Here is a 144,179-nt window from a genome sequence, read left to right as displayed (position 1 = left end):
TTTTTGGGTAGCCTGATTTGTTTTAAAAGTGTATGCCTAAATTATTAGTTCTTAAAGTATAAAGTACCGGTTCTTTTAAACAATTCACTCACTCTAGAACTCTCATGTGAGTTTAAATGAGTTCTCTGAGAGTTCACAAATGATTCCCTCAAAGAAACGTGAAACATTTTCCATTTTTGTCTAATTTGAAATTAGCCAGGAATGTATATTATATTTATATTACAAACACACACAATATATATATATATATATATATATATATATATATATATATATATATATATATATATATATATATTATTATTATTATTATTATTATTATAAATATATTGTAAAATAATAAATATGTTATAATGTGGTCTTGAATCTTAAGTCAATGATCTGAGGAATCTTATATTTTGACATCATGTGCATTTTGCTGACTTGAAGTCAGAGATCTAACATTGGCACGTCATTGAAAAGATCATTCTGAGTTCATTCTCACACTGACCTAGAATCCAAACCTCCGGTCTGCTGCTACTTTCTGAGTTTTGAGGCCAAAGGAAGCTAATTATACCACAGTGAATGTCGCACATAAACATGAGGCCACCGCTGTGCCACCAGGACATGATATATGTGGGTCACAGTAGCTCCCTGCACCTTATTTATTCAAAACCTGGGAAAAAAGGACCTGGGAGAAGCTTGAATTGAGTAGGTTTTTTTTTGATTTACAGAGATCAGAGATGGAAAATCCAAAGGCAAAAGTCTGTGAAGATGCTGTTTTCATGTGCAGTGCGGCTCCGTGACAAAATAACTCTTATCTACACATTAATTTTTCATGTCGCTCGGTCTGAAACGTGAGGACGGTGGCAACAGGAAGCAGACCGGAGAGGAGGAGTTGTGTCAGGAAACATCAGATCTGATTTATGAAATGTTACAGAGCGCCACATCGCCAGCTGCTCCAGAGATGCTGCTGTATGAAATGCAATCAAGTAGGCTAGTACATCGAGCTAAACTAAATGAAAATGTTGACTTGGCAACTTGCTGAAATCAAATAAGTAACTTTTTTGTTTTGTTTTGAAAAAAAAAAACATTTTCTTGTGTATGCACACATGGTTTTAATGGCATAGTTGCACATCAACCACTACAGTGAGACAAGGATAGCTCCTGGCCAGAGAAATGGGTGTGATGAAAGGTTTCTCATTAGCCGCTTTTCCACTGTCGGGCCAGTGTGAGCCAGGGCTTTCAACTGGCCGGACTGGGCTAATAGTAAAACCACGCTGCGTTTCCACCGTTGGGCCAAAAGCTCTGCAGCGCTTCAATAAAATCCATCCGTAACACAGCTCTTTGAAACAAACCCATCATTTCACCAACAAATGGAAGTTTTATCAGAAAACTAATAAGAACTCGAGTTTAGCAGTGCTATATGTAAAGATTTATTGTTTGGCATTTTTGCCATTTATCATGATAGGACAGTGTGTAGACAGGAAGTGGGAGAAACAGAGACAAGGGGACAGGATCAGGAAAAGGCCACTAGCCGGGACTCATACTCAGATTTCCCGAAGCACAACAGTGTTAAATGTCAGCAAGTTGTCCACGAGGCTATCGGCAGCAAAAATACAGAGAAGGTTTTGTAAATACAACCTCATTATGTAAGAAACTTGGGGGGGAAAAGACTCCGACGGCAAACAATCCAGCTTTCGGAATCCATTCCCCCACCCATAAGATGAGAGATGTTGATGTGGTGACTTGAAAGATGCTGATTCTATTGGGTGTGTTCTATCTGATGTCTCCCCTGTAAACAGAAATGCAAGGGTGTAAAAATGATTTCTTTCTTTCTCAAAACACTGAGTTTTGATTTCTAAGTGATCTGATCAATTTAACTATTGTGTTTTCACAGGTGATCATTTGGCGTAGGTAATCAGTAAGTGTTTTCTAAATGAAATACTAGAGCTGTTAGTTTTGAGCGATGTCTCTAATGTAGAGAACTGGGCTTAGAGTTTTGCACAAAATTTTACAATAGCAAACTGAGTTTCAAGCATATACTGAGTGAGCCTCAAGTTCCACTTTTAGTGTCTAGGCAGTTTTAAAAAACTGTAAACTGAATGATAAGAAAGGCAAATCAAAAGTTTGATAGTAAGAGCTTTATGAAAGGCAGTTACTGTGAATGAAACATTTAATATACTAATATATATACATATATTTAAGATATGTAATTTAGCCATTTATTTAATATTGTGTTTGACATTTGTTACAGTGAAAAAACAACAACAACAGTTAAATCTTTGCTGTGTACTGTTTAAGTTAAGTCTATTGTGGGTGGATGATTCACACTGCCAAATGAGGGGGCTGGCAAGGAGTGGCCAAACCAATGATTATTCAAACTTTATTTTCAATACAAATCACTCACAATTCACAGAAATTTTTACAGTACAATACTTCACACCAGAAAAAATAAACACATACACACAATACAAATATACAGGGACACACTGCCCTCGGGGGAGGTGAAGAAAGTGGCAAAGCTCTCCCTAACAGCACAGGCTTCTCTTGCCCTGTTTCCATGAGTCTGCAGTCGGCCGGGGCAAAAATGGCTGCATCATGATCAATGGCAGCACACAATATATGCACAGTTCATCACTGTTGTGTGGCCAAGGCAGTAGTTAAATGCAAGGCTTATCAATGAGTCACCAGAAGCCAAGTATCTGTGAAGTGAATAAACAAAAAAAAGATTAGTTAAATGTGTGATTATTTTAATCTGTCTCTCTTCTTTTTTCAGTTGATCTTTGCAAGGCAAAATGGCAGTTACTGAGGGACAGTTTTGTAAAGAACAGAAAAAAAAGTGTTTGCCAGCAGTTCAGCAGGAGGATCACCAAAGGAATGGAAGTACACAGAAATCATGTCCTTTATTGTGCCCCACCTACAACCGAGAAGGTCTGTATGAAATTATATAACAGTATTGATGACAATATCATCTTTAAATTCAATATCCACATTTCAAATAAAGTGATAGATAATTGTTGTGTGCATGACAAATGTTTCAGAAGGTCTAAAACAATTGTTTTTTTTTTGTAGTTCCAAAAGCAATTTGAGTGGTGTGTTGGCAGAAGATGAAAGATCTTCAACGCCACTGTTGATGTGTGGATCTGATGACCCGGGTCCTTCGAGTGCATCAGTGCCACAGGGAGATGGTACTCACTGCAGAACATGAAATACAGGGGGAGGAGTTGGATCCAGATCCAACTCCTCCCACCTTACATATACCTAAACCTACCCATCTCCACCCCGTGATCCCTAAACCCACCCCTAAACCTAACCATCTCCACCCCTTAGATCTGGATCCAACTCCGCCCCCTGGATCTCATGTACTGCAGTGAGGTGCTACTGGCCACAGGACAGCCAGGGACCACAGACTGTTTCACCATCACTATCGGGGGCCACTGCATCTGGGGTTACAGGCAGCCCCCACAGGTCCCGGAGCCCAAGGGAGAGGGTGCCTCAAGGCCCTACTGTGACAGACACAAGGAGGAGCCACAGACCACAGACATCTGATGTGGAAGAACGGCTTCTGTCCATCTTACAGGAGCCGCTTCCCAGACCGGAATCTGAGCTTGATGAAAGCTACCACTTTGCCTTGAGCCTGGTTCCACTCCTCCATAGACTTGACCACAACAGGAGGCAGCAGGCCAAAATTGGTATTTTGAACCTGCTACAAAACATAGAGAGCAGCACAGCCTCAAGGCAGGAACCGGCAACACATTCAAGTGTATTTCATACACACCCTCCCCCTATGTTCCACACCCCCACTGCAACTTTGCCCAGGCCAGGCACTTTCAGGCCATTAACCCAACCCCCACCAATAAACCCAATAGAGCTGGTAAGTCCCGCCCCTTCCGCAAACCCCACTGGACCTCTAGACTGAAAAATCGTCAAATCAAGTGAATGTGAGAAAATAATTATTTTCTGGTCCCGTTTGAATTTTGCCATGAATGTGAACATATGTTGTCTGTGAATTTTTAATATAATTTTTCGTGTGAAGAATGCTACAATTTAGCGGGTAGAAGTTTGATACGGTTAGACTTTGTGTGAGAGCACTTTGTGGACTACAACTCTTCGCTGCTTTCGACGCGTTTGATACGGGAATCTGAAGAAAGAACAGCCGATTTGGTTTGAATGGTGACATTTGGGTACAAAACACACAGGCATCTCGATCTGTCTCCATAGATTATCGCAGCATTAGCACCGTGATTTGACAAGTGGAGGGAAAATGTGTTATTGGGTGACGTCACATAGGCGACATGTAGTCTCTCGTTATGTCTTTTCCACAACTGCTAGCCAAAGAATCATACAATATACTGTCAAACTCGTAACATGAAAAATTATATAAAAAATTCACAGACAACATATGTTCACATTCATGGCAAAATTCAAACGGGACCAGAAAATAATTATTTTCTTACATTCACTTGCATTGACGATTTTTCAATCTAGAGGTCCAGTGGGGTTTTACGGATGGGCGGGACTTACCAGCTCTATAGGAACATTCCCAGAGATGCTGGCCTCTGATCAGGATACACAGTGGGGGTAGGGCAGCACCCCCTACACAAACTTTAATCTCATCACCTAATGCTGTAAATAGTTATTTTGCTGTGGTTTTTATAGTTATATTTCTATATTTGTTTTAAAGATTATTCGTAACTTTTTTACATTCTGTTTGTAAATTTTCCTATCTTGTTAAATTTTTTATGTCTGTAATTTTGAAAATAAAAGGTGATCAGTGTTCATTGTGTATGTAATGTTATGTAAAGCTCACCTCAGTCCAACAGCCAGTCTCTGCTTTGGTCCTATGGCAGACCTGTAGTTGGTGTTTTGTCTGGTGAGTTCAGGGCCAATGCTTGAGAGAAGCTCATCTATTTTCTCTGCCCTCATCCTAAAGTACTTGTGATGCCGTTGACTGTCCAAACGCAGTTCACCCACAAGATGGTAAAAATCTCCTTGTTGAGGCCTGCGCTGGTTCAGTGGATGTACTGTACTCCTTCTACCCCTCCTCCGCAGTCTTGCAAGCAGAAGTAAAAAAGCAATTTTCTCCTAGTAATGGGCACTGAAAGGCACAGAATAATTTAGTGAATTACTATAGTATTACTGGGTTAAATAAGAAACAAAACCAAAACACTGTCATAAGTAAAATGTAATCCACAGAAATTGTTTTCCAACAACAAGAACAATAGTTAACTTTATTTACACAGCCTATTACTTTCCCAATACATTCAAAAAGGAACCCAAAATAAACATTTAGCATTTTATAAGTTGATTATATAATTATTGTACTTACCCATGGCAGAATCACAATAAAAAGGGGTCTCATTTATAAAGCGTGCGTACGCACAAAACGGGGCTGGAAATGTACGTACGCCAGTTCCCACGCAAAGGTTGTGATCTATAAAAAACAAACTTGACAGGAGAATGTGCACACCTTTAAGCAAACTTTGAGCTGTGCGTACGCACATTCTGGAGACAAAGGGAATTGGCGACACAGATGGTGAGGTCGTGAACTGAAGTTAGATTGTAGAAAATAAATGTGAGAAGAACGATTATAAGAATTAATGACATTTAATTTTCACTCCATTTCATACGTTATATCCACATTATCATGAAGATTAAATCCAACAGTGTATTTGTGCTGATTGTTTTAGGCTATATACATCTAGTAAAATCCAAACGTAATTCAAAATGTATAAAAAAAAAAAAAAAAAAAAAAAAAAGAATTCAGCGCTGCCTTACATTGTCCACAACGGGAGCGCAGGAGGACATGGCGCGACTACATGTGATACAGAATAGCATGAAATACCCTTTTATTAGAGAACTGCAGAACACAGTGTACAAAAGGAAATATTTTCCTTAATGTACATATATCATAAAATGTCAAAGTCTGCAAATACAGTCATGAAGCACAATCGCTACTCATCATCGGTCCTAACTATTACGGTGTTCATTACAAAACCATCAAGCAGCATGTGTTCACTATAACATTTGTCTTAAATTTTCACCCACAAATTAATTATGTGATTTTGTCAAGGTGTTAACGATCAGTCTATTTGCTAGAAACAAATCCTCCGGTGACCTGGGTATGTAATGCTTCATGATGGCACTGCTGGCACCGTTGGAGGATTACGCCAATGGCAGAATAAGGAGAGAACGAGTTTTCAGGGACCATGATGATGACTGGCTAATAAGCCGATTTAGATTCCCTAGAGCTGTGCTCTCGGATCTATGTGCTGAATTGGGTCCAGTATTAGAGAGGGCAACACGCCAGAACCATGCCATCCCAGTCCAAATACAAGTCCTCACCACTCTGGGGTTCTTGTCAACCGGCTGTTTCCAGCGGGAATTGGCAGACAGGTAAATTATTTATATAAAAATAAACTATAAGTAATCCTCAAATTTGTCTCTAAGACCTTTTTGTATATGAAATAATTCTATTGGAATCGATCATCTCACCCTATAGGTCTGGTATATCACAGCCATCCCTGAGTGCCATAATATCTGTCGTTTTGAATGGTATACTTAATATGCTTAGTCGATACATCAGGTTCCCCTACACTGTGCGAGAACAGGCCGAAATTAAAATGCAATTTGCAGCAATGTCTGGTTTCCCAAATGTAATCGGCGCAATTGACTGCACTCATGTTGCTATAAGGGCACCATCTGAAAATGAATTTGCTTATGTTAATAGAAAGCATGTGCATTCTATTAATGTGGAAATCATATGTGACTCCAACATGACCCTCACAAACATTGTGGCACGCTGGCCTGGTTCAACACATGATTCCTTTATACACATAGCAGTGTAGGGAACAGACTAAATGCAGGCGCAGTACGTGATGTTAAAAAGTGATATTAAAAAGTAGAAACAGTAACAATTTTGTTTTTAATATAATTATAACCTGCAGGCGACAGTGGCTACCCCCTGAGACGCTGGCTCCTCACCCCATTTTTAAACCCGCAGAGGAAACTCATTATAACGAGGTCCACTCTCGTGCCCGCGCAGTTGTGGAGCGTTCCATTGGCATCCTAAAAAGCAGATGGCGTGCTCTGGATGCCTCGGGTGGCAGACTTTTATACCACCCAGCAAAAGTGTGCAAGATTGTCAGGGCGTGTGGTGTTTTGCACAATATAGCACTGAGGAACGGTATTCCTCTCCCTCCTGATCTCCCTCTACCCCAGCATTACGACCCCGAGCCACAGCCCCCTGGCCGACAAGAGGGATATCAACGAGGTGCAAGAATCCGTGAGGATGTCATGCAGCGTTTGTAAAGAAAGATAAAACTCAAGGTTCATGTTTTAACTGCACCTTTTAATGATTGTGCAATTTCTTGCATCACTTCTCTCATCTGCCGTAGCTCATCTGCAACCCTGTTGACAGCGTTTATTGTCTCTCGCTGTAACTGCAGGACTACGTCAGTGAGTACCCGACCACTTTTGGACGTTCCAGACGCAGAAGGGGCACTGCTTTGAGCCGGATGCTGTGCATCTGCATCTGAGAACCCCTCACCCTGAACCTCCTGTTCACCCACAGCTTCAGACTCCGGAAGGACTGGAGGACAAACAATTGGCAACATTTATCACCCCACACACTCAAATGTACAGCGTTAATGATTAAAAATCTGTTTAACCTTGCTCCTCTGTGGTTTCAGTCACGTCAGCGTCTCCCTCCTTTTCCGACACAATACCACACACGCTGACCTCCCCAATTATAGCCACGATTTTGCTGTCCACTGATGTGAGATCAGCTGTACTTGGGCCCCCACCAGTTGCAGCCACGCTCTGGCGGTGGGAGGACAGTTTTCTCTTTGCCTCCACCTTGAATGAATGATAATCTTTATTTGACATATTTTGCATACTGTAAGCACATGTAAATAAAACTTTTTGAAAATCAGTATTGCTATTTATATAGGTATATAGCCTAATAAAACACAAATGTAATATGTTGGTAAAAAATTAGTATACCTTCAGGTCGGACCATTTTTTCTTTAATTCTGCAACTGTCCGTTCTGTCCCACTGACACAATTGATGGCAGAAGCAATACTTTGCCACTCGCACTGCTTCTTTTTATTAGTGACCCCACTGCTGTGGCCACCAAATAACACAGTTTTCAGAGCCTCCACCTCCCCTACAAGTGTTTCAATCTCAGTGTCTGAGAAATTACGTTTTTTTCCCTCTTTTCTCACCTGTCGCCATTATTCAAAGTAACAGAAATACACGTTTTCACTTTCTTGGATTAATTAATTGGCGGGTCGCATGCCAGTTTTCCAGGTATATATGGGATTCCACTCTCATTTACATGCCGATCAGCAATCATGAGGTGATTTGTATTGACTATTTATGGTTAAAAATGGGCGTGTACAGGGTGGGATATGAGGCTGGTTCACGTACGCACATCTGCGGGTGATCTGTGATTTATAAAGGGAACATTGCTTACAGGTGTGCGTACGCACTGTTTTATAAATCGGAATATTTTTTGGCGTAGGCCTACGCCATTTTTGGCTTTTGGGCGCACGTAAACTTTTAGTAGGGATCCTACGCACAGTTTTATAAATTGACCCCTGGTGGGTATTGAAGGACAGCGGAGCACGGAGCCGACACGCAGCAGAGCCGTTCCGCAGTTGGTGGAAATCCGGGGTCAGGCTTGCGCAACACTCATTCCCTCATCTCAGGGAACCGAGGTTACGTTAGTAAGTGTTAGGAATAGAGACGTTCTCGGCCAGGAAAATTGGTTCCAAAGCAGCACCAACTCTTTGCTGGGCTAGAAGCGTTCTTTTACCACGTCATGCTTACGTCGGGGGCTGGGGGCGAGGTTATTGTCAAACTTCTCGAACGTAACCTCCGTCTATAACAGTGGTTCTCAACCTCTCCTGCAGGGACCCCCTGACAGGCCATGTTTTTGTTTTAACCCTGAAATGGCACACCTGATTCAATTAATGAGTAGTTATTAGAGTATGAAGAGTAGGAATTAGTCAATTAATCAATCAATTAGTCAACTACTCATTAAGCCTTTCACTAGTTCACACTTACAAATAAGTCAGATAGAATAAATGCGTATTTGGCGTGCTGTCCGAGGAGAGGGCTCCGGGCTCGGTATTCGGCCCGAACCCAGAGTACTCCCCCCGTATTCCTGGCTGTAAAAGATTGAGCCAAGAGTGAGGAGTCGGGGTGGTGGAGGGATGCTGGAAAACTGTCAAGGAATATTAGGCGAGTTGACAGAGTGGATATATATATACTTCTTGTCATGCTGATTAGGGTAGACATAATTGTTTGATGACGAGTAGATTGGATTGATTATTTGAACGTGCTCCTCCCGAACTTTGTTTATAAAACATCATTTAATTAACTGAATCAGGTGTGCCATTTCAGGTTTAAACAGAAACATGGCCTGTCAGGGGGTCCCTGCAGGAGAGGTTGAGAACCACTGGTCTATAGTTATCCAGATGAGCAGCACAAATGTGTTCTAAACGTCTTCTTCTGGCCCCAATATAGGATCGCAAAGCCAGGAGAAACATTTGCAGAAAGACGATGTAGTCCAACATTGTAATTGTTGTGCTTGAAGTTGGGAAAGCTAAGACATATGGCAACGTACACAGTGACGTAAAAGGGGTAAGAGGGATCTCTCTGTCATGTGAAAGGCAACGCTTCCAAGAAGAGGAAAGTTGTTTGTGGGTCAGAGGAAGTTGAAGCCATTTTTAAGGAATTTCACATCAGTGCCATTGGTCCCCATTGTGGTACTGTTAAAACCCGGAATGCAATTTGCCAGCATTTTTACTGGCCTGGAATGACAGTGGACATTGATAAAAGGGAGAGTATGTTTTTATTTTATTTATGCAACTGCAAATCAATATTATGCGCACCTTTGTTGTTTGCTCCCCACTAACATTGTCTAGGCACTGTAAATCTAACATTTTCCCTATTTAAGGTTATAATACATTGTTAACAGCTTGTTTTTGATACTCCAGGTTGCTGGGTGTGTCCAATGCCAGACCAGGGCTGGGTCCATAAAGCACGAAGCAGATAACATCCCCATCAAAGTATGTTAAGATTTTCCTTTCGATAACATTACATGTTTTTTAAATTTACAGTTGCAGTGTTCTTAAACATGAAAAGTTATGTGGGCTCTAATTCCACTCTTAAGTCATGTAGATGAATAAATCTGTGCCACTTTGTGGCCATATTTAATTGATGAATGGATGGATGTGTCAGTTATTTTAAACTGCTGTTTGTTCTTTATTAAGGTGAATAAACCATTTGAGCTAATTGGGATGGAAATAATTGGAAAAGTTGCCCTGACTACATCTGGCAACCAGTACATTTGTGTCCTGGTGGATTACTTCACCAAATGGAGTGAAGCATATCCCATTCCAGCCAAAACAGATGAAAATGTGATGAATTGCATCCTCAAGTTTTACTATCATTTTGGGGCTCCCAAGCGCATTTTGACCGACCTGGGGCAAGAATTTATCAATCAGGTATATACAAAATCCACCTTAAAATAAAAACCATGCCTGATGTAACCTATAGTACTCATTTGTATGATAACTGAACTAGTCTTTATGAGTGGTCAGGTCACGTACAATTGAAGCACAAGTAATAATAACATTTTATAAATTGATAAAAATTTGTTAACTGATATTCCATAGGAAGAAAGCGGTCATGCGGTTAATGTTGGCTGACAGTTTTTCATGAGATCATTATGTTAATTTGTGGAATGGTTACAATTATGCAGTGTTTTAGTAAAATAAATGGAATGATTATTTTAAGAAGTCTGCTTCTCTAACTTATTTATATTATGTCCAACTTAAGAGCACTCTGCAAGCTGGTTGGTGAGAAGCCAGACACCTGGGACAATTATCTTGACATCGTGATGTTCGTCCTGAGAACAAGAAAACACCTTTCAACAAAGTTCTCACCTTTTTTCCTGATGTTTGGAACTGAAGCCCGATATCCTTGTGACGTGCCTGATGACTATAAGGTTTGTTTATAGCAAGTATATATCTGCACTTGTAACAAATAGGTATACAAATTTAAAATCTGAATGAATGCTTTTATAGTATATTACATATATTAAACCTCAAGTTCTTTATTATTAGCAATATATGCCGATATATATATATATATATTTTTTTTTTTAGCATATAAATATTCAGAAGATTTTATATAAAAAAAAATATATATATTTGACCAGTTATAAGGATAGTTACTCACAACTCACTCACAACTGTTTCATTCGACAGATTGACAAAAACGAAGATATTATAGAGGAGGAAGTGCTGTCAGAGGGAATACAACAGCAGGATGAGATTTTCTACATTGCTCAAGGAAAGGTTGAAAAGGCCACCAAAAAAGACATGACACCCAAGGCTCCAAAATATGGACAATGCAAAAGAAAATCCCTGCAGGTTTTTCCTGCAATTGCACATGACCCAACACCTGCTTCAGATCTCACACCAGCACCAGCTCTCACTACTGCCTCTTCACCAGCACCAGTGCCAGCTCTTGCCCCATACCACCCCCTGCTATGGCACCAGCCCCCTCAGCTCCTGGATCAGATGTAGCAAGCATTCATAAATGTGCGTTTCACAAAATGTGACTTCTTTTGAAATGTAGTGCATTTACTGCATTCCTTTTGGCTCAGAAATTTTAAATAAAAGAAATTTCAGCATACAAGCTTTTGTGTAATAATCATTCCATATTGTTCCTTTTAGATGTTTCTAAAGCTTGGAGTGGGATGAAGGCTAATGTGCTTTTGTCAAAGATTGGAATGTATAAAATGTTCTATTGGGACATTTTACGAACTGGGCCTGGAAATCAGTTGGAAAGTGAGGTAAAATATAGGTTTGACAAAAGAATAATTAATTACAGAGTGAATTGCTGTTTATAAGATCACACTAAGAGAAAATTAACATTCAGATGTATAAGACACTGTTGCTAATAATTTTTACATTTACAGATGATCAATCGTTACCTTTTCAACTTAATGAAGAAATACAATGATGGCTTGGACGAAAAAGCATTATACATAGACTCATGTGCAATGACTGGTGTGTGGAATTGGAAAAGCCCAAGTTACTATTATTTAGATTTTTTTTTAAACAGTCCATTGCAGTTTGATGTTATTATAAAATAAAGTTATATGTTTGAATAATATGCGCTATTTCTTTCAGTGGGATCCAGTCAATTACAATATTATTTTTGGTGTGGTTAATAAAAACCATCACTGGTTTTATTGTTGTTATTTCTACTTCTATTCAGAATGGCTACACAGAACCAATATTCTCCCAGGCTGTATGTTTTACAGTAGAATACACTATTGATGCAAGCCACAAACTTAATGTGCAGTATCAGAGTTTTCATATAGTAAATGTATTTATAAGTTGATACAATATAAGGCTTCCTGTGACAACAGTAGTGGTGTTTGTATGTAAATACCCATGTCAAATTATAAGTTAATGTCAGAGATTCAATATATTTTTCTTTCATGTACTAAAAATGTATTTATTAGCCCTCAAAGAGTTTGCGGACCCAGAGTCAGACCAAGGACTGGTAGTCGCCCTAGAAACCAAACGGGTCCGGCGTGAGACAACCCAAGCCTATTTCAAGACGAGTGTACTTTGGGGCATGCAATGAAACTGACATGGATGAGGACTTAAACTTCAAGACCCTCTTCCTAAGCAGCCTCCACCCTGTAGTAAGCCACTATCTAGGCATCATGCCTGCCCTCACACAATGACTATGCAACCGTTGAGGGATCTGGCACACAAAGCCTGTGGCCTCAGAAAAGGGAACCAAGCCACCAGCAGTTTGTGATTTCAACACTCAACATCAAGCATTGGCCCTAGAGGGCACCCAACATCACGAAAGCACCAAGCTGCTAAAGAACAAAGAGAGCCCTCCTTCAGCAAAGAATGGGACATCAGTGTCAGACCCAATCAACCGCTGGTACAATTCAAGGAGACCAGCCACACGCATCGGGATGCCACTGAGAAATCATGGGACCAGTCATGGCTGCACGAAAACAATTTTGACAATTCATGGAACCAGCCACGGTCGTATTGGAAACTCAAAGAGAAAAGGTTCATGAGAGGCCAGCTGGACATCCAAAGGAAAGTGACAAACGCCCCAAGGAACAACCAGCCCAAGAGGACGATGACGAAATCCACCCAGGCATCAATCAGACCAACTCCACACTGAGCCCACACAAGAACAAAAGACTGTATAATTTCACAAGAAGCCGGAAGCCAGAGCTCCTGACATCAAAGCAAATTTAAAAGTGCTGGCTAATGTTAATCATAAATACTAATGATATTACTAATGATGTCCAACTTCACCAGTCGGAGATCACTAAAAATAACATTAAAGAGGTGTGTGAACTGGCAAGTATGACAGACTGTAATATGCTCTGGCCCCCTCCCTGTTTGCTGGAGTGATGAGATACATAGCAGACTGTCGTCACTCAGTGGCTGGTGTCCACAGAATCACATAGGGTTCATAGACAATTTAAAAGTTTTTGTGGCAGACCTGACCTGTTGAAAATACATGTTCATCCCTCTTTGGGTGGTGCTGCTCTTCTCTCTGGTAATATAGTCTTAAAGTTGAAACTTGACTAACTGGAGCCCAGGTCAGGAAGACGACAGACTGGCTAAACCAACTGTCTGCTAGCCGCCTCACATCACAGAAGTCAGATAAATCCCGACACAGAGACTCTTTCACCATATATAATCATAGACTGTGTCTGTTCCCTGAACTAGAAAACAAAAAACTTCCAACCCATTTAAGGGTAAAAATGTAATTGATGTTCAACTAATAAAAAACAGATTTAATACAGATAAAAATGATAAAATTCAGTTTGCTGAATTTTAGATCCCTTTCTACAAAAGCACTTTATGTAAATTATATGCACTGTGTTTGACAAAAGCCTGGTTAAAACCAGACGATTACATTATTTTAAATGAGTCTACCCACCCAAGATTAGCCTTGTCTGAAAGACAAAGAGAGAGGTGTTGCAGTAATAGTAATTTTCAGTATTACTCAGAGGTCAAGTTTCATTTTCTAGTTTTGAATAGACTCGTCGAGGTGTGTCGTCACTTAAGCACTCACATTGACGTCTGACAGTCTCAGTCACACAAGGGGAAATCCCACCATAGGTCAGATCCAAAAGGGCAAAGTCCAGCCAGGCTTATGCAGTTCAATAGCATCAGCGACGGCACTCCTAACTTCCCATCTCTATACTCTCTCCCCGCACCCGCTATCTATCTATCTATCTTCATCGCCGGCGGCCCTAACCGACCGCGAACGACACCCCCCTCCCAAAAAAAAGGTGAGTACCGCCGTCTTGTTGTTAACAATGTAACTGGAACCGAGCCTCCTTCCATCGTCTTTTGCGCTCCATTTAAACCTTTTTCCACCCCCAGTCTCTCAATATACAGCTCCCGCCCCGGTGTTTCTCATTTCTCAATCAGTCTCATTAATTCGTTGCCAAGACAATATCCCAAAACGCAACACACATTACAATATGATAGGCCTACGTGTAGGTCTTTTCTGGTGCTTCTGTTAAATTCACTTAATTTATTAGAATTTAGATTAAATTTTATTTCAGCTCCGTGCCTAATCGGACTCCCATATGAACTAATCATAAATATTGGTTATTTATTAATTTAGCTATTTGATTATTCTCCCACACTTTCAATTATTCGTTCATTATGTAGCCTACCCGATATGTCGATTTTTATTTTGGGATTAGCCAGTCAGCTTTATCCCGATTGCAGATAGTTCAAATGCAGCTGCAAGACTTTTAACCAGTAACGTTAGGCCTACTAAAAATGGGACCACATTACGCCGGTTTTGCGTTCTCTACTGGTTGCCCGAACGTTATCGAGTGAATTTTAAAAAACTTATTTTGGTGTTTAAATCATTAAACGGTCTGGCCCCTCCTTACCTCTCAGATATATTAGCTGAATATCGTCCAGTTCTGTCTCTCCGGTCGTCCAACCAGAGATTGTTATGCATCCCGAAGTCGAAGCTGAGATGCCTCTCTGAATCATCACTGTCTGTTTTTAAATCGAAGCTAAAAACTCCTTTTTGCGAATTGCCATATAATAAATGAGGAAGTTGAATTGCATTGTTTTTCTTCTTAATTTATATTGTATTGTCTTATGTCTTCATTGTGCAGCACATTGGACAACATAGGTTGTGATTAATTGTGCTATAAAAATTAAATTGACATTGGCATTGACTTCTCACAGACACAAATTCGCCAGTTCTGATCACATGGTGTTTTTCCACTGCGTGGCACGACTCGGTTCGGCTCACTTTACTTTGGCTCTGTTTGCTTTTCCACTGCAGTTTAGGGAAAAAAAAAATCCTGACTGTGGTTTATAATGCATGTATGAAAGGGTTGATTATTTATTTAGTTTTAGTTAAGTTACCTGTAAAAACCTGGTATGTATTATGCTAGTATTTCTTTATGAATAAAAAAATAAAATAAATAAATAAATAAAAAGAATTAGGAAAAGCATACTTGCATACTCTTACTTTAATTACTTAAAAATGAAATAAACATTGAAATAGAATACTTTAAGATCGTTGTCAAGGCAACATTTCTAATTTAGTTTAAGTTAAAGTGCTAAAATATGAAATATAAAATAAGACTGCTTTGACTGTAAAATGTTTTAACAATTGTTCACATAATGTAAATATAGACAATACACCTGTATATCTCCCAGAATGCAATGCAGCAGTAAGTGCATGTTTTACATTAGTTATGTTCAGAATAGCATATGGTCTATTAAAGTCATTCATAATCATGGAAAAGAATCTTTGGGTGGTAATGTGAGGTAATGCTATGTAATCACATACGTTCACATCTTCGTAGAGCTCGTAACTACAGCTTGTAAAATGGGAATTTTCTGAGAGCTCCTACTTGTACCACCTGACCTCTGCAGATTCATTTAGGCATTGATGATGGTGGTGCCAAAGAAACAATTCCCAGTCCGAGGACATGAACAGCTCTGAATATAAATGTCACGTGTTGTCATCTCCAGATTACGGTAATTACGACATGGCGTGAACGCAGCAATACAGTGTCCGCGTCAGCATGTCATTTGGTGCTGACATGTATGCTTTCTAACAAAACATTGACTGGTTATATCAGCTTGAGTGGATCGGTGTCCATGACAACTGTGAATGAAGCAAACAGACTGCAGAAAGTGCATAAGAGGTTCAAGATGTCTAATTTAACCGCTTCTTTGAGAGAGTTCAAGGAGTCTCGTATTATTAAAATGAGCCATCTGTCATAACGACACGTACTGAAGAAAACAAACCAGGACTTTTGAATGGGGAAATCAACTTCATCTAACTTTATTCATCTTTTTGTGTGCTTGTTTGTTTAATGCACAGCCCTGCAACTACAGTACAGCCCATTGTGACATCAACACAAGAGTCATAAATACTGTACAATACATAACCTACTGTGAACCAAACACCACTTAAATACAGACATAAATTAGAGTCTAGGATGAATTAGTGAATTTATGGATAGCAAATATTAACATTTAATGTATACGTACACACATGTATATATATATAAAGACTATGTAAGGAATGTGAAGAATAGAAACGCTTAAAATGAAAGAAGAAAAAAAAAATATTATGTGCTTTACAAAACTTCCTAAAACTCCCCAACATCCACCCTTTTGTCCCGAAACTTGTTCCTGGCCTTGGTTCGAGCTTTAAATGCCGCTGCATTGTAGAGATGCTATAAAAAATAAATAAAAGGCATATAATTTACATCACAAGAAAAACCAAATAAATCTTAAAACACAGTACAGTGAAAAACAGCTACATGTGGAAAAGAAGCCGCTTGCTTACTCTCTCCAGTCTGGAGCTCTTCATGGCTTTCAGAGCGGCAGAATCGATCAACATCGGTGGTCCCAGTTCAAACACATCTCTTATGAACTCGTTGGCCTGCGGTCAGAAAATTACACTTCTAAAATCACTTTGAAGATTCATTTTTTGGATGTATTCTCAACATCTGAGAGCGTTACCTGTAGATGGTAGTTCATCCCGGAGCCTACAAACTCTCTGAAGGTGTCATAAGTCCTCTTCCTCACCCAGCTGTCGATGACCATTCGCTCTGTGCCGAAGCGGATTGTCTCGCTCTGAAAATCCCCTTCCTGTTCCCGACACAGAAGAGACGTCAGAGTCTGAACTACAGCAACCACGAGTCTCCTGTCAACTATTCAGTTCCTGTCTCACCTCTACTGCCTTGAGGACATCTCTAAAGACAGATCTTTGCTTCCTCTTATCATTCTTGGCTCGATGTTTGTTGCAGTCAGTGGCTAATGCGTTCAGCTTCTCGCACAACGACTCCCAGTCGTCATAATCAAACTCCTGTGAAGGTAAAGAAAATGAGACCAATACCCTTGTCATTTACAAGTTATTTAATTCACTGAACTATTAAAACCTTTTGTAGTTTTTAGTCCTTTTGTTCCTGAACATAGAACATACCAAACTGTACCAAAACTGTGACCCTAAAACCATGATACAAACCAAACCGTGAGTAATTTTAACCGTAACACCCCTAATAAATATCCTAATCATATAATAAAATTTACATTTTTTTACATTTTTTATGTAAATCATATATCAATATTACTTTTTATTTGTGAGAAATTTGAACTGTTACAGCCCTAATAAATCTTAATCATTTAATAAGATAAAAATTAAATAAAATCTCATGTAAATTTATATTACAACTATAATTTATTTATTTAAATAAATCCAATTAATTAAATAATTACAACTTACAGGGTCAACATCTCTGATGAGCTCAAACAGGAGGGCGATGGTCTCCCCAGCAGCAATCCTCATGTTGACGTCGTCATTCTCCAACAGACGTGGAAGTTTGGCCAGATGTCTGGAAAACAGTAGTATATGCTTGTTAGAATAAACCTGGAAGGAGGTTGTATCGTAGTCGTAGGTCCCAAAGTCTCCTGAAAGACCAGTACCATGAAGGAGCGAAGGCATAAAACGGTGTTTTCCTGCACTTACTTTTGTGCAATGTCTCTTATGTGGCTGCTGGTGCAGATGGTAAGCAGTAGAGCCCAGGACAAGAGAGCATTCGTGTGGAGGTGTGTGGTCTGAGGATTCACAGAAGGTCTGCTTCCATCTTCTCTGACGTACGAGTGGGTGAAGAGGCTCTCAAAACACTCCATAGTGGCATACACATCCTGGAGGTGACAATCATCAGGTCTGAGTCAATCGTGAAACCATTCAACATGCCTGAGTGAGTGCTTAGAAAAAGTACTCAAAACATGTTTACGGGTAACTCCGGAACCACTTTGACTTGATCATTAAATGAAATTTTCAACCAGATTAGTCCCGATTCCACAATAAACCTATCAATAGGATTTATCAAACAGATGAATGAAAAGTATTGCCTCAAAACTTTAATAGTTCTCAAATGATGTGGTTCTCAAGTTCAGCTCACTGATTCAGTGATCTGTTTTCATGATATTTTATATTTATATTAACAGACACGGTCACCATTAATGTTCACTGTATGGAAATAATCTGCAAAAAGATTGTCAAAAATGGTCCACAGAAAACCAATTATCAGCAAATGGGTTTGAAATTAAATTCAAGTACTCATGTAAAAGACCATACTTTGGGCTGTTTACACGACGTTTTCAACTAAAAACTGAAAACTTTATGCATTTTGGCCGTTCATCTACATGTCAACTGCGTTTTTGGGGCCTAAAAACACAAACATTTTGAAAATTATACCGTTAATGTCTCCATGTAAACTACAAAACTCGAATTTGTGAAAACAGTGACATTATGCACATGCGTATTATGTATTCAGGCTATAGGTGCGTAATATTTCTTTACAAAGTGACCTTGCCAACTACTGGCCTGACATGCATAATACAGCGTTTTAGTCGTTTTCCGCAGATCTATGTGAATGGGGATAGTTCGATAACGTTGTGGTCTGTATGGCAAAAAAAAAAAAGAACGAAAGGAAAGGAAAAGAGTTTCGGTTTTTAGTTCATTGTTGTCATGTAAACATGCCCTAAGGCTTTTATTGCCCACTTGCATTCGAACGCTTACCATGATATCATCTTCTGCTACAAGAGTGCAGAGGCCTAGACTTGTTGCACACTGGAACACAAAGTCAAGATCAACAGACAGTCTTAAAATTTCTGGATTGCAGAATAATTTTATTTCCTATAAAGGCGCAGTAAAGGAACACGACTGTTTACCGCTTGTCTGGCTTGGATGTTAGCAGCTCCATCATTGAGGATAGTCTTAAATACAGGTTTAAGGGTTTTAAAAACCTCTTCGCTCTCAATCCCAGAACCCAGCTGGATGCACAGAAGACACGCCAGCGAGGCTGCGGCGCACTGCTCCACTCCTTTACCTGGTTTGCAGACGCAAACAGCCAGCTCAACTTTCAGCACTGATGTCATGGCAACATCTGAAGAAAACGGTTTATTCCCAATTATTCAAAATCACAAATTAAACCAACCTTTCTTCAAGCAGCGCTCAATGCCATCCGTGATGGTCATTCTTCTCTCGGAAATGAACTCGTAGAGGATTTTGGTTGCCATGGCAGTCTTTAGTCCATCAAGGGCACCTTGCCTGGTCTTGGCACTAGAAGGGGAGCATAATTACTCAGTTCAGACCGCAGCAGGAAGCAGAAATGACATCTAGATTATTTAGAGCAATCAACTACAAGTTCGATTCTGAAATCTGAATGAACACAAACCTCTTATCCACTGTGCTGTCGATGTACCCCTTCAGTTTGTACTGGAAGTCCTCTTGAGCCATTTCTTCACTTTCACCAGCTGTCAAATAGGATGAGTGATAATCATAAATGTTCATCTCTAATATCATGCCACGAAGTCGTTCACAAGAGCCAATGCAGAAATCTAAGGAGACTGTAAATACGCACCTTCCTCTGCTGCACTGGTTCTTTCACTGAGGCTGCTGCAGTGACTGAGGGTCTCGATAGATGAGTCTTCATCACTGAACGGCTGGACATTTCCCTGTTGTCCCCCTGCAAAAACAGACAGCTAACTTTAACCTTTGTTGACGCCGCCTCGTTCTTTAATAACAACCCCTTTGCATAGATGCATTACATAGTGACAGTTTCAGGTCAATGGTGAACATGTGCCACTAAAACAGCCACAGTCAGACTAAAATGATCAGGGATCATTTATTTATGCACTCTATTCTAATGCAGGGATATGATGGGAGTTTATGCGGAGCAGAATAATCTAACCGAATATTCGGTGTTGACATGTAAATGTATAAATCACAGTGATTATACATTAATGTATAAATTATACAGTGATGTATAAATCACAGTAACAGTAAGTTACTCTAAAAAAGTAATTACTAGCTACTAATTACATCTCAGACAGTGTAATTAGATTACTGTACTAATTACCCTCTCTAAAAAGGATTACTTATTACATAAAAAAAAAAAAAAAAAAATCCCATTTCAACCTCAACCAGTTGAACAATACAAGGATAGACAGGAAACTGCTCTTTTGATATACAATTGCATAAATTATTCTTGAACTGACCAAAGTATTTATAGGGAGAAGTAAAACACAAATGTAAAAACTATTTTTTTTTACATAAAATTGATGTTAAATCTACTATTGCTGAATTGTTCTATAGTCGTATACAGTATTTAATGCAATTACATCAGAAGTTTACAATCTTTAAGTTCATAAGAATAGTGTTATTGGAAAAATATCGTTTAACATTTACAAATATTTTACTTTCACTTTTGATCAGTTTAATACATCCTTGCTGTATTAAAGTATTAATTTCTTTACAAAAATTATATATATATTTTATTTCATTATTATTTTTTTCTCTTCTTTAGAACAAAGAAATTATTTCTCATTTTAGGAGCCCTTAAATGCTGACCAACCCTGCAATGACACTTACAGAGAAGCGTTTATCCAAATAATTTCAGATGGTAATATGTTGTGGGTGGAGGTCACTTTGACCTTAAAGAACCATCAAGTCTTTAAATGTGTGTAGTGAATTTATCCAAGTGTTATCAGTCCTGCAAAATGCAGATATTTGCAGAAGGTACAAAGTGTCTCGTACTGTTCGGCAAGGTCAGAGGGCATTTATGCAAACAAAACAGCCCCTGTGTGAGATTTCTCAGACAAAAGTAAATATGTTTAGTAGATATAGAAGAGTACAGCAGGTACAGAGAGAACAACGTGTGGGATGGTGGGAAGGAGTACAGCAGGGTGCCAGAACACACAGTCTCTTTCTTCTTCTCAAAGGCTTGTGCAAATCCAGCGAGCAGATGGGCTGAGAACATCTAATAACAGACTACAGACTGATTTATACAGCTGAAAAAATGTGGACTTCATGTTCCTAGTTCCTTCTTCCTGTCCTCTATTTGGTCCCAAAACAGGCCTGTGTTACATAAGTGTTTCAGCATGGCCTGAAATAACCTCAAACACACACTGACATCTGAAAGATTAAACAAACATTACAGTAGCGTTCTCCTATTTGACATTTCATAACATAAAGATCAATTCAATTTATTTATTGACCTTAAGCACAATCAATCATATTTTGAGTTGAATGATCCGATTAGATTATTTTGTTATTAATTCCTCATAGTGTACCGTATAACTATAATCTTAGTTCCATCTGTTAATCTTTCGTCGTTTGATAAATGCCATTATTATGACAAGCGGTTTATATAAACCCAATCATTTAAAACTAAACATTACCTTAAAATCAAACATCATATTTTAAAAACAACACAAACGTACATTTTCGACCGTCCATGGCTCACACTTTGTATTATTCTTTTGTTTGTGTCAAAAGAAAGACACTCCTGGCTGTCAACCAAACCCGGCTGTGTAGTCATGGAAATTGTAGTTCTCTTCCTCCAATTTCATTGCGATTCGCCGCGTCAAGAACTACAAATCCCAAAATCCTTTTCGCGCAGCAGGCCACAAAAAAACAACCGGTCATTTGCAGACATTCCCACCCTACTTACCTCTGCCGCTCCTTTTCTTGGCCCGTGGCATCTTGCTTAAATGAGTAGTTCCGCAGATGAAAAATCAACCAATACACGACCAGTTTTTACTATAATGTCTTTTCAGTTGAGTATATTCCAGTGGCACAGTGAAAAGGAAAGAATTAAAAGCGATTCCGGTGTTACACTTGGAGCGCGAGCGATACATTTTCCCTGACAAAGTAGGGCTGCGTCAGCGCGCTGCCGCGAAGCACTTTTATACGACCAGTTGTGACGTGCCTAAATAGGCGTTACCTCACGTGGACCTGGATACAGTAGGACCAATCACATTACAGTATACGCCGACGTCCTCACGTATGACAGATTTCCGCCTGGTTTGTATTGGTTGGTTTGTGCTGTCACGTCCTCATGCGGGTTCATGTGTGCACGTTACACAGAATACAACACATGTAATGGCGGATTATTATATATATATCTTCAATAGTTTTTTTTAAACAGATTTTATTGTTTTTACCTTGTCCCAAATCCAAATATAGCCTAATGATAAATCCTCTGTTGATGCATGTATCGACTATTTGGCATTTTACCCATAGACTGTAAAATGATAGATTTTTACCAGACAAATCAAATATACAATTGATTTTAACTTTGTGATTAACTAAGTAAGTGTGTAAAAGATGTGTTTAAGAGTTTATTTTATAAAGTTCACAGGACCAAAAGTGTCCATAGTTGAAGAAACATATAACATTTCTGAAGTGCATATGATGAAAGTCTTACAGGATAAAAGTCATGAAGAAAATGAATACTGAATGAAAGACTCCTCTAACCACGTGGATGATATAACCACATGGGTTATCAGTGCAACAGGTGGACTCAAGGCAACCCTGACATTTTGACTAGCTGGCTGGCAAAAGCACTGTGACCTGTCTATAAAGCCTTGTTATTTTTGCTGTTTTTATTATAAATGATTTAACTATGTTCATCATCATTATTATTTTTTGTTAATTCATGTCTTCATTATCTTTAATCAAAAAACTTCCCCTCCCTCTTGCGGTAACATCTCTTCTTTTCTCTGATGACACTTTTACTGGCACGAGGGTGGGACAACCTGCCACTCACATGAGATCGACCAATAGCAAACCACAATAATCCAACAATCCAATAAATTCCCGATGGACAAAATCCAAGTCCCACCCTACATTTTTTCTTGTTACAGAAACCGTTTCAGTCAGATATACATCACAATAGTGAGGAAAAGACTATTGCAACTTCAGTTTCATTCTGACTTTAAAAATATGAAATATATTATATTAGTGTTTTACATTTACTTGCCAAAGCAAAACCCCCACCTTGATGTTTTTTGATGCAAGCACTACTAAATAACTGCCTTAAAGGGATAGTTCACCCAAAAATGAAAATTCTGTCAGTAATTACTCACCCTCATGTTGTTCCAACCCCGTAAGACCTTCGTTCATCTTCAGAACACAAATTAAGATATTTTTGATTAAATCTGAGAGTTGTCTAACTCCTCCATAGACTTCTAAGGGACTGAAACTTGCTGGCCCAGAAAATGTAGTAAAGACATCGTTAATATAGTCCAAGTGACTCCAGTGGCTCAATCTTAAGTTTATAAAGCGACGAGAATAATTTTTGTGCGCAAAAACAAACAAAAATAACAACTTTATTTCACTTTTCATTTCCTTCTCTCTGGGCCTCGGGTCTTTTCACGTAGTGTTTAAGCGTAGCGCGTCTGTGTTGCACGTCACCACGTATCACACATGACCAGCGTCGGCCAATAGTGAGCCTACGTGGTGACGTACAACACAGACGCACTACACTTAAACACTACGTGAAAAGACCCGAGGCCCAGAGAGAAGGAAATGAAAAGTGGAATAAAGTCGTTATTTTTGTTTGTTTTTGCGCACAAAAAGTATTCTCGTCACTTTATAAACTTAAAGGGTTAGTTCACCCAAAAATGAAAATTCTGTCAGTAATTACTCACCCTCATGTTGTTCCAACCATGTAAGTCTTTCGTTCATCTTCGGAACACAAATTAAGATATTTTTGATTAAATCTGAGAGTTGTCTAACTCCTCCATAGGCTTCTATGGGACTGAAACTTGCTGGCCCAGAAAATGTATTAAAGACATCGTTAATATAGTCCAAGTGACTCCAGTGGCTCAATCTTAAAGGGTTAGTTCACCCAAAAATGAAAATTCTGTCAGTAATTACTCACCCTCATGTTGTTCCAACCATGTAAGTCTTTCGTTCATCTTCGGAACACAAATTAAGATATTTTTGATGAAATCTGACGGCTGCATCACTCCTCCATAGGCTTTCAGAGGGACCGAAACTTGTCGGCCCAGAAAAGTTATTAAAAACATCGTTAAAATAGTCCAAGTGACTACAGTGGCTCTACATTACGTTTATCATGCGACGACAATACTTTTTGTGCGGAAAAACAAAAAAAAATAACGACTTTATCCAACTATTAGTGTTCTTCAATGTGGGCCTCTGACGAGAGTTCACGGGAGCGCCACGACGCATGCGCGAGAACTGAGATTACGGCGTTCTTCTTCTATTGTTACTGGCTGCTCACTCCTTAGGAGTATTACCGCCATTTACTGTACAAGATCATATATATCATATAATAATATGATATCTATGTACAAGATGACGTCCCGACATTGCTGGAAGCGCAAAACGGTCTGTTTATAAGCAGAGGAAGACGCACGCTGTAGAACGAAGAAGAAGTAGAAGAAGAACGCCGTAATCTCAGTTCTCGCGCATGCGTCGTGGCTCTCCCGTGAACTCTCGTCAGAGGCCCACATTGAAGAACACTAATAGTTGGATAAAGTCGTTATTTTTTTTTGTTTTTCCGCACAAAAAGTATTGTCGTCGCATGATAAACGTAATGTAGAGCCACTGTAGTCACTTGGACTATTTTAACGATGTTTTTAATAACTTTTCTGGGCCGACGAGTTTCGGTCCCTCTGAAAGCCTATGGAGGAGTGATGCAGCCGTCAGATTTCATCAAAAATATCTTAATTTGTGTTCCGAAGATGAACGAAAGACTTACATGGTTGGAACAACATGAGGGTGAGTAATTACTGACAGAATTTTCATTTTTGGGTGAACTAACCCTTTAAGATTGAGCCACTGGAGTCACTTGGACTATATTAACGATGTCTTTAATACATTTTCTGGGCCAGCAAGTTTCAGTCCCATAGAAGCCTATGGAGGAGTTAGACAACTCTCAGATTTAATCAAAAATATCTTAATTTGTGTTCCGAAGATGAACGAATGTCTTACGGGGTTGGAACAACATGAGGGTGAGTAATTACTGACAGAATTTTCATTTTTGGGTGAACTATCCCTTTAATGCATAAAATCAGAGCAGGATCTTTAAAGGGGGGGTGAAATGCTATTTCATGCATACTGAGTTTTTTACACTGGTAAAGAGTTGGATTCCCATGCTAAACATGGACAAAGTTTCAAAAACTAAGTTGTACGTTTGAAGGAGTATTTTTGTTCCAAAAATACTCCTTCCGGTTTGTCACAAGTTTCGGAAAGTTTTTTTCGAGTATGGCTCTGTCTTACGTAAGATAGGGCGGAATTTCCTTATATGGGTCCTAAGGGCACTTCTCCGGTAAGATCGCGGCCGCGCGCGCACTCGTAGACTAGAGCAAGAGAGTGAAAGCAGTTCGCCATTAAAGCGCCCTGCCCGGCTTTTGGGAAGTCAATGTCACCAAAGAAGTGTGTTTTTGGTTGCCAGGGCAAGACAACCCTGCACAGATTCCCAAAGAACCCAGCATTAAGGCACCAGTGGATGGAGTTTGTTTTCCTGAGCATAAACGGAGTTGTGTAACTGTTAGACTGTTTGTTCCCTGCATTTCGACGATGATTGTTTTATAAACAAAGCCCATATCGACGGATTTGCAGATCGTCTAATGCTTAAGGATCGAGCAGTCACAATGATAAAGGTTCGCGGTCGTGCGTTGGAACCGGACGGTGAGTAAAACTGTTTGTTGAACAAATGTCTCTGTGTGTTGTCACTAGCTTGGCGCGTTAGCACAGCTAAGCTTCGCCCACAGGGCCCGCCCCCAGCTGCTCGTTTTTTTCCGGAAAGACTCGGTACAGTCTATCTTTCTGTTAAAAATTTAATAAAACAAAAGACTTTTTGGAGATATGAAGGATGCAATATTACTCTATAGGTACTCAAGATTAACAGGAGATTGAGTGAAAATGAGCATTTCACCCCCCCTTTAAAGGCCCACTGAAATTTTCCACTTAAACACGAAGACAGGGCGGGACATATGGAAGTGCTCCTCCCCTTTTTTAAAATAGCCAATAGCGTTTAGTTTATATCACAGCTCGGCCAGAGCCGTTGAGCTCGGTAAAGCTGCAGTTTCCTACTAATCTCTAACCGTTTCTCCTCGTAATCTCCTCCATATCGCTTTAAAATATCATTCTGTGCTGAATCGAAATGGGTCCGAAACGTTTTATGGTCTGCGGCGACTCTCACATATGATCCGCTCTGTGCTATCGTGTCTTTGGACCGGAGCTGCGGCGGTTCACATGACACTAACGTGACACCAGACTTCATTTGCCTCAATGGAAAGCATATTTGCATTGTGTGAATCGTTCCCTATCCCCTATATAGTGCACTATGAACATTCACCATGTAGAAAATAGTAAATGTGTGCAGAAGTGACCGATTTCAACCGCAGCTTCAGCGTCTATTTATAATGTAGGGGGTGGAGCTTCAGATTCTAGAGAGCATTTGATTGGACAGAAATTCTGATGAGAAGCTGAAGTGCAGTGTCATGTCATCAAAATAATTTATCCATATCGGCGGAAGTGTGAGACAAGCTCTGAATGCTTAATTCTTTCTTAATGTGAATTCTGTCATTGTTAGCCTTACTGTTATCTATAAGCGAGTGTGCTCCAAAACATAGTCATACTAAAAGCCAAAAAACTTCATTTTTGATTTCATGGGGACTTTAATGGGGACTCAAAGAAAGGACACCACTAGAGGGTGCTCTTTCAAAATAATTGCACACAATAACACTTTAGAGTGATCTGATATTGTTGCATTATGTATAAAGGGATTTTTTTGATGATTCAAGATCAGTCAAATCAAATTTAGGTGACACTTAAATCGCAATCCCACTGCATCCCAAAACTAATTCAGTGCAGTTTTGGTAACAACATAATATGCAATCAAAAATGTTTCATAATCAGAATATTTTTCCATCTTATCTGTGGATTATTTGAAAAAGCCGGCCCAGCGAGAATATTGCTATTGCTTTGCCTGACCTTTAGACTTCCTGGGAATTAGATTAACATTGTGTAAAAGGTTTATATTTTCATGCTGTTCTCAACAGGTTGTGCCACACTGGTAATGATGACGTCTTCTTTTTCACTTTCAAAAGCTGTATATTTATAATTGTATTTTACCGTTAAAATACTGTATTTTACAGATGGCTATAATAGCAAGGATCTCTCAAGGTTATAAACAAACATTCTTCTGCTAACATGAATAGAATGATCATTGAAATTTGTGTTCTCAAATCATTAGCACAAAAATGTTATTTATACGTCGTTCATGGAGGTTAATCTGACATTTTTTAATGTTACTATACTTTTTTTAAGAATGTTCATTCAAAAGTAACATCCCCATAATGATAAATTGGTGTGTGTGTCCTCAAAATGTGCATTAACCAAGAAAAGTTTTGAAAGTTCAGAAACATGCAAGTTAGCAAAACGTTCTAGAACACATTTTTGTTAGTTCACAAGCACCACAGAAAGGAACTGAAAAAAGAAATTAGTTATGAATGGGTGTTGGGTCTAAATATATATTCATGCCATGTGTAAACTCTGTTGAATAAGTGATAACACACCCTGAGGGGCTGCGCAGGGGGTCAGTGAATAACTCACTGTTAGAAATCAAAAGATGGCTCAGTAATTCATTAAAATCATTTTTAGTCAGGTACTTGAAGGCATCACAGCGGGCTGGTACTGCAATATTAACAATGCAAATACTTTCAGTTAATTAAATAACTAAAACTAAAGAAAAAGCTCTTAATGGATTTTCCTCTGCTTTTAAAACAACAGTTTGATATTTTAGCACCAATTAGCTGTTCTTTTTCTTTTTAAAATGATGTTTGGTCAAAAGCAGTGTGATGTAGATTTTCTTTTGCTTTGATTTCCTAATTGTATTTATTATTTTCACAGATGATATTAGCAACCGCTATGCTTTCTTACCAGAAAACATGATGAGCATGAGGTGAAAGGAAAGAACAGATTGCATGAGGTGTTGGCCAATTCAGTGGTGTGTGAAAGTCTCACACATCCGCACAGGTTAGGTGTTTCAAATGAGCTGATGACCCATACATCATCCTTTCATGCTTTTAGGCCCTTATCAAATGAATATTTGGACATTACTGTATATCAAAGTGCTTTTAAATATTTTAACACTTGCTGCATCACTGGATGGTCGAATCTCTTCAGAAAGGGCATGGTGTAACAACTGGTTTATGTTTATTAAAGTCACCATGAAATTAACATTGATATTCTTAATTTTAATGCAATATTCCAGTGTTTATTATAAATGATTTATCCGTGCATCATTATTATTATTATTATTATTTTAATTAATGTGCACTCGTAATTATTAATCAAAACAACTTCCCCTCCCTCTTCCAGTGACATCTCTTCTCTTCTCTGATGATGTTTACTGGCGAGAGGGCGGAGTAACCTGTCACTCACATGAGATAGACCAATAGCAAACCACAATCATCCAATCAATCATAATGGAAAAAATCAAGTCCCACCCTAAAGTTTTTCTTGTTCGAGAAGTTGTTTCTCTTGGATATATCGCACAAGAGGTAAGAAAAGACTACCATAACTTGCTGACTTTAAAATAAACCACTATAGGAGTTTGATCTGAAACGTGAAGACTATTTGACATGACTATTTTACACAGTAAATGTTTTGTTTTCTGTTCATTCATCTGCTGTTAAATTATTAATTATTAATTATTAGTCTCTAGTGATGAAAAAAAAAAAAATTGAGATGGGAGGAAAAAGTTTGTTACTCGCAAATTGTTTTTCATTCACTCGAAAAACTTTGCATTCAAAGTTTGAGAAACTTTCCCAGACAGCAACATAGTGTCGGCCCAGATCCGGCCCACATCTGGACCGAGTGAAATCCACATGAACCAGATTTGGGCCAGATCTGGGCTGATACTATGTTGCTGTCTGGGTTGCGTTCGCTCTCAAAGAACAAAAGTTTTGCGAGCGAATGCAGAAGTTTTGTGTTCTTTGTGAACGAACGCAAAGTTTCTCAGGGGAACGCAAAACATTTTGTGCTCAAATGCAAAGTTTCTCGGGGGAACGCAAAACATTCGCGAGAGAACGCAAAAGTGTAGACAAGTAAATATTTCTCATGTCATATCTCATAGTTTTTTCCCTTCACCATGTCCCTTTAGGGGACATCAAACCAAAAAACATCAGACCCAACATAATGTTCTGACAACCTGACTACACTAAATAAAAATACATCAAGCAGGTCTTTACATGTCGAATACACTGGAGTAATGACTTTTGGCAAAAGCTGAATGTGTGGTATTTCGATTTCAAATCTGCTATTGTCGTTCAAGAAATAAAATAGAGGCCAGTGAGATTTTTATTCTCTTATGCTTCATATTTCATCACTAGGGGGCCGTGATGAAACAAATAAAGACCAGCTGCTTTCTGTGCTGTCTGCATGCGAGGCGGTATAGCATTAACATTTTCATTGTCTGTTTTTTGTTTTGTTGATGAGAGTACAAAATGTTGTCTTGGCAGAAGGTGAGTCTTGGCAGCATTTTCCCGATCATTTTCCAGGTTCCCACTCCTCATGCTTGTTTTTCCTGGCATTGATTTAGACACTTAAAAGTTTGGGATGGACAATTGAATGAATTTCATTTCCTCAACCACTTCCTCCTCCTCTCACATGTTTTTCCCCCATTCTCCGTTGATGCCTTGATGTACGTTTGGAACATGTTGCCAAGTTTGGTCTCTAAATGCGTTAAGACTTCTTCCGGAAGAGTTTATTCAGCCACAAGGGTCACAAATGTCAAACTTTATATCAGCAAACCAGGAAGGAGGTTTACTTTATCAGATATATTTTGAGTTTTGGGGGTTTGGATTAAATTATACATTATTATTTTCTTGATAAAGCTCTTTGAGTATGACTAAGCCAATATGCTGATCTCAGTGCCAACACTAAATCAGATTAACCGAGATCATGTGATCTGTTCTCCTCAAACTCCTGAAAGAAGGGGTACATGGTGATTGCCAATTTTTCACCATTTTCATTTTAATTTGAATGTTTTCTTTCACCGTTTTAATTTTAATTTGAATGTTTTCTGTTTTATTTTTATGTGTGGTTTTTGTCATTTGTGACCCTGGACCACAAAACCAGTCATAAGCCACACGGGTATATTTGTGGCAATAGCCAACAAAACATTGTATGGGTCAAAATGATCGATTTTTCTTTTATGCCAAAAATCATTAGGATATTAAGTAAAGATCATGATCCATGAAGATATTTAGTAAATTCCCTACCTTAAATATATCAAAAATGTATTTTTGTGAGTGGATGCAGCACAATCGCCAACAGAAATGGACAAGTTTAAAGGCGATTTTCTCAATATTTTGATTTTTTTTTTTGCACCCTCAGATTCCAGATTTTCAGATAGTTGTATCTCGGCCAAATATTGTCCTATCTTAACAAACCATACATCAATGGAAAGCTTATTTATTCGGCTTTCATATGATGTATAAATCTCAATTTAAAAAAAATCACCCATAAGACTGCTTTTGTGGTCCAGGGTCACATTTCTACTAGTTTTTGTTTTTTAATATGTCTATATATAAAAATAAAATTATTTAAACAAAAAATATTATAAAAAAAAATATATAATTGAATTTATAAAATTATATAAATTATATCTATAATTTTTATTTATTTTTTACAATTATTAAGTACACCAAGTTTTAACCAACTGAAATAATTTGTAATATTTTATATATTATTGTACATGTTCTTTTATTTCAGTTTGTTTTATTTTTGTTCTAAATTTTGTAACTAAATTGTGTTTTATTATTATTATTATTAATTTTTTTTATTTAGTTTTATCTATAATAACCTTGTTACTTTCTGGCCCAAATGAAAGAGCCTACCTTCAAGTCTGTGATATTCTAATCACTGAAAGATAATAATAATAATAATTATTATTAATAATAATAGAAAACATCACACAAGATCCCAGTTTTTATATTATTAATCCCAGTATTTACATGATTACTTTTTTTAAAACTTATTTATTAATTTATGTTATTAATTTATTCTGCATTTCAGTAGCCCTTTATTTATTTATTTCACTGCTTTTATTTGCATGAACATATTTTTACAATATTGTATGTATAGAAATCATGCCAATGTAGTAAAGCTTAAAATTGATAGAAATAGCAAAGACCACTAAAGGGATTCTTCAATGTTGAAACACTTAGGTTTGGTATAGATAAACTTGTATACATTAGTCTAAGAAATAGATGCCTTGCCTTGGAGGATGTGTATGTATCATGTGACTTCACCATGCTATTATGAATTTGCTCATTCAGTCGGCTGAGTACATCCTCGGCCATCTCCTGTCTCTTTGCTGAAGGCCAAGGTTACCTTGCTTTGACTGCTCTGGATTGCGTGACTACCGTCATCTGGTGCAGTTCAGCATTTCATGCACTTCTCTCTTTTTTCTCGTCGCTGCCCTTGTCATGTCTTTCTGCTGACCCACAGAAAAGGGAGGTTTATCTTTGGAGTGAGAGAATGAAAAGGCAGACTGATTGATCTTGCAGAATAACCACAAATCTCAGCCACTATGCGATCATGTTCCCCGAAACAACGTGATGAAAATAAAAATTACGCAGATCTTAAAAACACGTGTGCTTGTAAAAACAATATTCCACACACATTATGGACATTTTCAGCAACATGAAGTGGTCTGGCCCTGTCGAATCTGTACGTTTCTTTCCATTTCTTTGAATACCACATCATTTTATTACATCTGACAAGACCGCCTGTCTGTAAGTAGACCAAGTTGACCACAAGACTTCTGCGTTCATTCAGAGCAGGTCTGTGTCTTCTTCATTGACTTGATGCCCCTGTACTGACAGCACAGAGCAGCCCATCACAATGTGCATCCATTTTTAAAGCGCTCGCCAAGACTGCCTTAAATAATATATTCTGTTAGAGAAGGGGGCTGCATTCTTTCATTCAGACTCTCTACTAAATATAAAAGCATAGCAGTTCACACCACAACTATAACGATAACGGCACAGAGAAACGATATCGTTGGAATCGCTTACAGAACGTTTTTTTTTTTTCCCAGCTGATAAGCAATAAAAACAATGGGCCTCATTCACCAATATCTTCCTACGAATTTTCTTAACTTTGTACTTAATAAACTTCCTAAGAAATGTCTACGTCAGATTCAAGACATGTTCTTAAACAACAGAATTGTTCGCACCTGTGTTCTTAGGATTGATGAATCCCACGTCTTCGTAATTGAAAGCGTGTGCCAGTTGTTCCTAATTAGCATAAGAAACGCCCTCGCAAATTCCCATATAAGGACATGACACTTCAGGGCGGTGTGCAAGAAAAGTTGAAGAATGTCCAAAAGTTTGAATCACCAAATGAAAAAAGAACTTCAGTATTTCTTAATAGAAATTCTACTGCAACAGGTGAATGCCAAACGAGGCTTAATATTTGATTTAATCAGCTTAATTGCTGATGTAAATTGCTGTGTTAGTGTTTCTTTGCATATATGATTTGTTTTTTTTCTTCAACAAATGATCAGAAATACATTACAGTAAAATATTATCATTGTAAACGACTGTGGAATTAAATAAAATGCAGTAACCAATTATTTGGAGCAAACTATCATCACTCAAATGTGCGTAAGAGGGCTCTTGAGTGTGCGTAGATTTTGCTCTTATAGCTAAGAACAAATCCAAGATTAGAAAACATTAGTGAATGTCAGAATCTTCGTGAAAAGTGCGTAAGTGGGATTTAAGAACACATTTCTTCGTAAGAACGGTTGGTGAATGAGGTCCAATGACAGCCGATCAGAATCCATCCAGCTTTAAAGAGCTCACGCGTTTAAAGGCACACTATGAAGTTTCCGTTTTTCTCAAACAGTGACCCCTAGAGGCGCTGTGGAGTACTTGTATTTAACGTTACTGTCGTAAATACCACTCACACAGAACCTTCTCTGCACTCTTCCGACCGCGCTTTCTTTGTTTTCTTCGTCGACTCTGCCATGATTCACGTCTGAAATGCGTGCTAGTGTCTTCCAGAGAGGCTGCTTCATATGTTGTTGATGTATGTGACGTCGTGCCGTAAAGCAAGTCGTGATTCTCGCGAGATTTGTCTGGGTGCCACCTCTCAAACCTGCATTGCTTTCATGAAAGTATGATGTATTGCGACATCAGAAACAAAGAAAAACGAAATAATGACTATTGTAACGCTTGACGTAAAGGAAGTCAAATTTGTAGTTTTCTTATGTCTCATTCGAACTACAGAAACGCGACCCGGTTTGGAAAACTTGCATAGTGTGGTTATATCAGATATAGGGACGCAAAGCGAATCCAGAAGTGCCTTTCACCCTGTTATGACTTGATGAACCACTGATACGATTTTGGAAACATTATTTTAAGGTAAAAAATGTTCCTTAGTGTTGCTTTAAGGTACAAATCTTGCATAGTGTGCCTTTAAAGCTGCAGACGAAAATACTCAATGTGTACTTATAAACAGAACGTTGTTGTCCGCTGGTGTGGACGATAATATCGTAATGGTTATCTTTAGAGTTATCATTCTTGGTGTGAACGGGCCTTTAGTCTTGCTGTTTTTAAACACAACAATGTTCCTATGTGAATATGACCCCTTATAAGACATCATATTATGTTGCCTATAGCTCTTTTGACCAGGCCATTAATGTTACCTATAGGAGGGCAGCTCACTAGGGTTTGAAACAGAGCTTGTGTCTTACTACAAAAACCCTAAAGAAATGCTTAGTTGTGGCTGTTTTACATCCAGAAAACGTCTATAAAAAGATTCTACTTCACCTCTGAGTCAGTGTTTAAGAAATCAATGCGAGTAGGCGGGGATCGATGTTTATAGCATTTTCATTTCGGGGATATCCATTTTGGAAACCAAAAATTTCACAAGAATCTGTGAGCTGTTGGACGGATGTGATGCTTCTTTTGTTATAGTTTCTGTTCTGCTTCTCTCAGGCCATGACGTCTGGAATAAACATCAGCAGGGACGCAATAACTGTTAATTGATTCAGTTATTATTATACAGCAGTAATAACGGAGAAGAGCAGTTCATTTGTGAATGTTAGTTTTCTCAAGGCCTATGTGTTGCCTGGCAACCTGATTTTACATTTAATATGGAAAAAAACTATAACCAAGGATGACATCCATCCATTCAAATATGAATTAGCAAGAAATGTTAGAAAATCTCTCTATCGCTCTCTTCATTATAGCTGATAAAAGTGATGTAAATCTCAAGCAGGGAAAATAAATGAATTGAGTAATGCAGAATTATCTTGGAAACCAAATGTAATATACACATAATGAATATGGTAAAGTGAAAAGTGTTTTTACTTGGAAAACTGTAAGTTATTTTACTTAGGGATCTGAGATGTTTGACCCAGTTAATGGTATCACTTTTCCGCTCTCTTTTCTCTGGAATTTTTGTTTTGTTTCCTTATTGGCATGGCAAATATTACATCTGTGTTGCCAAGTAGCCCTCTGGTGCTCATTTTTGTACATTTTATGTTTTGTTTTTCAGAGCTTCTAACTTCATTGGAATGGTAGGGAACTTGATACAGGTTTCGGCATGAACACACAAAAAAAAAAAAAAAAAAAAAAAAAAAAAAACCTGGACATGGACATGGACATGATTTGAAAAGGTTAATGGTCCTAAAAAATAGTCACTCTTGTACTCCTCCCAGTCATAAATGACCGAATCGGAATTCAGAATTGGAAACCAATTTCCCTAACCTAGTGGAAACATTTGGTACTGCGACCAAACTAAATCTTATGAAAGCTCTTTTTTTTATATCAAGCTCAAATTTGGAACACAATTTGATTAGATTTATGGTTGTGATTTTCTTCCGTAATAATCTGAGATTAAAAGGGTTCTTGAATGGTTATATTATACAGCAGTTGTGGTCCTTCAATTTAATTGGCTCAGTGCTGATATTCAGTCTTTCTGATATTCAGACTTTTCACTGTTTGTTTGACACCGCTTGTCTGTGTTCTTTAATTTTTGAGTCATTGAATCATTCACTTAATTTGGAACAATTAATTTACCTTTTAAATTTGAACAACAACATTCCTGTTCATGTGAATTATATGTTGTTCATTTCAATGTAGTGGTTATATAGATGTTTTTAAATGATCCAGAGAATAGTATTGTGAAGAATAATTCTTTGTAGAACATGTCTGAAGATCTATCCCTGTGTGTGTTGAGAAGGAGGGATCATTAACTGTGGGTCAGTGTGGCAGTGATAACTTTAATAAAATCATAGAATAAAATTGAATTGGATCATTTCTGCTCATATGTGCTTTTCTTAAAGGCATATTATACGTATTTCCCTTCTACCATAATCAAACACTTTCTTGTATCCATGCACATCAAATCCTGCGCACCACATGCACAGGATTCCGGACGTCCTTTCGAAATACAGCTGTTTTTTATTTATGTGTATGAAAAGCAAGCTGAAAATAGAACAAGAACCCCATTGAGTGTGTGATCCGCCGGAGCACCTGTGCCAATCTCCCGGCTTCAGGACCTATACATGTGGATCTGCTGTAGGCGTCCTGCGTCTGTGAGGCTTCCTCCTCAAAGCTTAAACGGCCTATTTACTTTTCACACAGGCACAATGCTTATGGAGTCCCTTTCCTCCTTGCAGCTGTGTGTGTGTTTATGTATGGAAAGGAACAATCCAGTGACCTTCAGCCATTCATAATAAGCAGTATGTGACAATACACCATCATAGATGTCAGTTTGTTCTTTAAAAAAAGAAGTTGTACATTTGTATAGTTTACCATGGAAGTGACATAGTGCTCTAGTTTCAAATCCAACCACAAAAACAAGTCAAACACAGAAAAACAAGGAAGTGAAAGGAGTTCTTAACCTTGAAGTGAATCTATCTATCTATCCATCCATCCATCCATCCATCTCCTAACTCTCAGAATAGTTTTAACCTGTTATTGAATATAGCAATGTTAATGTATTTTGTCTTGGCAGAGATGTGGTGCTGTTGCAGAGCAAGTATGGATATATTGTCAGCGTTTCAGAGGAACTCTTATCATTGCAGGACTTGCTTACAGCAAGCAATGAACCAGACTATTTAAATGCTGAGCAAGCAATCTCATTGGCTGCAGGATCAGCAGAGGCCAATCAGCTTGTGCCATGCGGTAATGAAGCGATTGCTTGCAGATGGCATGTAAAGGACCGATCAGCCTGTGCTCAGCTACGCACATCATGTCACAACACAATTCACATTAAAGCTGATGACGGGTGCACATCCAGCAGTCAGTCAAGCCTGGCGCTGGCAAAAAATAGACCCGTCAGTTGCTGGGAGCCACGAGGATCCTGAAGGTTATGTCACTGGAGCTGTGATGTCAGATGCGTGTGTTATGCGGAGCTGTATGTATGTCTGTATCTGCTGTCTATCTGTCTACAGGACACACCACCATCAAGGTGCCACAGAAATGAAGACAATAGTGTAATTTCTATTTATATCGAGGAGGGAAGCAATTTTCCACTCTGAAGAGCAGATAGAGCAACGTTTTCATACACCATGAGGAAAACAAATTAAGCCAGTCACAATTATTTACGGTCTCTTTGGCGGGTTATGTGAGCACAGTCCCAGAAGCTGTCTGCACCTTTGTTAGAGCGGGTTTGTGAGGTCATGAGGCATGTTGCCGTAAACATCTTACTCAATGATGCTATTTTTATCATTGTTATTTGTGACCCGAGAAACCGTCACCACACACCTCAACACTCAAAAAATAAAGTGCATGTTTGGACATGCTTGACAGTCAATATTTTTGGAGAAAACCTCCTACTTCCTCCTACTCAGCCGAGCTTATTCTCACCAATTACTCAAAGCATGCAGAATCTCACTCACTGGGAAAGACAGATTGACAGATTTATTCCACTGCAAAACCACTGGTGCCTTTATTAAAAATATCTATTTATTGAATTGATATATTGTCAATTGTGCATTTATCTAAAATATGTATTTATTATTTGTTTGTTTCTTTATTCCTCTGAGGTAATGGCATTGAGGTCATTACTGGCCTCTTCCACCAAAGCAAATATTAGTATCCAATGTCTCTGTTTGTGGCACTAGTCCAGTGAGTGTGATAACTGTCTGTATTTTCTCCGAGCATAGGGCTGTTTATGAGTTATAATGACTCTGTGATTTGTTTGCACTGACAAAGCTCATGCTTTATAATTCACTGATAGGCTGGTTATACAGGTATGATTAGAAATGAGCGGTGTGTGTGGGCTCTTTTTCTTTTGTGAGCATGTGCTGTGGTTTTACAGAGGCTGCAGGTGGCTGTTATACTCATTAGTGTAGTTCATAATCACCAATAAGTGAAATACCAGCTAGTAATGATTATTTTGTCTACAGTGCATACAGAAGTTTCAGTTTCAGTCTTTCACTTTGTGATCCTCATTTAGAGACTCAACCCTGTATTATTTTAGTACTATGACCAAAACATATGGTATTACCATACATGGTAACTGTATCAAAAAAGCACTGTGATAATAATATGGTACTTTGAAATATACCATGGTACTGAAATTACTAAGAAAAACATGTATAGTACCATAGTATATCGCCATAGTACCATAAAAAATGGCAATACCATACATGCTAAAAAAACATGGTAGTACTATAGTAAATGTTGAAAGAGCCATGGTGATACAATGGTAAACTATTGATACCATGGTGCTTGTGCATCCCCTCCGGTCCTTCTCGTCCTGCTCCGAGCGGGACTCAACTGGCCTTTCCGGCTTGGGAAGACCGCAGTCTCTAGTGTCTGTCACTAACAAAATGTGTGTCCAAAAACATGGTAATTCTGTGCTACAAGTTGAAAAATAAACCCTTTTTAGACATAAAATCTAAGTTTTTGTTCCTCTAAGATAAGATTTTACATGGTGTGCTTCAGATGTGCTGAGGGTCTCTGGCATGTTCACCACATGTTTTCATGGATGCATGAAAGGAGGAAAGAACAAAGATAGCTACTCCTCTCATCCTCCTTACACGGCCTCATGCCCGCATGTGCTGAGAATCTGGAGATCCTGGAGATCTGGAGATCTTCCAGCTTAACAAAGGGCTGCACACATCACATACCATTTTCAGTCCAATGGAAGTATGTATTCAACACAGTATTCTTTTCAGAGTTCAGAATGCCATTATTTCAGTGCCACTAAATACATATGCGTAAATGTGCATCGAAATGTTATGTTAGCTCTTATGTCTTTCTCATCTGCATGATTGATTGTTTGATTGATTTGTCTATTGATTGATTGACTGATTGGTTGGTTGGTTGGTTGACTTATTGATTGATTGACACTGAAATAATGGCAATTAAGTATTTACTGCTGACTTTAACTAATTAATATAACTATAAATATTTAAATATTTGTTTGTTTGTTTAGTCTCATGTTTATTCTGGGACAGAAATAATGGCAATGGTGATTTCTTTGTTTATATATTTATTCCTTTTTCTATTATTTATTTGTTCCCTTAACCCACTGAGATAATGGCATTGAGGATATTACTGGTTTATCCCAACAAAGCAAACATTAGTAACCAACCTTTCATTCCCTATTACAATACAATTAAATCAATGACGGCAAATGGACACAGCAATGTGCCATGTTTATCGACTATTTTACAGCTTTTCTTAAGCAAGGTAATCATCCAGTCAAGCACTATTGAGCGATATACGGCAATTGTATCTTAAATTGTGCCTTAACCATCCGGCTATGGTGCAGGACACTTGTAATGTTGCAGATCTTGCAGATAGGAGAGAGCGAGTCCTGCTGAGACAGGAGCAGACTTTAAAGCTCCTGCATGTGTTTAGTATGCACGGCTGGTCGGACTCTGTTTCTTGGATTGCATGGTGGTCTCTTCTGGCTGTGACAAAGACGCACAGTCTCTGCTTTCAGACCAATGGAAACATACTTTATCATTGTCCACACGGCCAATACATGCACACCAGGTATCCAAGTCCAACTTTGACCGTGTATTTGAGGATTCAGAAACAACATAATTATCATGTCACAGTTGTTCTGTGGGGCATATTTATATTTTATACAACATGTAGTTTCTCTCCTTGAATTTGATCGGCTAAGCTGCTTGTCTGTGTTTGTGTCTGTGCATTAGTGGTTGGGATTCATTTTTCAGCGAGTCTCTGTAGGTTGCATTGTTATGCCAGTAGAGGTGTTTTAAATCATTGAATCAACCTATTTGTTCTGAAGCCCTGATTCATTCAGGAATGAAAGCAAGTGACCATCCGAAATCGCATACTGTATAGTAGGTACTACATTTGGTTTGAAACTTATTGCGATTTAAAAAAAATATTATATTCTATATAGTATGAATATAAGAATGAATAATATTCGTGTGTACTTCATCCGCCATGTTGTCACTGTCATATGACCTACGTTATATGTTACAGTTGCGTCGCTTTCTGCCATTCACAAATCCTCTCCCGTGGCTTCATGGGACATTAAAGTGTCGATCGAACACTCTCTCCAGAATCTCGGCGGAAGTAGTCACTAGTAGGTCATCCGGGTCGACTGGGTAAACCCAGCCTGATCTGCCGGCGATTTGATTTCGCCCTGCAGCTCAGGCTGGAAACCTGTACATATATCTCTGCTGCTTCCTTTACAAATTTGCGGGAACCAATCACAAACTGGCTTATCCACCTGGCGCGCTATTGGCTGGTTTAATCCAATCCAATTCCTGAGCCGTTACGACTCTGTCCAATTCCTTTTAACCTCTCGACGATGCTCAATGGCTTCTTTGCAAACAACTCGCTCGAGTGGGTGTAAATACCACTTACTTTCATGTTTTTTTTGCATAACCTGCAAAAATCGCTTGATTCCAATGCTGCCTCTGCAAACCGCTGATCAACACGTTTGGTTACACATTTCCCGCCTGGAGTTTTCGCGTCACTCTGCAAAGTACATCACCTGGATCGTTGGTCTGATTGGTTGAAGGACTATCCAATTGCGTACACAGTAATTTGAGCTATGCCTGTTGATCATGCCTCTTGTGCAGTAGAAAATACAGAGCAGACTCCCCAGACTCATATTCAATCTTCAAAGATTGAGCTTGGTCTGCATGGTGATAGCCAGACTATCATCCAGGTACTTTTCGCCTGATGTTTTTCAGAAATTATGTATTCGGACATACTACTTTCTTGCCGTATTGTTTTTCGCATACTATAGTTGGTAAGTATTTGATTTTGAATGTAGTCCATCTTTAAGAGAGAGTCATTGAATCATTCACTCAACCGATTTGTTCGAAGCAATGATTCATTCAGGGAAAAATAAGTGGCTGTCTTTATGAGTGAGTCGATGAATCCTTCAACCATTGCAAATGAAAAGTTTAGAGAATAATATTTTATATTAAAAATAAGTTGAAATTACTAAATAAATGATTTGAATAAATAATACACCTAACAGAATAGTACAATAGTGAGTATATAAAATACATAATAATATAAAGTAATAGAAATATTTTCCAAATAATATTTTACTCATTAATAATTGAGTCTTTTTGCATGAAATATATATGCCTTTTAAAGGATGATAGTATTTGGGGGTCTGTGGCATCAAAAAAATGTAAAAGGTCTAACACCTCACACAAAGCCTCTGTCCTCACTCTCATCCTATTTTCTTCTCTTTTTTTCCTTTTTTTTTGTGTCTCATATCAATGGTTTAACCAGCACTTCTCAAGTTTTCAATCTTGCCCTTTCTATGTGGAATTATGTGTGTTATTAAACACGTGACTGGGGTTGTGTTTGTATTGAACTGGTTTCTTTGTTTACAGTGAGCTGGATTTCCACCTTGACAGTGACAAAGAACATACAGCAGTAAAAACACTGTCATTGACCGACCATCGATGACCTTTTATCCTTCTATATTTCCACAACAGCTGTTATGTGGTGATAGACGCTGCACATGCTGAGCTGTTATGGAAGTACAATTCTTTTTTCCAAGCAAGACTGAATTTCATTCTCAATGATGTATGTACCCGCCTTTCTGAAAAGATCAGTTGACTCATTTCTAGATGCTCTGTACACTTAGATTTCTCATACAGGAAACAGAAGTAGGTTGCAACATTGGATTAGTGCAGATTATTAGATTGGAAATTCAGATAAAATCTACATCAGACTCAGTGCTCATTTACCAGAACCCTTTCTCTGTCATGCACACCCATTCATAACACAGACAATACTCTGTGTGAGTGAAAGGTTATGACTGAATCTGTATTATAAGTGAGATTACACTTCTCTTGTGGATGGATATATAAAAGACATTATGCATTTTATTTTGCATATTGTCTTGCATAATGTGTGCTGGCAATAAATTATGAATTATTTTTGCTGAGCCTGTAAAGAGATTTTTGAATTATGCCAGGTGCTTGATGTCTTTGAATGTGTGTAAGGGGTGGTAGGAAAATTTGGTAAACCTGTTTGAAAATGCTGATTATTTTTACTATTTATTTTTTGGCAGAAAATACACATTTCACCTTGAAATAAATGAATGCTGTATAAACATTTTTTTAATTCATATAAAAAAATAAATAAAGAAGTTCATGACAAAACCCTTAAAATTCAATACAAATGTAGCCTATGTGTATAAAGTAATAAATAACATAAAATATTTCACAAAACACTAAATAAAAAAGGTAAAAACCTTAAGTACTGGAACCTCATTCACTGATTACGGTGAAATTACACGGTTTTCATAAAATAAAAACACAAATAAATATTTACATATATATCAAAAAAGAAAAAAATATTTAATTCTGTCTAAAACCTTTTAAATTATTAAACCTCTCTGGTCTAATCACCACTGTTGTGTTCCGCGCACGTCACGAAACTACATTTCCCATCATGCTACCCAGTGCCACAGTGGCCGCGCACTGGTTTATAGAAAAAGCGCGCCGCCGCGTTCTCATCTCGTGCAGCGCAGTTCGCTCGAGCGCTCTGAACAATGACTGCGCGAGAGGATGATGCGAAACTGGAGAAATGCGTGATTTAACACCAATACTGTACATTGCACTGTTTCATACGTTTTTTTCAAAACAAACACAATGAACATGTGGATTCCTACAGAACACGAGAAATACGGAGTCGGTAAGTTTGCCGTTTAATTCTTCACGCGACTCTGAGCGTCTGTTACTATTGAATCAGTGTACCGCACACACTGTTTGTTTTTTGTTTCTGACACGGAATCTGCGTGCTTTGTTGACTGCTTTTGTTTATAGTCTACATGTTTGGTAAAGAAACAAGTGTTTCGCTACTTTCTTTGAGTAACTGAGTTTATGTTGTTTAACGCAGTGTGTTGTTGAATGGAAATGAACGCATTTGATCGTACAGTCCTGTATATTGCATTTCCTCTGCTAGATTTAACGTGTTCACCATTTACTCTTCTATTTAACAATTCAGACTCTTGTGAGTGCAATACGACAACTGTGAGAATGTGAATGTGTGGTCTGTGTTGTCATTCAAATTAGAACATATGTGAAATGAATTATGTGTTATGCTATGACATTCATGCCAGCATGATTTGAGTTTCGTGAAGTATTACACTGCTGAGATTTCTACGTTTTATCTAGCATATCTCAGTTGAAAGTAATGCGTGATCACTGTGGTGGTATTTGGTGAGATTAGGTCAAGTAAGGTTTTGCACCATGAAGATAGCTAGTCTATATAAAGGGAAGTATAGATTACATACAGTGCTAACTGATGACATGTAATCTGGATTACTAATCAGATTCCAAAAATTAAGTAGCCCAGACTTGTAATTAGATTAAATTACGTTTTAAGTAATTAATCCGACTACAGTAACCTTTTTGATGACTACATTTTATTCTCACAATGGCAGATAAATCATTGATTCTCCCTTCTTTTTTATTTTAAATGGTCCTTTCTTAAAAAGCCCACGTTCAGAAGGTCTTCCAGGTTTGTGGAATTGCAGACCAGCCACTGAAAACTGAGACCCACCCTGGATTTACAGAAATCTTTTGAAGGTTTTCTCAACATTGCATCTAATCAGCTCCTGACAGACACATTGATTATTATTTGAATTATCACTCAGTGAATCATTTAACCACATATTACTGTCTTTGGAAGGTTTTTGTCTTTCAAACACATTAAAATGTACAAATTCATGTAATTTCATATTTACATGGGATTCCCCAACTTTTTTTGTCAGCTGAATCTCTTTGGCCTAATATATTTTCCTGAAGTACGCTCTGAGATTTTAAGTTAATAACTTAGGTTAATAATAAAATGAAGTCAATAATAAAATAATAATAATATTAAATAATACAATTAAGTTCATGGTTCTAATGGTCACATGACATGCAGTTAAACAAATAAAAACATTGTTTCATTTTGATTTGTTATTTAACAAAAAAATTGTGTGATTTAATTAGCTTTTCATTAAACTCACAAACCCCCTGCAGGTCCATCGTGAACCCCAGTCTGGGAAACCTTGACATAATATAATATAATTATTATTATAAATAATTATTTTCTTTCTCTTTGTAAGATAAGCATAAATGGGTATGCGTTTAGAATCAAGTCAAATGTCTGCTTTTATGGATAGAGTGATTCTTTAACTGATTAAGTAAAATAAAGTATTGGTATCAGTCTATCTGTACTTTGAATCTGTGAAGGATACAACTCCAGAGAAGCTGTAAAATGATTGGACTCTCTCTGTCATTTCATGCCATTTGATTCTCTAGAGTGATGATAATGCTCATTTGATTTTAACCTGATATGTCAGATTGTGCCTTAAGGGAGTTTGGTTATCAAGTTGATGTAGTCACCAGGCTATCGGTGTCCTGTTGGTTATTTGACAGCTGTTGAAGGAATTCATCAGTGTGATAAATGTATTCAAAGCTGAGCAATGAGACCCAAATCTGTGGGCAAATAATGCTTGTTGGCGTGAAACCAACTGTTTTCTCTTCATGTATCTTGTAATAGGGATTTCTCTGAGGATTTTGTCATTTCGCTACGTCCGTTACTTTAAAGTGGGACTCTCATCCCAACAGGGATTTTGGATTTGATATCCAGTGGCTTCGCACTTTTGCTTTTGATCTTTCTCCAGAAACAAAATCCATGTTTTAGTGTTTAATTGGGGGCTGGCGAGTGGTGCTTTTATGTAGAGTAATGAAGAATGACTCTTGGCCACTGATGAAATATGAATGAACCCCCACAGTCACTGCAATAAGACGCCAATTAGCCCTCAATTGGATTAATTACTGCTAATTAAATCAAGGCAAAGTCATGTAAGAGTCTCAATGGCCCTCCTTCAAGGTTTTTTTTACCTGCTAACAGGAACTATGAGATGATCTTTTTTGCCCTAATGTTGTTTTTGACAGCCGTGGCATTTGAGGAAACAGACGCAGACGCTGAATGGGTGGAAATACCCACATTTTTGTCGGAATCTTTTTTTGTGCATTTCTTCCTTTGCTGTCTTCATTTCGCAAGACAAATGTGATTAACTACAAGCCTGAAATAGATTGAGGGTGGAATATGACTAACTTTTAAAACTATTTAAGCTTCTGTGGATATTTTCTATGAATCAGCCTGCCAAGTTTAACCCATTTTTAGAATTGCTAAAAAAAAAAACCTGTGCCCCCTCATTAGATTTTTTTATTTTATTTTATTTTTTAATCCACACCATTTTTGAAGCTGATATATTTTCTGTCAGGCATGACCATGCACGTCTACATTTTCTTTTACTTCAATGCTTTGAACTTAGATTTATGCGTGAATAACTATTTTTCATGCTCTGGTCATATTTCTATAAATTTCATAATGAAAAGTATAATATGAATAAAAATATACTACATTTAATTGTGAAGTTTGAGTAAATATTATACAATAAATGCATATTAGTTGTAATTAAATTACAATATAAACTATATAAATGTATTAATAATAACATATTCCCCCTCTCCAAATTCTCATAGTGCAGAGCGATGTCTGTAAAACAAATACTTTATTTAAATTTAAAATATCTATAATTTTGTTGTGTAGAATTGAATTAATGCTGGAAAAAAAGGCTGGTAATTTTGATTTCTGTAGTATGTTAACTTTTTTCATGACAGGAATTTTGAGGGTGGAAATGCAAACAATCCTAATGGTCCCCAAAATAAGGAAAATTTTCTGGTAACACTTTAGTTTAGGGTCCATATGAACCAGTTGCTTATTATCATGCATATTACTAGGATATTGACTGTTTACTTATAATATTTATAACTTATTCTGCATGATGTTCCACATCTCTTAAACCCAATACCTAAACTTAACAACTACCTTACTAACCAGTAATAAGCAGTAATTACGAGTTTATTAAGGCAAAAGTCATAGTTAATAGTTAGTTAATAGTGATAGTTGGACCCTAATCGAAAGTGTGACCCATTTTCTTTATGCATTGTTTAATATCACTTGATTTTTGGTGAGATGTTTCTTTTTTTTAGATGAACCCAGTGAAAAGTGAATGATTTGGAACAGAGCCACCAGAGGGTTGCTGTCTAAAGTGCCCTTGAATGCTCAGTGAGCCCAGAAGAGCTTTGACTGGGATGTTCTGGCGTGTATTTTCATGGATGTGTATGTGTTCGGCCGGGGGCTAGCCATTGTTTTCTATAGTATCCAATCCCCCTGGGAGAGTGGAGCAGGCGATGGGGGTTAGTGCTGTGTGGAAGTGGCACCCAGGGTTAGTGGCCACCCTGCGTGATTCCCTGTGGGATTTGCAGGTTGTTGTGGAAGTGCAGCGAGCCATTCCTTCATTATAGAAAAAATTCTGTAATGACCTGAGCCAAGGGATCTGAGTGGGCGGGGCTCCTCAACACCTCATCACATGTAATTGCCTTGGGGCCACGCCCCCAAAAGAGCTGACACAGTGATTCAGAAGGACCCGCAGGGAGGCCAGGACACAATATCCCATTTCTATCATGACTCAGGCTCCAGATGGGGGAGCATGCGGGGTCTGGAATTACATGCATTCATGCTACATACTAGCACATGGATAAACACTAGTAGGGATTAGCTAGTGGAAAACATACACTTTTATTCCAATTTGTATCCTTCCAATGTTCAGGCATTTAGGTTTTCCTGTGAAGTTTAAAGGGGATTTTTCCCTTTTCCAAAGTCTTGATTTTGTTTGTGGGTTTTTTTTTTTTGGCTCGGTCCTTTAAGGAACACATTATTTTTCACATATTTTACATTGTTGCAGCACCTCTCTTCCCAGTCTGTCAGTAACACTCTGTTTAGTTCCTGTCTCTATGAAGCCCCTCCTTCAGAAAAGCGCAGTGTGATCTGATTGGTCGGGTGGATCCATGTGTTGTGATTGGTCAAGTGCTTCGAAAAGGTCACGCGCCTTTCCATAACCGCAAGTTTCAACACTACTGACTCAACTCAACCAGGCCCCGCCCCTTTTTAATGTATACCTTGGGTGGGAATTATTTAAATGAGGAATATTTTGATGTGTGCGTTCCCGGAAGAAAACTCAAGACTACAATGGAGGCATTTCAGCGAGTTCAAAAACAGTGCGCACTGATACAGAGAATAACTCCCTTTGGAGTGACTTTTTGCTTTGTATATTTGCAGACCTTTTTCATGCTCAGACAGCAACATCGCACTAATGAAGGTTGAAAATGTAAAAAATCCTTATAGGACTCCTTTAAGAAGCAGTGTGAGCCTAGAGACTGTAGTCTTTAACTTGTAAGCAACATCCATCAGCCTTGTTTTTATTTCCACCGAGTGAGAATATGCCATCTACCTGACTACGGTCTATTAGGCTTTATACAATGGAAGCTAATGAGCTGAACTGCGGTTATGGATACATATGCAATAATCAGAAAGGAACGGACTCACTCGCAAAGACAAGATCCTTTCTGAAAAAACAAAATCCCCCATCCTTTGAATCCGAAGCCTTGCTCTTTGCACAAATCCCGTTATAGATCCTAAACCAGGCACAATCCCCCCGACCTCATAATCCCACTGACCTTTGACCTCCTGTTCAGGGTGCACGCAAACAGGGAGATTATTAATATGCAATTGGTGGCTGGAACGTGGATGTAATTAAGTGTGCTGCTGAATGCCTCATTAATGCAGGTTAAAGGCTTCTGTGTGAATAGGGATCATGCATGAGGGAGAGATGAATGTAAAGAGAAGGACGTTCGTTATCTGTGCTCTTGGCAGGAACGAGAGCTGCTGGTGTCTGGCTCAGACAGGGCTATAGATATGGCTTTCACAGACATCCGTTTAAGGACTAGATCATAATAATAATCAAAAATAATCATTAGGAAAATCATATGACTTCAGGAGACTTTTAAAAAAGCAATTTTAATCACTTGTATGATTCTTTTTTTTTATTCATATCCTTCATTATATTGATAGAATTTTCATGGTTTGAAGTAAACTGTTCATTTCCTAACCTTCGTTCTGCTTCTTTTGCTCCCCCATTTGCCACTGTTTGGCCAAACAGGGAGTCCCTCCCCAAATTCACACTATCGGTTCATCTAGAATTCAACATGCTGTGTTCTCTTTGTTGTTTAAGACTTTTGTTGTCTGCACTCAGTTTGAGAGTGTGTTTGAGGATGATAAATCCAGTTGTATAACCAGAGCTGCCTTTAAACCTGCAGTGGCGGCGTCCTAGCAAGCCATATGTTTAGATGCAGGATGTCGAGCGTTCGCCAGCTCTTCCGTGTTCTTCTTCATACCCACTGAGTTGCTCCTCATTAAGTCGCTTTCCTCACGGCTGACGCCTGGAGTTTCCTGTATCCCACTGGTTGTTCTTCCTCCGTTCAGATGGTCCTGTGATCTCTGCTCACCCTGACCTTGGTGTTAAACCGCTTATGAGAGACGATGTGCCATAAACATGGGCTACAGAGGTGCTGGGGTGTCATTATGTTGTAATTTTGGTTTATGCCAAATGATACGTATGCGTGTTGTGTTTTTGCCATGGGTGTGTACGTAGGTGATGTATAATAATATACGCGCTTACACACTGTCTGATGTTAATGGAATAGTTCACCCAAAATTTTTAATTTGCATTATTTATTCCATGATGTTGTCCACCTACAGCACAAGTTCATGACAGTTTGCCAATGTCTGACAAGCTCCAAAAAAGCATTAAAAAAAGGTCCATATGATTTGTGCTCTATAATACTAGTCAAAATCTCTATTTTTGAGTGAACTATTCCTTTAATAGGCGGTCAGTCTTTCCTTCTGTTCCAGTTGAAACAGATTGGACAAGTTTTTTTATATATATCTTTCGTTCCAGACACTTGCACACATGTTCATGTCTCGACAGATTTTCTCCGCTCTGTCCGTGGGGAAAACGAACTGAAAGTGGACCTGAGAGGCCATTAGCTGTTATCTAAGCTGTCAGGCTGTGCGATACAGCATTCGAGTCCTCGCCTGACTGCTGCTGTCAAGGCAACCGCACCAAATTCTCTGCTTTAACGTATCTCGCTAAGACTAGCTGCCATACTTTCTCGCGGACTTGATATATCTAGATCACTTTACCCCGTAGTAAGGCCAGGATGAGGGTAATACTCCCTCTCAGGGATGCTATGTGAGCCCAAACCCCTTTTTCCCACCTATACTTAAAGCACATCTTCTTACAAGTTGACAGCAGGGCTAATTAACACCCTGCTGATTGTTAATGCATCTCTTCCTTGCCGCGTGGACCCATATTGACCTTATTGATTCGAGACTTAGCAACTTGTGCAATTGCTTTGGTTAATGTACGTTACCGAGTGGAAGATACCACAGAACCCTGTTTTGCATGAATAAATGCACTTCAGGTTTTTGAGTTTTCATTTATTTAGTGGTTTGGGAGAGAGTAAATATCTTAAACATGATATCACATGAAACCTCTTATATTCATGGGTTTTAACGCCATTTAATAAAGCGGATGGTTTTGACTTTTTTGTTTGGCTTCAGATGTGGTTCATCTATTCTGCAAAGCCAATAACCACATGTAGCACATTAAAAATGGTTATTAAAAAAATGCCCCTATGAACACAATTTACCGTGGTAAAATTGTAACATGTTTTTTTGTGTCTTATTGCTGTGGTATGGCTGAGATTGATTGATTGATCAAACATACTCCTTCACTGACTGCAAAGTTTGTCGTTTCTCTAACTCGTGTTTCCTTATGGGATTCATTCACTTTTTAAATGATTATCTCTGTTGAAGCCCTATATGCAAAGAGATTCTGTTGGATTTCAAGTAATCCAATAAATCACTTTAATTCCCTTCTCATTATTTGAAGTTAGTTCGTCCAGAGAGGCAAGTTCTCCTTTCTCCTTCTCATCATTGATTGAATGGGGTCTGCTTAGCATTCAGATGGCGGCATCCGACACAGTTTACGAGCATTCAGGGATTTCCTCCTTTGCTTCAAGCCCTTTTTTATGTTCACACACTTTCTTTTGCCCTTTAAACACTTTAATTTCACAAACGAGGCCTTTCTTCGTAATTCTGAAGAGAAATATTGTCAAAAAATGTTAGCTTGACACCGATTTGTCACATTCCATTGCTAGATTGCCTCAGCGGCGTGCATAAGAATCTGTGTTGGGCCCGACGTTTTGGCCGTTACGGAAAGCAGCCTGGATCAGCTGGAGACCCAGAAATTTGGGGCAGCTCTTCGCCCCCTGGTATTTCTCCACCTGGTGTCCTTATTTGGCTTCCCTCAGGGTGCGAATTAAGTCTTAAATGAAGTGCCACTCAGCGACGGCGACTGTAATGGATCTCCTTTGTGTGGCCAAGCGGCTGAATTGGGTTCGTCCTACCCGCTGGGAGACGATGTACAGTGAATAAATGCAGACGGATCTCTTATAATGACGACAGGAGCCTCAAACGTAATGGCGTGTCTTCTGCTGTGTCACGGTTTTACAGAAGAGATAAGAACCAGAATTAATCAAAACAAAGTCAATGGGATTTTCACCCTTGAAATGGTTAACCATGGGTCTAAACTCCGGGTTATCTTGCTTCACATTTCACACTGCTCACAATTTTCCCCCGAGGTTAACAATTAATCCTGGGTATTCATAAGCCAACGTTTCAAACTGTACATTCCTAAACCCTGGGCTACGTTCTGCATATTTGTGTGGTGTCAGTGTCTTTGATTGGATGAACACAATACGCGACCTGTTTACATAAAAGCTCTAGCATTGCGCGTCCTCATATTGCCGAATGTACTTGTGTTTATACTAAATGGACTTTTCGAACTATAAAGGTAAGAATGAAAGTTTTCAGTCAGCATTTGACAGTTTTCCCTCTCAAACACCAAATTTACTGTTTATATACAATGCAGTGTTTCCGTGACTGTCCAAAGCATGCAAACATGAGTGCGTGATAGGTTGTCTGTTGTTGTATCTAGCTGTGACATTCTGACACAGCATTGTTTCACACTGTACTAGATTGGCACCGCAATGTTAATCTGGGGGAAAGAGCGGTGCTAACCCCACTTCTAAATTACAAGTGTGATATGTTCTTTTACCCGGGGTTAGAATGACGTTAATCCGGGGTTAAGCACAGTGTGAAAAGCCTTTCTGTTTTTAGGGTAGAAGTGGATTAATTTTACAGAGTAATAGTCAAAAATTGTATTAAAACGTTATAGCATATTACAATTCAGAATACACTTTTATCCATCCTTAAACTACACAGTACACAATCTTGCTTAAAAAAAACTAGATTAGTTCTTCTGTAAAGATGACAAAGGGGTACTTTTTTCCAGGTGATAGTCCACAATGAAACTGTCTAAAGAAAGAAAGAAGCTCACTAACTTGTTTGTCTCTCGTTCCCTGCCGGTCTGGGCTCTCGGGTAGAGTTTTGTGGCTGTAAGCACTAAGGTAGGTTAGCATAATGAGCGAAGATGCTATAAATACTTGAATGTAAATGGGGCACGCCGCATGTCACATACGCTTGACATCTCCAAATAACAGTGGTGCAAAACCACACTGCATTTTGTTTTCTTTGAAACAACTGTTAAATTTAGACCACCTCAAGCGGAAGCTATGTCTTAATTTTGCTGCAATTATAGCATATTTTATTTAGCTATATTCAAAGTTTTGGATTAAACTACAGTAAAATTGACAGCATACAAACAAAAATCTACTTTTCTTCAACGCAAAGTTTTATTTTGAACATTACCATTATGCTTCAAGACCACCCCATACCCTCAAAGGGAAATATGTGTTTGGGATGGCCCCTACAAGGGATTACCTGGGACAATCCTACTGGATTACAGAGGAGAGACTAACCACAGCTTCCCATCTGGACGTGGAGTGTTTGGTTTCAGCTGCTATCCTGACTGGACTATAGGTTAATTTGGCATTCTAGTTCATTGCCCAAGAGGAATTCTGGGACAGTTGGGCTTTCTGTCTATCTGGGCAAAGGTCTGGCTTTGTGAGACTGGCCCAACCACAGCTGTTAGTTATGCAAGTTTGTTTACTCCATTGTTTTGGGTGTTTTGGGTGCACTCACAGTACATTAGCTTACTAAAGCTTTAATTCCCATAATGCACCAGGTCTGGCAAAAGTGAAAATGTTTGCACAGATGAGGCTTTGCTGTTGTATTTGTGATGGGAAGGAGTAAAACAGCCCCCCATTTTACACCCTTCACACCTTGCCTGTCAGGCTTCACAGTGTTTTCTCTCAGCTTTATTTAATTACAGATGTGTTTATAGGGTATAAATGGCTGCTGTTGACCCACTTCGGGCCAGAAACTGGGACACTTTTTTTTTTCAGCCTTCATTTGCTCCTCTCGATCAATTCAGTTCATACAGAGGCTAGGATGAATAAATTAGTCAAGCTAGTTGCATTTGAATGCACTGTCGAAATTAGGCCTGCAGAAGGGTTTAAGGGTAGGGTCAGAAATTCACTTTCAAACCAAGCAGCTTTCTGTTGGTCAACCTGGCGAAATCACATAAAGCTTTATCACCCTCATGCCAAAACTCACAATTGTGTGGATTCCTATTGGAATGACTGGATTTCACACACAAAATTTTGCAAAGCAGCCTAAGTTTCTATTTAATTGTAATTTGTGATTGTACATTATGAAAAGCACCGGGGCGAGTTGTCACACTTTCTAATATGATGTTATTTATTTGAAAATTAAATTATGCAGGTGGGCACTGCCAATGTGTGCTAAAGTCTCTCATTCCCTGATGGAATCAGGAAATTTGGTCACTCGGGGGAAAAACGAGCGTTATCAGTTTTTCGGCATACATAGGCTGTGCGTCGTTCTTCAACCTTGTGCAGTAATCCTACATGATCCATAAACGGCATATGGCGCTTGGCAAAACAACCAGGCATTCAAACCTCTCAGCTTGAGTGGAATTTGAAACCATGTGCATCATTCAGAGGTCAGCTTTATGCGCAGATTTCAGTAGCTTGTTTTCATCTGCTTACACCTTAGACTCATTGTTTCCTGCCACTTTCGGGAAAGGTTTGATAAACGAACACTGTGGGTTTCATGTATGCATAATCCCGAATCAGATAGATTTGTTTGGAGTGACCAGGCAGGAAATGTCTGTATTTGCCCGTTATGTTATTCCTGCACCCCAGAGAGCTCATGAAAATTATGCAGTATAGGAGTCTGGAAGGGGGCAGTTATTGATTCTCTTAAGCTAAAGCAGATGTCCCGGCCGCTCCTGGCGTGCCAGTGGCTTAGGACTCGATGTGGGATGAAAATTTCTCCACAAAAGGGAAAAAAATGAGCGCGTGTGAAGTCCATTAGGCGTGCTTTTAGCACCGCTTCTCTTTACAGCTAAACTTGGAAAAGAATAAGATGTTTTGGACGCAAATCCGCCTCGGAATGCCATGGTGGATGACTGTGGTGTTTCGGACTCTCGGAATTTGTAGGAAACTTAAACCCAGTGTTACATATTTAGCCCAGATATACCAAAAGCAGCTGCCTATCAAGCATGATAGTTGTGGTTTTACATGTTTATTTCACACTCTTTTTACTCCTTTTTTTGCCTTGATAAATATGCATAATACATGTTTTTATTTTTGTATAATAATAATAAGCAGCTATTTTTTTATAAAATAAAAAATGACAACAAAACAGCAACAACAATTTTGGGTTGTCTAATTGTTATGGTAACAATTTAAAAAGTAGTTAATAATCCAAACAGTAAAAGTATTTTTTTATCTGTGAATAATTTTATTTGGTGCTTTTCAGACTAAGTTGTGTCATTTATCATTAGACATGGATGTGTCCGAAGCCGAATTCTTGTTTTGGAAAGGAGATAACGGGTTCTAAGGAGTCCCTAAAGGGACATGGTGAAGAGATGGGAGGAAAAAATGTTTTAAATGCTTTTGCATTCGCTTGCAATTATACAGTTAAGGTAATTATACAGGTAATTATATTGTATATAATTTGCGGTATATCAATATGCATGGTTTCGAATTCGAAATCACGCGCACTCTGTGTATAGAAGGAGTGTAACGGTTCCCCCACCGTATGGCATGCACTTGCATCACTGTTAATCTCAGATCTGCTGATTCATCTATGGTTTGTTGAAAAACAACAACAACGCCTAAACAGGCAGACCGAGTTTCGCTGATGTATTTTGATAGAGACACTGCCTGCGTCATATAAATATCCTGTCTGGGAACATTCTGGCTTCCCGATACGTTACAACAGTGTTTGTCAAAAACTTTTTGGATACTTTGTTCGATGCGAGTGCCGTATGCTATAACATGCATACGCCGTCATCACCCGGGTGAAGAGACAGTGTGCGAGCGCAGGTGAGACCGAAACATCACACACTGCATTCTGTGTTTAAACAGGCACTCAATGTTAATTCGGACAGGCACTGGGCATTCGGACTGCCCGATGGCCCGGGGACCGTTGGCGGGACTGTCACTGTCTCGATCGGGGCCGTTCTGCATCATCACAAAAGTTTTTAATTTGCACGTTTGTGTTTTTGTTAAGTCTTGCCAATTTAAACATTCAAGCACGAGCGCACACATTGGAAGCATACACACAGAAAGCCGTGTCTCTAACAGCATGCGAATAATAAATGGTTCTCCTGAACATGGCACATACCAAACTGTAACAAATTTGTGACCCTTAAACCGTGATACAAACCGAACCGTGAACAATTTGAACTGTGACACCCGTATAGGCAGATGCTGATGTGAATAGACCACACATTTGTCAATGACCAAAATCCTCTGCCATCCTCCTGTCAGTCATCTCTCCTTACTCTCTTCACATGATAAGTGAAATCTGATGCACTATACTTTAACCGACCACCACAGAAAACCATGTCCCTTTATGGGCTCCGTAGGGTTTTCTTGCCTTTCCGAATTCGTAATTCAGCTTGGGGCACATGCTATGTGAAACACATTATCGGTCTATTTCTACACCATTTGTGCTAATGATATGACATTAATGTCATTCTTTACCATCTGTTGTGTTCAGTAAATGTAAGTATATTGTTTTATATTTATTTGCATGCTGGTACGTCTCTCTGTTTGTATTTGTGTGCCTTGTTTAGACAGAGCGGAGTCCTCTGATCCGTATCGATCTGCAGAAACATTTTGAGCCGGCTGTTTTTGCCTGTGCTCCGGACACTTGCACTTCTTCCTGGCAGAACGAGCGTGTAATGCTAAACAAACAAATGCTGAACGGGCGTTCAGTAGCGGGCGGATCACATTGTGATAATAAGACTAGCTGATGCGTGACTGATGATGCTTCATGTTTTCCCTCTCTCTCGCTGTTGCTCATGGATGGGTAAACAGCAGCACGCGGCTGTCTGATCATCACTCTGGAAAGGCCTGGAGTTAAAATATACAGATAACACAAATTACAGCTGCCAGCCAACCACAAAACACTCATTCTGCCTCCCTTCCTCCTTTACAGGAGTTTGTGTGTCACTGACTGCCGTTATCTTTGTCACAATAGAAATTGAATTACAAGTCTAGATCCTTCTGCATTGGGGGTTTGAACTTTTTTGGCTTCTTTATACAACTTATTTTCTTTAGTGAATATACAAATCTAGATAATATTACTTAACCTGTTGTCTATCTGCATGCAAGTATGTCGCTCTGTTTGTTTTTCAGTCATGTTGACGTTGAAAGTGTATAGTTTGCTCTGACCCGTAACTGGGGCAGCTGTCCTTAGAGTAATTGGCAGTGTTGCAGTCCAAACACATGCCGCCCGCCAGCCTCACACCACCACACTGGCTGTGCGGTCTGTTGCTGGACATATGGACGGCCGAGCGCTTCACATGACTGATGAGTTCACCTGTTACAGCCGTGTTCCACACCAGCAGCCTCGAGTCCGACTAGTGCTAGTGAATTTGATTTGAGCTCATTGGGGCACCATGTTGGCTTGTTAAAGAGTCTCTTGTTTTGTTGTCCAACAGCATGGACGATTGTGTTTTTTTTATTTATTTTTTTTATAATCACAGATTTGTTCATTTTGGAGGCTTATTGCGCTGATGATTCACGCTCCAGCGGGTCTTAAGGCCTCCGCTGTGAAGTCTCAGTGCTGTGGTCCACCATCTGGGGCTTAGAGAGAGAGAGAGAGACATGCTGTTCAGTGCTGTCTCACTCTACTCGGTCTTTTGCCTTTGGTGTTGCGCTGCTTTATGAAGCGAGTGGTGTGTGTTTGTCTGGATTCAGGTGTGTGTTTGTGAAGTGAATCTGCATCACTCATCAGAGGTTTTTTTTCTCTTTCTGTTTTCCTTTCAGTGACTCTACTCTACAGCTGATTGGATATATAGCTTGTCAATCATTTGTGTGAGCAGTTTGATTGGCTCAATCAGTTCTGATTTTGAGGGTCATACAGTACGTTGCATCACAGTATCATAATTAGATTGAGATTGATCGCTTTTCTTTCATTTTTTGTGCCAATCACCCTACACTCTCTGTTTATATATTTTGATGATCAGATCATTATTTCATAGCACATTAAAATGCAGATAGACGTACACAAAAGATGCATTAATTTCAGACTTCCCTTAGGAAAAAAAAGCTGTTGTCTGGCGTAGAAAGCCAGTTAATATGAGAAAAGTCATGTGACCGTCAATATTGGCCATATGAAAGGGAGCTTGTGGCCTCTGAGGTGTCCCGGTCCTGAGGCGAGGGTCTCAACTGAAGGGTGTGTTACTAAAACCCTTATATTAGATTTCTGTTTCCTAATTCTTTATGGGCTGCCAAATATATCTTTAGACACTTGACACAAATGCTCAAATTCTCAGATTTTATTATTTTATTTTGTTTTTGTTTTATTTTTCAATATTTTGTTTTATTTTTTAATCTTTTTGTATATATTTTATTTTATTATATATTATATAAGCCTATATATATATATATATATATATATATATATATATATATATATATATATATATATATATATATATATATATATATATATATATATTTACATTTCATTTTATATATTTTTTAAATATTTTTAAAAACTCAGATGACTGAAACCACCTTCAAAGCTGGTTTAGGGACAGATTCTGACCACATTGAATGGTGTAAATACAATCCAGCTTCTTTCTGTATATGATTTTTTTGCAATATCATCATGCAGCTCTTGTTTTGTCACCTAGCTAATTCATTTTTAACCATAAAATGTGTATGTCATTTCTCCTGATGGGCATTCATTTGTTCTTCAGCCCTCTGGGTTGAGACAAGTCACTGATGTTTGTAATAATAGAGGTGAGCAGATGTGATGATAAAAATGGTGTTGATAATGACTGTGAATGACAATGATTATAAATGGATTCCTTCCTCTGGTTAGTGTTTGTGTTAACAGCTCAAGGCAGTGTGGAGAGGGGGGTTTAATGAGAGACGACTGATGCGGTCTGTATTCTCTTTCACATCTCCGTTTGGGTGTGGCTGTCGCTCTGGTTCATAGATGAACGCGTGTTAAACAAGGTCACCACAGTGGTGGAAATGTTTCTGGTCATAGTAAAACATTTATTATGCCAGAAAGACTGGTCTGACCAATACCGAAGGCCACATGAAAGCCTTAAACCTTTACTTTTTAGCCTTCCCTTGGTAAACAAGCCTGTTGTCTGGTGCGGAAAGCCTGTAAACACTAGAAAAGTCATGTGACTGTCAGTTCTACTGACTGTATGAAATGGAGTTTGTGGCCTCTGCAGTGTCCTGGTCCAGTGGCGAGGCTTTGAACGGGATGAAAGTGTGTGATGCTGAAACCCTGAGTAAGATTTCTGCTTCTTGAGTGTGTACGGGCTGCCACAGTTAGAAGTTGAACTTACATTATTTTGGCGGTTCTTGTCACTAATGATTTTATTTTATTTTATTTTATTTTATTTTATTTTATTATTTTTTACATTTATTTTATTTATTTATTTTATTTTATTTATACTATATACAATTATTTATAGTATTTTTGTATTGATAAATATACCTTTTGAAATCTGCTGTAGAAAAAAGTACTGAAAAAGTATATAAAAGTACCAATAATAATAATACTTTTCTATAATTATTTTTTTTAATAATCTGTTTACTGCATGCAATATGGCCTTTTAATTAATCAGACTATTGATGAAAGGAAGTATTGATTATTTGTTATTGACTGTTCAGGGAATGTTTAGGAAATATATGTTTCGGAAATGGACGTGCTTATCTGTTTGACTGTACTTAATTTAGCATCTCTCACAATCCCTTAACTGTAAAGATGAAGATTCGGTGTGTATGTTTCTCCAGCTGTTGTGTTAAGCATGTTGCTTACTGTCTGGTCCTCTATTTCTGCTGCTGGGGAGATGGTGATATGGCTCCAAAATTGGTTTAATCTGTATTTCAGGTCTGAGGACATCAGGGTTTCGTATGGCTAGATCTCTTATAAGAAGGAGGACAAGTATCAGGAGGGTGTTGAGGAAAATAGAAGAATAGAGAACCGAAACCATTTGCTCCTCAATTGAAGGAACTATACGAAGAAAAATAGCGTGAGGAGGGATTGGTTATTTGAGCTCTTTGTCAGAGCACAGTGACTAAACATCACGAGAAAAGCACACATAACAATGACAGAGGACTCTACATAGGCTATAGTGAGTTTAGATATGAATCAAAGAAATTCCACTGTGAAATCAGGATGAATTATCCAGCAGTGCTTTTCCAGCTCTAAGTATTTAAAAGCTTTTATCTAACATTATGGCAGCGGATCACATCGCAATCCCACACACACACACACACACACACACACACACACACACACACACACACACACACACACACACACACACACACACACACACACACACACACACACACACACACACACACACACACACACACACACACACACACACAAACACGCACACGGGACGAAAGAATCAGAGAGCCGATTATGGCACAGAATGAGGAGAAGTGGGCAGCTTAACAAGTCTGACCTATATTCGCATTTAATCAGAGTCATATATGATTTACTCAGGCCTGCGGAGACACTACTCGCTTCATCTCCTTCACTTATAGCGCTTTTAGACTGAAAAACACACGTTTTACAGCTTCTGCAAGGTGGGCGTCTCTCCTGAATCAAGAATGAAAGATGTGAAAGGCTGAAAGAGAATTTAAAGCTTCAGTGTTTTAATCAAATTGATTAAAATGTATTTTTTTATATATATATTGATACTGTATGATTGACTGTCATTTTTTTTCCTCCTCAAGAAGTATTTCACTTTCATTCAGGGCAGAAAAATATGATGCACTCTGTGGTCTTCAGATATCTCTGCTTGGAGAGGTACAACGCATACGTTCAACACACTGCTCATCTCACGCTTGACTTTTTCTCCTCATCCGTCTGTGTTTGAAGAAAGAGTCTATGATAATTCTCTTTGTGAGACACCAAATGATATTTCTCTGACCTTTAGATATCTGAAACACGGATAACAGGCAATTCTCAGCCAATGGCCCACACCAAATGGCTTCATTTATTTCTGATAAACCACCAGAGCAGATCTATTCTTTAAGGCCCATCAATGACACAAGCACAATGCTAAGGGAGCGTGTGGTGTCTTTTGAGTGAAGGCACGGCTTACAAAGGTGCCCAAAAACCTAATGTCTGGAGGAGGGCTGAGGATTGTGGAGTCTCAGGAGGGCTGTGACTCGGATTATTGCTACCAAAAATGTGTGTGTGTGTGTGTGGCTCTGTCTGCATCTGTTGTCTTGATGCTGTGAAGCAGTTCATGAGCTACTGACAGGCAGACAAGCTCTGCTGATTTTAAGTGTTGTGAAGCTCAAGATTTTTTAAATTATATTTAATTAAATAAAATGTTTTAATTACATTTATTTTATTTTAATTATATATTTTAGATTATTTTATTTGACCCTTTATTATATTTCAGAGACTTGAGGTACTCAAGGGGGCTGTCTTGGCTGACACGCCTCTGCAGCATCGCGTGGCGGTCAGGGACAGTGCCTTTGGACTGGCAGACCGGGGTAGTGGTCCCTCTTTTTAAGGGGGACCGGAGGGTGTGTTCCAACTACAGGGGGATCACACTTCTCAGCCTCCCCGGGAAAGTCTATGCCAGGGTACTGGAGAGGAGAATACAGCAGATAGTAGAACCTCGGTTTCAGGAGGAACAGTGCGGTTTTCGTCCAGGCCGTGGAACACTGGACCAGCTCTATACCCTCTACAGCAGGGATGGGCAACTTCGGTCCTGGAGGACCAGTGTCCTACAGAGTTTAGCTCCAGCCCTAATCAAACACACCTGAACAAGCTAATCAAGGTCCTCAGGATTACTAGAAAGTTACAGGCAGGTGATTTTTTCAGGGTTGGAGCTAAACTCTGTAGGACAGTGGCCCTCCAGGACTGAAGTTGCCCATCCCTGCTCTACAGGGTGCTGGAGGGTTCATGGGAGTTTGCCCAACCAATCCACATGTGCTTTGTGGATTTGGAGAAGGCATTCGACTGTGTCCCTCACGGCGGCCTGTGGAGGGTGCTCCGGGAGTATGGGGTCCGGGGTCCTTTGCTAAGGGCTGTCCGGTCCCTGTACGACCGAAGCAGGAGCTTGGTTCGCATTGCCGGCAGTAAGTCAGACTTCTTCCCGGTGCATGTTGGACTCCGGCAGGGCTGCCCTTTGTCGCCGGTTCTGTTCATAATTTTTATGGACAGAATTTCTAGGTGCAGCCAGGGGCCGGAGGGTGTCAGGTTTGGGGACCACATGATCTCATCTCTGCTCTTTGCGGATGATGTTGTCATGCTGGCCCCATCAGACCAGGACCTTCAGCATGCACTGGGACGGTTTGCAGCCGAGTGTGAAACGGCTGGGATGAGAATCAGCACCTCCAAATCCGAGGCCATGGTCCTTAGTCGGAAAAGGGTGGCTTGCCCACTTCAGGTTGGTGGAGAGTTCCTGCCTCAAGTGGAGGAGTTTAAGTATCTTGGGGTTTTGTTCACGAGTGAGGGAAGGATGGAACGGGAGATTGACAGACGAATCGATGCAGCTTCTGGTCGATGTACCAGTCTGTCGTGGTGAAGAAAGAGCTGAGCCGTAAGGCGAAGCTCTTGATTTACCGGTCAATCTACGTTCCTACTCGCACCTATGGTCATGAGCTGTGGGTCATGACAAAAAGGACAAGATCCCAGATACAGGCGGCCGAAATGAGCTTTCTCCGAAGGGTGGCTGGGCGATCCCTTAGAGATAGGATGAGAAGCTCGGTCACTCGGGAGGAGCTCAGAGTAGAGCCACTGCTCCTCCACATCGAGAGGGGTCAGCTGAGGTGGCTCGGGCATCTGTTCCGGATGCCTCCTGGACGCCTTCCCGGGAAGGTGTTCCGGGCGCGTCCCACTGGGAGGAGACCCCGGGGAAGACCTAGGACACGCTGGAGAGACTATGTCTCCCGGCTGGCCTGGGAACGCCTCGGTGTCCCCCCGGAAGAGCTAGAGGAAGTGTCTAGGGAGAGGGAAGTCTGGGCATCTCTGCTTAGACTGCTGCCCCCGCGACCCGGCCCCGGATAAGCGGAAGAAGATGGTATGGTATGGTATTATATTTCATTTTCATTTTTATTTTATAAAATTTTCTTTATTTAATTATCTATTTTATTTTTATTATTTTTTATTTTTCTCTTTATTTTATCCTTATTTCATTATTACATCATTATATTATTTCATCATCTTTATTTTGTATTACATTTTATTTCATTTTTATTTTACTTTTTATTTTATTAATTTTTATTACATTTTTCTTTTATAATTTCCATCCATCCATCCATCCATCCATCCATCCATCCATCCATCCATCCATCCATCCATCCATCCATCCATCCATCCATCCATCCATCCATCCATCCATCCATCCATCCATCCATCCATCCATCCATCCATCCATCCATCCATCCATCCATCCATCCATCCATCCATCTCCCTTATTCAAACTACTCTACCCCATCCGCTAACCTTCTTGTAGTTCTGTTTGAGATATTGACATTTTAATTTCCACCTCTTGTAGTTTTCAATTATCCTTGCGCCTTCAGACCGAAGGGTTAAGTGTGTTCTGGTGTCACTGTCCAGGCTGAGGAATGTCTAAATGAGCTCATTAATTAACAGACTTGCTCTCTGTCAGCACATGAATCCATCACTTGCATTCACATTACCATCAACAGCGTCTTCCTCTTCAGCAGCTGCGGTAATGAATGATTTCCACAGTGGCCGCTCCTTTGGCACAAGCGTACCAAGAGCCGTGCCAAAGAACCCCGAGCTCCTGTTATGAAGCACAGATGAATTGCTGGTCTGACAGACTGGCGATAGATTCAGATTCTTACATCATACAGTGTGTATTACAGTGCGGTTGAGGCTAACAGCGTTGAGATAGCTGTGGTGAGATTCTCTGCATTGCTAAGAAAGGGAAAAGGTTTTTGATTTTGCATGTGGAAGAGCTATTTACATCCGTATCATAAGTCATTTACTGTGGTTGAAAGGCATTTTGGGTTGTGTTCAATTTTCTGGATTGTAATTGCACATCCTTGGTCTCTCAAGTCTTGGAGTGTATCGAATTTAATTGCTTGTTAGTAGTATCACAGGCGATTACATTCCCTAAATCCTGTTTTGCACAGGATGAAAACGGTTTTACTTGTAATAAATGCTTTAGTACAATCTCTTGCCTAATTGTTTTGCAACTTCTTGATCCCCAACAAACAAAATATTCCCAGTTTCTGCATAATTTATTCGCTCTACGCTGCAGGATGCTCAATGTTTAGACCTAAATATTGTGTTAATAATTCAGTCTCATTTGGCAACACAGTCATGGACAACACAGAACCCAGTGTACATTTGCATATTAATGTGGTGATGAATAATTAATGAATCTAGAGGTTGATTAGCTGTCAGGTTCATGGGTGGATCACAAATCAGCATGGGGCAAGGTTGCTTTAAGTGAGGTTAAATGCACATTAGGGGATCCTTTTGAACCAATTTTTAGTGAACTGCATGTTGATACTGTTGGAATAGCATCATTTTTTGGGGTGCATGCTGGCTAATGGCCGATATTATGATATCTATTTTTGCTGTTGGAATGTGTTCTTATAGTAGGGGCTAAATGTCTATCTATGTATTTGTATATTTTGTATACAATTAAATAGGATATATAATTAAAGAAACAAATTATAAAATATTATAAAATATGTTATATTGCTATTATTATATTTAGTATTCTAATAGTAATATATTCTATAATTGATTTAATAATTGCTAATGTACATTAATATATTTGAGTATATTTACCGTGATTTTGACTTCAAGCTGTTTTTTATTTTCATTCTGGCAGAAAAAATATTTGATACGTACAATATGTATTTGTTTATTTTGTATTCAGTTTAATTATGTAGTTTACAATGAAAGACAATTAAAATACATTTATTTGTATAGTTTGGTTTATACAAATTATTATCATTATTATTATTATTTGATATATTATTTAAATATTTATCATTTATTATTATATTTTTGCCTTTATTATGATAGGACAGTATAGAGTCGACAGGAAGCAAGGTGGGAGAGAGAGGGGTCGAACTCGGGTCGCCCGAAACGCAGCGGTGCTATATGTCGGTGCGCTGACCACGAGGCCATTTGGCGCCAACATTTGATATATTATTTGGCTTGATATTGATATATTGATCTTGAACTTTGAGCATTTAAAATACGTTTAGGTTACTTTTTGAAACTGTTATTGTAAATGTAATGCTATTACAAAATTGCCTGCTTTTGATCAGCATGTGATATTTAGTTGTTTTTAAAAAAGGTTTCAGTCATGTTCTCTTTTATAATTGGTCCTCGCACTGTAACGTTTAATTTTGTTCCGGCTCCAAACCATCGGATTCTTCCACACTCCACACAGTAAATCTTCTGAGCTCTGTTTCTGTTTCCTGGAAGCACTGAGGCAGATACACATGTCACTTGGCCAGAACTTGAGCGGCGAGGGTAAACCCATCATCCTGAGCTCTGTGTCGTGCTGTAAAGAGCTTAGACTACCCAACTGTAGCATCACACCCTCCGCAGACCTGCAACCAAGTAGCAGACCTAAACCAGATCTGCAGTTAATCCGCACAAACAGTGTCTTGTGTTGAGTTCTCTATTTCGATGTCTGAGCCAAAGGGATGAGGCTTGCTGTCGTAGGACTGTGTCAGCCCAGCGGGATTATAGGATGCGAGAGCATGGCACCCTGCTGAGGATTGGACTGTGTGTTTGTTTCTCTGCCACATTCCCACAATGCACATGCCATCAGTTAAAATCAAAGTTGCTTTGACTTTGCTGCCAACTTATAAAATATTTTTATTAGGGCTAGGCACCGACACACATTTCACGATTCAATTCTGATTTTGATTCAGATCAATTCAAAATGTATTACTTTGGATATATCATGTACAGTACATGTCAATTGTTCATTTTTCTAGCAGACCATCAACCTATAGACATTGAATAGCTTTCTTGAGGAAAACATAACGTTACGTGACCTATTGTTCACAAGCTGTTTTATTAACGTCTTTCCGTTGATTGAGCAATTACATGTCACATGATACTTTTCTGTAAGTTGTACTGTATCTTTCAACATACCTTCTGATGTTCATTTTATGTTTATTTTGTGCTATAACTAGTAGTAAAGAGAAAGAGATGATTGGCTCATAAAGTGGCTACAGCAATTTGTCACACTACATTAAAGAGCACCACACCGGTATTCATTTTTTGAATTTCATAATAGATTGACAGAATTTGAAAGCCAAGACTTTGGTTCATATCAAGAGTATCAAAGCCCAAAGCTTACTGGGATTTATTGCGAGAGGCGGTACAAATCATGTGAAATCAAGTGAAGTGTTGTGTTCACACATTAACAGGAAACAGCATAGACTAAAAGAATGATTCTTGGGATTTAATAATAGATATCAGTTCATCAAAAAGAGAATCTGATTAAAATCAATATTTTCAACCCAGTCCTAATGTTTAGGCATCATACACGCACGCAAAGGCTCCTTCAACAGTGTGCAAAATTATGCAACCTAACAAAATATATTTTAGGACAAAATCTAAGCATTTTATTTATCAGACAATCCCAGAATGCAGTGCAACACAAAATGTTTTATGCAATATAGTGAATTGATTGATTTTTTATTTAAAAGGGACCATGTGTAATTAAAAACATAAATGTAAACATTTGATGCATTACACCAGAGTTAGCCTTAGGCTAATTTGCATCTGCAGTTGGAGATTGAGTCAAGAGAAATGTGAACTGTAAAATGAAGTATTATAAATAAATTATATTAACATTACACATAAAATATTAGTATAAATGAATAGTAGTGTGAAAATGTATTAAGAGATGAATTTTTGTTTTTGTTTTTTTCAAGACACTACGGGCTAGTGTCCCAAACACAGATTAGGGATCGTGCTAAAAAGGATTTTCAGTGCAGAATTACTGATGAGATTGTAATTTAGTTCCAGGGTTAATCTGTGTCTGGAAATCTGACACTCTACTATAAATATGGATTTACTTATAAATGTTGTGAAATATTATTCATGTTTTTAATGTTGTGTCATCAACATACTGGGTTAAAGTAAAGAGTTATTTAAGGTTGAAATAATCACTGGATTTGCCAGAGTTTGGCATCACATCTTTAAAAAGATACTATTTTATTTGAGGCACTTGTTTGCAAGGAAACTAAATATCCATGAATAGAACTGCAATAATTTGCTTTCTTATTTATGGCTGTGACAATTATTAGTTTTGGACCAACAATTCTTTTTATGCAGTGACATTAAGTGTGTCCAAATACTTTGAACTTTTGAAAGCATGTTTGCCATTAAGTTTTTAAAATTGGTAGTTTATCTTTTTGGAGGGGTAAGGGTGTCTCTCTTCCTCACATTCTTGTTTTTTTTCTTTCTTCAGGTAATTAAAAACCACCGAAAGTATTTTTCGGTCACTGAACAGGTTTGAGCCTCTTTGGCGATGCTCCAGCTCAGTTAACAGCTGCCGTACGGTTACCGGGGAAGGATTTGAGCTCTGTCAAGGACTCCGCATCCAAGATGAATAATTTAATGTGCTGCTGCCGAAAACCTGTATAATTAATTCAACGGACCTACTTTGTTATTTTGCCTTCCAAATTTTAAAGTCAAATCACACAGATAGGATATACAGCTGCCTTCAAAACTCAGGGACAACTTGGGTTGTGAAGCTTTTTGGATGAGCTGAAATTTTGGACATTGGGATTGTGATTGGGTGAGTGTTTCAAGGAGATGCACTGAACTCAAGGACGGTTCTAGTTTGTCATTTCTGAGTAAAAATATTCAGTTAGATCCATGTTTTACAATTTTAGTGGTTCAGTTTACCATATTTACAAAAATGTGAAATGCAAATAACACCAAAGTGTTGCAATGCGGTTGCTAGGGTATTATGGGTGGATGTTATGTGTAAGGATGGGAATTGTAAGGAATTATGGCCCCTTCGTTCCTTTTTTTGATTCACACACATACACACACAAAAACTCATAAGACTCATTCCAATCAATCATAAGATTAGATTTTCTTTGTTTTTGATTCACTCAAAAGAATCAACTCATTGGATTTATTTATTTGGGAATCAGTTACACACTGGTCGCACTCTATGCTTTTGATTGACTAAGTCAACCAACCTATAAGAGTCATTTGGCAATTAGTTTACATGAGCATGTTGAATGTTTTAGATTCGCTGACAAGTTCTTTTGGGACTGCACCGATTGTTGTGTTTTTTAATAACTAGAATCGACACATTGGAGTCATTCTTTTGGGAATTGCTGAAATACACTGGTCAAACTGAATGTTTTTGATTCACCAAAAAGAATCAACTCATAGGAGTCATTCTTTTTGGAATCAGTTGGACTACACTGATTTGACTTTGATTCTCTAAAAAGAACTGACTGCCAATAATGATTTGATTGGGAATTTGTGAGTGTTTCTGGTTGCTCTGTGCATCTTAGGATGACTAATCGTTTAAAGTCTTACAACCCACACACAGAGGTTCTCAATTGGGTCAGAGGCCCTTTGTTAGTATCCCAGATTGGCCTATGTCCCATAAAACTATGAAATCCACTCCACAAATCATCTCTGATTCATCTCAGGCAGGTGAGATAACCTGATTTAACACACATATCCCATAATCCCCTGTGAGTGGAGTGGGCAATGATGACATCATTATAATAGATTTGAGAGCTGTCATGGTGGCTGATTCCAAGACATATATTATTTTCTCTCTGCAGTTTCTTTTTCACCATTTTCCAGTCTGTCACTTCTTTTCTTCTTGTATGTTTTTCACCCTCGTTTAGTCTCCATATTCTTAATTTCTGCTCTATTTCTTTACTTTTCTTGGCTCAGGGAGCCTTGACTTCTTCAAAGGCTCTTAGCGTACATGCTCATCAAAGCGAGTCTCCTCAGGTGAGTCTCTCTGTTGAGCGCTTAAGGAAGAGAGACACGTCACTTTTATTAAACCTTCCCATGGTGCTGAACTTCAGAGCAAATCTGGCAACCCTGCCCTTATGAGCTTAAGATGAGGTCACGCTAGGCTTTGAGCATCTGAAATTACTTCAAACCCCACAACACTGCAAAAAAGACAGCTTTTGGGTTTGTGCGCTCTTTGAATTCAGCCAAAAAGGTCAATCTGTGACGTTTACATTCTATAAATCAAATGTCTTTGCACTATGCAATTTTGCAGCACAGTGTTTGCCGAACTTCAGCTTTGGTTCATAGCTGATCAAATGTGTATCAATGGAAGAGAATGGAGCAGTTTTTTTGATTAAATTCATCGTATAAATGTCATGACATGGTTTGAAATGTCATGTCACCAGTTTTATTTAAGTGTAATTGAGATACTTTTTGTCCTTTTTATTAGTTTTTTAAAAAGTGTATCTATATAGTTTTTATATTTTTATTACAGTTTTAGTTATTTTAGTACGTCAAGTTAAAGGTGCAGTAAACACATATTTGAAATCAACCCAAACAAACACACCCCTCCCTTCATTGCTCCGCCATCCAAAATGCACGAAAATGCAATGCATTGGATGTCTCTTTATCATAGCTGAAGCGAAGCAAAATAATACTTTATGAAAAATAAAGCAAAGATGGACGAACGACAAGGAAGAAAATAAAATGAACATACAGTACACAAGAGTACAAGCAAGAGTTGGTTGTTAATCGCCTTTCTGGTTGTGTGAAACATAGAAAAACCAATGTTGTTCAAGTATGGAGCAGAAACAACACAACCTCTGCATCCTTTTCTAATATATACATGAGTCATAAAGATATTGCCTGATATTCCTCTGATTTTTCTCTTTTGTAAAGTCTCTCAGCCATCTCTCTTTCTACAGTCTTTCTTCAAATCTCCCTCCTGATCACTCTTTCTCCTCCCCCATCATGAGTAGACACTCCCCCTACTGCTGATTGGCTCACTCCTTCTCCTCCCCCATCATGAGTAGACACTCCCCCTACTGCTGATTGGCTCACTCTCTCTCCTCCCCTATCATGAGTGGACACTCCCCCTACTGCTGATTGGCTCACTCTCTCTCCTCCCCTATCATGAGTGGACACTCCCCCTACTGCTGATTGGCTCACTCTTTCTCCTCCCCTGTCATAAATGTACACTCCACCTACTGCTGATTGGCTCACTCTTTCTCCTCCCCTGTCATAAATGTACACTCCCCCTACTGCTGATTGGCTCACTCTTTCTCCTCCCCTGTCATAAATGTACACTCCACCTACTGCTGATTGGCTCACTCTTTCTCCTCCTCTATCATGAGTGGACACTCCCCCTACTGCTGATTGGCTCACTCTCTCTCCTCCCCTATCATGAGTGGACACTCCCCCTACTGCTGATTGGCTCACTCTCTCTCCTCCCCCATCATGAGTGGACACTCCCCCTACTGCTGATTGGCTATAAGTGTGTTGTGCTGCTCGGCCCTATCCACTTTACAAAGCGTTTCTCAGAAATCGCTTACTGCACCTTTAAACTAAAAGAAAAAGTAATGTAAAAGTAATGCATTGCAATATTCTATTTCTCCCTAAAAAAGTAACTAATTACAGTACATTGCTTGAAAAGTTAGTCGAAAGTAATGTTTTGTTATTTTTGTCTGTTCCGATGTATGCATGAGTGTGCATGTTTAAAGACATTTTAATTCAGTAGTTTTAAATATGTTTAAGCAAAGTAATAATATTTTTAAAAAAGTAATGTTCGTTACTTTTCTAGCCCAAGTAATGTTCATAAAAAAGTAACTCAAATATTAATGTGTAAATATATAAAGTAATGCGTTGCTTTACTCGTCAGAAAAAGTAATCTGATTACATAAATGTAACTTGTAATGCATTACCCCTAATACTGACAGTGGAAAAGACTGATGAGTTATTGTTATATTATATATGATTGTCATTATTTTGTGTTGCAGTGCTGGCCAGTTTTCGAGGAACGGTGCAGCATGGCTTGCCTTTGGAGATCGGTGACACGGTGCAGATCCTGGAGAAATGTGAAGGTGAATACATGAGTGCTGATGCCAGCCACTGTCGTCAAAACCATCTTTTACATTTATTTCATTAGTATAAACCCCAGTGTTTACACCAGTTTGGACCGGCTTAAATTGCAAAATGGTTAAGATGGACCATGCTGTTCTATTACTCGCACAAGGTGGTTATTGTCACAGGTAAACTAACTTGCACAACATGAAAGTGCCCAAACCTAACATTATTCTGGTAATTCAGTGGTAGTTTTAACAGGAACATGAAGCTGATTTAAACAGGCTTAGCTGGTATAAGCTGTTTTTGCATTTCAACAGGACTGCTTGAGGATAATGTTGGTCACCAGTATATGTTGTTTTGGATGATGGTGTGTTCCCACCAGGCTTCTTAATCAGCTTAACCAGCAGGACTTCCTTTTCAAACTAGCTTTACCAGGAAGTCCATGCAGGTTGAATGGCTTCATAAGCTAAGTAGGGCTAAAGGTTAAACTGAAATAAAATTAAACCTATATGGTAATAGTAGTAATTGTATTCTAATAGTATGCTGTAGTATCCTAAAATAACACTCCAATGAAACCAATTTATGGAAATACTGTTCACTGACCTTCAATGAACTACATTGAAATCTATTTATATGAGAGGTTTTGTGTATGCAAAGTTAAAAAATATAATAGAATTAGTGAGAAACCAGCTATGACAAGTCAAAATAAACTAGCGTGTTAAGTCATTCTAGTCTAAGATGGTCTTTTCACCAGGGTTGGCTTGATTTGATAAACTGCTGACACAGACACCTGTACTACCTCTGAAACGGGAGGATTTAAAACCAGACTTTTTTTGTGACCCACACTAGACTCCTTCGTTTCCTGTTTCCACCCTTTGAAGACACACTCCTTTGTTCTCTGGGTGCACTCGTTTCCTGTTTTTTTGAGTAAGAAAGCCGGTTTCGGTTGGAAAACACCCAGTAACATTGTGATGGAGAATCTTAAACAGTAGATATGAAACTACATAATCATTAGTTCCTGACTGACTATAGGTGCTAATTATCAGATGAGGGGTTGTGTTTCTGTATTTAGCAGCTATCACACTCTTTACCGAAAGTGCTGAGGTGATGCAAGCCCCCTGTTTTTTCACACCTTCAGACTTTGCTTCTCGGCCTTTTGCCAGGAAGCACATTAGTTTGTGTGCTGGTTTGCAGTGGGCAAGAAGGTTCATCAGTGCTGGAGATGATTAGATGACAGTGGTAGAACAGGACGTCAGTGAGTCAAAGTGAAGCTGATGTTGAAAGTAACTTATTGGTTTACATTTACATTTACATTTACATTTCTCCTTATATTAATCTTTGGGCCTGAAGGGTTCTTTGAACACCTAAATAAATTATTTAAAATTGAATCAAGAACCACTGGGTTCTATATAGAACCACATTGAACCTTTTTTATGAAGCCAGTCTCAGACTACAGTAGTTTAGCTCGATTTATCTCTGATTTACTCCCTCCCAACAATCTGTCAATCAAATAATATTGTCCAGTACCTTGGGTGGTTACGATGTTCGGACCAGATTATCTATGCGAGTCAAACATGTTTGATATTATCGGTTTGGCCCCGATTTGTCTGTGAGCACGTCAGGGCCAACCCGATAATATCAAACATGTTTAATATTTAGGATGATTATGACTGATTACTTCAGTACTTTGTACGTCAGTACTTGCTGTAAAATGTTTCCCTTTGTGCGTGATGCAACCAGATTTAAAAGACAAAGTTAAATGCTTAATTGAAATTTGGGCTGGTTAACATTTTTCATAACAACGATCCAAAACACATAAAAATACAGGTGTTTAGGGAGCATCTAAAAAATATAGGCTTTAATCTTCTGATTTAATTCTGATGGATGACATCTATGAATGGAAACAAAAATCGGTGCACCAATGAGAGGACAGTTAACTTTCACGTGACTTGTATTAACAAATCTCATTGCAACATTGTTACAATTTTAAAAAGCTGTTTTGGAACAAACCAAACAATCTACAGGTCTTAAACTGAGACTAAATAAAATATGCCACCAAGTTCCTACAGTATGTGATGATAAAACATGTTTAGAGTTGTGTCTATTGTACATGGTAAATCTTCAGCAAAACAAATGCTACAATTGCCAATTTGTTTCTTAAGATGCCGTATTCAGTGCTACAGAATATGATTGGACGTTTGAGATATTAAATATCTATATCTGACTTTCAGTGGAAATAAGAATTTTAAATATTGTTTTCACTGCATTTGCACATACATTTGTCCTTTCTTTCTAAGAGAACATTTCCAACATTACCTGCTGTGTTTTGTTAGATAACGTCCTTTGAAAAGGCTTCAGTCAAGACACATTAGGCCGATATTAAAGATGAAAGTCACAGAAATGTTTTGTGTTTCAGGTTGGTACAGAGGATTCATCCTCAAGAACCCGAATGCCAAGGTAAGCAACTGTCTCTTTGTCTTTTATCAGGTCTGTCAGTGTCGGATGCTATTTTCAGTTGCTGAAATATCACAGCGACACTGTCAGACGAAACGCACGGATCAAAGCCAGTCTTTTTGTTCCCTTGGTTATTAGTAGACTTATTCACTTTATTTTGATTTGTTTATCTCTTTCTTTTTAGGGCATTTTCCCAAGCAACTACATCCATCTAAAGAATGCACACATCAAGAATAAGGGGTGAGTTGAAGGAAAGGATGGCAAACATTCAGACCCTCCAAATAGCAGATCATTCAGCTTGGTTGATCTGCTGTTTCTGTATTTACTGTAGTAAATCTCCCCCTATGGAAACTTTAAACTGGAGTTTCAGTGATATTAATAACATTTGCGTACTCGCAGATATCCAGCATCTCTGTATAAAGTGCAAACATGCACATGTTCATTACTGCAATAAAGCCACCTGAACCGTTTGCAGTCTGCAGAAAAAGTCATTCCAATGCTGTTTGTGTTGCACCACTAAACCGTCCGTTTTCACATGACATGATTTGTATTTTTCAATGAGAAAACGTTCAGTGTGACATATTAGATTGACAGTACGTTAGCTTGATTACTGCAATGAGTGCAATCCTTTGTGTTAGCTTGTTAAATTCAGAGTGAATTCATGTAATTCATACATATCCGGCGATGTTATTGTTTTGCATACTTCTGTATTCTGCATCCATGCAATATAAGCAAAGTTTGGTTGTCTAGATTTTATGACTTTTTTTTAATTGGTGTACGGATATCTGAGACTAGGCTGCCTGAACATAATGCTAAATGAATGTAGCGACGGCAAACAGAAGGAAGACGCCAGCGCTCCACTATACATCTGCTTTTTCCTTTGATTAACGTACAGTATAACAAGCGCAGAGCCAGATGAGGTGTATGTATCTCATATCTGTTGTGCTGTGTCGCCCACATTTGACTCTCAGGCAGTTTGAGACGGTGGTGCCGACTGAAGACTCTGTCATTACGGAGATGACGTCCACCCTGAGGGACTGGGGCGCCATGTGGAAGCAGCTCTTTGTGGTAAATACTGTTTGGGCAAACACAGCAGTCCGCCCACAGCCACACACTGCCTACGTGAACTCTGGGTACACAGATGCTGATGGGCGGAATATATTAAATGTATTTTAGCTGCTGATGCGGGGGAAACTGTATTTGAATTATTTCTACACCAGGTCATTATATATCAGTGTTGCAGCATTATGGCCCCTTTATTAAAGCTGCAATTTCAACATTTCAGTGACTCTTTCCTTTCCTTTTGTTTACGCTAATAGAAAAACGAAGGAGATCTGTTTCACAGACTGTGGCACGTGATGAATGAGATTTTGGACCTCAGGCGGCAGGTTTTGGTGGGTCACCTGACCCACGATCGCATGAGGGATGTCAAACAGCACATCACTGCACGTCTGGACTGGGGCAATGAGTGAGTACAGCATCACCTGTGTGATGTAATAAAGCGACAGGTTGAATCTCAAAAATCTCAAAATTTCTCTTACTGTAATTCCCCCCAAAATGTTATTGTTACTATAATTTTAAAAAAGTAATATATTTTTTTAATGACTAATTATAAATCAATATTTATTTCCCTACTGTTCAAAAGTTTGGGGATTGTAAAGTGTTGAATATTTTGTTTAAAGTTTTTTATACTCACCAAGGCTGCATACAATAACATTTTTTAAAAATACTGTAAAAATAAAAAATTACAGCAATATTTTGAAATTTTATTACAATTTAAAATAAGAGTTTTCTTCTGTATTATATTTTAAGATGTAGTTTATATATAATGTATTCCTGTGACCAACGCACAATATCATTGCTTATTATGAAGCATGTTTTGCAGGTTTGTCATCTGCCTTTTAAATGTTCAAGCTCTTTAAAGCAGAATGGATTCTGATTGGCTGTCAGTGTTTTTATTGTTCATCAGTTGGAAAAAAATCATTCTGAAAGCGATTCCAATGATATTGTTTCTCTGTGGCATTATCGTTATAATTGTTGTCTGGATGATTTTGCTTTTATATTTAGAACGATTTTTAGAACTTTATCTTTGACCTTGTTTACTCCTGGAATTAAGATGCATTTTGGTTGATTGGATCACAAGTGGATGACACTAAACAGGTTTAAAAGGGGACTAAAACGTTTTGAGCTGGTCCGCTCTCTATCACTTCCATAGGTAGTCAAAAACGGATTTGACCAGATTGCTTTCATAGTGTAAACGTTCATGTAGTCGAATGCGTTCGAACAGCCACAAAAGACCGTCTACTCTGTGTTTGTGAAAGAAACTGGGAAGCACTCTATCCAGACGGCATTTAAACTTTGTCTGCTGAAGACCCAAGTTTGGTTTGAAGAGCTTACCAAGCACAATGTCCTCTCACCATTCCTGATTTTATCTTTTATTTTTATCTGATTTTTCAGCTGCTGCTCTCCGTATGTTTTTCTGTCGTCTCCTTGCACTCTCATATGTAAATTGTGTGATCTTATTTTGTCCATTAGATCAAAAAATCTGAAAAAATCCATAGATTTACCCACCCATAGAACCTCCCCTCGAAGAAATCAGGACAAAAGTGGTTGAAAGTGGACAAAGGAGTAAACGGGAATGTGTCCGATCGACCAAAATGCATCTTAATAGCAGCTGTAAACAGGGCCTTTATCGTTATTGTTATAGTTATCGTCCTTGTTGTGAACAGGCTTTAACTTAGAAATATGTTGTACGCAGTCTGGTAATGCTGTACGGTTTCCGTCCTTTCACAGGCAGCTGGGTTTGGACCTGGTACCCAGGAGAGAGTTCAGCATGGTGGACCCGGATGAAATCAGCGTCACTGAGCTCTATCGACTGGTACGTCTGTTTTGCTGCGTTACGTTCCTGACTCAAGAGTTTATCGTCTCAGAAAGTTTCCCGATTTAGCCACTTAATCCCGTTCCATTAAACGTAAGAGGCACGTAAGATGAAAGCCTCACGCTCTACCATCAGCTCGAGTAACAGGCCCTATGGGGAAAATGACAGTAATTCTGAGACACGCTGACAAGATACGCCGCAGACAATTACAGTCGTCACGGATGTGGAAGTCTGGTTGCCAGCCGGAGGGGTTGTTGACAGCGGGGAGTCTCTGCTGTGATATAATTGAGCTATGCGAAGCACATTGGAGCATTACTTAGGCTAAATCTGACCTGAAATGTCCCCATACTGTGTAATGTAATGTAATAACCCTCCGCTGCCAGGCGGACTCCATTACCGCACCCTGTCTGTGGTTTATGTGGCGGGCACACACACTTTTGCCATCAGCTGCGTGTGAGATGAAACACAAGGTGGATGTTTGCAACATGCAAATTGCTGACGGCCCAACATTTTTTTAATTGAACACGAATCTCAAAAAGTTGTAACAGCTTTATTAAAAGATCTTTCAGATTTTATTTAAAATTAGATCTGGTGTTTATGATGAATGACTATCGAAGCTAAAATGGGTTGGGCGGGGGTAAATGAGTTCTTGGCAACAGTTATTGATTTATTTGGGTTATATTGTGCTATGATGGTCTAGTTTAGCTGTGAGCCTGTGATTGAATAGCAGGCTCAACAGGATGGCGTTTTGTGTGTGTTTAGACGGAGCTCATTACATTTGACACATACCCAATGTGCTGTGATGAATAGTGTGGGAGTGAATCAGGTCATCCAGTCTCACCACACACACTTTAATTAGTCTTGAGGATTTAGACATTACCACAAATGTGTGTGTTTGTGAAAGAAACTGGGAGACTGGGAGTGGGAAAACTTAGCCAAGAACAATGAATACACAATAAACTGAACAATCTTAGTTGCTTTCACTTTTTAATGCCACATTCTCATTGAGTTTGTCCTTACTCTTTGGTTTAGTTTGGTTGATTGTTCATGATAATTATTACCCCACACACGCTTGATCAGGACACAGGTGCTCTTTGTTTGGAGTTCTTGATGTAAAAGTAAGCGGTTTAAGAAGTCTAGAACCTTCCGTAATCTGACCCGACCTGCCAAACGGGGAATAAAGTCTTTATTGAAATTCCAGTGCTTTATCTTTTTAGCCTATTCATTCCCATTAAAAGCTTCGGTTAATGTAATTTCTTGTAAAGGAGGAATTGCTGCTCTCTTTGGTTCTCTTTCTTCATTTATTAAAGTTGGCATGAAAGGGAAGTTGTGATATTCTTTGCTTCCCTATTGTGACGTATATCCGAGTGAAATGGCTTCTCGAATAAAAATAAAAAATTGATTGGATGGTTGTGTTTTGCTATTGGTCGATCTCATTTGACTGACAGGTTGCCCCACCCTCGCGTCAGTATACATGTCAGCAGAGACGAGAGGAGAGGCTGCGAGAGTGAGGGGAAGTTGTTCAGATTAAAAATTATGAGGGCATATTAATTAAAAATAATGATGTGCACAGATAAATAATTTATTATAAATACTGCAGTATTCCATAAAAATTGTATCTTTTCCAATTTCATGGTGACTTAAATGTACTTAAATGCGTCTGTTTTAAATCACACATCACCTTACAATCAGTTGAAACCCAATTTGTGGATGCAGTTGAAGTATTTAACATTTTTACATACCATGGATTGTAAAAATACAACTATTTTACGTGTTAGCATCTCGCTAAATACGTTCCCTTAAAATGCATGATTGCTTTTATGTTGTGACGTATTTCCCAGTGAAAAGGAATATTGAACAGAGGGCAGGGTTTTACTCTAGCGCTCCTCCTCTCCATCTCTCGCTCATAACAGACTAACAGTTTGAGGGGAGTGGTTAAGTGTTTCCCAAACCAAGTCGTCAAACCTACATCATCAGCCATTCCAGACCGGAAGTAACTTTTCAGACTTTGATTAAAGATTACGACGGCAAACAATTTTTTTCTGTGTATTAACTTGCACGGATTAGTTTTTCACCACAAGACTAGAAATATGCGCTAACAAAGTAAATAGGGTCAATTTTGATTTCAATTGGACTTTAAAATGCATGATTACTTTTATGTTCATGCATTTAAAAACTACTAATGTAGCTACAACTGTAAAACAACAACAACATTGTACTTGTTTGAGTAGGTACAATGTAACCACGTCACCTTAAAATAAAGTAAAATAAGTTCTGTTTTCAACATGGTTTGTGAGACATTAATTGGAAATGACTGCTAATTTGCTTGGATAATTGCTTTTAAAACTTCCAATGCTAATTAAGTGAGGAATACTTAAAGGTTACATCATTAGTATTATAAGTTTTTAAATTAAAGTGTGTTCATTAGTGTCTATCTATGGCGTCCTCATGCATACACACAGCATCACAGAGAGAGCATATGCACTGTCCCGTTGGTCTTTTTATATTTCACATCACACCTGTTCACACCTCGGTGTCCTCACACAGAGTGCGGTTCAACGACTGCTCAATCCCAAGTGAGAAGTGTGTTTGTTACACAACAACGGCGTGAATGTCCACTTAAAATTAGCATGTGTGCAGTGATGTGCGTGCACGTGTGTTTGTGTGTGTGTGTGCGCGTTTGACATTGCTCTCTGTGGTCTCTGTGTACAAAGAAAGGAGCATAATAACTGAAGCAAATTAGATTTGGCCGGCTGTGAAGGAGCCGTGCTGTGAACATGGAGCTATTCAATGGAATATTCAATGCATTTATGCTTATGTTATGCACAGCTTTCCCTGCTTTTCTGGGTATTAAAAAGACATAATGCAAAGTTAGAGCTTTATTTGGTGTTTACATGCATTGTGAATGCTTTTTTTTTCTTGCTCTATTGAAAAATGGTTGCATCACACATGTAATAATCTCTATGTGTTGGAATGGATAGATGGAGCATCGGCACCGGAAGAAAGAAACTCCGACTCCTGTCAGCACACATCACATGTTTGTCCATTTGAAGAGTCTGATGAGCTCAAACCTGGGTGAAGAACTGGAGGTCTTCTTCTTTATCTATGATAGTCGAGAGAACAAACCGCTCAGGTGAGCCTCTAACTATTCATTCATATGGTTGTGTGATTTGTCAGCTCATACACTACCGTTAAAAAGTTTGGGGTTTGTAAGATTGTTTAATGTTTTCTAATATGCTGATTTGCTGCTCAAGAAACATTTCTTATTATTACCAATGTTGAAAACAGTTGTGCTATTTTTTTGTGGAAACCATGATATTTCTCCTTCAAGATTCTTTGATAAATAGATTTATTAGTTATTTATTTGAAGCAGTTTTTGGAGCGTTGTTGTAAAGCAAAGTCTTCCTTTTGTGGAAAAGTGTCCTGTTTGTGTCCTGAACCAGGATGTGCTCTTCAATCATAACCTCATTACATGTGCTTCCTCCTGTGTTTGTCCCGGCCACTGCCAGACAGATGAAAAACAAATAAACAGTTTTCATTAGGGAAACACACCTGCAGTTGAGGCTGTGGGAGCCTTCAGATGGTGTGTGTGTGTACCTGTTTATATCATCTAATGGTTAATTACAGTCTCTAACCGTTTCAGCAGCTGCTCTGTGGCGTTTGCTCACACACATTGTCTCCTTGTTTTCCCTCTGTTCATTGATTGGAGTTTTTCCATCAGTCTATAGTCATGAAGGAGAATATTAATGTGGCCCTGATCCATCAACGATTTCCCTACCTGGTTAGATGGCTGATTTCCAGTTAATTAATTAGTTATTTTTTGTTTCCATATGGAAGGGTGGCCCTCTTTTTATCAGACTAGCCTTGTTCCTGCAGCTTCAAATCTGTTCAATGTCCAGCGATGACGGGTCCTGTGGATTTAATCACAGTGCTGCCCAGATTCACACAACTGCAGTGAATAGGGAATCACTGGGGCTGTATCCCAATTTACAATGTAATGTGCTGTTGATGGAGAAAGTACACACTTCTGAGTATGTAATAAAACTATATGAATATATTTGAAGATATACCATGTTGTTGTGTACTTATACTTATTTTATTTACATGTGTCTGAAATTTAGCATTTTGCTAAAATAATACTTTTTGGTTAATAGTTTAAAAAAAAATATTTTTTACATCCTTTGCCATTTTTCTTTAAAATTATCACTGTCAAATGTCAAAAATCACAAACTGTTTAATTTTTTAAATTCTATTTTTGGGTGTACTATGATTTTGGATGCATAATCCTTACAAATTATCTATATGGTTTCATTACACATGCAAATGTATTCTTTTATTTAAATAATAATAATAATACAGTATATGCATACAGAATAATGATACTAATAATAATTATTATTATTTTTATAATTTAAAGTAATTATTACATTATTATGCCAGTTTGTATATTTACATGGTCAACGTGGAATTCTTTTTTTTTTTCTCTTTTTTGTTTTCCTATTTCCTTTATTAATTTTTCATGCAGCTTAACTTGTCTAGCATTAGCATTTCTTTGAGTCGAGTGATTCAGTATCAGTCCTGGTGTTAGGCAGCTCATGTTACCAGTTAAGCCCATTTTGTCTATTGTTGCACTGACAGCGAGCGCTGTTACAAAAAGATGAGGTTGCTGTTTGTGTTCAGTTTTCTTTAGACAGTTTGAACGCTGCAGCCAAAAGCTTTTATGTGTGTGTGTGTGTGTGTGTGTGTGTGTGTGAAGCATGTGGGAGAGAAAGACTCTATCTGTGTTTCTCCTCATTTCTGCCACAGGATATGTACAAAGTGCTGATTGACAGCCTTCTGGGTAACGGCTCCCCCTTCGTTCCCATGGGACCGTTTTGTGGCGTGGTTAATTTACCCAGCCAGACATACAGGGATCACGTTTCCATCCATGTCGATTTATCCAGCCGTGTCCGGAGGGAGGCGTGGGGGTCGTATCGGTGTCCCATTTGAACTTGTGTTAAAATCCCTGGCATCAAGGGAGGAAATATCAAATTCTCTGTGATGTTCCAGGCGAGAGTGAAAGAGAGCCGCCCGTCTGTGTGTCATTGAAATGCTGGCATGATGTCTGCAGATAGGAATATCCCAGTGTCCACAGACGCCTCTTCAGAAAGCGATCGCAGCCCTGCAGCTTTGTGTCAAAGGCCGAAACAGCCTTTGTGCTCCTGCCTCGGGTGATGGGACGCTGTGATCGCAACAATGCTGAGTTAATTAACATGGTGTTTGTGTGAAGGGCCGGTTTTATACAAGTGTGTGTGTGAGCGTGTATTTTCCTGAGCGGATTGTATGCGTAAGTTTTGTTCGATCTCTATTGCCAGCTATAGTTCCTGTTGGGATACATTATAGGGCCGCTCTTCTTTTTTATCATGAAGCTGTGAAAGTCATGTAACTGGATTATGAGGTCGGTCGGTTACAGACGTGTCTGTCCCATTATTGCCTTGTATTGACAGCTGGCAGATTCCCTCATGGTTTAAACTACATTTATTTAATTTTCTGGATACATATATTCAAAAACACAGCAGAACTGGAGTTACCTAAAATAAAGCATCTTGATCAAGCATCTCGGTGTCACCTCGGGAACCACACAATTTATTTATTTTTTTACAAAAAGTACTGTGACACCGTGGTTGTATCAGATGTATATACCATGGTACATGTCCCGAAAAAACTATAGTATTAGCATGGTATGTGTCCAGTAAAATTGTGTGTGGTGGTGTTGTTTCTTTTTTTTTTTTTTTTTTTTTTGGTTCATTTAAACATGTTTTGTACCTGTTTTGTTTTTGTATGTTTAAAACCCATGGTACTTTTCCAAAAGAAAACATGGTATTACTATGGTAATGCCGTACATTTTATTTTATTTGTACACATCCAAGATCATGATAATGCCATTGTATTTGCAAAGAACATAGTATGGTATACATGGTCTTATTGTAGTGCATAGTTAAACATTTCTATGGTACAAAAACATGGTATTGCATGGTAATGTCTTGAAATATTTATTACATTTTTGTTTTGTCTGGTTTCATTGACAGTTTAACATCTGTTGTGATGAACCGGTTTATGTACGAGATATGCTTGGTAAATATTTGATTAGGCAAAGTGAATTTGCCTTTTTTAAATGTTTTAATCGGTTCCAAAAATGTTACACACTGTATTTTGTCCTTAAAAATCAAATTCTTTGTGTTCTTTTTCTTTGAATCTAATTCTTTGTGTTTTTAAACTGCATTTGTACATAATGTACTCAGTGTTTAAACTGAATGTGTTTCTCTCGCTCTCTCTTTGTTTTGCAGTGAAAGGTTCTTTGTTAAACTAAATAAAAATGGTCTGCCCAAGTTTCCCGAGAAGACCGAGAGACAATGCACACTTTTTGTGGTGAGTGTTGAGATTAAATCACTCCCAGACTAATCATGCGGAGTAATCGGTGTTGATTAAATTTTGTTTGTTTTATTCAGGATCTGGGGAGCGGCGACCTGAGAAAAGACGTGTATATTGTTGTACACATCATTAGGATTGGTAAAAGCCGATATTGTCTCCACAGAATAATTACTGATTCCAAAGACCCTGCAGGCATGTGATGAGCGCTGATTGTTTCGTGTGTGTAGGGAGGATGGGCGCAGGAGAGAAGAAGAACACGTGTAATGTGCAGTACAGGCGTCCGTTCGGCTGTGCTGTGGTCAGCATCGCTGATCTCCTCACTGCTGACTCCAAAGACGACCACCTGCTGAAGGTCTATGCGTAAGTGACCCTACACACACACACACACACACACACACACACACACACACACCATATAACATCGAAAGACAGTGAAAACAGCCAAGTCTGACTTCCTGGATTCAGACCAACTCTTTTCCCTGATTGGTTGGACTGGTTGAGGTTGCCTCGTCACCATCATTTTAATATGCTCTACCAATTCATTTCTACAATATAACCCTGTAGTTATAAGGGTATTTTAAAATGTTGATTTCCAGGCCTAAAAATAATAGAATTTGACATGAAAATAGTCTTAGAGGATGGCATGAAACACCTAAATTAATATATAAAGCTGTACATAAATAGCCATGTACATTGCTGAAGAAGCCAGAATTTTATTTTGTTTTGAATTGTATTATATTATATTCAGCGGCGGTTTCTTCATTAGGGCGATCGGGCGACGCACCACCAAAGTGTGAAAGGGACTTTTTCAATCACTATCTCATTCAACCACAGAGTTACGCTAGCAGTCACTCACTGTTGTTCTGCCTCTGGATATAGTCCAATCAGCGCCAAGTCACGTTCTGTGGAGTACCGCCTCTTTTTGGGCGATTTCACTCTGGCTGAGAATCGCCCAGAGTCTTCCCATAGACTTGCATTCAAAGATTTTTTTTTTTTCGAACTGCAGGCACTGCAATGCATTCTCTATGGGTTCCGGGAGGGCTCGCACTAACGTGCTTTCGTCATCATACGTAAACTTCACTTGTGCAGCGATTGGTGGAAACAAATATACCTCTAATAGTATTTAGCCATAAGCTGAAGTGACATCCAATAATTTTCTCAGTGCATAACTTACATTTCACGGACATATTCTCCATCTATAAATGTTAGAAAGTCAGTATTTCCAGTTTGATGTCATGAGTGGGCGAGCTTTCTGCAAGCTATACTTCCGTGAACGAGACTAAAATATACATTAGCACTAAATTATAAATATATTTAGCTAAAACATTTGTTGTTGAATATTTGTTGTTGTTGGTGAACATAAATGTGCTAGAGAATTTCAAACCTACATGTGTACTTTTATGATATTAGCTTCTTTTTTTTTTTAAGTTTAGTAAATTACTTCTTTAAAAAGCATTATTTTGTTTTTAGATTGTAATGTTGCAATGTTAGAATGTAATGTGATTTGACCCCTTTTTTGGATAGACTGCAGATAGACAGCAAGGTTACACTATGTTTGTTTTTATAACCTTCAATATGAATATTGTTTGTAGGACAATATTGATCAGGATATTAAATATTTAAAAAAAAAATTAAATACAGGGTTTTTTTATTCAAATAGAAAAATAATAATTAAATACTCAGATTATATACATCGCCATTTAGCCCAAAAATTCAGATTTATTTGGCAATTGGCTATTTCCCAACCCTATACCGCCTGAAGTTTTAGCTAAACTTTAGGCTAATGATAGCTACATTATTATCACTGTTAAATTGTTATTAGCAATAAGCCAACATTCAGTCATGAATTAATAATTCAGTTTGTTGTGCCCCCCCAAAAATTTTTTTAGCACCAGCCGCCACTGATTATATTGTATTATGTTATGTTATGTTATGTTATGGTATGCTGATTTCTCCTTTCCCCATTCAAATTTGAGGAAGTTTTCTGTGTTTTGGGAGAAATTTGTATGCTATAAAGTATAATGATTTTTATCTAAAGAATTGGTGCCTGAAATACAAATGCAATAGTGTGGCCTACTTTGCACTGGAGGGCAGACACAGACAGATGTGTTTGGCTCTAGATCTTTGACGGTTGACACTCACACATTATCAGCTGGCTCGTGGCCAGTCCTTTGGGCTGATAATGTGATTGCTGTTCTTTATATCTGTGTGGCTGTGTGATTGAATCCAGTACGCTGATTGTCCTCTGTTGTTTTGTTTTTTTGCAGTTGCAACACAGAGAGCGATTGGAGTCAAACTCACGACAACATCATTAAAAAAGTCAACTCCAGATACAACCTTTCTGGCTCCAACACAGGTAACGAAGCTGCCACAACCTTGAGATTGAGTCAAGTCACTTATTGAAGACAATCTGCATAAACGGATCAGAAATCAACATTGTTATGACATCACAACTACAACCGCATTAACATAAGACTGCCCATGGTTACATATCATCACCTAATTTAATGTCCAGCGACTTGGTTGGGGACTCACGTACATACAAAATAGGTTAGCCAATTATAACAGAGGTCATTTACATAAGAGTCTTAAAGGGACAGTTACAAAATAGTCTTTAAATGTCAGAGAGAGGCTGGAAAATGGTCATGAAAACCCCAATGAAGACGCATGTTTTTGACGCATGAAACTTTGATAAACAAATAACTACTGATCTTTGCAATGGAAGTGAATCGATCAAAACTAACTTTAGCTGGACAATAACTTTATTCTAGAGCTGCTGTAAAGCCAAAACAATTTCTGTATACTTTCATTTCCTATTATCACTGTAAAGCTGCTTTAAAAGCGCTATATAAATGAAGGTGACTTGACTTGACTTGACTTGACTTTAGGGAAAATAAAACCTTCAAAAGTATATTTTCCATTAAATGAAATAACCCCATTTTCAGCGTAATGCTTGTGTACGTGGTTTGCCAGCATATCTGCCGGTGGTATAAAGATGCTTGGCTCTCCCAGAAACCTAATTTGCATGATGACTTCGAAGTTAATAATTTTAGATCTAAAGACGCATGAAAAGCCCCTCAGGGTGGCTTATCCAAAAATGGTAATACATTTCATTTCGGCAGGGGGAAAAAAAGATTTGCACATAAAGAAGCACAAGTGTCCAGATGGTTGATTTGCAGGTTTTTTTTTTTTGCGATTTCTGCATTTTCTGTGAAGAGCTCGTAATTGCACGCAGCACCTCCGCATCCGTTAGATGTTGAGTAATCACACTGCAAAGCCAGGGAATACATCAATTATTTCATTTATTCGACACGTTCTTCAGCACACCAGACAATGAACAATAATGCTCACAGAAGTACCATCTTGCTAAATTTTATCTGAATCAATGAAGAGATGATTTCTTCTAATATATGAAATTATTCAATGCAGGTTTGTTAAACGATTGCTCATTCACTGAGAAGAGACAAGAATACATCCTTACTATGATACACACTCATCAGCCATGCTGTTTTTTTTGTTTTTTTGATTAATCTCTACCACATCAGTTATGCTGAACAGGACAAAGAAACAGCTTTATCAGGACCTTTTTAAACAGAGTGATTATGATAATGGAATTAAACAATAATTGGACTATAATTAAGGCGCAATGTTACATTAGAGATCAGTAAATATATAGTGTCTAGTGCTTGTCAAACTCCCATTTTATTTATTTATTTATTATTTTATTTTAAATACATTCGTTTTATGTTTAACCTTGACACCCATAAATTAATCTAACTTATTTTGTGACTAAAGTTTTATTAATCATAGTCTTCTAATCGCTGCAAAGTGTGTGCTGGCTATTGACGTAACATTTCTATTTGGGTAGGTTTAGTTTGGCTCAATTCCCATGTTCACGGTCTGAATCTGTCTGTGTGATTAATGGAGACTTTGTGCGAGCTCAGTAATGGAATAATTCTCCAACAGCACTTCTCTGACCCTGTGCCATCAAACAGCGATTATACAGCATAAAGCCATTGCCATTGAGTATGTGCCAGACAGTTCATGATCAACCTCGGCACTGCTTCAGAACATCATTAAGAGCTGCAATAGCACAGAGCCTGATACATATTTGCTTAATCATTGCACTGTCATGTACTGATGGGCTATTAGATTGTTTTCCATCCTAAGCCGTCTAGTTCTCCAAAGCTCAGCAAAACTAAACTGTGCAGAGAAGTCAAGTAAACTTTTGGAAAATTAGGGAAAATAGGTTGAAGGTGGTTGGAAATGACTTGTGAGATGATGATACGATTAACGGCGATATGTATCGATTTCTGTTTCATGTGGTTAGAAGTGTGACAGAAAGCAGATTCTGGACTGATAGTGTGTTTTTACAGTACATCACACAACTTTAACAATACAATTGTCTCAAAAGCAGAACGTCTGTTTACCGAAATGCAAACCTCTTAAATGTGAACCAGAAACACTGCCAAATCTCACAAAAACATTACACAAAATTGACATTTACCATCACACCCTGTCAAACTGAGAGAGTAGAATGTGGGAGGATTATTATATCCAGAGTTTTCTAATGAATATTCATCATGTCCTCTTCAGTGAATACCTGTGAATATTCATTATGTGCAGGAGTGAAGTTTTCTCAGTGTCAGTCTGCTGGGTGAAGATCCATTCTTTAAGTGATTTGAGAAAAGCTGTGAATAATCATCTGTAATTATCTCATATTATGCTCTCTTTGTTTAAGAATAAATATGAATATTTGATGTGTGTGTTGAATCCAGGTCTGGCGGTGGCGCTCCAGTTGCTGCACGGCGACATTGAACAGCTGCGGAGAGAATATATGGTCCTTTTCTCCAGAGGAGTGTCCATAACCAAAAAACTGGGCTTCTCTGATGTCATCATGCCAGGTGAAAATAAAACAATAACTCATTTACTTACAGTTATTATATTCTAGAAAGGCTCTGTTGCGACAAATCTCAAATATTTGCTACAAGCGTTAACCTGCCTTGCTGATTTGCTCTTCTTGGCATTCGCAGTACTCTGACAAACGTGACTTTTCTTGTCAGGCTGATAAAATCCAACACACCTTGACTCTCAGAAATTGCACAAAGCCAACCAATCAGATTATAGCTTGCAAGTTTGAGAAGCTCTTGTTGTGTCAGACAGTCTGTATGTGTCTGAGACTATTTTCAGACACTCTCAGTCTTTCCACAACTGACCCAGATGTTTTGGTTGCACAAGCAGCCTGTCTTCTGGATGAATGTGCCATCACTGGCAGTAACTGTGCCTTATGGTTGCCGGATTTATTATTAGTCCTTTGCTGTAGGCTGATATTCCCTCTTTTTTCAGCGCGTGGTTTCTTGTCTGTGTGTGTGTGTGTGTGTGTGGTTGTGCATATTCCAGGTCATTCTCATTCACCAGTTCTGTTTCAGATCTTCCAGGAAACTTACTGTGATTGTTTTTATATATCTGATTGTTGCCACAGCAACTGTCATATGGACATTAGTTGGCATGACTACTGGTTTGAAGTTGCGTCTTGAAATAGGACTGCACACACTTAATTACATTACACACACACACACACAGGAACCCAGACTTCCTCCGCTTGGTGGTTTAGGTGGTGGGAGCTCTTTGTCCCCTTTATTTGCAAAAGCTGCAATGCTTTAAAATGTGTCCCACAGTTCACAGTGCATTTTCAAACCACGTTGCCGGGGACAAATCATGCACCTTTTCTAGAGTTGAGGTCCACTTTGGAAAAATTGTACTTTTTGTATTGTTTCTTCTACATGGGCGAATAATAACTGGTACATCATGAAATGTGGTTGTGACCTACTGTTGGCCGTAACATTTGCATTTCTACAAATGTGAAAATGTGCATGCACATGTCGTTGTCGAGGCACAGACGGTTGATGAAAAATGAAAGGTGCAAATATGTAGTTGCATTTCCTGTGTGAAATATGTGTGTTTTTGATAATCATTCATTAGCGGTCTTATCCACGAGTCTCAGGATGCACCTGCTGAGGACGTTTGGGAGGGATGAACTTCATATGAGTGTAGTTGTGCTCCTGTGTCATAATAATGATGACACTTTCCATGTTTTATCATTAGTCTGTGGTGCTTTTTCACAAACACCCAGGCCTGGTTTCACATTAAGCCAGGATTAGGCCATAGGCCATAGTTCAATTAGGCAATTTCAGTAGCTTTTATAAATGTGCCTTAGAAAAAAAACATTACTGGTGTGCATCTTTAGACAAAACAACGGCACTGACATATTTTAAGATTGGTATGTCAGTGCAAGTTGCTTTCAGTTAAAACAGCTCAAACATGTATTTTAGTCTTGGACTATCTTTAGCCCTGCATGTGAAACCGGGGGAAAAGGTGTTATATTAAACCTGCACCAATTGTGCTACGACACGAATGATACCTCAAATCATGTTGCTTGTTGAGGAGAGAAGTGCTTTTGCATTTCTATTCAATTGATGTCAAAGAGCATTTCCATTTCAGGATCAATTCGAGTTCCAGAAACATGAGAAAAAGCTTATTGGTCTGTGGGGTTTTCCTGTTGAGCAAACAACATTAAATCAATGTACATGGTAAAAAGTCATTCGATCTGTGTGAAGGCATCCATTGGGACACATTGTTTCATTTTAACATTGAAAATCCATGCCTGAAAAATGCACTCTTGGCGCAAATCTTAATGTGGTATCTAGATTGCGAACAGTTGCAGGTTTGAACCCAGTTAAAGTTAAACTGAGAGTTAAACTCTAAGAAAAACTGTCTCAACTTTTTTATAAAAAATGATATATGTCATCGCTGTCAGGTGGAATCCTTGTGTGTCCAAAACTGCTACTTTACATTTGACCAAAATCAAGCTCAAACAGAGTTACAAAGTTTTTGGACAGAGAATTTCGGAAATACGTGTTTTGTACGTCATTAGATATATATATAGTGTTTCTTGAGTAAAGAAAATGCTGTACTTGTTGAAAGAACCCGTTCTTTATTTACCCTTGCATTGCAAACAAGCAGAGCAGGTCCAAACTGTGTGCGGCACTTAATTCACAATAGAGGCGGGTGGAGTTATGAGGTTTAACTGACAGCTTGAGGATCCAATGGAGATACGAGGTTTAGTCACATGTTTTTTTGTTAATAATGTTTAATAATTTGCATATCCCAAGTACAGATATAAAGACTGACCAATAGTAATGATTTACTAGAAAAAAGGCTGAAATATGGAGATACAAGGTTGCGTTTATGGCAAAATGATAAAACTGTTCTTTCTTTTCTTTTCCTAAAGGTGAGATGCGAAATGATCTATACATCACACTGGAGAAGGGCGAGTTTGAGAAGGGAGGGAAGAGCGTGGCGAGAAACGTGGAAGTCACCGCCTACGCGCTGGACGCCGATGGACAGATTCTCAAGGTTTTTAGACTGATAATAGTTCCTTGTTCTACTTGATTACATATAAATAGACATGATCTTGGGTACCAGGTAATATAAAGTGAAAAGCTAATCAAAGTCTGACATAGATTGTTTTCACACAAACAGCCATCGAGGTGGAGAGGTGAGAGGTGAGAGGTCTGTGGTTTTCCTTATCCTCACTCACTCCGTGTCTGTTGACTCTCTCTCTGCAGGGGTTTGTGGCCGTGGGTTCGGGTGAGCCGGGTGGAGACGAGTATCACACGTTCGTACTTTACCACAACAACAGCCCGCGATGGGCAGAGCTAATCAAGCTTCCCATCCCTGTCGACATGTTCCGCGGCTCTCACGTCCGCTTCGAGTTCCGCCACTGTTCCAGTAAGTCCGACACTGCTGAGAAAAGACATTGTTCTTTTTGTTCCTCAGTTTATGATGCTTTTAATATTCACATAATACATAAGACTGAGGCAAGACGGTATTTCCCACACTTAGTTGATGCAGAGCTTGAGGGAGGAAGTTAAATTAGCAGAATTTCAAATGAATTATGAAAGTGCAGGAGAATTACACTGAACTGTGTGAGTCAGATCACTAATGGGCCCTTAAAATGGGCAAGCATAATCACCAAGGGGTATTTTTGATGAATATGGGACTTTTTTGATGCAAATACATCCAAGTTAAGCATAGAGATATGTGCTTGAGTCAGTGCTTTATTCGTCAAATGTATAGACTTCCTGTACACCAATACACCTCCAATCATCTGCAAGAAATCTGTTGATCTTCACTGCTGATAGACCAGTATGTCTTTCCCATTCTGGTCCAGACTGGTTTATGCTGGTTTTGGTGTTGGTGTAGGGTTTAGAATCAAGAGTTGGTTCTTATTAAGAATATACTGTAGCCGAGCTAGTGGGCGAGTGAGTGAGTGGGTGGGCGGGCGAGTGAGGGAGCGGGTGAGCGGGCGGGCGAGTGAGGTAGTGAGTGAGCGAGCGGGCGAGTGAGTGAGCGGGAGGTTGGATGAGTGAGTGAGTGAGTGAGTGAGTGAGTACATATGCTTGTATGCAATCAGCTTACAGTGTAAGGCTCGTCACTTTCCATTGTCAATTGCGCTTGTTCCTATTGCCTTTTCTCAATCTGGCAACCCGAGTGAGCATCGAGTATGTTTAAAAGTATAAGTTGACATGTAATGTACAGTGTTTGTGTTCTCCAGCTAAAGACAAGGGGGAGAAGAAGCTCTTCGGATTCTCATTCGTTCCTCTAATGCAGGAAGACGGGCGGACTCTGCCCGACGGCACCCACGAGCTCATCGTTCATAAGGTACAGCTGTCAAAATGTCTCGTTGACTTTTCTGCAACAAATGTAATTTCAAGAGGCACAGTATGTCAAATGACAAATTGCCCTGGCTGACATGCATTTCATTCTGCGTGTTCCTTTGAGCCTTATAAAAAGCCTTGAATTTAAAAAGTGCTTCCTTATTAAAAAGTGTAAGAGTTAAATAACCGTGTCGGAGAACACATCCCTGAGGCACACCCAATTTAAGAGCATGCTTCGGGCACAGCTCTGGTAATTGCAGACTGTTGAAGTGTTTCTGCATTTAACAGGCTTAAAAGAGGTCACAAACACAGATGCACACGCAAAGTGCATCTGTTATTTGTGTCATGTTGTACTGTCACCCCTCACACTCCATTAGTAGTTGTTATAAACATAAATGAATTCAAGAAACGTCTGAATGAATAAAAGACATATATTATAACGATAATACAATAATGATAATGTTGTGACAATTTCCGAAAAGTTTAGTAATGTCTATGTTGTCATTTATTTAAAAATAGCAATTAAAATCCCATTTTCTATATGCCCTATTTAAATCTAACCATGTAGAACACATGCAATAACTTTTATTAGTATATATGAAATAATATTTGAGAGGCTTAGTCCATATATACGGGCCTAGTATGACACTAAGAGCTACTCGTGGCCTATTTACACATGCTAAAATAGGGTGGTTTGTGTCAGTGTTTACACTAAAGTCTCAATTCAGCACACTAGAGATCACTGCTGTGCAGTGTCACGGGTCATGTACAGCATGACCCGTGTGCATTTGCTCTTAGTTTCTCAGTTCTAATGACCCCTTGCGTGTCGCTCTTTGAGTTAGATAAATGATAAAAAAAGAAATAAGTCAGCTGTTTGCATTTCCGCTGGAGGCAAAAGAACTGCTGACTGAATGTGGAGCGATTGCATGATGCTAGTTAAAGAAATGGTCCACCCAAAAATAAAACTAATGTCGTCATTTTATTAAAAAATCCCTATTTTGTGGAACACAAAAGAAGATGCTTTGCAAAATGTTCAAGCTGCTCTTTTGGGTGAACTAAGTAGTATATTTTTTCATGCATGTTTTACAGTGTGAGGAGAACGCTAACCTGCAAGACTGTGCTCGCTACCTCAAACTGCCCTTCTCGAAATCAAATCTGCCTGGCAACAACCAGACTGTGAAAGGCACTAAGGAATCCCTGTGGATCACTTCATTCCTTTGTTCTACCAAACTCACTCAGAACGGTAATGTGTGTGTGTGTGTGTGTGTGTGTGTGTGTGTGTGTGTGTGTGTGTGTGTGTGTGTGTGTGTGTGTGTGTGTGTGTGTGTGTGTGTGTGTACGTGTCTCACCGTACGGGATACTTTTTTATTCCCTGTTTGGAAGATTTCATGGCATAATAGCTGATATTCTGCTGATATGTAGCAGCACCCAACCTGATGCATCACAGAACATGGGAATATTTTGGCGGTTGCAAGCAGGGTTTGGCAAAGTCTGTTTCCTGACAAAATAAAAAAGGCATGTCATAACAATAATATTTTTTCCTGCAGGTGACATGCTGGACTTACTGAAGTGGAGAGCCCATCCGGAGAGAATCAGTGACAGCCTCTCTAAACTCAAGGAGATCGATGGCTCAGAAATAGTTAAGGTCAGCTGCACTTCAGAGCCATGCTGTTGGTTAATGAACATGTCAATCATAGTAACCTTTGCCCTAATTGGTGCACTTTACTAATACAGTCAAATATCTTTTATCAGTTTTTACAGGATACACTGGACACGCTTTTCGGCATTTTAGACGAGAGCTCACAGAAATATGCACTTAAGGTGTTTGATTCTCTGGTAGGTAAAGACCCTCATTTCTGGCACAATTCAGGACAATGAAATTACATTTTGCTTATTGTCCATATGCATTTTTGTATTTTAGGTGCACATTATAAACTTGCTCCAGGATAGCAAGTTCCAGCATTTTAAACCAGTCATGGACACCTACATTGAAGGCCACTTTGCAGGAGCCCTGTCATACAGGTACATTAAACACTCAGTGTTTCACTCTGTCCAGAAATTTGAAGCATTAAACTATCAGGATCAGTGTTGAGGAAAGTTACATTTAAAAGTAATGTGTTACAATATTGTTTAACTCCCTAAAAACTCCCTACTTAGCAGTGAATTCATTAAGCCTATATAACACACACCTTAATTTTCTTTAAAAAGTATTATTACATTCTGTCTACTTAGAATATTTCCTGATCCCCTAAAGCTATGTATGCCATACAAAAGATCTCTTAACATTATGGGTTATATTACCTACTGTACTACTCTTTTTATTGAAAGTTGAATGTAATGTGTTTCATTTATTTTGTTTTTTATGGAGAAGAGAGAGAATTTTAATACGGTAGTTTAAAAAAATGTCTAAGCAAATGAACTATTTTCCCACCACTATTTTCCAGCCTTTCTTGGCCACCAGAATATTTTGTGAACATGCAATATATATAAAAAAAAAAAAGAAAAAAATAGTTTTATTCTAGCCTCATGCATGCTTTTTTATCAACACTTGAATGTGGGAAAGTTTCATAAAAAAGCTAAATTTTAAACAAAAAGCTGAGAAAATCAAAAAGCAGTAAAATTGACTGTTTATCGATTGAAGAATCAGCGCTGTACTGGCTGAGAGTCAGGTTTCAAGAGAGCTGTGAACAAAAGTCCTGTTTTCTGTGTGTGGACAAAAACAAACTATACAATGACCCTAAAAAAGTATTTGGGCACTTCAGCCACATTTATCAAATATCTTGCATAACATAACAAAATATCAAACCAAGTGGCAAAATTCAAAGACTACAATGTGCATAAGCAATGCTTTTATCGCTTGTTTCTGCTCCTTTTGATCTGGATATTCAGTACGCTTTCAGAAGATGCGTAATAGCACCCCTACTATGTAACAGTAAAAAATGTAAAGCCGGGAAAATTCCATCAATGGCGGCGAAAGAGTTAATTAAACAGAATCAAAAAAGTTATCTGATTACTCAATGCAAGTTACTTGTAATGCACACTGGTCACGGTGGCTGAGTAAGAGCCAGAAACAGATTTATGTAAATACACTTAAAATGTGAAAATCTCACATATGTTTTTGTGAAATGCTTGTGAAGTGTGCTTGTGCTGTTTTTCATTTAAACAAATGCCACTTGGTTATCAAAGATATTTGATAAATGTGGCTGAAGTGCCCAAATACTTTTTTAGGGTCATTGTATAGTTTGTTTTTGTCCACACACAGAACACAGGACTTTTGTTCACAGCTCTCTTGAAACCTGACTCTTAGCCAGTACAGCGCTGATTCTTCGCTCGATAAACACTCAACTTTACTGCATGTTCATTCATCTGGGTTAGAGATCAGCCAACATTACAGCCTACACAGTTGTCCAATATGCATATTATGCAACCAATTGACTTAAAAACTGGACAGGATAAAACACAGCAATTAGATCACAAAATAAAATGAGACTGTACATTTTAAAAATGTTTATGTGCAAAAAGTTCATTTTGTTATATAGATTAGCTTCAAAGCTAATAGACATAGACCACAAAGCTGCAGTTTCATGGGGTCTTTAGATGCATCTTTTTATTTCTATTTTTTCTTGCTCACTGGTGCAAATGTGTTGCGTCATGCTCTTTCGTTTAAAATTTCTTCCGTTCTGATTTTCAGTTCTCCTTTTTGTTGTGATTTTTAGTCTCGGAAAAAGCATGTAACCGCATACTTGCAGAACAATAAAAGATCTTTCTTCTCGTACTTAATTTGCTCCACTGCAGTGGACGTCACTTTCTTTCTACTTCTCACGGCAATGCTAGGAAATCGCAATGGAAATTACCAGGGATCCCACCATATGATTCTATTCTAGTACTTTTTAAAAAAATTTGATGTGTTACAGTACATGAGCTATTGCGATACACTGTGATTTAAGAAGTTTATTTTATTTTCCTGCAGTATCATGGCATCACTTAAAATAGCATTTTATGTGTTACTATACGTACTATTAATTAGTTGAAATCCAAAATTAAGCCAAGTGCTTGTCTAGAATGCTAATGCTTTGAAAAAAAGATTGATGCTTATCAGACCCATGGCTTAGTGGTTGCACTGAGCTGCGGTGCTCATACAGACAACGCAAGTTTGAATCCTGATTGCAACATTTGCTCATTGCACCCTACTTCTGCTTGCACTCATTTTCTGCCACAACTTTCTTTTTTTTATCCATAAAAATGGCAAAAAAAACAGTTGTTATAGACCTAGTACAGTAGTTAATTTGCCAATAGAGCAATAAATCCTATTGAGAAAAAGGTCAGATTGGTTTCCATTATGAATCTCTCCATAAATGCTTTCAATTATACCAAACAAAGAGATCTATGTACTGTAGATGGTTAGTTTGACACAATTTTGTGTTTCTGCCAGGGATCTGATCAAGGTGTTGAAGTGGTACGTGGACCGCATTATTGAAGCGGACCGTCAGGAACACATCCAACAGGTGCTAAAGGTGAGAGCCCTTGCAAAATCCTTCTCTACTTCAGACTGCACGTCTTCTCTCGCTCTCTGCTTTTCATAATGATATTTAGAGTCTGTCATTACTGTCCTCCATCTCCTGATTTTGTGCAACCACAAATACAATTTATATTCGTAATGTACTGAATATTCAATTTCTCAGAAATGGTTAGCTCCGGGCCGCCACGTCTTCAACATCACATTAGTTCACACAGCCCATGCATTCTTAAATACACTGCTTTTATGTTGCGCTCTGTGCTCAGATCTGCTGTTCTCTTGGTTTCCTAGGCGACGGAGTATATTTTTAAGTATATTATCCAGTCGCGCCGGCTGTTTGCCCTCGCCACAGGCGGACAGAGCGAGGAGGAGTTCCGCTGCTGTATGCGTGAGCTTTTCATGTCCATCCGCTTCTTCCTCTCGCAGGAGAGCAAGGGCTCGCGGCCCATCACGCAGACACAGGTGAGAGAGAATGCGATCTGCTTATATTGAAAAACTATTTAAATTGTATAGTTGAGCCATGGTTTGTAACATGCTGTGGTGCTCATGTGGGTGACACAGGTTTGAGTTTAGCGTGCAACATTCCTCATTCTTTTCTTCCACCGATACATACAAATAATTAAATCAATTAATTTTATAATTGAGTAAAAAAAAAAAAAAATTTAAATTATCTTTTTTTACTATTTAAAAAATTTTTTTTATTACTTTTATATGAAAAATAAAATAAAAAATACAATTATTTTTATTCTCTCTACTAAAATACCCTCCCCCCATAATTCACTAAAAAGTATTTTGATGGGTATTGAGATATACTTGTCTAGATGGGTCCAAGAATGGAAAAGTCTGGTTTAGCATAAAAAAATCTGAGATCATTCTTAAACATTTTGTCTTTTGGCCATTTTTCTGGTCTCTAGAGCCGGTAATTTTAGTCTCACGTCTGAAGCATCTTCTTAAATCATGAAGTGTTTAGAAGGGAAATTTGCTGTATTAAGCATTTATTTGCTAGAGAAATGCTTTTAAACCCTCTCATCCTTTCCTCGGGTCATTTTGACCTGAAATTAATTGTAACACTTTTTTTTTTTTGAGACTACAGAACATGCCCAATTCAAAACATACTCGTATGCATGCACACACACACACACACACACACACACACACACACCTAGGAATTCCATAAAAAGTGTTTTTTTCTACATTTTTTCAAATAAAAATCAGTCAGTCACTATGCAGACTGCACACAGATATAAAGTGGTTAGATATGAACACATTTTCAATGCAGAGCAAAAAAAATATATAATTTGCATTTAAAAATAGAAAAAAAATATTATCAAAATGAAATGAGATAAGCTTTCTGGACAAAAAAAAAGAAGGAAAAAGTAACATTTTAGGGCATCAGGGATCTTTTTGACCTGGGAGGGAAAGATTTGCTACAAAGTGCGAGGGACGGATGAATTTGACAGACATTTCACCCTTTAAAGTTGGATCATTCATATTTCATGGAGAATGTCGTCCAAACGTGGTTTTGAATGCTCCCCCCTAAATTCAGGCAAAGCATTTGAAGTCTCCCGCAAATATTTCCGACTTCCCTGAGCTGAATGTGAGAGCGCGTTCTATTGGCCGTCACTCTGGCTTTTGTTCGAGCCTTGGTGTGAGTTTGTTTTGATGTTCTGCCGTGTTCTACAAAGATCCTCAGACTGTGGACGGCAGCCCATGCACACCCTTTGAAAGAGAAAGACCAATACATCCAAAGAAAGGACTGCTTTGGGATTTAATGAGAGAAAGAAACATTTTAAATGAAAATAGATGATAAGGATGAAAAGAATGAAGTAAGATGGAAAAAAAGTGAGATAATGAAGGTGCAATACGATTATAAGAAACTCTAGGGAAGACTCTAGATAATAGGGAAGTGGGAAAAACAGACAGAACTGGTCTTTTTTCCACAGCATCAGTGAATGGGACTTGTATTGCACGTTTTGGTTGCAAATCCAGCTTTCAAAATGTCAGTCTGCTTTATTTCGTAATTTCTCATAGCCAGACTTTTGACTATCAGCATAAAGGCTGGCCCACTTTCCAAGACCAGTGCACTTACACAGAAATATTATTTTTAAAAGATGTGTAAAGCAACCAGTCAAAGTTTGTTTTGTTATTTGATATAACACCGGTGTGGAAAAAAAGCAAACATATACTGCAGTGTCAGTCGCAACCGTCTGTTACTTTTGCCAAAGAATTTGATGGTAATGTGTGTGAGCAGAAGTTCTGCTGATTTAAAAGTATTAAGTGCTGATTATTTCACAGATGTAACGCAAAACAAAGTGTAAAATACAGTTCTATAGCGGAGGATTTTTTTACTTCCGGGTGGAATACCTATACTATTGGTCCTCCTAATTGTCAATCATTCTGGTGAATCAATCAAACTTTTCAAAAAGTGGAGAGGACGGGTCTTATCTAAAATTCGGAAAGATCCTCCGCTATACCTTTAAATATTTCAGTATACTTAAAAAATAAAAGTATTAGTTTTTTTTTTAAAGTTTGATATTGCTAACCTTACAAAGTTTGACAAATCTGGTGATAAATCTTTCTCAGACTTGCTTGAACAAACCTGGCAAGGTTTCGTTTCTGACACGCACTGTAATGGTAGACCAATCACAACAGACTGGGCCATTTGACCAATCAGAGCAGAGTAGCCTTTTGGAAAGGAGTTTAGATAGACTGAATCTTTTATCTAATAGATTCAAATACTTTTCTATTTTAGAAAAGAGGTGATTTTTCAGTGTGTATTATGAGAAAATTAAAGTGTGTTTGACCTTGGATGCATGTAAACCTATTGAAGGAGCAAAATTAGAAATCTTTAAAATAGCATAATAGGGGCAATTTAACTAGTTTATCCATCAGTGTGCATTAGGTGGTCAGTGGAGAGATGGCTAAATCTAAGACTAGTATCATTTAACACTCTGGATTGTCTAAAAATGAATAGTTAAAACAGCTCAATAGGGTATTATACTGCAGAATATGTCTATAGATATATATTCATCTCACACGATTCATTACCCTGTGTTGGACTGACTGCCGTTTGGAGGTTTTAATCTTCACGGAGAGCAGAACAAAGGCAGTGAGAGAATGCAGGCCAGAGCCGTTCTAATCCCCCATAATCCCTCCCGTCCCTCTATAAACTCCACACTGGCCCCTCACAGCAGGATTATGTGTTGAGGGTCGGCCCTGTTCTCTCTTCAGTCTTCAGGCCGTGTTCTTCTTGTTTTTAAGATTCCTTCATAGGCCGTGGGTTAGTGGTAAAAACGGTTACTGGCTGAGAAGATAGACGTGTCACAGTCAATGTATGCAAGGCGGTTGAAACAGGGCCGTACAGTTTTTCTTTACATTGTAATTTAATTAGACTTTTTAATTTAATTTTTTTTTTTATTATAGTTAACCATTTGTGTTGTAGTCGCATTATAGTTGCTATCTAATTCTTGTACTCCAAATTATGTTTCATATTTTATTTAAATATGTTTTTCACTGGTTTTCATCATTGTATTGCACATTATATTTGCATGCTGTTTTTTTTTACATTTTCACTGATAGGTTTAGATGTTGCTTGTAGTGTGTAATATAGTGGCAGTTTAGTTCTGTTTATTTGCAATTTTTATATTAATGATTTTTTCCCCACTGATTTGTATTGTTTTGCATGGTACTGTTGCTCTTAGTTTTTATTTATTCACAAACTTTTCTTTTTATTTTAGTTTACTTTTTTTCTCACTGGTAGTTTTCATATAGTATGTGCAGTTTTGTTTTCCCATATTCCGTTTATTTTTCCCATGTGATCAATTGGTGATTGTTTGTGCACTTGAATTCACAGGCGGTGTTTCTGCAGCAATTCCCGGCAGTGTACGGGGAGTTGTTGAAGCTCTTTACGGTCAGGGAAGTGGCCGCGTTTGTACGGGAGACATTAGGCAGCCTCCCCACCGCCTCTCAGGCGGACTGTCCTCTAGAGGCCGTCAAGCTGCACTGCATCACGAAAACCGTCGAGAGCCAGATCTACATCAACCCTGGTAAACACGCTCACTTGAGGATGATGATGATGATGAAGATTGCTATACCTAATTTTCGAGGCTGTTTGTTTCATGTTTGTGTGTTTGTATCAGAGTCTAGATGTATTCTGCTCCCAGTGGTCTTGCGTTTGCTCCAGGCTCACCTGCAGGAGCAGCGAGACCTCGTCATGTGTGCTCACATACTCACCTGCATGCTGTCTCTCCTCAAGAAGGACGACGCGGTAAGATAACACTCACACAACTCTCGGACAGTGCCACCAACTGTGTGGATGAGATTGCCAACAGAATTGTATCCTATAATAAAGTGTTGAATATCTCACGATTCCTCAGAACGTGATCCTAAACATGCCTAATTATGCAAGGCTTCCTGAGGATCGACTTGTCATTCAGGCAACCTAGAAGGTTTGCACATCCCTAATTTGTGTTGACTTCTGCTTTGAAGTAGACCACAGGAAACTTGTCTTATGAAAATGCTGATGCTGGTCTAAATGTAGACATCCTGTCTGACTTTAAAGTCAAATGGCGGGTCTCACATGCAGAAAAAGACCAATGTGCATCATCCACACTGGTTTCCTCCTGCACATGCATAAACTGAAATGACAGCTGAACCTTTCATGACTGCTTCACCCTCTCTGCCATTAGCACCCTGTCAGAAAGTGTGCATAAAATCACAGTTGACCTCTTGCAAGGCCGTACCCTTACAGATGTGCCTGTGTATGCAGGAGCCGACCGCATCCGAAGAGGTCGATCTGATCGTGGAGAGTGTTTTGGCTGTGTTACTGCGGACCATCCTGGAAGTTGCTAACCGGCCCCAACCAGCAGGACCTACACTACGACCCCAAGTTCAAGACGTTACGGTAAGAAGAAACAAATAAAAAGAAGGCTTTACAAAGAACAGAAGCAAGAGTGAATTTTAAAAAGTGAAACGTGCAAAAAAGCATCAGAAAAAGACAGAAACAGGCCCCGAGAGCGAGGTAATTACAGCCCAGCAGTCACAGCGTTTTACACATCAAAGTCTCTCCACACAAACAGCATGTGAATTCTGGCAGCATTCCTGCAAGATGTGACGTATTCCCCAGCGCCCCAAGGCTTTTGTGGATGCAAACCTTACCGTACCTCTTTTCAACTCCGTTTTATTCACACATTTTCTCACATACTCAGATTTATTAAAGGTTTCATGAGGCGAATCAATATGGGAATTAAATATTCTGATGTATTTTTTTTAATTAAGTGTTATGCAAATGAATTTATATGAAAAATGTACTGCTAGACCCACATGAAATCTGCTTTTTTGATGTTTTTGTGCTGATTGTGGAGAAAATATATGTTAAAAATTCTGAATGTAAGTATTATATATACAAGTTGCTTTAAAGTGCACCTATTATGCAGTCTAATTGGAGTCTCCCACATGCATCCAAGGTCATAAAACACTTTAATTTTCTCATAATATACTTTGCAGCATCATCTCTTTTCTCACTGTGTGTGAAACGGTTTCAAATAGAACACAACTATTCTAAATACTGGTAGTAATAATATTTGTCAATATTATTGTTTTTACTGTATTGTTTTTATCAGATAACGTTTACGTGAAAGTGTTCAAATTAGTCAAAGTTATTCTAATTTTACCTACTATTTGTGCAAATTCAACTATGACTTTTTCGAAGTAAAGTTCAAATGAAATTATTCAAAATCACATTTATGTCAGAATCAATGAAATGAACACCAGTGGAGAGATTTATTGATTTTTCTGTATAAATACAGTACTGTGCAAAAGTCTTAGGCATGTTAATATCCCCACCCCAAAAAAGGTTTTAAGTCAGTTATTTATATCTTTTGCTGTAGTGTGTCAGTAGGAAATATCAGTTTACATTTCCAAACATTCTTTTTGCCATTAATTGTAATAATCCAGTTAGATTTGTATATGCACAAGGAGTCTGACAACAGCCGGTATGATCTGATCTCACCATCATCGAGTCCGTCTGTGATTACATGAAGAAACACAAAAAACTGAGACAGACTAAATCCAGAAGAACTGCGGGAACGTCTCCGAGACGCTTGAAGAAACCTTCCTGCAAAGCTACCTGAAAAACTATGCGCAAGTGTACCTCGACAAAAGCCGTTTTAAACGCAAAGGGTCGTTACACCATATATTGATTTGAATTAGTTAATAGAAGTTAAATCATAAATAAATTCAATTTATGATTTTATTTTTGAAAGCATTCTCACTTTACAGCATTTTATCACAAGTGCCAGTACTTTTCACAGTACTGTAGCTTTGCAGGAAGGTTTCTTCAAGCGTCTCGGAGACGTTCCCGCAGTTCTTCTGGATTTAGTCTGTCTCAGTTTTTTGTGTTTCTTCATGTAATCACAGACGGACTCGATGATGGTGAGATCAGATCATACCGGCTGTTGTCAGACTCCTTGTGCATACACAAATCTCACTGGATTATTACAATTAATGGCAAAAAGAATGTTTGGAAATGTAAACTGATATTTCCTACTGACACACTACAGCAAAAGATATAAATAACTGACTTAAAACCATTTTTGGGGACATTTTTGGGGTGGGGATATTAACATGCCTAAGACTTTTGCACAGTACTGTATGTCAAGGTTTTTTTTTTTTTTTTTTTTTTTTTACGTATAGCACATGTTGAATGTGTATTTTTTTCAGGGGGAGTTTGTCTCGTGTCTTTTGGCTCTGTTGAGGCATATGAAGGACAGACACTACCAGCAACTCCTGCAGAGGTTCACCAGTAAAGACGACCTGCGGGTGAGTCATTTATCAACTTTGTCTTATTGGCATCAGTTCTTTATACTCACTAAGAAACATGTGAAACATCCTCTTCTTCTCTCTCTCAGGACTTTCTCTTGCATATCTTCACTGTGTTTCGGATCCTGATAAGACCAGAGATGTTCCCCAAAGACTGGGCGGTCATGAGGCTCGTCACCAACAAGTTAGATGCTTCTTTCCTCGTCCAATTTTACATGGTGGTTTTTAGAGTCAAGGTCGTAACCATGTCTTGAACATTGAGGGGTGGGGGGGACAACATTTTTAGAAAGCATAAAGACATAGAAGACTGAAGGAAATTCTAGGTCTAATTCTACTTGGGAAATAATCATTTTGCATTAAAATATGCACACATGTACTTTAATTTGTATGCCTAATATGTCAATGTTTCTTGTCTCACGCCGAGTTAGGACTTGCATGAATCGCGTAAATTTTCAATTAAAAACATCAATGTTTGATAAAAAGTTGAGAGTAGTTTGCATCACTGGATGTTACCGTCAGTGGTTGTAACATTTCTATAGTAAAAGTTCGAATGTTTCGCTATTTCCATCTTACCTCACTCTCTTTCAACGTTAAACTGACGCTTCATGCTGGAGTTCACGCTCTGCTTCTGGGAACAGTAAACCCCACCTACTTTGATTTAATTGGCCATCTCAGTCATTTTAACATTGATGAGCATTGTTAGACTGCTGAGTCAGACTAGACAAAAAATTTAACTTTTCAAGATTTTTTTCATCCTAACAATATACAGAGAGCTGCGTAATTGAGTGCAGCAGAACAGTGCAATAACTTCAAATATTGGGGGGACAGTTTGGCAATTTCTAATTATTGGAGTGGACTTGTCCCTCTCCATTCCTGTAGTGGTTACGGCCCTTTTTAGAGTATTGAAATGTGATCTGATGTGTGATCATGTTTGATTTACAGCATCATCATCACCACTGTGCTCTACCTGTCAGATGCTTTAAGAAAAAACTTCCTCAGTGATAAGTTTGACTACAAGGTTTGTCCTCCGTCCGCTTCAGTTTGAATTCATCAGTAAAGCATCACAGTCCATCTGTTTATTTTCTCTGTGGCGCAGCCTCTAAACTCTCCGTTTCCATGTAGGTGTGGGATTCATACTTCTGCCTGTCTGTTATCTTCATCAACCAGCCCTGCCTTCAGCTCGAGACCTTCTCTGCATCAAAGAGGAAGAAAATCCTGGAAAAGTGAGTGCCTGCAACTTCTCTGAATTTTGATACTTCTCTACTATATACAGTAGTATGCCAAAAGTCGTACGTCAAATGAATAGTATGTCTGAATTTATAAGGCTATAATGGGTTTGAATTTTTTAGTTTTTGTTTCATTTACAATTTTTATTTGCGTATTTCAATTCTGGTTCTTCATCAAATGCAGTACATACTCGGACAGTACATGATTTCAGATGTGGCTCCAGTGTTTACGTTCTTCAGGAAGTCGGCCTACAAATGTCTCGGTTATATATCGAACACTAAACTGACATAGGACGGCTTATTTAAACAGCATTTTGCGCTTTGTTTGTGTTTAGGTACGGAGACATGCGTGTCATGATGGGGTGTGAGATTTTCAGCATGTGGCAGAATTTAGGTAGGACATTCCCAGTTATCCGAAAGCTTTACTCCTCCTCGTATGGGATACGAAAGTTTCTTGTCTTGCAGGAGAACACAAGCTGAACTTCATCCCAGCAATGATCGGCCCGTTCCTGGAGGTGACGCTGGTGCCTCAGCCGGACCTGAGGAACGTGATGATCCCGATCTTTCACGACATGATGGACTGGGAGCAGCGCAGAAGCGGCAACTTCAAACAGGTCACCCAGCGCCCCCTTCTGGTCACTTATAGGACATGCAGTTATCTGACTCAAGAGCATGTGAAATATATTTGACATCATTTTTATTTGTAATAGGTGGAGGCAAAACTTATCGACAAGCTGGACAGCCTCTTGTCAGAGGGAAAAGGAGATGAAACGTACAGAGAGCTCTTCAACAGCATGTGAGTGAGAGGACACACACACAAATAAACAGATAAGCAGGTGCAGTCCTTTGTGGGCTGAACGTTTATTGAGAAAATGTTAGATTAGAGCAAAGCAATGAGACGGTAAGTATTTATGCAGGTCAGATCTCACTCATCTGTGTGATAGTGAGTGGGCCAGCCTGTAATTGTGTTCATGTGTGGTTTTCCTGGCTGTGTGTTTGTGTGCGGCCGTGAAAAAGTGTTTGCTCCCCCTCATCTGAATTCAAATTTATGCACATTTTTAACATTGTATAAGGTCAGATTTCATTGAAGATTATGTTAGTGGTGGTAAAATGGACATATTAGTTTTTTAGTTTTTTTTTGGTGTTTAAAGTTGCAACTCTGCAATCTTCCATCTTTGAATAAAAATATGTAAGATGTATCTCATGTTTTTTTGTTCGTGAAGGGACACTTTTGTGCATATCATGATAATTGGTGTAAAAACCAAAAATCAAACACTTTTTTCACATTTCTGCTTTCTACTAACCATACTAACTAACTGTACTAGCTGAGTCTGAGTGTGGCTGTTGTTGACATTAATCTATTAATATGAATTTGTTTTGTTTATGCTGCTCTGGACTAGAATTCCTCTGTTCGGTCCATATCCTAGGTAAGATGATCAGTAATCACTGTTCTACGGGACAGCTGTGTGTCTGTGAGAGCGTGCAGGGCATGATGGGTCATATGGTGGGCAGCTGTATGACTCGTTGTCTGCTTCGTTTGTTTTCTCTGTCAGTCTGTTGAAGAAGATCGAAAGGGAGACGTGGAGAGAGAGCGGGATATCCCTCATAGCCACGGTCACACGGCTGATGGAGCGACTGCTGGACTACAGGTGACATGGAGCAGATGCACTCAGTTGGAGACTGTAGCTAGACAAAACGAAAATGCTGCGCATTGATTTGTGGAAATGTATATCAGTGCTCGAAATATATTGACTTCTTAATGCTATATTTGTGGGGGGAAAAAATCGACCTAACCTAAAGTTCTTCCCACGTTTAAAATGATTAAATTCTTCATTGTCAGATCAAGATGCATTTTTACACTAGTCACTACTTTTGGCATATGGATACAAATTACACTCTTTCTGTTGATTTACAGAGACTGTATGAAGTTGGGAGAAGTGGATGGGAAAAAAATTGGCTGCACAGTCAGTCTTCTGGTATGTAAAAAAAAACTAAAAAAAAAATCTTTAATGCCATTCTTTGTCACTTCATGTCGGTATTATTCACCCTGTACCTCCTGGTTTACACAAGCTGGTGGTCTGTTTTGTGAATAGTGTCAGTTTGGTGCTTAGTTCAAGGCTTGAGTGTTAACAAGGGAAGTGATTTAGCACTTTAATTCATGGTGGAAACACTAAAGTCTTTTCAATGCTGAGGGCTGTATTGAGGACGACGTAGTGCTGAAGTGATTTCTCTTCTCCAAGTCTCCTTCGTATGAATCCGTTCATAGCAACCAGAACGGCACTTAAAATAAGTGCTGAAAAAAGCACTTCATATCCACACTCCACCACTCTTTGTCTCTTTTCTGCAGAACTTCTACAAAACGGAGCTGAATAAAGAGGAAATGTACATCCGCTACATTCACAAGCTGTATGACCTGCATCTGAAAGCGCAGAATTACACAGGTACTTGAGCATGACATGAACTAGATGTAGTTCAGGGCTCCAGACTGCGACCAAATGGTTTGAGACAAAATTTTTCTTTCTGGTGTTACTAAACCAAATTTGCCCAACTGAGCTGCCTTTTCTGATGCATATGAGAAACATCAAATGACAAACGAAATGAAAGCGTAACAAAAATGTGCTACCCGTTTGAGCTGTGCTGCGTGGATCACTTATCAGCTCGAACCAATAATAGACAATTATAAACCATAGAAATCAGATCATTGGAAATTTTTTTTATTATTTATTAATTAATAAATGTATAAATGACCACTATAACCAGTAGATGGCAGCAGAGGAGCACTTATTGACTTGTTAGCCATTTCCATTCCCCCCGCATGTTTTGCTTTTAATTTATATTTAGATATTATTAAATCCCTATAATAAAACAAATCATCAAGAAATACATTTTTGTCAAAGTTTGACACTTTTTGTACTGAAGTATGAAAAGTCAAGAAGTCTCACGAAAAACAAGAACTTCAAATTGCAAAGAATTACACAGAAAGCAAGTAAAGAGCACTCCTTTTATTATCACCGAAGTGCAGTATGATACTATAGAACAACAGTGGTACATTTAATAAGAGTAGAATATTAAAATGTTATTGTTGTTGTTACATTTTTTTTATCTGCATCTCAACTTAAGCTCAGTGCTTTACTGTTTATTTTCTAAGAAATGAACTTAATATTATTAGTAACTGCACTTATTAATGCAAAACAATAGTAATTTATGATTAAATTGCCTTTGTGATTAACAACTCACTCACTTCAGCGCTTCCATCTGTTGAACTTGATGGCACTGCTCTCAAATGTTACTGTGGAGCCCTGTAGTTTGAGGCTACGGTTATCGGATATATTATCATCATGTATTTCTGTGTGTGCAGAGGCCTCATATACACTTCTGCTGTACGACGAGCTGCTGGAATGGTCCGAGAGACCACTGCGGGAGTTTCTGAGTTACCCTATGCAGAGCGAGTGGCAGAGGAAGGAGTACCTGCATCTCACCATCATCCAGAACTTCGACCGTGGAAAGGTCTGAATTTTCTGCTGTCTCCCCCTGTTTTTGTTTCACGTTTCCAGGCCCCTTTGGTTTCTCCTCACGTGGCTCCTCTCAGCCCACTATCAAATTATCAAGGGTGATTGTGTGCCAAGTAGTTATCCTTTTTGACTAAGTGGTACCTCAATCACTTACTCACTTGATGAGAATACAAATCAGTGCGTTTGTTGTCTGCTCTCCTCATGGCTGGAGCCATCTGTTGTACTGGTGGATTTAGATGGCAATGGGACTGAAACGAATCCACTTATGAAACGAAATGCCTCAGAGAATACATGGATATTTGACAGATGACATGGACAGTTTTTTAGACGATATATGTCGCAGTTAAAAGCATAAATTAATACAATAGACACTGCATCATCACATTTAAAAGTACATATATATATATGATACACATTTTATTTTATTTTTTTTCTACTACATATTTTATGCTTAATATATACAGTATATGCAATATTTGTACTTTTTCAAATTTAATATAATTTAATTGATCAATGTTGGGCCAGACATTGAAGAAGAGCAGCCAGCAAATCTTTTACATTTGACTATGTCCTCGGTCCTCAAAGTGTTGATGATGCTCTAGTGACTCCTACTGTTGAATTATCAAACTGCATGTGAATTAAAGTACACCTCTCTACCCCCTCAGTGTTGGGAGAATGGCATCATCCTGTGCAGAGAGTTAGCGGACCAGTACGAATCCTACTACGATTACAGAAACCTCAGCAAAATGAGGGTGAGTTACAACTCGTTATGTGATATGACAGTTCTTTGCATTTTGCCAGTTTTTAAAGGGGTTATATCATGAAAAGCAGTCTCGTTAACATAAGACAGCCTACATTTACATGTCATTTGGCAACTTTAGGGTATTTGCATAACATAAAGGTACAACAAACTTTTTTTCAATTCAAATTTTCTGAGAAAATCATTCACAATTAATTAAATAAATGTTTTAGTGCAAGAAACTTCCACTTTCAGTTGAATAAACGCTACAAATGTGTAGAATATGGCTCTTTTAACTGAATATCCAGATATGTACTTAGCATAATTGTTGCTAATAATATGCTTTCAAATCACAGATGATGGAAGCTTCATTTTACGATAAAATAATGGACCAACAGCGGCTGGAGCCAGAGTTCTTCAGAGTGGGCTTCTACGGCAAGAAATTCCCCTTCTTTCTACGGGTATGTGTCATCCTGACACCCTGCAGTATATTAGACGTCACTGTCAGTAACTCTGAAGTCCACTTGGTGTCAGTATTAACCAGAACGTGTGTTGTACAGAATAAGGAGTTTGTGTGCCGTGGTCATGACTACGAGCGTCTGGAGGCGTTCCAGCAGCGCATGCTCAATGAGTTCCCTCATGCCATCGCAATGCAACACGCCAACCAGCCTGACCAGACCATCTACCAGGCTGAAGCCCAGTGTATCCTCCAAATATCTCTTGTCTTTCCCAGTCACTCACACACTAGCATGCCAAAGAGTCTTACACCTGCAGGCTTACATTTGTTCACTTGCATTGTATAGATGTTGTCCTAATTCCTCGTTAGTCACATCCATTTACCCTTATTAACTCATTTTACTATTAGCCGTATGCATGCATTTGTCACCATTATTACTATTGCACATACTTAGAGTTACAAATTTGAACAATCCCCTAACACAAAGTATTACACTTTAGTGTGCACAGACTGTTTCCATTCAGTAAATCTGGCAGAATCCTGATGATTTAGGCAGTTTATGCATAAAATTTGGAGTTTAAATTCCATTTGGGGTGAATTAAATTAGCATTTGGATGCAAATGTGACACCCTAACTTGTGTAAAATAGATTTCATGATGAGGATGTTAGTAATAATTCTTAATAGCACACTAACGATAACTATTACAAATGTAGTGTATAAGTTATCATTTTCTATACACAAAAGTGGTTTTCAATATGCTATTTTCTATAATACAGTGCCGTAACAGTGTCAGGATGAAAGCACTACAACTTGGTTTTTCAGAACAAGCACAAGGCCAGAGCTTACCCACTTTAAAAACACGTCCACGTGGCTGAAAATCGATCCCCAGAACACACATCAGGCGTAGAGACGGCGGGTCACAGGAGAGCGTTTGCTCAGTTGATGAGACATGTACCTGTAGGCCAGGCGCTCAGTGAATATGTGACGTCCTCTTCAGCACAATTAGAGCAGACAGGGCCGGTCAAACTACATGAGCACAGCGTTTTGTTATCCAAGCCAGCGATTAATCATTGGCCTTCTTTGACGTCTGGCCTGTTTGATTCATATTTATGTGCTGATGAGACCTCATGTCTGTAAGGCACAAGATGTTGGATATTTAAACATTTGTGGAGGATGATTTCCTACTGTACTGTCTGCATTTGGACTGGGTGTGAAATAGGTGATACCACAGCAAAGTCTGTGTCATTTAAGTTAAGTTTCATTAAGTTCATTTAAGTTTAAGTTTCATTTAAGTTATACAGTATATCATCTCAAATCAAACATCATATGTCATATCATATCATTATAGTAATGTTATTCAAATGAGTTTGTGTTCAAACGACACGTTGCTTGTTCCTTGACCAACCTTCATGCAGATCTGCAAATCTATGCTGTCACACCAATCCCAGACAGCCAGGACGTCCTGCAGCGGGACGGCGTTCCCGACAACATCAAGAGCTTCTATAAGGTCAACCACATCTGGAGGTTTCGCTACGACCGGCCGTTTCACAAGGGCACCAAAGACAAAGAGAACGAGTTTAAGGTGAGTTCTGTCATCACTTAGTTCTTTCATCATTTATTAACCTTTATATCATTATAAATCTGTATGGCTGTCTTTCTGCTGTGGAACACAAAAGGAGACGTTTTGAAGAATGTGCTGGTTGCTGTTTTCCTTGCAGTTTCCATTAATGCTTAATAAAGCTTTGAAATAAGAAACAAAACCACCATAAAGGTACCATTAAAGTTGCTTATATGACTATATTCCAATTGTTCTGAAGTCATGTAAGAGCTTTGTGTGATAAACAGACCTCTAGTGAACTGCAGCAAACTGATGAATCAGAGAGTTGAACTCAAGAACTGTATCATTTTTTAATACCAGTTTTTTTTTACATCACTACATGAACTCTCATGAATGTACCAAGGAAATCTGGGCCGCTTGCAAATAGATTCAGTGAATAACAACTTAAATTTCCATCTGGGCCTGGTTCCCCAAAACGTTCTTATCGCTAAGTAGTTCTTAACCTATTCCTTAACCTCTCTCTTAACGTTATGTCTCCCGACACGTTTGTACGCTAAGTATATCTTCTGTAAGTCACCCTTTCATAAGGTTGGTCTGGACCACTCTTAGCTTTACCTTATCACTGTTGCAGGTCTATACGAATATAATTCTGAAGTTTTAATGCACCCAGACAGTGTTCAATTAGGCTAAATCAAGTGTTTTCATGCAAAGAATAAAATTGTCATTACACTGATTGTTGTTAGAATTTTAATTATATTATTATATTATATTATTAATTTTATAAAAGAGCGCTTTTAAAGGCCAGTGAAAGCATAGGCTACTGCCAGTTAAGATCTATTCGGACGCTAAAATTGTTTCTCATGGGCTCGTCCGGTATTTTAAACATTTACAGGGGTAAGTCGGTGATTTTAGTGCCATCCGAATCCATAATATCAGTGTTTTTCTCACCCAACCCGCGTAAAAATCCCCGGCCAAATTAGTACCTACTGTTTTTTGACAAACAGGTCGTGTGGTAATTTAATTGCCGTCTGAATCCACATCTCTAAGTTTCCAATAAGAGATTCAAAATTCACTGTTTAAATCCTTTTTGATCACTGCCGAGCACCGTACGTAAGATGTACACTTTTATTACTGAAATGCTGGAAAGTATTTCCAAGAACAATATTTCATCGCAGCTCCACCTCAGCGAACAAAAATGGGAAAGAGATGAAAGCACGTAAAATTTTTGAAAAGGTTATTGTGGCAGCAATATATCTTACAATTTTAAAATATGTAGGCTAGGCTATTATAGTTTGGATTGTTTTTTATAATATCCAATGGTCCTAATAAATGTAATTTCAACTATTTCTGAAGTGCTTCTTTTATAAAGAACACCGCTTTCTCACATAAACAGCCACTGCACGAGAGAATAATTGATTCTCGAGCCATCGATACCAATTCAGCAGCATCGCCACGGACAGCACCCGGTAACGTCGCACGTAAGAAGGTATATCTTAAGCAGCTTTCTAAGGTATAGTTTGGGGGAACACGCTTAGGAACATAAACAACTTTGGTAAGATATATCTTTCGAGTCTTCTTAGCGCGCTAAGAGTGAGCGTTATCGGGGAACCGGGCCCTGATTCTTACACAAAGCTATTTTTTGACTTTTTAAAGGACAAGTTCGGTATTTTACACATAAAGCCCTGTTTACAGATCGTTTCTGATGAAATAGAACGGTTAAGATTTAACTTTTGACAGATGCTGCTGTCGCGAGAATTTTAGGTTTATTTCGCTTCCCACCCCCCCTCAAGAATGGTAGTCTATGTGCACTGGAACAATCCTTCCTAAAACGCATTAAACTTTCATTTAAAAAGAGATGAAACTCACCGAGTGGTCAGGGGTGTTCACTGATATGCTCATACAAAAATCGCTGCAAAAGATGCTTTCCAACAGGTGTTTTACCATTCGTTGTAAAACTGTGGATCTATTTTTCCAAACGCCTCACACCCGTAGATTCTTCCGTTGAGAGCTTGAATAATAGACTCTCCAGCCCAGTTGGTGGCGATAATGCACCTTTGCCAATTGCAAGCAAACTGCTGGCATTTCACTGAATACACAGAAGAAGCAGAAGAAGAAGCGGCGGAGTAATACCGTACCTCACACAGCACATTCAATACAAGTCAATGGAGTTGGACAAAAACTATGATAAAACCTGTTGGAAAGCATATTTTGCAGCGATTTTTGTATGAGCATATCAGTGAACACCCCTGACCACTCGGTGAGTTTCATCTCTTTTTAAATGAAAGTTTAATGCGTTTTAGGAAGGATTGTTCCAGTGCACATAGACTACCATTCTTGAGGGGGGAGGGGAAAGCGAAATAAACCTAAAATTCTCGGGACAGCAGCATCTGTCAAAAGTTTAATCTTAACCGTTCTATTTCATCAGAAACGATCTGTAAACAGGGCTTTAAGTGTAAAATACCGAACTTGTCCTTTAATGTTTGTAATTTAGTGCACAAATCGTCATATGAACCAGTTTTATGGTGCCGTCCATCTGAAGCATAAATGCTTCTGTCTACGTTCATTGTAAATGCACGAGCAAAAATGACCATTACATTCAAAATGCGTGGATGGTAGAAAAAAGTCATGAGGGTGAGTACATAATGTGAAAGTTTTTCATTCTGGGGTGGATTATTCCGTCTTTTTGTTCTCATCTCTTGCGTTTCATTCTTCTTCTTCTCTCTTGTGAATTCATTCCTTCACTTCGTCTGGCGGCCATTGTGTGTGTGTGTGTGTGTGTAGAGCTCAGGTGTTCTCTTACATGCTGCATTATTCACAGCCTCGGTCCAGAGAGGCTAATTAAAGTTTTAGGAGCTGAGAGACCCGCTCCTTCCAAATATCATTTCCCTTCCCCTCTCACTCAATATATTCAGCCCAGACAATCACAGCCTCGCCGTGGATTCGATCCACCGCAGGGTTAGATTTCCCCCGACCTCCGGTGGTTACCGTGTTTGAAATAAACTGTTTAGCCTGCCAGATATTATATTTTCAGAGACACCGGGGGTACTCACCACCCCGGTCCACTTACCGCTTAGTAATAATGTCTGAAAATCTCATTTAGAGGTAAACTTCGGCTGAGACGCTATCCAGATGATACGATTATATTGGACTGAGGTGGTTTTGAATATCACAATCAAGCATCTGAAGTTCTTACAGAGCTTCCTCCGTTATACATGCGCCAGCTCAGGTTAATTCTCAGGCTGTGCTGGATGGGAAATGAATTTATGAATGTGAAATTTAATATGTGGAGCAGTCTAGGTTGATAAGCAGACTATGTTCCTGAGAATGAACTGTTTAAAGTGTAGATTAAATGATATGTATTATACATACTGAAGGAGGAAAGTCACTCATTCCTTGGAATATGTTGTTGCCGCTTTGCCTTATGGGATCTCTTGGACTTTCTCTGATGGGTTTGAACTCTAATGTGTGTCAATGAGCGTTTGCTTTTGAATTTCAGAGCCTGTGGGTAGAAAGAACGACATTAACGCTTGTTCAGAGTCTCCCAGGCATCTCCCGCTGGTTTGAAGTGGAGAGGAGGGAACTGGTAAGGAGATCTCCCATTAAACTTTTCCTTTTGTATGGTTCTCACACTCACCACTTTAAGTCAGAGACAAACTCTAGCAAATACTTAAATGCTTAGCCAATGGATTGTGTGTGTGTGGTCTTGTAGTATGTACTTATTGTGCGTTCTTGGTAGAAAAACTCAATACACTGGGGAGCTGATAGAGTTACCTTCAAAGTAGACATAGACTATTAATTGTTTGACTGATATTTTGTATCAATATTCACACTTTTGAACTTAATTCATTAATGGTTCTACCAATAAATGACACCATTTGGTGGGTCACTAAGCAGAACCTTAACTTAATGTATTGCAAAATAAACACATTTAATCAGATCACAAAATGACTCATGGCACTACTACTACTACTAATTCTACTTCTACTAATCTATAATAATCATAATCTGCATCATAATAAAAATGCATAATGTTTTATGAAACTTACCCACATTTAAGTTTTGATAAAAAAAGAATGCATGAAGCTAGAATAAAATATATAAATATATTTTTTGTTTAAAGCGGAGGCTCTGTTGTTTCTTTTGTTATATTGTATACTGGTGGAGTAAATTTAATGCATCCTTTCTGAAACTATTAGCTTCATAATAAAAAATAATAAAAATAAATAAATATATATATATATATATATATATATATATATATATATATATATATATATATATATATATATATATATATATATATATGAGAAAATAGGCCAATGGAAAAATTGGTTCTGCATATTACTGAATTTAAAAAAGGAAATCAATAAAAATCGCAATATTTTTTTTAACTTGAAGCTTTTACACTCCCATGCTTGAGCAGAGTATGTTTCAGCCGTACAAAATAAATTTGTTGCTCTTCCAAAGTTCTCCAAACATTGAATGAAAGTTTTTTCAACCATTGTGTCTTGGTTTGTTGGTGAACTTCCCTGTTTTTTTGGTTTTTTTGGCCACAGGTGGAGGTGAGTCCGCTAGAGAACGCTATTGAGGTCATCGAGAACAAGAACCTGCAGTTGCGGACGTTGATTACGCAATGTCAAACACGGCAGATGCAGAACATCAACCCCTTGACCATGTGTCTCAACGGAGTCATCGATGCAGCTGTCAACGGAGGTCTCGCTCGCTATCAGGAGGTTCGTTTTCTTGTAATTTTGGTCATATGGCACTAATTCACTGTATATTATATGTATTCCATATCCCCACCAATGCAAGATCACCTCACGTTTTAAAATATGTATACCCACTCTCTCAAGGTTGTCTCTCGGTTTCCTCTGTCAGAGAACACAGAGCCTTCAGATGGCTGAAGGGAATTCTGGAATACCTTAAGAGTTTAGCTTGTCCGAAAGGAAATATCTTAGCCATAACTACAGAAACAGCAGCATTGAAAAAAGAATCATTCCCCTTGTGAAACCCTGGAAAAAAAATCTATATAATCTCAAAGAAGTCATATGCTGTGCGAATACAACAGGTCTTTCCAAATTGTATGAATGCTTGTTGCATAGCAACCTCGCTTTAGTGTCACTGCAGCTTTTACCTTGATAGACTTGGAGAGCAGCTATAAAGAAGATAGTCGACTGTATACATGCAAGGTTTTTTGTTTGTACATGTTCCAGAAAGCACATTTGCGTTAAATTCTTTTCATGTAGGCTGTTCAGATACCGTCCTCGCCGAGTGTCCTGAGGCGAAGGGTCATGGGATGAGCAGCAGTTAAAATATTTGGATCGCAAACATGACAGAATTACCAATTAGTTGTTTATTGAGCGTTCCAGCTGTTGGCATTAATATTTGCTTGCGTTTCTGCACTTTAAGGTCAGCCCTCAAAGAAATTCCACTCTAAAATTACAAGATCTAGCTCTTAATTGGCTCATCCCCTACCGTTTTTTTTAAACTTTCTTGACATCTGCGTCTTCTTTAGAAGCTCAAGGAAAGATTTGTTTTAGTAAGGCAGAGGTATGTGTATTCCATTCCTTAAATTATCGCAAAAACAATTCACAAGTACACCTGTAATTGCTCCTGAGGTGTTTGTCTACTGGCGATCTGCAGGCAGCCACAATTAAATCTTCTCGTAGCGTTTGGTTGGTGTTAAGTTCAGAGCGAAATTTGTGTTAAATTTTGTGTTGTTGCCGGCGTACACTGTGCGATTTCGGACACTCAGGAGGTTGTGAGCCATTGCACATGTTGTGAGTCAGTTAACATGGTAATCGTGTCAAAGCAGCTGGTACATGTGTACTGTGTACTGCTGTACTGCACGGCAAGCCGGCGGCAATCGTGTAACGTAGGCCAGTAAGTGCTGTTGGTGTAAACCTCACTCCTCTGGTCTCAAGAAGCACGCTAGCAACTGACGCTAAAGGCTGTGGGTCTTTAGTGTCCTTGTTAGCGCGCCCGCCTCCTGTGCCGGAGACTACGGTTTGAATCCCTCTCGAAGCGGGTCGAGTAGGAGCGGATGCAGTTGGTGCCGTGACCCGGATGGGAGCGTGGTTTAGGGGGGTGAGTGTAATGTAGGCCAGTAAGTGCTGTGCATGTAAACCTCACTCCTCTGGCCTCAAGAGGTGCGTTAGCGACTGAGGCTGCGGTCTTTAGTGTCCTTGTTAGCATGCCCACCTCCCACTCCAGAGATGCCGGTTCGAATCCTGCTCAGAGCGGGTGGAATACGACCGGTTACAATTGCATGAGCTTTCGCGCTAAACATGGAGACTGGCACTTTCAATATTGCTGCTTTAGCTTTGGATGTGTATTTGTGTGTGTGTGTAGGCACACGTTGTGGTTGCAGCCACATGGGCTGTAATTATAGTCATGGATCTAGCGTATGTGAAAAATTTGTAACAATTATCAGGGGTTCAGGAGGTGCTCGTAACTTGCTCGGCTCGTAATTTCTCTTACACAATGCAAGCCGCGACCATACGAGCATCAACGATTTCCAAGCGATTTCTCCAGAGAAAAAAAAATCGCCTGCAAGCTTGTACGACATCAAAAATCATAATGTGTATGCCTGGCTTTTGTAAGCCTTTTTTAAATGTATTTTTTATTTTTTATTTCATTTCATTCCCTTCCTAAAAACTCACAGACGTTTCTCAAAAGATCCCATAACTCAAATATGCTGGTCCCTTTGTCGCTAAAAATCACCGTCAGCGTGAACTCCTTCAGTGATCGGCAGGCATAGCGTGCATCTGCAATTAAATTGTGCATCTGCCGGTAGCGTTCGCCCGGGCTTAAGGGCAAATGTCATGTTCAGGCCAGGGCAATGGGAAAATCTGCATGGTGGAATCTTTGAAGTCTGAGAGTTTCCCTCCTAAAGCTTCTGCTCTCCCACTGTCTCTTTGGAGATACCAGCACATCGTCCTTGGAACAGATCGGACACAGATACACCGTCTGTTCTCTCTCCTTCCCCCTTTTCCTTAGAAGATCTGAAGACATGCATGTTTTTATAAGCTCATATTTTTGCACTTTATTTTTGGTTGCAGCTCTTCATCCCCTATTTAACTGAAAACAGAAAGTTAATCAAGTTATAATTTGACTAATCGGTGAAATTATGCATGATATTGTTTGCTGAAGTTGTCAAGGTAAATGTAACTCGCACCACAAAATATGTGAAGGCTGGTGAGGCACAATGCATTATGGTTAAACAGTGCAATTTTGTGTTTCTCATAGGCATTCTTCGTGAAGGACTACATCATGAATCACCCCGAAGATGGAGACAAAATTGGTCGTCTCCGGGAGCTCATGTTTGAGCAGGTTTGTTTGAAGAAACCAAATCTAATCTACACCAGATTTCACACCGATTTATGATGTTTCATTGTCATCATTTCTCCACTCGTGTTTGCCATTTAGCCGTTACGTTCTACACAAGCTCGGTTTCTGTAGGTCTCACTTCTTCCCTACATGCTCGTGCTGCTTAGTAACCAGAAACTCTCCAGAGCCGAGCACATGATGCTGATGTCTAGACAGTAACCATGGATATAAGCCAGTTACAAGCATGAAAGTGAACTTTTAAAGACTGAAGGGGGAAAAATATTTTGCTGATCATTTAATTATGAAGCAAGCAGTTTTAAAGACAACTTGTAAGAATAATGGATGCTATTTGCTTCTTTAATGAATGTCTTTCATCTTATTGCTCTTGATTCGTCAGTATGTTATTTTAAAGAACATAAAACATTTTTTATGGTTTTCAATCAAAATGTAGTGACTTTTACTGCCCTGCTGATGTTTAAACCCCAAGTGCATGGGCAGGGAAAAATATTAGCCAATAATAGATCAGATCAAGTCTCCTCCCTACATTATTCAGCACTAAATATTCTGTTTTACTGAAATGCGTCATATTACGGAGGTTAAATGCATTGTGAGTACTATTGTCTTTTAAAGGCTCATCGTTTCTCCATCAGGCTCACATACTGGAGTTTGGGTTGACAGTGCATGAGAAGTTTGTACCTCAGGACATGCGGCCCCTGCACAAGAAACTGGTGGATCAGTTTCATCTCATGAAATCCAGCCTCGGCATACAGGTACATATCAGAGTTCCTACAGTCGGATTCCCAAGCCGTTCCTTGTGCGCTCATCTTTCTCTCTTTCCCACTGCCTGAAGGAATTTCCGGCCTATGTGCGAGCCAGTCCGATTCACTTCACCAACGGAAGCCCCCGAGCTGGAAGAAACTCAGCGCCCAATATAATGAGTCCAGAGGGAGGAGCTCGTGTGGTGTCACGCCGCAGGTGAGAAACTCTTTTCTGGATTACACTTTATTTTGATGGCCCCCTTTAGACACCTATGTCAATTAACTCTTATTAGAGTATTAGACTGTCTGCTAAAGTGTAACTCTTTTCGGGTCAAACACTAGGGGGTTTTCATTGGTTAGTGCTGATATCTAGGGAGCAGAATGGCTAATAGCAGCCATAATGTCCTTATGTAATATAAGTAGAGATGGAAAAAAATATTGTGCTATATTGTGAATATTTTTTTTCTGACTTGCTGTGGATAGTATTATATGCTCGTATTTGTTCCACCGACTCCTCTTTATTTATTTATTTATTCATTAATTTATTCATTAGTAGTACTAGTAGTTATAATGAATGAATGAAATACTGATAGAGTACTGATACTTTTTTTTATTATATTTTGTAGTATAATGATGATTTTATTATGTCAAAAAGCCAATTTAAAATTTTTAATAATAAACAATTTATTTAGATTTTTTGTCTTCTTAAACTCCCACTTATAATATTTACATAAAACATTTTATTATAATGATGACAGACAACTGTTTTGCAATTAAACCTTTGTTTACATAAAATTCATTCAAAATATTTGAAAGCAGAAAATGTTAATTATAGAAGTTGATTTTGAAACTATTAATCGACCACTCAATCATGATTACTAGCAAATGTCGATAATGTCAGAATATTGGCTGATTGATGACTAATGTCTTTCTACTAATCTTCTTGTAAATTCTACTCTTAATTTTCACCAGAAATTGATACTACTTGTTATGAAGTCATTCTTATTGTGTTTTTATTGTATGTGATTCAGTCCTCTCAGCTACCCAGCAGTCAACCGCTACTCTTCATCCTCGCTGTCATCGCAGGCGTCCAATGAAGTGAGCAACATCACGGGCCAATCAGAGAGCTCCGATGAAGTCTTCAACATGCAGGCGAGTGCACAGGACCGCCACTGTCTCATACACACACACACACACACACACACACCGGCAGAACCTCTATTCTCTCTCGCTGTCTTTCATATTTCCTTCTAATCTCCCTCTTTTTTCTTGTTCTTTTTCCTTGCTTCTTTTTCTTTCCTAATTGCCCTCTTTCTGTTTTCATCTGTCTCTCTCACATCCCCACTTAATCCTTCCTGTCTCGCTCTGTCTTTTCTCTCACTGTGAGAATCGGATTTGTAGGTGAATTATAGACTGGATGGACAGATCATTTAACTTTTTTCTTTTATCCCAGACCGAATTATTATTTTACAACCCGTTAATGTTATAGACCATCAACAAAGTATAGAAAACTGTGAGCTCTTTCTCATGCTTCTCACGTTTTCTTCTCTTTTCAGCCAAGTCCGTCTACCTCAAGTCTCAGTTCCAATCACTCTGCCTCTCCCAACGTGACCAGCTCGGCTCCGTCCAGTGCCAGAGGTGAGAAGAGTCTGTCCGCTCTCAGAGCAGCCATGCCAAACCTTTGCTCTTTTGGAATAAAAGCTTGATGTATATATACTGCTATGTTCCTACAGCAAATGCTGAGGTTTGATGCGGCACAGTAACACAATAACACGTGTTAAATATTTACAACGGACTGTGTTCTTGCAGTGCACTGACCAATCATTTTCCTTATTTTTAATACTTGCATGAAGCATTTTTTGATGCAAGATGCCTTAAGTAAAAATTTTTAAGTTACGGAAGCCGTTTTCCACCAGAAAATAAAGGCATTGTGATTATTTCTCATATTTGAGAAATTATCTATTTCACAATGTGAAGCTTTTTATCACAATTTGGACTTTATTTATCTTAATTGTGACTTTATTTCTAGTATTTGAGACTATATATTTCACAATGCAACATTTCTCCCTTTTGTAACATTATATTACAATTTGGACTCATATTTGTAAGTATATTTCTCATAATTGAGTCTTCATATTTCACAGTGCGATTCATATTTGCAACTTCATATCAAAATTGAAACTATATTTCTCATTTTCGACTTTCTCATAATTGTGAATTTTGGTTACACTTCATTTTAAGGTGTCTATGTTACAGTGTTACATTATACATGGAAGTACTGAGTAATAATAATTAACTACATGTACTTGTACATGTACATTCCTCATAACAGAGTCATTGCGTCATTGGATTTGCAACTTTAAAATTTGGACTATTTGGACTATTTTAATGGAGTCTATTTTTCTGTTTTTCTGCAACTTCATTTCTTGTATTTGATTCTTTATCTTTGTAATTATATTTCTCGAGTCTTCATATTTCCTGGTATTTTATTTATGGTATGTTTATTTCCCGGTATGTTCAATCATGGTAAATTGAGTTCTTATTTGCTGTAATTGCAACTGACTCTCTTATTTTAAGCATTTTCTTACAATTATATTATTACAATTTTTTAGTCTGATTCAGAAACAGGCCTCCATAATAAACAGATTTCTGAGTTAAAAATAAAATGCTACAGAAGTGATGTTTATGGCCCCTTTAATGCAGTTTTACTGTGGGATACAGAAAGCTGGTGTCCTGATATATTGCAGAACTCTCCCCTCTGTTCCTCTCTCTTCTCTGCTCTTCCTCGGCCACTTATCTCCCTCCATTCAGCATGTGTTTACTTGCGGACACAGGTCGTAAAAATGGGAATATGTATGGAGACATTTATGTAATCTTATAGTCTCCCCTTGGCAGCCCCTCTTGCCTTGCATAGAGACCCCCATAAAGCAGCGGCAGACAGGAGGCGCTCCTGAAGGCATAAAATGCTGCTTGAAGAACTCTAGACTGATGATAGCTTTCATAAGGGAGCCGTGGCCTTCTGTCCTGTGCTGGAGGAGAATGTTAGTGTTCTGAGCAGGTTCAGGCCTGGCAGCCCATCTCTTCCCGCGAGATAGCCGTCTGTCACCCCAACAGAACAATTCTCGCCCTAGCAGGAGGGAGAGACTAGGAGGAGCCTTTATTTCATGTGCTGGCTGGTTAGCAAAGAAACGAGTGCAAGATCTATGTCTTTTTTTATGTGTGTGTGGGGGCACATATTTGAGCATTCATATTGGTTTGTTACAGAAATCACACCCTTGCTTACACCTCCTCACCCTTCACAGGTTCTCCACAGTTGTCAGATAAACAAAAGCATTCCCGAGAGAACTGCCTCTCACCAAGAGAGAGACCCTGCAGCGCCATATATCCGAACCCCCTGGATCCCACACAGGTATGAAGATGATTATAGTATCAGTGTTTTTATTATTCATCAGATGCCAAACAGTCTTCGGTTGTGGTGTATTGGTGGGTTTACTTCTCATAGCCTTCTTCATTGTAAGATTTGCGTTTACCACATCTTGAAAAACGACTAGATGAAACTGGCTTTGTTAATGTGTCTCAGGAATATTATTTGTCAAGAAATGAGAAGTGAGGTAAAGTATCTATGCAGAAGACTCATTTCTCATACATCAGTACATTTTAATAGGGAGATAAATTACATACTAATGTAAAATCATCATGAATGAAGCATATACTGGGTAAGAAGCTTTCACAATCGTATCTATTATGAACGTTAATGTCTAATATAAACATATCTCTTGATTTATTGTAATGCCACCTATAGAAGATTGTGTTTAGTTTATATATTTATTCATATTTAACCACGGCCACCAGGGTGGAAGAAGCTTTTCCCAGAATGATTTTTTTTTACTGTTCTGTACATTTCCGTTCTTGTCATCACACTATCCAAATGCTCAAGATTAAATCTAGCTTGAGTCTTTTTTCGGCAATGAATAAAGTGGATATGAATATATATATATATATATATATATATATATATATATATATATATATATATATATATATATATATATATATATATATATATATATATATATTATGAAGACTTCAGATGCAAAAGCTTCTAAATGCCATCTGATATTTTCTTCTAGAATGATCATTTTTATCAAGCTTGTATGTTTGTTCAGTTATTTCACTTTAATGGCAATGAAAATTACCTAATAATTGTCATTAAAGTGAAATTATTGAACCTAAATATACGAGCTTGATAAAAATGCTCATTTTAGAAGAAAATTTCAGATGGCACTTAGAGGCTTTTGCATCTGAAGTCTTCATATATGCTATCATTATTTGCCACTTTATTCATTGCCGAATGAATAAAGTATCATCATATATATATATATATATATAATTGATGTAAATATATAACTGATGTAAAATAGAAACAAGAAAGCAATGTAACGAATATTTTCATTGTAAACCTATAGCCTATAGCAAACCTTTAGTAACCTACAGTAATCACTGAACATTTCCCAGTGAGAAATCTCAACCGCACTGATGTGATGTGAATGTCTTTCACAGAGGCCGGTCCCACACCCAGCGGGCGATGCCTCCTTGCCTCGCAGTGACCCCAACATCTCTACCCCCGACAAAGGTGAGCATGTGCATGTGAGCGTATGAATCTTCAGTCTGTCGAAGGTGGTCTGAAATGACGGGGGTCTCGCGGTCAGCGCGCTAGATCTGATGCTAACCGACAGCTCACCGCTCTTGTCTGTTGTGACAGCTGTGACTGGACCACCAAAGAGCTTCACAAACAGACTTATGCTTATTCTGATTGACAGGGAGATGTTGAGGAGGTTTCATCATCTGTTCACCCAAGTTATTTAAATCTACGGTTACATTGCCTTGTAAAGACATTGGCAACTTTTAGTTTTTCCTTCCTGTGATGTATTTCCAAAATGTATATATACATGGTGTTTTTGATGTTACTGCTTCATTTGAGAGGATTTGATCATCCCAAAAAATGCCCAGTGAGCTATTGCAATATTAAAGGGATAGTTTGCCCAAAAAGGAACATTGTGTCATCATTTACACAACCTCATGTTGTTCCAAACTGAGTTTCTTTCTTCTGTTGAACACAAAGGAAGATATTTTAAAGAATGTTGGTAATCAAACGGTTGCCATTGACTTACATAGGAAAAATAATACTATGGAAGTCTATGGCTACCGTCAACTGTCTGATTACCGACATTCTTCAAAATATCTTCTTTTGAGTTCAACAGAAGAAAGAAACTCATACAGGTTTGGAACAAATTGAGGGTGAGTAAATTATGACAGAATTTTAATTTTTGGGCAAACTATCCCTTTAAATTTGTTTAATTTTAGAGGGGAAAAAAGGTCTGAAAGGTTTTGGATATTGAATATTTGGATATTTTGTTCTGTATAAGACATTGAAAATAGCTGTTAAAGATAGAAGAAACACAGTTTTCTTTCCTCAGTGGGGATATTTCCTGTTGTTGAGGGACAGTGTCCATGCTTTTACACCCTAGTCCCACCAAACCCTGATTTGCTATTTCCTATTGTCAGTCATACAACGCTACTGGGCATTGTATTTTGAGTTGAGTTGACTGAATATACCTGAAATGCATGTTTTGTGTGTGAAAGTGGTGAAGCCTGCACCTAGTAGCTGGAGTCTAGACATGCCGCTCTCTGATTTTAATGGAAAGGGCCCCCCTGTTCCTCCTAGACCAACGTACACAGGTAAAGAAAGAAATCTGCTTCGCCCGATCCTATAGACTTACACAGATGTTTCCAGAGCCTTTTAACTCTCAGATCTTCCACTCTTCTGCTCTAAAGTCTCCTGGTTTCTTGCTCGTCTTATTTACTACATCTCACTGTATCATGAGGGCTGCCGGTCGGACGCATCATTGGATAATGAGAAAAGTAACAGCGGGATCCTTCTCACATACTCTTTTGTTTATAATCATTCTTGATGAGCTTTCTCGCTGCATTTCTTTCTTTAAACTGCATGACGTGTCTTTAAACCTCAATCTGCACCATTGCTGCTTCATTACCTTTTAGATGTTGGTCTGCATTCTCTTTTCTGCATTGTCTTACTATCTTTTATTTTATTTTATTCTTCTACATTTTATTCATTTTAATATAGAACACTTTTATTAAGTCATTTTCGGAACTATAATTATAACTAGTATGCTTTACTATATTTTATAATTTACTAGTTTTGTTGCGTATATATATATATATATATATAAATTACTATATATATATATATATATATATATATATATATATATATATATATATATATATATAATTTACTATACATAGTATACTATTTACTATATATAAGTAGTGTATTTATTTTATATTTTTATAATTTTATAATTTATTAAATTGTTTTAATGTAACCTAATAAATTATTATTGTTGTTGTTGTTGTTGTTGTTGTTGTTAGTATGAAGTAACTTTCAGAACTATAACTAGTATAAATTCAATTCTATTCATTTAAATAATGACTCTTTTTGGCACTCCAAACTTCTCTAACATTGTAAGTGTACCTCAGAGAACAAATTGCATAATAAAAATGTATAAAGTGACCCTTTTAAGTGTGTACATCAGTGGACTGTAATTGAGGGTCTTGTCCTGGAAAAGAAATGGTAGCGAATGGTTAAACTGTTTTGCATTAGCCGACCGACCTTGGCAAAGCGTTTCCCTGATTAATAGACAGCCATGACCATGTTTACTGTCCCAAGCTCCTGTATCAAGTGAAGTAGATTGACTTTTTGTGTCCTTTAATAGGATCTCCTGCCAAGACTACACGATCACAGTCCCCTGTGATGACATCACGCTCGCCTCAGAAGGTATGACCTTTTCTTGTTGTCTAGGGTGTTTTGTGAAGTGACCTTTGATGTACAGTGTTTACTGTAGTGTCTCGGGACTCAATCCAGGATGTCTAAACTGGGTCAGGCTCTAGTCAATCCAACTGGGCCCATGATTAGACAGAGAGACACTGTTTGTGAGTGTTCGCTCCAGTCCTGAACAGCTCCGTTGGCTCACGTACATGGCAGTGATCCGATGCAGAATCCACTAATCGATCTCAAACTCTTTCTTCTCAATGGTGGCACAATCATTTTACTGCAAGATTGTGTTTATCAGATAACTCTGTCTTTAAGTCTTTACTCTCCTAAGTTAAGTACAGTAGAGGTCAAAAGTGATGTCCAGCCAAGGTAAATTGACATCTTCACCCTTTATACAAATAATATAAAACATTAAAAAGATTTTGTACGCATATTGTGTAGTTTGCAAATGTAAGCAAATGTTTTATTTGTGATAATGCAATGAAACATGCCACATTTAATAACTGATTATGTTGTAGTCAATGTATGCTTTTTTTGTTATTCTATGCATTTTATTTTATTTTTGCATCGTAAAATAAAATCTGTAGCTGTAGTTTGCCTTTATTTGCCAAATAATATTCAGATAAATACCTTAACCAAGGCCTATTTAAAAAAATATAAACTATTTTCCTTGTATGTCAATGGTTTAATTGAACTTGTCATTAAAAACAAATATCCCCTCCGGGCATCACTTTTGACCACCACTGTATCTCTCATCCAATCTACATATTTTACATGATTAGTTTTTAAAGAATGTATAATGCATGTTTTATGATGCCTTATTGACCAGCTTTAGTTTCCTGTATGTTATCAATAGTGCATTTCATCATTCAAGAAAATATTAAACATGTTACCCTCATGCTGTCAGTCCAACTGTAATGCACTTTTAATGTATTACTGAGCTTTACTGAAAATTCAGGTGTCCATATTGCAGAGTACCAGAAACCACAGTATTTTTTCTTTCAAAGGGTATAATAGGGAATAAAAGGGTCACAGACCTTGAAAAAGGTTGGAGCTGCAGTCATCAATGTACCTTTATGCCTTTTCTCTTTTACATTGCAGTGAGTGTATTCAGGTTTTAAATAAAAGCACATTCATTCAAAGTAACGGCCCTTAAAGCCGAGCAGCGCTCTAATGGCTTCTCAGAAACTCCTACTCAACGCTGCCTCATTCATCGCGTCTTGTTGACAATTGCATTCCTTGCCACTTCCTTGAATTCTCGTCTCGTGCCACATATCGATTCGTCACCTAGTATTCAGTGAAGCACATGCGTTCCAATCATCTTATAAAACAGAAAGAGTCCAAACTCTTTCTGTTTTCATTTAAAGACTGCATAGAAATCAAATCATTACTCCTTCCGGAAATCGGAAATGCTGAAATCTGTCAAGCTACTCGGGAGAACAAAGCGGAGAGCGAGTTTCGGATGGGAGGAGATCTCAGCACTAGTGCTGGTGAATTTCCTAAAGGAAGTGCAGTCAGCGGGTCAGAAAGCAAAAGCCTAACCTGCTTGACCACCTGTGTACGGTTGTGTCCCAGAAATAGTCTCATGCCTGAAGCTAGACCATGTGACACATCGCACACAAGCATGACCAGGCACACATGAATATAGATTCCACAGTCAGTTACATCTGGCAAAACCAGCTTTAAACAGCACAAATGACCATGCTGGTCCTGGCTATTTTATGTTATCCAGTAGTAGTATAAAATCTATGAAACATGCATCAAGTTTAAATTGTATACAGCAGGTGATATATGCAATCTGACAACAGTGGAATCACTCTTTTATAGTAAAACTGCTGATTACTTATCATGGCTGCTAACTGATAAAATGCCAATATTAAAAATCTATACAGTTTTGTCTAAATAAATAAAAAAATAAAATGAGTGAATTTAGGCATCACAACATTAATATGTACAGTATTAAAATATATATTCATTTTGAGATTTGCTAAAGATTAGCATTTTACAGTGATAAAAATGTGTGTTTTTGAAAGAAAAATAGGGATTAAAATATCCAATATTCACCAATATACATCCAACATCAAATTATACCAACAAATTTTCAGTTTTAATATTGGTCAATAACCAACATATGCTACCAATATATTGCCATCCAAAGAAATGTAGCTTTTTCAGTCAAAATAAAAATGTAATGCAACCTCACTGTTACTGCGGTGCACCATTATCATCTGCACAAAATGAAAATCTTAGCGGAAATGTTGTGTTTGAAGTTCTCTCCAGAGTGCAATCAGATCAAATATGCTTTATTCAGTGAAATTAAGCCCTAGCAACGACTAAAGCCTTAGCTGTGGATTTAATTGCTTAGAAATAATTTTCGTAATGAAAAGAGACAGTATTGCCTCAAAATAATAGAGCCAAAATGGCAGAATATTGTGCTTTGGCCTTCCAGTGTACAGATTTGATTTTGAGGCAGGACTTTTGCTTCTGTTGTAGCTGTTGGCTTTGTTATTAAGAATTTCTTTATTCCTGCTAGTAGATAGAGGTAACTTATCTTGTGCTAACTGCATTGTGGCCCAAAGCTTCATCTTTTCTCTTTTGATCTGTATGTGTTTTGTATTTGTAGACCTCTGCGCCTCCGTTCACCCCTTCGCCCACAGAGTGCCAAACTACAGGGTTGGTGTCAAATTCTCCGGTGCTTTCTGGAAGCTACAGCAGCGGCATCTCATCTCTCAGTCGCTGTAGCGTATCTGAGGCCTCAGGAACTGAGAACACACCCACAGACCACGCCCTCCCAAACTCCGCCTCCAGCGGCTCAGACGAGCTCATTCGACGGGAGAACAAGACCCCGCCTCCTTACAGCATACATGAGCGGAACAACCCCCGCAGGCAAGTCCCGCTTCCACCGAGCTTGTCGATTCCTCCAAGCATTGACGCGCCACCCATTCCGCCCAAACCACACCAGATTCGAAGACAAAATACTGAGCCACGCCGACCCGACCAGTTTCCCAGACCCCGTCCCATTCCTAGGAAAGTCTCGCAGCTCTAACGCTGTGCCCCTCACACCAGCCCCACCATTTGCACTTTTACACTTAACCTCTATGGGTTTATGATTACTCCCTAATCTCCCAGTTATAAAATAAATAGACTGTGGAATATTTTTAATATATAAATATATATTGAGTGAAAGAGGGTTTGCAGGGGTATGACTGCATTTTATGCACTTTTTAGGTTCGAAATTATAAGTTCGCTTGTCAAATTACCCGAGCCCCTAAATTAACTCTAAACAGAACTTAGTACTATGGTATTTTCTCAGATTTTTCATAGATTTATCAATGCTAATTTGTATTTATAGTGGTTGATACAAAACATGTTTTGCCTTAAGAGTCTTTTTATCAGTGACAAATGCACAGTTTATAGTACTCTGAACTTTAGACAAAGGTGCTAGAAGTCCTGTATTTTAATGCTAGCACAAAATGTTCAAGGTTACATTTTCCTTTGAGTATAAGGCCTATTCACACCAAATGAGAGAGAAAATATGTGGTAAAATAATAAGATATTAGAACATTACTAAAGTGGTTTGAAAAGAAAGTACAGCCAAATGAATCTGAAGCTTTGGAAATGAAGTCCATAATGTGTGGGAGAAATTATATAGATTGACATATAGTGCATGAGGTGATGTAAAGAGCACTTTTGCACAAATCACTGTCTGATTTTATATTTATGCACATTTATTATATATGCACATATTTTATTAGTAGACTTTCAAAGGAAACTGTGTTTATGTCTGTAGTACAAAGGGTTAATGAACTAGTATGTCATTTTACAAAGATGTACAAAGATGACATTAGTCCTATGTCCAGTAGCATTACACCGGTTAACTAAATGTGCTAAACTGGGGGGATGCAAAAAATGCTTGTATCATTGACAGGTCAGTTTTCTTTGCAGTCTGAAGAAGAAAAAATACTGCTTTGTTTAAAAAGTTTGCACTTGGTGTGAATAGGCCTTTAGAAAGGTCGCTGCTTTTGGAAGACCAAATTACCATAGTCTCTGAAAATCCACACACAAAGAGCTCTCATGGGTTAGACAAATCTGAAAACTTTCACCATATGAACAGTCACCTTTGCATTGACTAATGTGAAATGAATGTGAGTGTAATCAAGAGTAGTACCTCCGTCCCATTTGTATAATTGGAGCGCAGTTGTGGGCGAGTCTATATGGGCTTTTCGTAGCCCTAAAGCATTGATAGTTTCGTTAGGTTACTTTGGAGTTTGGGGTCTGAATGATTAGAACCTGTGTAGGTGGTCCGAATAATTCCTAACAAGTGCACATGCCCACGCAGTGTAAATGGAGATATACTTTTGTGGAGTTTTGCCAAGTGTTGTGCCAAAGGAACAGGTGGGCTGTAAGGAAAATGGATGTCCTGAACTCGAAGATGCTTTATTAGGATGCAAATGGAGCGTTAGACATCCATTGTAATAGACTTCACTGTAAGGACTCAACGGTGCACCGGACCACTTTACGGCACTGCGTTACCGTACGGCTGCTGGCTGTCTGAAAGACAGTGAGACAAAGTGTTATATCCTGGTAAAAAAAAGCTTCATATAAAAGGTACTTGATCTACCTAGGGCATTACAGAGACTCAAGCTGCCATCAGGCAATAAGGGCTGCCACTTTTAATCTGAATTGATGCGTTCCAGTCGAATCTGGATTGGCACCTCTGGACTGCACCTTCCCTGACCTCAAGTTTCATTTACCTGTACGAAATGGAGGTACAGTGACCATCTACAACCTTTTTTAATGATTATTACACATGCATAAACGCTTCTGTAGATTCCAACACAGTTGCACGGCAGTGTAAAATCTGCAGAAGTGTTTAGCAATGTTTTGCATGCTAATTTCATTTGTTGTCCAAATGTTGCCAAGTTTACAATTCTGTATGGCCCTGCAAATGAAATCCCAGCGAATATGGAAGTGGAGAGACCAGCTATTGTTTTGTTTTAGTGGAAAATGTGATCGTCTAACGCAGTACAATGTCCTCTTTCTTATTAATTCTTAAATTAACTTGAGTATGATTTTTATTTTCTCCTTTTTACGGTCACATTTTATGAGACTCGGATTTGTTGTGAAAGCCAGATGATGATGATTGATGGCATTCACAAAAATCAGTTATTGAGAAAACTGTAAATTAAATAACAAAATTGTTGTAATTATGCCAAATGCAATATCTTGTCTATTGTACATAACATGTTTTTAACAGAAGAAGTGTAGCTATAACAAATTTACAGCTTTGAATGTTTGAACAGCAAATTAAGATGATAAATGTCAAATATTTATGTATTTTGTGAGCGTAGGGAAAATGAGGTTGAGAAAGCACCTAACACATTCACATTCTAATGACTTCCTGTCTAATAAACATTTCCAGCAACATTTTGATTCAACAGCTCATTGCGTTCCTTTCTCGAAAGGTTAACTCGTGTCTGTATGGAACCAATTTCCCTTTATTCAGTGCAGGTTAACAGGCTGGATATGCCAACAAACCAAGTTGTGTATATTCTTCAGTAGTCTTGAAATGTAAATGGAGCTTATATATGTATGTAAAGAATGTGTATTTTACAGATTAAGCTCTATGACAGCCAACTGGACCTCTAATAAGGATCATAACGGCAGAAAAGTAGGAAGCTCATTGTTATTCCTCCAGGTGCAGTGAGCCGGTTGCATTATTCATGTGTTTTTTCTCCGTTCAGTAAGAACTGTATTTGCACACGTAATGCAATCTTGCTGTGGTGGGATGTTTGAAGACTCCTTGCTGTCATGGTAAGTTTGTTCCCAGTCTGAGACCTGAAGAACCAAGGATTTTTCCAAGGAAATTCACAGTTTATATGAAAGGTAAAACCGCAATTGTAATTGGGAAGTCTTCCGGACCAGGGAAAAAGTCTTTGCTGTTCCATTCTTTTATGTTCCCTTCAAGACTTTTGCAAACTGTTCCACCAAAGTGTGCCTCATTTAGATGCTAAACACCCAGGGAATTGTAAATTTATTGGCAAGGTCAAAGGCTGGGGAAGGAGAAAGGCGGGACTTAATGTTGCCTACCTTGGCTGAGCTTTTCATAGCACAAGCTCAAGGTGTTTTTCTGCTTCAGGAAACTCTAAAGAACACAGTTTCCATCTGGGACTGAGGTTCATCGACAGAGACAGATTTCAAACAGTTTATGGATAATAGATTTCCTGTTTCATCCCTTGATTTCCTGTATCACTGCTTTTCGACTGATAGGGATTTGCCCATCGGCTTTACACACCTTCCCTTTCTCTCTGTTGGTTTATTGTTTTCTGTGTTATGACCTCGTAGAGGACTCTTGCAGATGTCGTATGGGGATTTTTCCACAGAACATCAAACGAAGGATTGATGTAGGCAACCGTCCTCAATGTGAGAACCTTTGATTTGAACTGTGTGTTTGAACTGGGATGCTTCGACTGCTGTCCACACCACAGATCATCAGTGATCTAAATTTTTTTTTTTTTTTTTTAGCGGTAAACTGCATGGTATGCAAAACAAAATGTGTAAACATCCTAAAGCACCACCAATCCAATTGAAAGTCTTGCATTATCTTTTGACCACCGAACATTATGTTATATTGTAGGTACTGTATTGGGCTCAGTTCCAGAAACTAGTGAGCTGTTTCAGGCGTCAAAGGTACGTTACAGACAAAAGGTTTGTTCCAAATGGTAAGCAGCAACATTTTAGCCAAAATCTAAAGCAGCATGTATCTCTCCAGGAAAAAAAACAATCCCAGAATGCATTGTATTTATCCAAGATGGCTGACAAGTCGAGAGAAATTCTCTTTGAGCTTGGATGCTGTCTATATAGGCAGCCTACTATGATTTAGAACATCTCCAATGCCCTCTATGTGATTCTAACAGTTGCATCCTACTAGTTTGACAGGTCCCAAGGAGTCAGGGACAGAGAGAAATCTGCTGACCAGGCCATGACATTGAAACACTTGAGTGAACTGCCCATCATCAGGCTGAGTGGAAACACCACAGTAATGTGGACACTCACAGTGAGGACACTATTGTGCAATCGATTGAGGAATTACAATATAACAAGGGTAAAATTGAGGCACTTGAGTCATGGTCTATTATGTATGCCAATAATTTAAAGAGGCCCTCTTCATCCTTCCTTTAGTTTTGCATGTGCAGACATTTGCATGACCCTCCTCAGTTTGACCTCAAGCTGCATTAAAATGGCAATTCTTTTGATGCCAACTCTTCCCTCAAAGATCACCACTTCGTTGTGGACTCTTATTTAACAGTCGACATTCTTGCCTTCCTAAGTGTTGATCTGTACTTTACTGCCAGTGGTGGGTGGTTGTGGGTAGAGAACGCTAAAGGTTGAAGCAATTCGCCTTAGGCGGCTCATATGCAACCTCGACGGCATGCATGCACTTGTCAGCGACTCCGACTCTTAACAGCACGTCCTCCACGGTCATGCTGGCATTTGATTGTTATTTCAACAGCAGGATCTTTAGCTCAGTCTTTTTTTCCTTCCCGACTGTTAGTGCAGAGGGTCTGTTATCTGCAATCATACTCTTACCACGGCGACTGAAAGTGTCGCATCTCCTTTCTGCTATAGCATAAATGTAGCAGAGATTTCACGGTATGCATTTCCAAACAAACAATGAATAACACATTACTGTCTGATGACAATCATTTGGTCCAAAAGTGAATTGTGCACATGGTCATTCTAGATGCTGTCACAATTACCTTTAGTTTGAAAATAGTACATATTTTGAAATTGTTTTGTAGTATGTGAAGTGTGTTAAATATTTTTGTTTCTGCATTGTATTGTTAGCCTAGCAACACATGCTAACACCAAACTATATTGTAAGGAATTGATTTGCTTTCTCAAAAACAAATATGACACTTTATCGGACAGGATTTGTTTGTAGGCGATAGACAGCAGACTAAAGCTAGAGTAGACTACTTAGTGTACATGGATTAAAGCTACAGTTAATGAGTTAAAAGTGAGAAAATACATAAATGACACATTTGTGTGATTAGGATTCCTAAAATATATTAGGTAAATTAAATTTGAGTAAATGTATGTGAGAAAATATCTGTATGGGCCATATTTCAACTTATACAAGATAATGTATGTCCATTTATGCATTATATACAGTGTACACAGATGAGCCAAAACATTATGAGCATCTGCCTAATATGTTGTTGGTGTACCTGGTCTTTTTTGTAAAAAAAAAAAAATCAATATATATATATATTTTTTCGTTATAATTTTTCACCCAGCACAGTCACTGTATAATACAAACATGTTTAGCTCAAATTGAAGTGTCTTCCTGCCTGAAGGTCGTTGTATAATTGTGACTCTGGTTGTATCTGCTGACAGAGACAGTGACTTCATTCATTTCTCTGTGGGTATTACCACGGTATGGAGTAGGCCTATCTGTGTTTGTGAGCACCTCAGGGAGCCACCTACACCACTCATATTGATTTTCTGCTTTCTGGCCCATGTTGTGTGGCCAGAATCACGGCACGTCAACGGCCTTTTTTCCGACTTCATTCTCGTGAGATTTTTATCCTTGTAAATTCCCGCCACCAGCTGTGACTGCGGCTGTACCTTAGCCTTATTGTTCTTTTCTTGAATTCTCTCACTAATTAGAGGATAGTCTTGTCTGTATTGAGTCAATACTGCCTCTGTTTTCCCCGCACTTGAATGCAGGAGGTGTGGAAGCACTGAAGCTGACTTATAATTACACAGGCAGTCGGCGAGGACCCGCAAGCCCGTCTGTGGAAGATTCCTCTTCTTAATTAAGCACACATCAGCCTGAATCAATCCGTTCTGCTCTGCCTCTATCCCTCTCTTGCTCCCCCGATGTGACCGTGAGATCGATCCCGTATTCACACGAGGCGACCCCATCCGTCCTCCCTGTCGTTTGTCTGACTGCCGAGGACAATGCCGTCTTGTAACTTGATGTCATTTGTGTTGATATCAATTTGCCATTGGCAGCCCTCCTAGGGCACGAAAGAGCAAATGAGACGATCTCGCTGTGAAGAGCTTTCATTAGTGTGCACCACTGTAGAGAAAACCCTTAAAAACCCCTTTTTTGTTTTAAACTTAATTATGTTTCTCAGTAAATTACTCAAATATCAGACACTGTGAATTAATGAGGATGCAGCAATTTTTGCTTCGGCTTTCATCTATGATAATGGGAGTTTTTTTTCTTTTCGGTTTCCCTTTTCTCAAACTTTTTTGTCTTGTTTTGGAACAGTGGAACAAAATAAATGGCAGTTTTTCCTTCTTTTTTTCTTAGTGTTGAGTATAAATTTAGCACCCTGAGGCATATTTTCATTATTAATGTATGGGCGTCCGATCTCAGATGAGCCTGTAAGAAAGAATACTTGATTCTTCCTTAATATCTCAATAGTTCATCCTAGACAGAATTGCAATTTAAATGGAGAGCAAATGAAGCCATTTTTAATAGCTGTCAGGAAACAGAAGTTGTGATAGTCTTTTCTACTCTATTGGGATGTATTTCTGAGAGAAACGGCTTCTCAAGCAAGAAGAAATGTAGAGTGGGATTAGATTTTGCCCATCACGAATTGATTAGATGGTTGTGGTTTGCTATTGGTCGATCTCATGTGAGTGACAGGTTGCTCCGCCCTCTCGCCAGTAAACGCATCATCAGAGAAGAGAAGAGATGTGCTGCAAGAGATAGGGAAGTTATTTTGATTAAAGATTGTGTGGGCACATGAAATAATTTTTTTAAAATTTTAATTAAAATATTAAATGGTGACTTTAAAGGTGAAGTGTGTATTTTTTGGCTTTGTCATTCAGTACGTGCAGTTAGTGTAGCTAGTAGTTCATAACCACAGGTCTAGTAATAATGAATATCTAACTAGAAGTTGTGTGCCGGGTCACTCACCCTCTCCATCTGTCTTTATATGAGGAAGAAGCTTCCGTGGCGGATCCCTGCCAGGCACCAGCTGCCGAGACTCTTCCCGCTGACCACCACCAACTGTGCTCTTTGAAATATTTACACCACGCTGCGTTAAAATGGATCATTTTTTACTAGGAACTGGTGCAATGGTTCTTTCTATTGGTAGTGATGTTAGTTCATCTAACTTTTTATTTTTTATTTTTCACCAAAAATATTCTATTTTTTTGGTATGGAATATTCCGTATAAAAAATGTATCCGAGCACATCATTATTTTTTTAATTCATGTGCCCTTGTAATCTTTAATTAAAATATCTTGGTCTCTTGCAGTGACGTCTCTTTTCTTCTCTGATGACAGGGCGGTACAACCTGTCACTCACATGAGATCGACCAATAGCAAAACACAACAATCTAATCAATTCCTGTTGGGAAAAATCAAGACCCGCCCTACATTTATTTCTCATTTGAGAAGCCGTCACTCGGATATACATCACAAAAGCGAAGCAAAGACTATCGCAACTTCCGTTTCATGCCTTCTTTAATCATTCAGTGACCTTTTCTGTCATTTTTGGTTGCAGTTAGATTTAAAACAACTGTAATAGAAAAAATAATTGGTTTAGCCAACCTTTTAAAACGCCAATACAATACATGTTAACCAATCTACAAAGTGTGTTGAATATTTTATTTCGGTTTTTGTGTTTGTGATGTCTAATTTTCAGAGGTGGACAGTAACAAAGTACATTTACTTAAGTGCTGTACTTAAAGGGTTACTTCAGGATTTAGCATTAAGCTTTGTATTAGTAGAAAACCTGTAGTATTTTCGAATTACCGTGCTTTCCACCCTCATATCCCCCTGAGAGGAGAGATTTATGTATTTTTTGTCTGGAAAAAATCCTCCGATGACGCAAAAATCGCCATTTTGCGTCATCGGAGGATTTTCTGTCCAGAGGCTAAAGACTACAGCCAGTAGATGGCGTTGTTCCGCATGTTTACAACCCGCCCATACAGAGTGGGATCTCACTCACAGAATGTACACAGTATCAGCCGTCTTTCTTTGGAAGCTAAGCTAGCATGCTCTTGTTCTGTGGAGAAAGCTGAATAATAGGAGAAAGCTGAGTAAGTAGGGGTTACCATCTTCCTTTTCCCGGACTTGTCCGGCGGGCGAGACTGTTAAAAATGTCCGGGATTCGGCTTTTGCTTTCTGCGGTCGCCATTCATTGTTTACATGCACACCTCTCGTTTCAATCTAACTGAATTAATTCCGATCGGTGAATCTGACTGTAGTGTTTACATGAACGCTAAACAAGTGATCGGTTGATGTGCGTTTTACCCTTGCTAAGAAAATTTCCGCTCCTCCGTGAGAGATGCGAGACCCGGCGCGTCTCAGTAATGACGCCACCGGCCTCGCGCCGTTCTCCCGCGGCCGTCAGCCTCGTCCTGCTCGCCACAGTAAACATGATGAATGGCGACTGTAGAACGCAAAAGCCGAATCCCGGACATTTTGGGTCTCTAAATCCCTGGCAATCTCATCACTTACTTAGGCTAGCCTTGTTGTTTTCAACTGTGCTCTCTAACCGGTAGGCGTGGCCTCCTAAGGCAGCGAAGCAAGTGCATTCTGGGAGTTGTTGTCTTTCATCCACATAAGCCAAAAATACATTTTCTGGCTTTTCTCAGTCTAGAAAGCTCCAAATTCAAAAATTTCTCCACATTTCTTCTACTTAAATGACCTATTTTAAATACACATTCATCTTCCCAGAGGTGAAGTATCCCTTTAAGTACGCTTTTTGAGTATCTGTACTTTACTTGAGTGTTATTTTTTTCTGGAAACTTTTTACTTTAACTTCACTACATTTGAAAGACAAATATTGTACTTTTTACTCCACTACAATTCTGTCAGGTCCTTGAGTAGAAAGTAGTAACGTCAGTCAGGGGATGATTTTGGTTGCAGGGCTTGCATTTTGGTTGGAAATAAAAATTGGGTTGACATCAGAACCCGACTGATGTTGGTTTCTGACGTCAACACGATTTTTATTTTCACCCACAATACAATGTCTGTCCAACGTTGGAGATTAATGTCAATCTGACGTTGTATTCTGACATCATCCTGATGTTTATTTTCAATGTTGGGTTTGGTCTTCTAAATGCAAATGTTGTCATTGTTTTGGAGCACACTAGCTTATAGATAACAGTAAGGTTAACATATTCATACTAAAGGCCAAACAACTTTAAATAGGGCACTATTTGAGGGAACAGCCATTTGGGTGTCCGAAACCATTGTGGACGTTATTGAGTGCACTTATTCAATCTCACATTCAATCCCACTACTGGAACTGTGTTCTAGAAATAAATCTGATATTGATATGAGGGTAGGCAGGCATATTCAGAGGCATAAGGTACTGTAAGTATTACATACAACAATGCAACAATAATAAAATAATGCATTGACATTTACTTTTTACTTTTGATACTTAAGTACTTTAAAAAACAAGTACTTCTGTACTTTTACTTAAGTAAAAATCAGTCTTTACAACTTTTACTTGTAACAGAGTAATATTTGACCTGTAGTATCTGTACTTTCACTCAAGTAAGGAAGCTGTGTACTTTGTCCACCTCTGCTAATTTTTATTTCTTATAAAGAATCAAACAAAGCTTTACAGACTTGGTTAATAGCAATATCTGTGCCAATAATTGGCAATTTATGACAATCTAAGTCTATTTACTGTAATTTCAGCTCTGTGAATGGAAGAAGACTGTTGAATGGGTGCACATCGTTCTGACCTACAACAGAAAGTGCATCAAAGCACACATAAAAACAAAGTGAATCTATCATCTTTTCTCTCCTGAGGCTGCTCAGCTTGACTTTTATCAAGCTAAAATTAGAGACAACATTAGGCTAAATTAGTTATGTTTCAATAATGTTCTTGCATCGGTTTAACTGCATGTAGTCAGCAGCCATTTTTATGCGATCATAAATTGGGATCATTCTTGTGCCCTCTTTCTCCTCTTGTTGAATAAGAGTGACCCTGTTGTTCAGTCGTACTCACACACTCAGACAATGTCTCACCACTTTCTAGCCATGCATTCACCCCTGGAGTCGTGTATTTTCACTGTTTGCAAGCTCCTTTGACGCATGAAAATACCTTTTAATATCTGATACTTTGGGTGTTTTCATGCTGTAGTTTAAAGCTGACCAGAGAGCTCTTCTGGCATTGCCCGAGGCCCGTTTCGGCACTGAGAGAGGGTTGCTGAATGCTGGAGATCATTCTCGCCCGCTCTGTTGGCTTTCATCAGGACCGGCTTGAAGAAGAGGACTCAGATGCTGCAGTGGGGGAACATTCAGTGATTTCTTTGACTGAAGCGCGTCAGCGCTTTTCTTGGTAAACAACATTACCTTGATGTTTCTCAGGAAAAACGTTCACGGCACAAACAGCTTGTCTGAATTTAAAAGCACTTAAAGGTAGATGTGGCTCTACAGATGGTCCTAATGACCCAGCAGTGGATATCTGAACCACAGCAGGAAGACTCTGTTTAAATATTGCTCAGGGCATTTATTTCTGAATTGTGTGACTTAAACAATTGTAGTTCAGTGGTTGCAGAATAGCAGGTTTTGATTGGAGTATAAAATGCATTGATCTGACCATGAAAATTCAATGCATTGATTGATTGAATTTAAGAGTTAATATTGATTTATAATTATACCCAATGTATTCATTTCTTATTCAAACCATTGTTCAAGCCTGTGAATGTAATCTGGTGAAATTATTCCTTCAGTAAACATTTGTGCAGTATATTCAGCATTTTTGCATATTATGGTATATCACAATGGATTATACCAAAAGAAGTTCATTCATTTGGCATTTTAACCACTTTTCACAGAGTATGCGCATACGTACAGATGCACGTGAGATGACTGAACGCTGCTTCATGGTCATCACCGGTTTCTGTATCTATACCCTGCAATTACACTTGAATAGTTGTAGATTAGATAAATCAGCTCATCTTGGCTGACTGACACTCCTCCATGATTTTCATGCATTTGTTAATTTTATCTGAACGGCAAGTAGAGATTTTCAGAGCAGGCATTTTATGTCACTGTCATTGAAGAAACACTCTGAATTAAACGGTTTTAGACATTATAGATAAGTATCATGTTTACAACCACATTTGAGAACTTTTCTATTCGCTATTCGTGACCATCAAAAGTTGCTGTGAAATAATATTCTGATATGTGACGTATATCAATTAGAAATGAATTGAAAATATTTTTACATGAGTTTAACCTGTTTAAGCATAGACGTAAAAATAAATGATTGAAGGTCATGAATGCTTTGGAATACAAAGGTCACTTTTTAAAGAAGACACTCAAGATTATTGTAAAAGCACTTCAAAAAATGATCAAAAAAAATAAAAAAATAAAATGATACAAAATGTGGTAGCACTTCATTTTACAGTCCTGTTCCACATGTACACACTATGTACTTATTATAGCAATTACAATAACCTGGTTATAACTAGGTATTAACCCTGAACTTATCCCTTTACCGAACCTTAACCCATGTAGTTAACGGTACTTTCTTTAGTAACTACACCGTTTATACACTGTAAGTGCACGTATTGTAAAATAAAGTGTAACCCAAAATGAGTATTTAACTAAATAATTTGGGACTCTAAAATTGCTAGAAAATCAGCCAAGCTGTGCTCTGAGTTTGAAGATATCACAAAAATTGAGCCCTCTAAAAGGTTTAAAGTACCATTTCCATGGTAAAGCAATGTCCAATTTCAAAATGTTTTTCACAGGATTCATTTTGGGTGTTCAAGCTTTGAATGAGACCGATGACTACTAAAATATGTGACGGGGGGGAAAAAAAGGCAATATATATAAAGTTAAAATAAGGATGCTGCCTGGCTCTGATGGTCTTTGTGTTATATTACACAAAGTAAAGTTTCTCAGGTGTTCTCGCGAGAGCACAAGTTGAATTTGCTCAGCGAGTTTACTCTGGGGTCGAGTAATGATACTCATTAAATATGCCCTTGTATCCGAGCTGCACCAATCACATCAGGTTATCTGATATAGGCGGGCCAGAGGCGAGCTAAACAGAAGACGACAGCGCTGTGACGTCGAAGTCATTAGTAAACATTGCAAGATGGCTATGGATGAACACCAGTTGTTTGAAACAGCTTTGGCCGCTACAATGAACGAGTTAGACTTGGCTTTTTATCTAAAAGAGGAACAGAAGACGGCGCTCGAATCGTTCCTTTGCAAGAAGGGCGTTTTTGCTGTTTTGCAGACCGGAAACGGCAAGAGTCTAATCTGCCAGTTAGCTCCGCTGGTAGCTAAGCGTATGGGGCTTGTTGTGATTGGTCGTAGTGTTGTCCAATTGCGTGCAGTGAGATTTTCAAATGCATGCTTGGTGCCGCCCCTCGAGCTGGGCGATTTTCATTAGTCGATGCCAGACCATTAATCTTTCAGATTTAGGTCTGGATTTCCAGGCTAGTTCAAACTGGGAATGAAAGCAAAAGGAAAATCAGGTCTATCGGAGGAGGGGGGAAAACCTGGAGCACAGTCTCTTCCTCCAATCTGAGAGGAATTGATCTGAATTCACTCTCTCAGCTTGCTGCCACATTGAGGTGATTAACTCCACGCTGTGGAGCCCGGCCTTTCTGTCTTAACAGATGAGGTGACGTGTCGTTCACCGATTTCCCGAGGTCAGGATCCCAGGCAGAGGGGTTTCCAATAAAATCAGTGCTTACAAATGTTAATTAGACCCGCAGTCCATTGATTGTGCTCAGAGATTTCCATCCTAAACATCCGCGTTGTCTCTCAGTATCTTCCTAATGAGCAAATGACACTTCATTTTTGTCCTTTAAAATGGTTTCGTGGCTGTAAGATCAGTACAGTTATATTAAATCACATAATGTGCGTTCAGTGTTGCATGCATGTGGGGTGGAATGAAGTCATTGTCAAGATCTCATTGCATTATCTGTCTCTTTCTCACATTTAATGGGCTTTTATGGAGTCGCACTGCAGGTATCGCCTTTACGATAGCACTGTTAGAGTAATGGAGATGCAGTGTTTGTGGCTTTTGTTACAGACAGACTGCAAGTTGTAATGTAGTCTGTCACATGCGCTGTCGGCCTCACTCTGCGTCTGCAGAAAGCAATATAATGCACTCAAGTGGAGCTGTCACGCCACAATAAACAATGTCATATAAAAAAACTCCCACTGCACAATTGGTACTGATGATTATGGCATGTTTCTTAGCAGGCAAATGAAAGATGACGTGTGCAATTTTCCGGACTGTATCAGATCCCATAATGCGTATGTCCTACAGCAAGCAGATGAGAGATGGGTGAGATACAGCGGGGAGTGTTGGTGTGTTGTGTTGCGTTAAAGGAGTCCTATTATGCTTTTATACATTTTCAACTTTCTTTAGTGTGTGATGTTGCTGTTTGAGTATGAAAAATGTCTGCAAAGTTACAAAGCACAAAGTCATTCCAAAGACTCTCTATATCAGAGCGCACTGTGTCTGAACTTCCTGAAACGCCTCCATTGTAGTCTTGAGTTTTCTTCTGGCAACACAAACGTCACAACATTACACATTTCAATCATTCCCGCCCACGGCATACACGGAGAAAAGAGACGAGGCCTAGTTGAGTTAATAGTGTGTTGAAACTCGCGGTTATGGTGGTAGCCTAAGGGTCGTGACATTTCCCAAACACACTCAAAACTGTTGACCAATCACAACACACTCATCCAGTGACCAATCAGAGCACAATGTGCTTTTCAGAAGGATGGGGCTTCATAGAAACAGGAACTGAACAAAGTGTTACTGACAGTCTGGGAAGAGAGGTGCTGCAATAATGTAAAATATGTGAAAAATAATGTTGATTTTTTTTTTTGGACAAATCAAGCTAGACCCCAAAAATTAAATCAAGATTGTGAAAAAGGGCATTACAGGTACCCTTTAAAGGTAAGCTATAGGTAAGATTTTTTGCACAAATAATTGCACCAAACAGAACTGCAAAATTAAAGCAGAACTCGGCAACTCTAGCGAACTCTAGTCACTTCTTCGTCGCATCCTTGTCGCATGTTTTCCCCACGAGCTCCCCCTATAGCTGTGGGGCGTATATTTCACAACACTCACTGTCATAAAAAACTCACTGGCGGCGGCCTCCTCCTCCTCCTCTCTACCGCTCATGTGCGTTTGTTATGATCGGAGCAAGCCAACTGTATCGTGTGAAGCTATGTCTACCAAGGTGGGTAATACATCATACATGCGTGTTTGTTTATGTCGAATTGCCGTAAAGCAATTTGTGTTTCGCGCTCGTTCTCGTTCTCGCTTCTCACAAGACTTCCAATTTCTGTCTTGCCGGGACGGTAGTCCCCAAGTTGCAAGGTTGGTTTTCCGCCTGGGAACGCTGGGGGGAGAGGGGGAAAGTCACCAATATCACCAGAACAGGTTGTTTAACCATCCAAATGATTTCTAGACAGTTTTATTAAGTTAAAAAAGTTACCAAGTTCTGCTTTAAAACTGTGAAATCAGAAATTAAAAACTGTGAAAAACTAAATTATTGTAAATAAAACGCAGACTACTGTTACTGTATGTTTTACAAGAAAATACCATTTCAAAATACCAAGTCTTTCTATTTCAAAAGTTTAAGTTTAATGTATTACTTGATTTTCTTGTGAAATTTACGTTCAATCTTAGAGTGAAAATTGTTTCAAAGTAAATTCTACATCTTTCTCAGAGTCATTTGTGAAGAATTGCAGGAATAAAACTTTTTTGTTTCTCCACCCCTTTGCTTATATGCTTTTGTTCACACTTTATATCGTACTTGCATAAAAATGAAAAAATAAAAATAGGGACAATGTACTTATTGTATTTATGTTGTATTGAAAACAGTTGTGTTCTGCTATTGAGGTGGGATACAGGTACGGTTACAGGCAGGTTTGGTCTGGTTAGGTTTAAGGGTGGGTTAAGATCAACAGGGTCAACAGTTTAATTATATTTAAACGTGATTCATTTCTGTAATTCTTTAAGTACAATGTAAAACCTTGTATGTACACAAAAAGTGCATTGTATCATGATGCATTTGTTAGTACATAGAAAAGAGTGGCAATAAAGTGGCACCTTGTTTATATATTATATATGTATCAATATAATATATATATATATATATATATACATATATATATTGAATCATTTTAAGTAAAAAAAAAAAAGTGTAGTGCTCTGATTCTTATTTTTGACCTTATTTAAAAGCAATCCACAGACTTTTCTCCCTTTAAGGAAAATGCTACAAAAAAGTTTGCTGATTTCATCAGGACTTGTAATTCTCTTAACACATCTTGGTTAGACGAATGCTTGTGTTGAAAAAGCTTCACGTTGTGTGGGGATTTGTTTACCAGTTTTCTTTGCGTATGATGAATGTTTAAGTATGTACTGTCTAAAAGTGTGTGTGAACAGACGCTCTACAGTTTTCACCTTGAAGGCTTCGGTCTGTCTGAGGCTGTGAAGACGTGCTTAGAGAAGGTAAGAGACTGAATACTGTCTCCTGCAGAATGAAATCACACACAAGTCCCAAGGCTCCTTGTACGCATGTATAACAGCAGTGGAATGGATGTGTGTGTGACTCACAGGGAACGGTTGATGGATGCAGGTGCTAAACCAGCGGCTGGCTCCCAGAAATGCCCTCCTGCACTGATGCCCTCTGTATGAAGCTGATGTTGAAAACACCACAGCAGACACTATGAGTTGTCAGTGTGAGACCGAGAGTGTTTACCAGACATCACATGCTATTGAACATGGCTTAGTCTTCATCTCGTGTTAGTGCTCCTTCATTTTAAATAGTTTTTCAAAAGTATTCTTTATTTCTTGAGGAGTAAAACTTCTTTATAATGAGTGAAATCGCACCACTAAAGACATTAAACAGTTTTTAAAATATATTTATATATAATTTATATATTGTGTTATAATTATAACTTATAACTATTATTATATTGATCATATTTACCAAGGGTGCCAATAATTCTGGCCATGACTATGTATATGTATATGTATATACGTGTGTGTGTGTGTAACTGTCTGTCTATCTATCTATCTATCTATCTATCTATCAATCAATCAATCAATCAATCAATCAATCAATCGTGTGTATATATATAAATTATTAGTAATTTTTTTTTTAAAGGTGTTTTATTGCAGTCTTTCAGTTTCTTGGCCAAAAAACCCCCCAAGTCTTATGCAGTGATTCTTACAAATGACTGCATTTAATGATCATTACATGTAAATGTGCCATGTTGACATACAAGTCAGTGTGACAATCTCAGTTGTTTTGCAGTGCATGTTGAATGCACAGTGTGCGAGCGATCTCTTGATTGGATCATCACAATTTCAGCTGAAGTTCTTTATCATACAAACATCTGATTCCCGCTGGGTGATATTATTATTATCAGGAACTCTCTGAATATGTTTAAACTTCCTGTAACTGTCCTCAGGAAGAGCTGTGTGAATGTCAGGCGCTGTCAGACGTCTTTCCGCAGCTGTAGAGCGACTGAGCAAATGATCCTCTTGAATGAAAGAGTGAATCTTTTGATATGCCATTTACATCACAAAGGAGCAATTGCACTGCATTTTTCTGCCTTAAATGGGTTTTACGACTTCAGCTATAGTTATTATAGTAATGATAGGAGGGAGTAAAAACAAGCACAATAGGACATTTGGTGTATTCAGATCTTAAATGTTGCAGTCGGTTTTCTCAAGTTAAGTTTGCCCTCCAACAGGGACGTCAAACACCTCTTTCCTGATTAGTCCTGGTTAGGGTTATTACTGTTAACTAAAACTATTAAAACATTCCTGTTCACAAACTAAAATATAAAACTAAAATCTTGACAAAACAAAATTTTGAAATGTTACCTTGGCCACAAACTGGAATAATCACTAAACTTATTGTAGCGGTAATGTTCTGAAGAGTTTTGTTTTATTGTCATTGTGTTTTTGGGTTACACTTTATTTTACAGTACATGTATTTACAGTGTAGTTACCAAAGAAAGTACTGGTAATATAAGGTAACATGGCTTAGGTTTAAGTTTGTGCTAGAAACATAATAATCACTGCAATAATGATCCAATAATAGACTTTGCTGATTTAAATCCAAATCCATTTTTTTACCGGGCAGTGTACTGTATATTTATAAAATTTCCATTAGCAATGCTGATACGCCCCAATGATTGAAGCACGCTATGGCTTGTTGGGCGACTTGTTTTGAGAATCTTGTTTGTGAGTGACACAAGATTCATCTAGAGACAATCCGTGACCCTTGTTAAAGGCAGAATGTTTATTTTAATTGGTTGTGACAAGGAGAAAGAGACGCCCTGGGTCCAAACGCTGGCACTCTTGACGGATTTTGCCCTCATCCTAGTAGCATTCTCAAGGTAGATTTAATTCAATAAGACACAAGATGCCGTAATGATGAACGGTAACTTTTATTTCAATGACCTTCCTGTTACTGAATGAGAAGAGGCTGTGTGGGTGCTATTAGATTCTCTGTTTGGTCTCACTTAAGACTTTATATGAACAGCCTCTTCTA

At 38.5% G+C, this 144,179-nt stretch overlaps 2 protein-coding genes across 5 annotated transcripts; one reads left to right on the top strand and one right to left on the bottom strand.

The window, feature by feature from the left end:
* Window positions 1-16,356: 16,356 nt before the first annotated feature.
* On the bottom strand, window positions 16,357-22,321 carry ifrd1 (interferon-related developmental regulator 1). 2 transcript variants are annotated; one of them, XM_079868172.1, is made up of 12 exons: window positions 22,071-22,321; window positions 19,980-20,084; window positions 19,794-19,872; window positions 19,554-19,678; window positions 19,288-19,445; window positions 19,136-19,186; window positions 18,077-18,255; window positions 17,834-17,942; window positions 17,282-17,416; window positions 17,071-17,199; window positions 16,895-16,990; window positions 16,357-16,781 (listed from the first exon to the last, which is right to left on the bottom strand). In XM_079868172.1, the coding sequence occupies exons 1-12, from the start codon at window positions 22,099-22,101 to the stop codon at window positions 16,695-16,697; spliced, it is 1,284 nt and encodes a 427-aa protein (XP_079724298.1). In that variant the 5' UTR covers window positions 22,102-22,321; the 3' UTR covers window positions 16,357-16,694. The 2 variants fall into 2 exon arrangements, with proteins under 2 accessions (XP_079724298.1, XP_079724299.1); XM_079868173.1 differs by having other exon boundaries at window positions 16,358-16,781; window positions 21,841-22,280.
* A 20,057-nt stretch (window positions 22,322-42,378) lies between these two features.
* dock4b (dedicator of cytokinesis 4b) lies at window positions 42,379-129,065 on the top strand. Of its 3 annotated transcripts, XM_079868417.1 has the most exons (53): window positions 42,379-42,558; window positions 69,339-69,422; window positions 71,822-71,862; window positions 72,044-72,099; window positions 72,831-72,927; window positions 73,179-73,327; window positions 74,653-74,737; window positions 77,719-77,870; window positions 81,064-81,145; window positions 81,226-81,286; window positions 81,376-81,508; window positions 83,416-83,504; window positions 85,927-86,052; window positions 88,440-88,564; window positions 88,777-88,939; window positions 89,766-89,872; window positions 90,958-91,111; window positions 91,416-91,513; window positions 91,621-91,704; window positions 91,790-91,890; window positions 94,301-94,382; window positions 94,676-94,846; window positions 98,238-98,430; window positions 98,524-98,651; window positions 99,153-99,287; window positions 101,105-101,203; window positions 101,293-101,387; window positions 102,146-102,221; window positions 102,326-102,426; window positions 102,765-102,823; window positions 102,895-103,043; window positions 103,140-103,225; window positions 103,830-103,856; window positions 103,983-104,078; window positions 104,345-104,405; window positions 104,777-104,870; window positions 105,788-105,936; window positions 106,607-106,693; window positions 107,037-107,141; window positions 107,241-107,382; window positions 108,554-108,720; window positions 112,193-112,279; window positions 113,253-113,429; window positions 115,945-116,028; window positions 116,676-116,795; window positions 116,876-117,000; window positions 117,815-117,935; window positions 118,340-118,421; window positions 120,086-120,192; window positions 121,344-121,416; window positions 122,427-122,522; window positions 123,581-123,642; window positions 126,263-129,062. In XM_079868417.1, the coding sequence occupies exons 1-53, from the start codon at window positions 42,516-42,518 to the stop codon at window positions 126,683-126,685; spliced, it is 5,889 nt and encodes a 1,962-aa protein (XP_079724543.1). In that variant the 5' UTR covers window positions 42,379-42,515; the 3' UTR covers window positions 126,686-129,062. The 3 variants fall into 3 exon arrangements, with proteins under 3 accessions (XP_079724543.1, XP_079724545.1, XP_079724544.1); XM_079868419.1 differs by lacking the exon at window positions 122,427-122,522 and having other exon boundaries at window positions 126,263-129,065; XM_079868418.1 differs by lacking the exon at window positions 103,830-103,856.
* The last annotated feature ends 15,114 nt before the right edge of the window (window positions 129,066-144,179 follow it).

This window comes from Squalius cephalus (assembly GCF_949319135.1).
Source record: "Squalius cephalus genome assembly, chromosome: 4".
In the NCBI taxonomy this organism is placed as follows: domain Eukaryota; kingdom Metazoa; phylum Chordata; class Actinopteri; order Cypriniformes; family Leuciscidae; genus Squalius; species Squalius cephalus.
This window is presented reverse-complemented; position numbering and strand designations above follow the sequence as displayed.

Coding starts and splice junctions, on each gene's coding strand:
- dock4b (XM_079868417.1), top strand. CDS start 42,516: ATGAACATGTGGATTCCTACAGAACACGAGAAATACGGAGTCG. Junction 117,001..117,814: donor CGTGTGGTGTCACGCCGCAG/GTGAGAAACTCT, acceptor TATGTGATTCAG/TCCTCTCAGCTACCCAGCAG. Junction 118,422..120,085: donor GGCTCCGTCCAGTGCCAGAG/GTGAGAAGAGTC, acceptor CACCCTTCACAG/GTTCTCCACAGTTGTCAGAT.
- ifrd1 (XM_079868172.1), bottom strand. CDS start 22,101: ATGCCACGGGCCAAGAAAAGGAGCGGCAGAG. Junction 20,085..22,070: donor CAAGAAAAGGAGCGGCAGAG/GTAAGTAGGGTG, acceptor CTGTTTTTGCAG/GGGGACAACAGGGAAATGTC. Junction 17,200..17,281: donor ATGTCCTCAAGGCAGTAGAG/GTGAGACAGGAA, acceptor TGTCGGGAACAG/GAAGGGGATTTTCAGAGCGA.